At 35.9% G+C, this 144,179-nt stretch overlaps 1 protein-coding gene across 3 annotated transcripts; it reads right to left on the bottom strand.

The window, feature by feature from the left end:
* Window positions 1-42,291: 42,291 nt before the first annotated feature.
* GLRA3 (glycine receptor alpha 3) lies at window positions 42,292-123,634 on the bottom strand. 3 transcript variants are annotated; one of them, XM_066185947.1, is made up of 10 exons: window positions 123,516-123,634; window positions 102,077-102,204; window positions 96,820-96,887; window positions 78,117-78,340; window positions 75,190-75,272; window positions 64,908-65,045; window positions 52,632-52,846; window positions 50,918-51,064; window positions 46,929-47,048; window positions 42,292-43,182 (listed from the first exon to the last, which is right to left on the bottom strand). In XM_066185947.1, exons 1-10 carry the CDS (start codon window positions 123,632-123,634, stop codon window positions 42,913-42,915), a joined length of 1,512 nt encoding a protein of 503 aa, XP_066042044.1. In that variant the 3' UTR covers window positions 42,292-42,912. The 3 variants fall into 3 exon arrangements, with proteins under 3 accessions (XP_066042044.1, XP_066042045.1, XP_066042046.1); XM_066185948.1 differs by lacking the exon at window positions 46,929-47,048; XM_066185949.1 differs by lacking the exons at window positions 46,929-47,048; window positions 123,516-123,634 and having other exon boundaries at window positions 42,292-43,189; window positions 50,919-51,064; window positions 102,077-102,155.
* Between the last annotated feature and the right edge of the window lie 20,545 nt (window positions 123,635-144,179).

The following is a 144,179-nucleotide window of genomic DNA, read 5'->3' as shown; positions in this document are numbered from 1 at the left end:
TGTGGTAACTACAACTTAGTATACCATAAATATGAAATACAGACGTAGTATTCTGTGATAGGGAAGTTGCAACTAAACATCTGTTTCTTCCAAATTTCCAAAGAAAAATAGATTCACAAATTATGTCCAAATGTTTAAGAAACTAAACTATACAAACGCATCAGAAACTGTCAAATTCATATTCAAATTTTAGCAACTTAGTTTTTGTGTTTATAGACTGTCTTTAGTATAGTCACTGCCAAATAAATAATAGTCAATAAAAATGCAGATATACACCACACTATCCCTTAGATCTCTCCCAAGAGAAAGTACTTCATAGACTGGGTGTTCTTAAAAAGAAAGCAAATATTCCGAATTTTGAGCAGTGGCCATAATGGCCATCTGCTGTTCCCTAAGAATTATTCACAGAAAGCCGCATAATAATTTTGGCTCAAAGCTAAAGTATTGAACTATATCTTTGAGGTGCACTGTTTTCTGCAAGACGTCTTTTACCTTAGTTTAGTGACAATAGTGGGAAGGATTCTCTGGCTTAAACATTGGCATCCACATAACTTTAAATGCATTAAGGAGTAGCAGATACCCACTGGTAGATTTGACATAGAGTATTCAAGAAACCCAGATTTTCTGGAGCAACAGGGAAAAGGTAACCATGTACATAACCATGAAACCCAAGTCTGCCCTATGAAACAAGTGGAGATTTCCTATAAGCAAGTTAGTTTTCTCTGAGACGTAAAAACTGTCCTATCCACTTGATAGTTTTTACAATCCTGAGATCCATGAATTATGCTGAGGTGACAGAGCATAAAGGTGCTTGTGTATGTGTGTCATACATGTACATAGGTGGAGACAATGAGTTAATGAGTTCACGGTAGCATAAAATGTTTGAGATCACATAAATGATTAGTTCTTAATCCATTTTGAAATAATTTTAAATTAAGCCTGGTGCTCTCTCACCTCAGAGCAACTCACTCTAAAGACATCCTTGCCATGGAACAACAAAAGGTAATAAATAAAAAAGAATTTAAATATTTTTGTGTCATACCAGGATGTTTACAGCCAACGAGTATGAAATGAGTTATTACAGGATGACTCCAGGAAGATGGTATAATTGTATTTGGAAGATGGAAGATTTAAAAACAGTGTTGCCTCTGGCGCATGAAAGTCTGTTTTTCATTTTGGTTCACTTAATGAATTTATTACTGGTGTTTAATTTAGCTGTAGTGACTATTTGCTAATAGCTGCTATATAGATTCTTTGCAGCACAAATACATTCATGTGACTATTGACTTATGTGTCTTTAGCAGGATTTTAGCTCCTAAGTTTGTTCCTAAATATTAACACCTTTGTATTACCACTGAATAAATAATAGATTTTTTTATTCAGTGACAGAATACTTTGAAGATCAGATCTCTGAGGTTTTATGAATCCATTCTGCACTTTGCAAGTAGTTTTCAGGAAAGTTGGTCCAAATTTTTCATGAATAGCATCTTTTCCACAGAAAATACTGGTAAACCAAAGCCAAATAATTTGCATTGGCTTTGGAAAAATTTCTAGTAGCATGCTCAAGCTAATTGAAAAATATGTTGCCTATTTGGTATCATTGTGGTTTTTTGTTTCTTTCTGATTTGACTTTGGGAAGTTTTACTTCTCTTGCATGTTATTGCATGTGTCTGTTGACCTTGTGAGTGCATACTGATGATAGACCTGGTTCAGCCTGGTGAGGAGGAGACTGAGAGGGGATCTTATCAGTGTATATAAGTGTCTGAATGGAGGGTGTCAAGAACGAGTCCCTTCACAGTAGTTCTAGGCAATAGGACAAGAGGCCACAGCATAAACTGGAACACAGCTTTTCACATGAACATGAGGAAGAACTTCTTTGCTCTTTGGGTTAATCAGCACTGCAATAAATTGCCTGGTGAGGTTGTGGAATCTCCCTGGAGATATTCAAAAGCTGTTTGGACACAATTCTGAGTAACATGCTCTAGAGAATCCTGCTTGAGCAGAGAGGCTCCTGGAGGACCTCCAGTGGTCCCTTACCCATTCTGTAATTTTGTGAAACTGCAGTAACACTTGAAGTCTGCCCCTTGTCGTAGTTGTAAGATTTTCCAATTGAAATTGTGTCTGTTTACAGTGATGAAGGGAAGGGACTACCCAGAGGAGCAGAAGGAGCAGTCTGTAAATGATTCTCTAGAAAAACAGATTGATTGCATACGTAAGTATACTTTTTGAATAATGAAAAGGAGGATGGAGACTTACTAATTTTCCCTAGTCTCAAGACAGAAAGGGAACTACCTCTGATAATGCAATATTTCTGCTTGATCCGGCAACTTCCCAATTCCCAAAGCCACGAACTGTGTTTATGGTTCTAGGAACTGCAGTACAGGCTGTTCCCAGCATTCCTCTGAGCTTTACTTCAGAAGGAGAAACAGAAAGAAGTCCTCTACTTCTGGAACATTGCTAAGTGGAACAGTTAATCTGGAAGTTTTGCAATGTGAATCCCAAGAATCAGTGATTGTGAATTACCTAAGCCAAACTCTGACGCAGAGGTACAGCCCTTCACTTTGAGAATGTTAATGATGTGGAAGAAGACCATATGTAATCAGCCTAGGGTCACCTGAGAAAACTTCTTCAGAGTCTCAAAAGTTGCCAGCCTTTTCCCAGAGGTTGTAAATTAAATCTGTAATTGTGATTGACTTTCAGTTATGAAAAGAATATTGCATTTTTTCACAGCACCAGGCTAGAATGCACTCCCTATTAGCAAAATAAGTGACATGCTTCTTGATATAGATCATCTCCACTTGTAACTTTTTTAACACAAAACTTTTGAGTGGCCTTTTAATGGCCATGGAGATGTTTTCACTGTGATCTGAAAAGTCTGGGGTTATTAGGTATGACAAAACAAATTAAAACCAATCACATAAAAAAGTATTCCCTGGAAGGTTACTTCAGGTGAAAAGGAGTCAAACACTGTGTCTGCTGGCAATTTCAATATAACTTTGAACTGCTGCTTCTCACGATTTCATCAGTTCATTCCAGCAGCATGGCTCAACACACTTTAGCAAGTCTTTTCAGAGGTAGCAAAAATATCATTGCAAACACCCTGGAGTCATGAACTTCACCAGGTAATGTGTGAGGATGCTGACCACAGTTATGCTTTCCACTAGGGAGTAGCAGAGACATTATATGCTTTGTTGCTGCTCCTGTCTTCACTGACAAGTTCCCTGTGGTCTTATAAAGGGCATTTTCCAGGCTCTGTAATGCCATGAGAAGAGCACTTCTGTACAGAGGTCATGTTGGCAGAGTACAACTCATCATCTATCTTGTCCACAAGTTTCTGCAGGATGACCCTGCCTCATGTATCAAACAAATAAAAACACATGGTAAGGAAGACATGTCCAAAAAAGAGTAGGTTATCAGGTGGTGCATTGTCCAACAGGTGAAAGAATGAAATGCTCCCAATAGTGTCTATGGAAAAGCACAGTATCATGAATGAGTGATTCTAGAAGATTCTGCTGAGTTTATGGAGCATGACAATAAAACTTCACAGGCAAAAAAATGATAACTTTTAACATGAAAATTAGAAGTTCTTAAAATGCATGGAGACTTATTTTCCAGGTGGATGGTGTTGTTTTAAACCCCAAAATATTGTTTGCTATTCCAGCAAACTGGTATTTCTGGGCATTCAGGAACCAGAACACCGATACATCAATTGTAACTTCCTTTCTTTCATCAGGAAGCAACCATGCAAGGGAAAAAGAAGTCCAGAAAAACCTGAAAGATGTAACTGAAATCTATCTGTGTTCAAGACTGTGTTCTCATCAGACTGAATCAGCCTTTAAATTTGTCCTCAAAACCCTTACTGAACTTTTTGGTTGTATCTTGAGTAACATGTCCCTCTTCTTAATCCTGTGGATGGCACCATTGAAATGGCCTAAACTGATGTGTTCCTCTAAATCTTTTAACCTAATAGCTCTTTTTCTGAATTTGATAAAATCACATACACTACTGTAGGCACTGCATCATATAATTGTGTGCTGTCAAGTCAAAGTAAATTCATGCACAACCCTGTAACTATGAAAAAGAAAATAACAGCCACAATTATAAAAAATGTTTCAGTGAACTAAAAAAGTCAAATTATCGTTGAAAAATAACCACAAATTCACTTCTGAATGTTGTAATTAGAAGCAATTCTTCATGCTTACACTATCCTTATACAAGTCACATGAATGATATGGTCTCAGAAGATTAATCTTGTGAAACATTCTTTATAGAATTTAGACTTTCTTTTAATGCAAATTTAGTCACTACTTTGACAGGATAGAATTAATCTGTTGAGGATTCAGAACTAATGTGCAATGTATTTGAATTAAAAAAAAAGTGTAAGTACACAATATTCTTAAAACAGGCTGAACTGACTTCAGTTTTAGATCTCTAGCTTAATCTACTTACCAAAGCATATTCTTTCAGCTAGAACAAAGAACAGATAACCTTTAAGACCCTGCAGAACTTTATAGAAAATAACAGGAACTAAACTGTCTAAAACTGAAAACAAAGATCTTGCTTCTTGAGTAAAAGTTCATAAAGAACATTTCAAAACAGAAAGTAATGACCTTCTTTGAAGAAGTTAAGAGTGTGTTTCTATGGGGAATGTCTGGTGCCAGAAGATAGTCTTTTGGATTGAAGGCATCCCAGAACACAAGCAAATGGACTGAAAGGTTGTATTTTAAAGAAGGCAGATGCGTTGATGTGACAGTTCTGAACAAAATGGCTGTTTTGCACAAAAATTCATACTGAATACAGAAGGTGTGGTATTGTAAATGCAGATTGTTTCTTCAGTGATGTGAGGAAAATGAAGAAACGATCTAGGATTTGATCTGTGATACTAAAGTGTAAACTTCAACTATAAACTGTCAAATGTACTCATCCTTATGTGGTATATATTTTGCCCTTAAATTTGCATGAATGCACAAGCAAACACAGTCTTGTTTTGAAATCGGTGTTGCGCAAATTCTAGCTGATTGTTGGCAGTTTTAGAAAGAGCTGAAGTCAGTGCCTGAGGCACAGCTCCATAATAAGTAATAGCGTAATAACAAAATTCCACAAAGAATCAGATCAAATGGCCAATATTCCCCAGTGGTAGCAATGAGAGGTAAGAAACAAGGCAGAGCAGAATGGTTCATTCCCTTTTATACACGTAATGATCTAAAAAGTAAGGGAAATCTTAGTTCAATTCCCCTTTAAAAAGCATTATATGTTCCCATGCCTCTGACAGTGTTTCCAAATAAGAGAGTCATTCCTCGGCCATTGGACAGATCTGGAAGCATCTGTCAAAGTGTCAAAACATGCAGCTGCAGGACGTTGCAATGACTAAGATATGGAAAAGGGAGCAAAAAATAAGTTCTCTGTTTTGGCTGCCTAACCAGATAATTAAAAGGAAAACATATTTTCTATTAAATGGATATGTTTTGTTGTTTGTTGCGCTGAAATAAGCTTGATCCTCACTTTCATTCCCCGCTTCTTAGCAAAACCCTTTGTTCAAAGGAAATGCTTTCCAGGTTTTGTCAGAAAAGCAAAAAGAGGGAGTGTATTCACAAATCCAGTGAGACATCATCTTTTCTTTTGCCAGGAGGTTGGGATAATCAGATATAGAATATAGAGTCTGGCATTTTATATGAGAAATTTTTGAGATATGAAATCATGTCCTTTATGTCCCAAAAGAGCATCCTAACTTCCTGTGTGTGGAATGGCACTCAACTATTCCTGTTACAGACCATCTTATGGAAACTGCAGAAAGAAAAGAGTGAGACACTAAAAACTGGAAGGAGAAGGGTGACTGGTCATTGGGACTTTCACTATAGAAATAGGCACCTAGAATCCCATTTCACTGAAATACTATTGCATACAGGGGTAGGTAGAGAAAACCTTCTGCTACTAAAGAAAGTTCATTTAAGAGGCAGGAGATGCAAATAGTCAGCCAGTTGTGAAATTATTTTTTACAACTTTAATCTCAAACAGATTTTTCTTCACAAGCAAATTTTCGGAAGTAAAAACTGTGCTCCTTTTTGCTCTTTTTTTATTTCTGAGATATGAAAGCATGCAGAATTTTTAGTAGGTTCATTGTATTCAGTACTTTGTTGTTTAATAAAAACCTTACCAAACTTAAAAAAAAAAAATTACCAGAAAAAAGAATCTAACCACTGTGTATTGATCTACAATATTTGTTTGTATTTTTCTGTACTTGGACGCTGCCAAGTTTGACTTTTCTCTCCCTCTAAATGCTTATTATTATATGAGGAAGCATTAAGCTTAATCCTACTGTGGTTATAAAAGAAGGTTTAGCAATTTCATTCCATGCCTTCAACTGTTCTTAGCCATGCGTGCATGTCTCTGGCTACTGTTTGATCTGCTCAGAACAGATTCGGTTCAGAACGTCATAGGGAGATTCAGCATAGTTATGAACACATGATTTGGGGGCTGATAACAAAAATATTTGCTGTAAGATTGCATCTTCTTTGCTGTAAGATTGCATCATTTTAAGTAGTTAAGGAAGAGAGTAATCAAGCATTTGTGATGGTTTTCATGGGTGTAAATTGCTCAAGGGATGGAGTAATGAAAAAAGGCAAATGAGACTGAAATATTCCCCACCAGGAGAATTCCAGGGAAGCCAGTGAGCAGGACGATGGTGCTGCAGTCATCTGGAATAGTTAAAACTCCAGTACAGATATACAAAAAATTAAAATGAAGCTAGTTCATTTGCAGAGAAAACTACAAGGGTGACAAGAGGAAAGGAGAATCTAAGTAACGAAGATAGTGGAAGGGTGTGATTTATTTAGCTTTGAAAAAGGAAGGCTGAGAGGAGCTAAGATTGCTCTCCTCAAAGATAATGATCTGTTTAAATTAAAGAACAATGCTGGCACAAGAACAAATACATATAGACTGACCCTGAAAAAAATCTTGGATTGGATATTAGAAGAATATCACTAACTATTATTAAAGTGCTCTTCAGGCAGTCACAGCCATCCTGCAGGATGACCAGTGTACACCTGGTGGTGAAGCTAAGAGATTTACATCTCTGAGTGAGAATTCATAGTCCAGAGGCTGAAACCATAGCTCTGTAGTTTTTTTTCTCTAGAAGCACCAGTGTTTCTCTTTAAATTTGGTTTGCCAAATGAGTCTGAAGTTGTTATTACCAGGCAGCCAGGTGTAAAGGCTCTCTTCCAAGCTCTTTTTCCACCATGTAATCCCAGCTCATGCTCCCATTAATTTCTTAAAATTTAGCTGATAGAAGTTCGATTCTTCTGTACTGTGATATAATTCAATTCAAGAGCAAGTTACTGACTTAATGCAGCATTAACTTGCTGGTCTGCTCTGCTGTGTGTATCTGATCATAACGAATGATCATAATAGTATCCTCTAGGCTTAAAGACCATTAATCTGTGGGTGACCTGACCATGGGTTCACTAGAAACCAGGGTTTCATTGGTTTTTATAGATAAAAAGCACATTTTTTTTTAAACAGCAAAGTATTTTTGCCAACAGGGATTTTGAGGTGTCAGCTATAAAAGCTGCCATAAGATTTGTTATGACATTGCAAAGAGAAAGTAAAGGGGCTTTGAAAATTACATCATTGACAATAAATAGATTATTTACTTTTGGCTGTCAGTAATGAAAGTTTTAAAGTGTAGCCAAAGTTTTGTTGCAGAACCACATTAGGGGTTATGAACTTAAAGGCACCTGCTTTTTTATGTGTCGGAGTAATATGACATTTGTTGCCATATACTGTAATATTTTCCTTGCAGGCAAAGCCTCTGTTCCATTATCAGCATTTTACTGAGGAAAAATAAATCCAGCTATTGAAGACTTTATCTGAAATATTTTAACTGTCATAGGGAAGATATAGGAGCAAACACCTGGCATAAAAAAAAAACATTAAGATAAGGTCTGTTGAGAAGAGTTTAGTTAGATAAAAGAAAATAAATAATTTCCCAGAAGAAAAGATCGGTCTTTTAGTTACGAGCTCTTTAAAATTAACATATCACTGAGGTCTTAGTAATTTTATTTTAACTTTGTAGCAGACAGTTGAGTAGCACTTTAATGATGAAATGAGAACTGTGCTCCTAAAATGGGACAAGAAAGGATATTTGGGTTTGGAAGGAAATCCAATGGAACTTGAGGTAAACACAGTCTTAAGAAGAGGGATCAACTTGTCCAGACTAATGCCTCTTCCATTCATTGGACAGTAGGTGAAATAGCTAGTGCATATAATGACACTTGCTATCTTTTATTCCTTTATGTGCCATTGAAGTAGTGTGTGAACTGGGTTCCTGGAAATCAGTTTTTGGTCTCCAGAAGAAGATTTTCAGTGTATGCAAGTTGACTCATAGACAATATTTTGTCTTTCTTTTGTCTGTCTGTGTGTGTCCATCCTTAAAAAGACTTAGCAGTAATAAGAAAGAATAAGAATAGTATCGAATGCTTGCAGTTCTGTTGCAATGTGTGGCCAGGCCTTAGGGAAGAACTCTGAGGGATTTCACGTCACCTGGCAGCACTTTTTTGGATAAAAGAGCTTAAAGAAAATAAGAGAGATTTGAAGTCATATTAGCCTGAGTTTCCCTTAAATGTGCCATTGCACTTCCTCACATGGAAGTGAGAATCTTCACAAGAGAACTAAATGATAGAATTTCAGCTGAAAAGCATCAGGAATGAATTCTGGCATGCAGATGTTTCTCTGAGACATGTTCATTACAGGTTGAAAATTATCTTTAGTATCTCAATAAAAAGTAGGCTTCCACTTTAAAGTCCATCCCAAGTATCCTGATTCATAAGATAATTTATTGCTAGAGGTTATGCTGAAAGGTGTTTACTGACAGAGGTGAATGCAAAGCAAATATAGAACAAGTGGGCTAATAAAGGAAATGTTAGATAGACAAACTTTTAAGAGCTTCCTGTTCTCCCCTGTGATCTGGAAGAACAAGCTGTACCTCCAGCACCTGCCCTATCCTCTGTGTATCTTCTTGGCAAACATGCCATCTACTAAGTCGTGACACAGAGAAAAAGCCTTCTTCAGGCCTACAACAACATTTAAAGGGCTGCATAGTAGTTCCCTGTTTCAAGCAGATATTGAAAAGCAGATCGATGCAGAATGTACTGTTCAGATTAGTGCACAAGATATATCAAACACTTTTTGGTTTCTCAGTAATCTTAGTAATTTTTCAGTTTAGAGTAGGTTAGACAGATCAGTGGTGATATTTAGACAAAAAAACCCCAGAAGCCTAGGAGGTCACCATCAGGTGGACTACTTGCTGTTAAGTCTTCTTTGAGAATATGTAAAATGCCTCCCACATCACCAGCCCAAGCACCGGATGTTGTGAGAATGTGAGAAGAACAAGGAATAGAACTAACACTAACAACAACAACAACAAGAAAAAGATAATCATATTCAAGGTAGGAGAAACTTTTTGTAACTTTCTTGTTGTTTTTGGAGAGTGTTCATCCCTGTCTGATGCTGCTTTCCTGTTGAGGGCTGTGTTTGTATATTATCTGGCCAGGGGCCTTCACCCCTTCTCAGCCCCTCTGACACTGCGGCTAGATATGAAGGTGGTTCTTCAGCTTCCCCTCTTTGGGAGTGTCTTGTCCCTGGCTGTGTCCAGAATGTTTCAATGTCTGTGGATCCCACTGCACACAGCCCTGTCCCACCAGGTGATGTGGGGAAAAGTGGTTCCACGTGGCCCATGTCAGGGCCTCAGGAGCCACTTTGGGCCCGTATGTGTCACAGGCCCAGCCTGAGTGACAGCCACAGCCACTGTGAACATCTATGGGTCATCTGTGGGATCTGGGCTGCCTCCCTGCCACCAGGCACTTCCCAGTGCCCAGCTGACAGTCCCAGCTCTGATGGATGCTGGGGAAGGTCCTGGGGCTCTCACCTGACACACAGAAATCGAGTCTGAAGAAGGGAAGGATATCTGATCTTCATGTACAAACACACAGTGTTACTTTCCTGAGTGAATATTTGCATTTAATAATCCATGCCTTTTTAAAGTTCAGAAGTTACAAAAGAAGTGCTCATAACCCACACATTTGGGTACCTTCTGCAAGGTGAAAGGAGGGGGTAGGTACTGACAGCAGTGAGTCTGTGGCCACAGGCAGCACGAGCTGTGGAAGTCGGGAGGGAGGGAGGTTTAAGTGGAAGGGGAAGACTGGATGAAAACAAGGGCCAGTGGATTCCAGGAAGGAAAAGCGGCAGGCTGTTGTAGACCAGAGGCAACAGGAAAAATGCTGTGCTCTAACATTTTACATATGATATTGAGACTTGTTTAATCCACAGAGCTGCTGAACTGCACTGGATTTTAGTGGGTAATTTAAGTGGAAGTTATAGATGGACAAATATGGTAACAGTGTGTGATCTACCTGTCCTTGCACCCTGCACAGGCAGCCCGGAAAAACTTTGTTGTTGTGAAAACTGTATCCCTCCCTCAGATGCTTTAGGCATTTTCAAACTTAGTGTAAGGGTTTTCCTGCAACTTCAAGATTCCCTGTGATTCCTTATTAGACTATTTGTTGTCTTTGCTACTATGTTCTGGTACCAAAAGTTTGTAGAGAACCCTATTCAGCTGGCATACCCAGATAATTTACTGGGAACACTCCCATTCACTGATAAAATCTCCTATATTTGCACCATCCTCACCTCCCCCCAGAAAACAAATATTGTCAAGGTAAGGAATATTTCTTTCTTTTGTAGCCACACCCAGCATACTGTAACCATGACTCAGTCTTGTGTTCATCCTATGTGGCAAAACCATCAGCCTCATTTAGCAAGGGTTGGAATAAAGAACCATATTTTTCCAGATGAAAGCATAACAACTATAAATATTTCCTTCCAGAGGAAAACTATATAAGAATAATTTGCCAAATAACCTACTCTTAAAAATTTCTGATTGTAAGTAAAATGTGAAGCCAAACTCTGCTCTTACTTGCAGCCCTCTAAATCTGGAACACATCCATTGACTTCAATAAAGAGATTCCAGATTTATTTTTCTTTAGGCAGAACTTGGCTTGAGTCCTTCTGGATGAAAGTTTTTTGCAGGATTACAACTTTTAAAATTCATGTGATACCATAAATCCTGAAGCAAAACTTTTTCTTTTATGTTAAACTCTTCTAAAACACTCATTACATATGCCAAAGGTACTATGAGAATATCAGGGGGATACAGGGCTTCATTGCTTCTTTTATCTCCAAATATCAAATAACTTTGAAATAGTTCTCATTTATATACTAGAAAGCTAGACAGGTCATGGCTATTTTTGCTTCAGGGACAAAACCAAGGGATCTTCTTAATATACAGTTAGTATACAATTACCTATTCTAAAGAAATCTTCTAAAGATGAGATCTTGAAAATATTTAGACATGTGCTTACGCTTAAGTAGGTAAGCAGCTTCAGTTCAATGGACCCCACTCATATAATGTTTACTTGTAGATTGAAGTACTTTGAGAGTATATATATATATATACATAAAAATATATATAAAGCCACTATTTGCATTCATTTTATCTGAACACCCTTGTCATAAGAATATGCTGATCTGTAGCTAATTTAGCCTTATGCATAATAATGGTGATAATGAAGAAAATACAGGAGCATGATCTAAACATCTACAGAATACACAATGAGGCATAAACTAGTATGAAGTTAAAACATGGAGATGAACTTGCAGGGAAATGTTTTGATATATGATATGAGAACAGAAAAGATGTGAAAAAGAGATTAAAAAGATATGAATGATAATAAATTTACCTAGTTTAATTGATATAAGTAATTTTTTGGAATTTGCAGTTATTCATTGTTAGCTAAGATTGAATTTCCTGTACTCTTGATACTTCAGAAGTAATTTACTAGATGATGGAATGGTCATGATCCTCACAAGAAAGGTGACACAAGCACCGTTGAAGTAGAGATCTGTTAATCCCTGTTTATAATTTGTTGTTAATACAGGTTATAGAATTGGTGGCAACTAAATACAAACCAAATCAACACACTTCACTACTTTTCCTGAATATATTTTTAAAACCTCAGTAAAGCCAATGTGCTATTTGGCAGTTTTACTTCAAAGTATATAGCTTCAGTTCACTTCAGTGGTTAAAAATATTTTTAATGTTGACTCGTGCTATGATTTATTAAATTTCACCAAAGGAGAAATTTAGATGTACAAATAGTATGCCCTTATTCCTTATGAGTATTGCATGGAAATGGAAAGGAAATAAAACAATATGTAAGACAATGAAATAATGGGGACACTTATTATTTTAAATAGTTAACTTCAGATATGTTTATGTTTAAATAAATATATAGCCAAACTATTCTTCTAACTTGTTTTTTATTTAGATAATGTGTATATTTGTCTTTCAGTATGTTTATTTAATATGTGTATCTCTCATTAGTGTCTTAAAAGCAAATATTCTTGAAGCTCTGTTAATTGTTTAAAGTAACTGTACATCCAGTTGCTTTAAAATAGACCTGTTTTGTTTAGTCTAAGACAGCTGTGGCAGCATGAAAAAATGAAAACACAGCATAAATATTAGCATTCCACTTTGTCTCTTAGCTTACTGACAGAAAATCATATGAATTTTTTTTGTTAGAAAGACTATCACATTTCATTTAAGATCCATGTTATTTCTGTATAGAATATATTTTAATGAAAATTCCAGCTAATGTTGTAATTTTCTCTGAGATGGAAAAATTAAACTTCTTGCAGATGGGTGAACTCAGGTAAAATATACTACCGCATTAGGCATGCAAATCACAACTATTCGTTCAATGTTAGATAAAAAGGTGTTCTCTTGACATGAAAAATTTCCAGATCTTAAAAAGACCAAGGAAGCAGCTTGTTTCCTTAGATGTGAAACAGTGTTTATACCTCTTCTCTTCTTCCCTTTCCTTAAAAAAAACTTGAAAGGAATAAAGTTCAACTATCTTCTTTCTCCCTATTATGAGATCAGCTACAAAGCAGCTATGTCAAATTTTGTTTCCACAAAATAAACCCCAAATCATTGTAAACTAGAATACACAGCAAAGAGATCATAAAGGGCCATTATGGTTATCTTATTTACACCACTGTTCTTTCCCTGTGAGAAGTATTTGTGAAGGGAGGGCACAACAAATTTGTCACTTTCCTGATCCTAAGTGGCAGTCATGCACAGCTCTTCATTGTAATGTCACTTTACATATTAGCCTTGGATGAGTATTGCTGTGGATTGCTTTTGATTTACACCTCCTACCATTTCAGCTGTCATGACTTGGTCCTTAGTCTGTCCTCTGGATTTTGTAACTAAACTTCATGGGATTCATCATCACGTTAGAATGTGATCCCTTGGTTTCTACATTTTTTTATTTCTCTTCCTAATTGTTGCACCACCAGACATCCAGTGAGACCAAGAGCATAGCATTTCAGACAGAACTTTGTGAGTTAATGAGATTTTGGTAGACAATGGCTTATGTTGATATGCCAGATTCTAAGCCTCACATAAGAGACCTCTTACTAATGGAAGTATTCTGATGATTATTTGTGACTAATTTGAAAAGATAGTATCACAATACACTCCCTCTGCCATTTCCCATTAAAAAGACCTCAGACATATAATGTCCTCATCATTAGGCCTGAGGCATACTTATGATAATCTGCTGATAATACCAGTGTAGGTTAGAGATTGCTAACACTTAACTCATCTGAGCTCAGTCTTTATCTGATATCACCAGCTCAGTCTGGTTGTGAATACCTGCCCAAGACCTTGTATTGTGAGGTCTAAACCATTTGACTGCTTCTTTTGGCATAGTAACCTCTTTGTACCTTTGAATTTTCTACTGCAAATTTACTGAGACCTTCCCAATCACAGCAGTGTATGTTACATAGAAAAAGTCATTCTTCATGTTGTACTTGTGATCAGATTTTCAGAAAACAATAAATACTTGCCAGTTAGGCAATCCTCTCCAAAAACCTCTGTATTGTGTGTCCATCTCAAGAAGCATTGGCTTTTCTTATTTGACTAGTTTTTGTGGAATTATTATTATGATTCTAACATCCTGTACAGTACTCCATTAGATGTGACTCATGGTAATGTAACAACAAAACACCTTGCTGTCTCATCTGCTCCATTTTCTGCTGTTGAAACTCTGTGTGCCATAGTTCCTGCTGGCAAATATGGCAGGCAGATCTCCCTTCTCAATTTCTATAAAATTTCATTCTGCTTCAGCCAGAGTTTACTTTATTTGTACTGTAGAAATTTCCAGGCTATCTTTGCATGGCGAAATGATGTTTGGGCTGGAGAGGTTAGTCTAGAAAAGTGTAGAGTGCCTGAAAAGCAATGTAATGTTTGGAAAGTCAGACAATAGGAGCATTTAAGCTATGAATTTATGTCCAATTTTTGGACAGCAAGGACTCACATAATAGAACACTGTATCTAGTTGCTGTACAGCTCCATCACGTTTCTCTGGCCACTGCCACATTATCCTGTTGTCTCAGTAAAGCCGTCTTCCCTTGGGTACCCTCTATGGTTACTCTAATTATCTGCAGAATCTTTTATTACAGCTTCCTGTACTATAAAATTTTCATTTTTGCCTCTGCTGAACTCTTCATCTTTGCTGTCATCTGTCTAAATTCCTTTTGTATTTACCATCTTTTAGTCTTCACTTGAATTAATATTTTCTACTTGGATCTTTGCCTTCCCTTTCATCTTTTTCTGATCATGTTCTACCTTGATTGACATTGTAATTATCATGTCCCAGTTATTACGTGGATGTCTGTAATAACTCCATATGTTTCACTGTTGCTTTGTTGAAACAATTTCCTCATTGCCTTTGTTCCAAAAGCTAGATGTTATCTATCTTGTAGCTGCCTCGGGAGTTCCACAGTCTAGAGGATGCCTTGTTTAAACAGACTTGCCAATATTGGTCCTTTTTGTGTGTCCAGTAGAGTAAATATGTTTTCATCAAGTAGTCTATGCTGAACATCTGTTCATGAACAAATGGAATAATGCTTAGCAAAGACCTGTTAAAATGTCTAGAATTAAGACAAATTATGACATTTTAGCCATGACAAAACTATAAATCTTTTTTATTATGTTCATTTCAGCCTTGACTGTGGTTTATGAGATACTCGGGTACAATTTTGAATCTGTCTCACGCAAAGAGGCATGATTATAGTGACTGACTGATATATGTAGTCTGCTGGCATATTTGCACACCTGCATGGCCTTGAAAAGTACAATGTGTGTGTATGTATGGGTGCTGGATGCCTTAAAATTAAACACTTGTATTAAGATAATATGGTTTCTTAGTCTGTCATGAAGACAAAGAGCTGAAGACTTGACCTTAAATGATGCTCAAGTGACTCAGTTTGGAACTTCTGTGTCTTACAGGTGTAACACCAAAGCAGGTGGTATTTATTACCACCTGTCATCTAACTCAAAAATTGAACTGAGGAAAACTTAACTTCAGGCCAAGTATCATTCTTGATTATCAAAATGTGGAAAACACATCTGCTGCACATAGTCAACTACTTTTCCTGCTCAGCATTTATCTGTTTTGGGTCTAAGCAGAGTAAATTCTATGCATACACTTTAAGTATTACCTTAAGCTAAACTTAATTCCAGTCTGCACACGGAATCATAACAATACAGTTTTATAAATTTTATAAGTTTTGCAATATGTTACTCTGAAAGCTGAGAAAAACAGTACTTGGGTGCTATAGCACACATGCACTGTTCCAGTGCATGAGCCATTGATGTCCCTTTAATCTGGCTATATCTGCCTTAGCTGCTAGCAAGTTGTTGAGGACATCCATGCAACACATTTGCAGTGGGAGAGATTACTTCAGATAAGCTCTTGGCTTGTATGAAGTGAATGTCTGTTATCAGCTGAAGAGTTTTTGTGTGGAAGTGAAGTCCTGCACTGTAAATCAGTCTCACCCAGAAGTGCATCACTTCATGCACTCTGAGACTGCCCTGCAATGGAAACCAGCATCTGATAATTGGAAGCAACTGAGGGACTTCCTTCATGAGGCTGCTTTTGGTCTGAAATAAAAAGCTACTTAAGAGGTAACCACTGACTCTAAAATGTTGTGAAATTCTCTAGGATCCTTTGAAATGACAGAATTGTACAGATGGGACAAGATTTCTATTTCTGTGCTTGTGTCTTGGAAGATACTGTCTTTTCTACCGTCTTCTATTCCTTTATCCTGCTCCACCCTGACTACATCTTTTGGTATTTCCAAAGACATAATTTCTCGCCTCTCACCTCAGCTATATTACAAAATTCTTAGTTCTTTTTTTCATATGTGTAAAAATTGATAGTCTACAACTACTCTGAAGACTTTATCAGAATCAAAGCATATTCATACCATTACACACAATGAAAAGCTATTATGAGCTTTGAGAATCCTTGCTTCTGTAAATATTAAAGCAAAGATTTTAAATCACTTAGTACTAGATTGTTTCCTGGAGCCTTGAGCTGTATGACGAATGATCCAAATATCTCTACTTTGAAAAATTGCCAAGAAGAAATTAGACTGGGAATCACTGACAGTTGATTAGTGTGTTTTATTAATATTGCTTTTAAGTTTGTTCAATGTTTGTTTTGTCTTTTTTCTTTAATTTTATTTTCTTATCTATCTGGTTTAAGATAGAATAACCTATTCTTGCTTTAACCCAAATGGTGTCACTTCTAATACAAGGTTTCCTAGCTGTTGGCTACTCAGAAATTTGGAAAGATCCCGAAGGATGATGAAAAATTCTCTCACCAAACACCATACTGTATTTCTCCAGACTAAGTATCTGTTTGTATGAGAGCTGCTTCCAACTTCTAACAGAAGCTTAGCTATTAGAAATGAGTCATTGTAATGCATCACCATTATAGTATAACATTTTGTGATAGTTTAGGAGTTTGGGGGTGCACTAATATCTTTATATTTTGTGTATAGCTGTAAAAGAATCAGATTGGCTGTTCAAACTAGAGCACAGGACATTCCTGAAAACTATGTAGCACTTCATCCATTTAGATAGCTTCATGCTGTTTAAAAGGTGATTCAAGTAAGCAAAATACTTAAACATTTCATTATCTAAGGGATCAAAATCTTAATGTAGATTTAATTAATTGAGGGTAGAAACATGGGTAACTGCAGTCCTTTGGGAAGATTCAGTATAGCTTTACTAAAGGGAAGTCCAGCATTGGAAATGCCTTAAAGAATTTTCAAAGGGCTCAACAGACATGTAGCGAAAGGTAATCTGACTGCTAGTTTACCTCTCCAAAGACTTGTTGGGTACTTGTCCTAAGACTTTTAAGGGGAATAAGTTATCATGGAGTTAGAGAGAAGGTCCCATTGATAAAATACTGGTTAAAAGATAACAAAAATAGAATTTATATGTTTTGATTACAAGAGACAGAGAGGTTACCACTGTAGTTCCACTGCATTACACAGCATCTTGGACAAGCGCCTTGGCTTATCAACATATTTCTAAATGATTTAGAAAATTAAATTCGCAGTGGGTGAAACAGTTTTCAGATGATATTATTTATTAGACCATTTAAAGACAGCTAATGGACCTTAGAAATCTAAGAAAACTAAGAAATCTAAGAAAATCATAGATCATTATGTAATGAAGAGGCAGCTTACATTCATTTTAGATATACACAACAAGATGCGCATGAGGAAAGAAAATCTTGGCTTTACATGAGACCTGGCAATCTGTAACTTTGTTTCTCATAAGTGAACCGGTGCTATGATAAATAGCTGCGTCAAAACACTGACTTAACATTCAGCAGTGGACAAAAAGGAATGTTAAGAATTATTACAAAAGGAAACAAGAGCAAATGCCAAGTAAATGTTTATGCCGCTTTGTAAATATATGCTTCATCTTTGCCTAGAATTCTGTGATTTTTTCCTTATCTCACTTCAGCAGAATATAGGCCTACAGCAGAAATCAAAAAAGTTCAAGGAACAACAGGGATGATCAAAGATATAAACCAGCTTCAGAATGTATAATGATTAAACTGAATGGTGTTCAACTGAGAGATGACTAACTAGATAGGCATATGTTAAAGCTCTTAAGAATCATAACTATCTGGAGATAGTTAATGTAGAAGCTAGAGAGACCTCTTCATTGTCTTTTACAGGACAGGAATGGGGGGCTAATGAATAAAGCTGTAGTTTAAAACAGAAAGAGGTGGTTGATCATGCAGTGGTGTTGTATATATTTTGAACTTTTTTCTAAATGGTATTTTATATTAAAAAGTTAACGTGCTCAAGCAAACAACTGGAAAGACACTTAGAAATGTGATGCAAGTACTTGGGAGGGGTTATTAAATAAACCACATGAGGCTCAAGAAATTTGATAAACTGAAAATGACTGAGGCCAGGAAAGTGTTAGAGAAAATATAATCTGTGCTTGCTCTGCACTATCTTTTTCCTAGTTACTTCCTTTGTTTTTTTAGAATCAGGATATCAGGATACTAATTTTACTCATAGCCCATGGTCTCATATTTTTCTGTACTTCAGTTCTGTTTCATTATTTATTTACATTTTCTATTTATTACTTATTTATATTTATTTTTGTAAATTAAATCAGTCTCTGCATTAGTGAATTTCAGTAATTACTTTATCGAAAATTCATTTATAGTGGTATTAGCAAATTTGTCCAAATTCGGTTCTCTGTTACATACAAGCTGACTTTCAGCCTCTCCAACAAACACATTCAAAGAATAAAACTGTCAAAGCAAGATATTCATGTGATTAATGAAGAGTATGAATAAAAACATGTATGTATTTACTGGAAATTACTCATGAGCTTTGCCATTTAACTAAGTTAAATTTATATTATCTCAATTTAATGATTATTGTATATGATGTTTTATGTGTAGTTTTTTTCTTCTAGGTTTATACTGACTTTCCTTGCTCTGTTCAGGAGCCATGATAACGGCATGGTACTACAGGATGAAGTGCAGAGCTGCTTTAAACTTTTAATCAGAATGCCCCTAGAGAAACTATTTCAGAAAAAAAATTATCTGAAAGCGAGACAGGAATAAGCTTGGTTCCATGTAGACTCTCTTGGAAGGGAAATGTGAATTTCTTAATATTTAATAAACAGTAATAATTTCACAGTACTACCAAGCAGGCATCAGGCTTCACATTCTTACCGACTGCATGCAACCACCACTCCAAACCCCATAATTATAGAAACCTCACTCTGTCTTTGATTATTAAGTAAGCTTTTACCTCAGGATAATTACTACAAGCAAAATGCATGCAGTGACGAGGAACCTCAGTTTTTCTACCAGGAAAATAAACACAAAACAAAAATAGACACCCGAAGGCATACTGCTAACCTAATCTATTTTACCTAAAAGCAAAACTGAAGAATCTTGCCTCTACTAAGCTTTTAATTCAGCATAGGTCTGCAACTGGATGTAAAAATGAAGCAAAGCAAAACAACAACAACAAAAAAATTCCTCTTGAATAACCATTTTCTAAAGCAATAAAGCAGTAATTATCTCCACTAAAAAACCCCAAAGCATAACAAACAGAATTCTAGGAACATTATATGTGTATGTTTCATTTGGAAAATCAGGCAAATCACCAGAACCCTGGCTTGGATTTTTAAAAGAATGTTAACCTTATGATTGCTTGCCAAGAAAAAAATTATTTTGTTTAAAACCTACTACATGATTCAGTCTAATTAGCAAATTTTGCCAAGAAGGCCCTTAACAAGGGACCAATATCTGTCCCAACACTTAGTCAATTCCCCTCCTCCCTGTGGTCCTTATGAGTTATTTGCATCCTAACTGTTCAAGAAGCTTCCTTCTTTTGTAACAGTAAGATGATAAAGATCACCAGACTATTCTCATTGTAATCTTAGACTTTGTTTTCAGATGAGTCGTAATTTAGATCTCAAGTAAACAGATTAATTCTCACACATTTTGTTTTCTCAAAAAAAATCGTTACTCAGTTTAGCCAGCACATGATAAGTAAGATTAAGGTAAAGGCCTTATGAAGATAAATCTGCTCAGAATTTAGAGATCAAGCCAGACCTTTGCTGCAGCACAATCTGCTGTGGTGAATTGCTAATGTATGAAAGCTGAAATTGCCTGTCTTCATTAGGAATTTATTAGGCATTCGTTACCTTAGGTGACAACACCTAGTTTCCTACTGAAGACACATCTCCATGAGAATGGTTTCCATGCTTGGAAAAGATTTTGCTAGCTGCAGGCAGGTAAGTAAATAAACAGGCAGACACAGGCACACAGAGCTTACAGTCATTTGGACTACTTGTCTGCTTCAAATTAAGAGGCAGTAAAATGTTTTGTGGCTCATAGCCTAAATTTTGGAATTTGAGGCCCTTCCCATTCCCGGACTGGTTTTAGAGAGCCTTGCTATCAAGACCTTTGAAGACAGTCTTATGCAGACCTTTAAAGTTCTTTTTAGAGAACTCTATGGAATAGGTTTTTGTTAAATGTTTTTCTTTTCAGCAAGAAGTTCTTCTTTTTGCTTGTTTCAGTGTTTTCTTCCTTTTTTTGTATGTGTGTTTGTTTACTTGAGAATACATTCACGTTGTGGTAGAAAGTTTGTGGATCCCAAAGAAAAAATACTGATGATGCTATATGGATAAATAACAGCTAAGATTGATAAGAAAACTGATAGTAACAAGTATCTAAACAAAACTATAGTGGACATTTACTTGTTTTCAAGAAAGTTAACGGAAAAGAAATTTGGCAAATGGCAAGATTCCAAATGCTGTAGCTAGAACATGCCATAATTAATTTCATATTTTTTTTCTGATGCATGTCAGATAATGATTCATTTTGCAATAGCTGTTTAATACAATGCATGACTTCTCTCTCTTTGTTTTTGTTCTGAAAGACTGAAAACAAAACAACATAGGAAAACGTTGTCTCTCTATGTCAGCTATGGCTACGAGAAGGCAGGGGATACAGGAATGGACTGATGATGTAGAAAGGTTCTTTTGCAGTTAGGGCAGAGAGTCTTACAGAAATTCTTCTTTCAAGTGAACCTTTTGTATGTCAGTCATGTAGTGGTAATTTGCCCATAGCATTACATATGTTTCCAGTCTCCTAATAATACAGAGTAAAATTCTTTACTTGCTAAACAATTGCTGTCTTCTGCAGGCTTACAGGAATAACAAATATTTCAAATAGCTAATATACAAGGTACTGTTTGCATACATTTTATAAGCACACAAATATAAACATACATGCACACAGGTGTATGTAAACAATATAATGCAAAATAATCAGGTGATATTCAGCCATAACACGTGCTCTTACCTATTTTCACCTAGGTGATCTATCTACTGGGCCTAGTGGAAAACAAATGACACTCTTGTGAATTAAAGCTCCAACAGTAATTGTCAGAGACAGGTTTTTGCTGTGATAACTGTGCACCTGATGACACTGGACCTTTGCAGGAAAGTGATGAGTACATTCAAGATCAGAGTTCTGTAAATTGATCTGATACTGTATTTTGCTCAAAGACATACCTTTCTTTAAGCAAGACACAGTTAGTTATGCCTATCAGTAATTCATCAACTTCATGTATGTTTTAACTAGAACAAACTGTGAATTGAAACACATGGTCAGCATCATTATGTGACTGTTCAGGGAAGACTTCTCTCCTCAATGTTTTTTCCAGGGGAAACAAAATTATCAACAAGCATTTTAATATCCTCTTTTCCAAGGCAATAGTTTGACATTTTTCTAAGTCTACTGGAAACACTCTTGGCAGGTTTACTGAGTATAAGTTTAACATGTAACAGTGAACTTCTTGTTTTCATAGTGTCCACAAGAATATTTACACAACTGAGAGTTCTAAATTTAGGAATCTAAATCCCATTAGGCTTAAAAGAGCTTTATTTTAACTGAGCAGAAGACCACAAGAAAAAAGTCTATTTTGTAGAAAAGATTGTACAAACTTTTCCTCCATCACCTCATCAGGTGAATTTTCATGGTGAAAGAATTCTCCATCCTCTTTTTCCTAGACTGTGTGAAATGAGCTATTCATGACAAGTACGAAGACTCCTCAGGGGCACTAAAACCTGCTTTTTGTATTTTTGAGTTAACAGGATCAAGTGAGAGGCAGTAGTACATCAACATTCTCCTAACAAGCTGACATTCAAATGAGTGGATGAAACCAGTGAGATAATGATAAAACAGAAGGAAACCATGCAGGATAACTGATCTCACTCTGATTTGTATTTTATTATTCTTAAACACACAATAACCATCCCCCACCCTCCTCTGAAGACATGAAGTCAAATTCTTTTACACTAACTTCCTGGGCTATGTATTATCTTAAAAAATGCTCTTCAAGGCAACTCATTCAGACTTTTTCAGGGAAAAAATGAGAAGTAAACAAAACAAAAAAGGGAAATAACAATTAAATGAAATCTTTCTCCATTTTTAAGGAAAAGTTCTGAATTATGCAACAAGAATAACTTATTTCAGGCTTCAAAAACCTCCATATTCAGAGGGCATTTAGCCATAAGTTTGGCGTCCACTTTTCTCACCTTTCACAGCAATCCCTTTTTCAATACTAATTTTTCTGAAGAGCAATTGCCCTGATTGTGCAAAAGCAAAGTTTAAAGTTCTGTGCCATACAAAAATATGGCTTTCTAAAACTATGCACGTACTTTCATTCAGCCCTTTTGTCTAAAGTGAATTTCATCCTTCTCTTTTTGTCATAAAACCCTCCAAAACCTCTCCTATCATGCAGCTATGCAAAGAGATGGTATTCATGGGTAAAATTCACACTTGAGTGCTGCAGTTTGAGGAAACTGCATCAAGTGAAAGGTATAACTAAAGATACCAGAAGAGAAAGAAGAGCATGTATCAGTGGCTTTAATTGCAGTGACAGAGAAGCTCGTGTCTATAACTTGATTTCTGGACTCTGCGTAGTGTGAGATAAAGTTTCCAGAAGTTGCATGAAGACATGAAACTTAGCACTGACATTGTGGGAAAGAGGAACCAAAAGAAGGTATTCTGACTAAGCATCATAATTTTTACACAGAAATTTGTTTCCAGATTTTTCTATAAAATTTCTAAGAGTTAAAGTCATATATTTGTAGTTTAGAGTAGATCCAATGAAGAAAAGAAAAGAGAGTATTTATCACTTTCTATTGGATGATGGAAGAATTTAAGTCCAGATGTCATATACTCTAAAAAGCAGATGTATATCTGTGATTTTGATTGTTTTTCAGCCAGAGTTTCTTAAGACCAAGTCATATGTTTTGACTCCATCCAGTCTGACTCATAACAAAGCACAAAAATATTTCCTCAGTACGACTGCAACACTTGTGCTTTTCATGCAATTCCCTTCACAATGGGGAACCTTTCAACAAAAATAACTAAAGAATTGAAAGAGAGTTTAAGGGAAATGGAAAGGTATGATACTCATAAAAATTTGATTGCAATCTGTTTTCTGCTGAGGCACAAACCCATAGCTTAATCTGTAATCCGTGGGTTTTATGATAACCAATTATTTTAGCATTTCAGAAAAAGAAAGCATTTCTTTCTTTGACATAGAACTCTTACAAATGCAAGAAATACAAAGCTACTATAAAGGAAAACAAAATAAAGAAACCACTGGAATTGCTTTTGTATAAAGTCATGTAGAGCTATATATGCATAGTGTGTCATAGGATTTGTTCTATCAGTTAGATAGAAAAAGAAAATGCAAATAAATCAGCACAAACGTAATAAGTTTTATTGAAAAACGTTATTCAAATGCATGGTACGTGGATGCTGATTCTTTAGGAAGAGTAGAGAAGTTGTCCCAACTGCCTGGGTTGTTCCTGGGTTTTTCTGTTGGGAGTGGCTGAGACAATGTTGAATTGCTTTCACTAATACCACTGAGCATAAAGAAGATGGATGAAGGCTGTAAAATAAAACATTTAATGTATTCCATGTTTCTTCCGTTAACTTTGCATCACTAAAGAACTTAAGGAAGGGATATGATGCTGCTGTTGGCTTAGTATTAAGTAATTTGTTGAATGAAAATCCATGAAATGAAATTTTTGAATGAAAATTTAAAAATGGAAATTTAATTTTAAATGAAATTTTAATTTTTTTTTCATTTTAAATTTTTGAAGTAATTTCTCATGGTACATATTCATAATTTCTGTATTCATATATAGAAAAAAATCCTTTTTTTTCCACCCAAATAGGTAGTGTAAAAATACAAATGGAGCTGTTAGATAATGTGATCAGTATTGTAGAAAAGACACCATATCTGTAAAAGAATTAGATAGAGTTAAAAATTGTGGAATTCAGTGTAGAAAAACTTCAGCTTTTTTAGTGATGATTTCCAGATTCTGCCTTGCAACAGTAGTGGCTGAGCAGCTCAGGTTGAACTAGCTGGATGTCCTGCAGATAGCAGGCCATGGGTCCATGGGTCTTATCCCTGTATCTCTGGAGGGACTTCAGGCAGAGCTCCACATAACAAAAGAAGTAAGCTGGCTGGAATTGTTCAAACCTGGAAGTGTATTACGAAATTTTGCCAGAGACCACAGTTCCATCAGCTCTGTTAGCTGAACTATTCATGTATTTGGTCCTGGGATCATCTCAGTCAAAATGGACCAGTAAAAGTACAGTTGTTCAAACTAATCCAGCTCAATTTGAGGATGGCTTGGGACTGAGCCTAACAGATTGCTAGCCTGAGAAGGGCCTTGGGTAGGGCCTTTGCCAGCTGATTCAAGAAATACTAGAATTTCTTTTGCTTCTTTAGAAGTATCCAAGAAATCCTTCAGTACTATGGAGCAAATAATGTCACTTCTTTAGATAGTTAGTTTGGATCGCTATTCTGGTTAATCGGATCACCAATGCCACAGGTATTTTTGGCTATAAATGTTAATAATTAATTTTGAAACATGAAATGTGTAACTGGGTTATTCTTTATTTATATACATAAAATACACTCACAAATACATCCAAAATTTTAATCATCCAGAAGTAAATTAGAGCTAAAGGTTAATACTAAATGTAAATGAGTGTATTTTTGATATAGTCCTTGAAAAATTGTCTCCTTCCTGTTCCTCAATGTTTTGGTAGAATGGTTGCCTAAAAGACATTTGTAGAAATGGTGTTATTGCTCTCGAGAAACAGGTGGTTTTTTTCATCTCTTTTGAAGACCGTAAATGTAGTTTCACATGACTCAATCAATTGAAGAATATTTTATACTAAAAAGCACAGCCTTGTATCCCATGGTCCTGATTTTGAGCACCAGAATTGACTCTTCCTTCCCTGTTTCTATTGATAAAACAGAAATAGCAAGCTTAGTGAGCTGAATTAGATTTCTGAAGGGCAGCCTCCCTGGTATGAGGGAGAGGGCAGGGCTGTGTATCTGAGTATCAGGGAGGAGTCTGGAAGGATGACATCTCCTCTTTCACTGTCAGTGGGTTGCTGGACTGCCTTAATTTTTATCACACTTTCTTGAAGACTGTGCTGCACTCAATACAGTGAATGAGTTAGTACCAATTTCAGTAATTCCATCAACACTGTTGTTGAACTAACAATAATAAAAATAGGCCCCACTTGGCTTTCTTCTGACTAATTGTAAGTCCATGATAGAGCAGGAATTAAACAATCCTACAAAGCTGGTGCCCAAATGAGTCACTCTTAAATTATACACTGTTTTTCAGGGTATACTAAGGTACACTCGATCCTAACTAGTTCCTGGAAAAATATATTTGTTCTTGCTTTGTCGTTGTGTTTATCTAAAATAAAAATATTGTATAACAATTTAATGTCAATAAAAACACTGACTCAGGGCTATACACCCAAAGTACATATTTTGCTTTGCAGTGGCAAAAGGTTATGACATTTAATTCCTAGCCAACCTTTCACATATCTCTATTTACTCTTCACATGCATACAGTCATATCAAATACTGCCATGGGTAAAAACACTGCCATAGGTAAAATGCACTATACAATAACATGCAGCTTCTACGCACTGCAAATTTTATCTGCTTGCACATATATGTGTATGTATGTGCACAAGAACACATTCACACAGTAATCGAAACAATGAACTAGAAGGAAATAAATCACTGAGAGAAATTGCATTCTGTTGTAAGAAAGCACATTAAGTTCTTTCAGAATTCTCTAGTTCCTTCAAAGTTCTCTGTTTGAAGGCTTTTGCTTCTACTGATTTCACTAGAAGTCTATCCCAAATACTGAAGGCTCCACAGGTTAGGTCTCTTTCATCTAGAAGAAAATCTAAAATACAAATGGCCACTTTTTTACCCCTGACACTCTTTCATAGCTTAGAAGGGTTCTTGTTTTTTGTTCTTGGTGTTTATCTCTCCTCAGGATTACAAGTATATGTTCACTTTCTGAAAATCAGTCATATATGCTTGTTGCTTCTATTAGAAGATTAAAAAAAAATTAAGCTCTTCAACCTATCATATGTGAAAGAAAAATTTCATATTCTTTTTGTCATCTAAGTAGTCCTCCTCTGGATCCACATTAAGTGTTTGAGCACATTCATTCAGAACAGTTCCAGGATGGTTGAAAGGGATATTTTCCTAATAAAAGTGTATCTGATTATGCTTCTTATGATTCTTTTTTGCCTTTTTCTCTCCTACAATGCATGATAGTTTAGTGTTATTCTGTACTTATCTATAAATCCTTTTTTCTGGGCATTTCAAGCAGACCAGATTCTAGTTTACCGAATAATTTGAAGACTTTCTGTTTTATACTGTTGAATGAAAGATGTCTCCTCCTTTCTTCTCTTCTCTTTCTTCTTCAGGTCACTGAGAAGTTTATGGAAACTGTTTTACACATTTCCAAACAGCTGTGTTTGCAAGTTGTGAAACCGAATTTTAAGTCACACGCTCTTGGAGAATTACAGAACTTGTTGTGATGATCACGTGCACTGCTAACGTTGATCTGGCATTGTACCATGTGCTTCTAAACAGTCAAAGGATTGACCAAGCAGCAGCTATTAAATGTAACTTAATCAAATGCATCTACCTCTTGGAAGGAGTTTTTGTGACCAGGAATATATTTGCCTATGATTTCATAATGGCCCTGGTGTGACAGGAGTCCAGAATCACCCAGGGAATTCCCATGTTCAGTGCAATGTGTTTTCTTGAAGCTTCATACTTATGTGGAAATTTTATCCAGTTATCCCTTTTTCTCTTTTCATAATCTCATTTTATTTATGGCTAAAAAAAAAAAAAAAAAAAAAAAAAAAAAAAAAAAAAGGAAAAGAGCCAAGTAAATCACTGTAAAGCTACAATTAGTTTTCAGATAGTTATTTTGTTTCCTTAACTGTGGTCACAACCAGCCCTTCTCTGTAACTTTTTATTTTTTCAGTAATTTACCCCATTGCAAGCATGGAAAAGAGCAAAATCAAAATTATAGAACCTCTTGGATGATTTATAAGTAAAAACAACAATGCCAGGATCCTAGGGAAAACAAATAAACAAGCCAAGCAGAAAAAAGGGATGGGAATTCTTCCTGCCATGCTACGTAATGAATTCTGACTTCATTCCTGTTTCAACAGAACCCATTTTTCTGCATCAGATATAGCACCATTGAAATAGTATTGTCACTCATTTTAATATATTTAGTAAACCATGACAGTCATTAAGTATGAACCACAAGACAAGAACTTTATTAGAAAAATAAATTAAGGTGAAGAAAAAAAAAAAGACCCTTCTTGAAATACTGAAATTCTTAGTGTCTTATTACTACTTGCTACTTACTCTGCTTCCCAGGGGGCACATAACCTCATGTTCCTTTTCTCACGTAGAAATCAGAGATGCAACTGATATGGAAGAGGGAAGCAAAAGGACAGTTCACCATCATCAATTAATGGTTAATGTATTTTCTTTAGAAGGTGCTTAAGAGGACAAATATTCCACAGTGGATCAGAGACACCTGATATAAAATCAGCCACCAATTTACATCTAAGAGATTACTTTTGATAGAGGACTGACCTCACTGCCTTCCCTCTCAATTTTAAAATTACTGTCTTCTTCTATACATGTTTTGCAGAGATAACAACTATATGAGACCAAGAATCATTTTTTTCTTGTTTCTTTAATGATTTAAGAAAAATCCTTAGCATTGGCTTACTAATGTTTTTTCAGATGTTTGAAATTACATCAAGGGAAGCTTTTGGATTCACTGACATTTCTGGATGTTGGAAGGGGTCTTTTTTACCCTTGTGCTCTCTGAAATAGCTGGCAGTCCCATTTAATTATTCTTGACATGCAGAACAATTTGGCAGGTTCAGAGAAAAATAAAAAAAAATATTGATTCTGAACATATTGTCCTTAGCAATGGGAAGGAGGGAACAGAGGTGTGGGTGTATTCTTGGAAATACTGGAAACCCAAATGTAAGAATATTAAATTGTTTTGCTGTATTTTATTGCAATTTAGATCATTGCAATTATATAAAAACTCAAAAATTAAATAATCTCTAGGAGTGAAAGACAACTTTTAAAACAGTTTTCCATAGAGGTAATGTAGATTTCTGAATTCACCTTCTTCAAAGGCTTTTCTTCTCTCTAGATCCAGACGCCTTTCTGTAAACGACACTACTATGACCTAAATGTGTCAGTGTTTAATCAGCAATTTCAGATTTTTCTTTTCTCTCTCTAAAAAAAGAATTATCATGCAACCAAAACACTTTGAGGAACTACACCTAAGATGTTCTTCTAACGTTTATCACAAAACTTATTCATTCAGTAACAGAAACTCCTCCTCTTTAGGTGCCAGCTGTATGCTGGAAACATTCTAATAGCTCTCTAACACTGACAGAGAAAGTGCTTCTCACCCTCCATAAGAAATTAGTTTGTGCCTGTGAGCATATATGTATGAAAAGGGAATAATGGAAAATCTGGTTTTTATTTTCTGAAAGCAAGAAATGGCATGAGATGAATATTTACTCAAAATTTCATGCTTTCTTCCTTAAAAGCTCTCTTATTACAGCATGTGAATAATATGTATCTTGGCTATGACAGGGAAACTTAGTTATTATTGAAGGATGGGGACAGCTCTACAGACACAGCCTTAAAACCTTTGAAGACTTTTGAAGGAAGGAATTTTAAAAGGAAGGTTCACAAGAAGTGAGTAAATATTTTGCTCAAATACGTAAAGTAGGAGGCTTACTAGTATTTGTGCACAAAAGAAAATCTATGGATTAGTATGGCTGAGCATGAATCAGCAGAGGCGTGCAGCTGTGTAAAAGAAAATGTATAAACAGAACTCTATAACCAAAACACGTGAAGTAATCTCTCTCCTCTGCTCCTCACTAGCGAGGCTTTCAATAGAAATCTTTGTACAGTTCTGTTTTTTCCTCTCCAAAACAGGCAGAGGATTGGCTGAAATGCACGAAGAGGAGAGAAGTAACAGTGATTTCAACTCTGAAACAATGATCCATGAGGAAAGAATAAGTGATTTAGATTTTTTTTCCCTTAAAAAAAAAAAAGAGAAAAATAAAGGACTATGATGTGGAAAAGGAATGTAATAAGTAAGCCATTAGCAAAGAGGAAGGGAGTTATGCTTTCCTTGTTTGTTGTAGATAAAATGAGAAATAATATCCTAAATTGCTAAAAGAAGGAGTTATATAAGATATTTAGTAAAAAACTTCCAAGAGTAAGAATAATGAGCAGCTGAGAAGCTGTGAAGTTCTTTTAAAACTGGTTTAACAAGTGTCTGTCCACACATATGTATCTGATTCTATGTTGACTCAAAAATCTCTTTTACTTCTATGATTTTGTGTTCACTTACAAAGCCCATTTTAGGTCCACACAGTTTATTTCTTCAAGTTAACTCTGAGATTTGCCTGTCACGGTAAATTTGACTGCTCTCTCTCTGTCCTTATACTGAACCATGAACCTTTCCTAGTATTTTCTCTCCCCAGTCCAGCTGAGGAGAAGAGTGCCAGAGCAGCATTGGTGGGCATCTGACATCCAGACTCGGTCAGCCCACTACAAAATATCTGAAAATAATAATGTTATAATTTTGAATTCTACTTAAAGTATTTTATTTATCACCTATTTATGTTTCCAATAAAATTGTTGATTTCACATAAAGATGAATTTTACTTTGATTAAAAATAAACAAACATTGGGCTGATTTTTTTTTCAAATTTTTATTTGCATAGTTATAGGAAAACCAATTGTAAGTAATTTTTATGCTCTACAATATCCAAGGATGATTCCTCTGCAGGTAAAATATGGGTAAAGTCTGTTTCACCACCTGTGTAAATTTCTCCCCTGTTTCTGAAGACCAGAGGGAAGTTCTTATCAGCACAGCAACTCCAATGAGGCAGTTTATATGTTTGGACTTGGAGCAGTTTCAAAAATATCTCCGTTTAATGGTATATCTGTTTGGAGGGTACGTGCAGATTCTGAAGTCCACTTCATTCCACAAAGGACTTGCTTTGTTTTAATAAGATTACTGTCTGGGGAAAGACAAGAGTTGTTACTGTTTAATGGATTTAAAATGTTGATATAGAAAGTTTCAATTTTGGTTTTTAAGAGGGAAAGGAAAAAAACCATGACCCATTTAGGATAGTTATGAATATTCTCTTAAACTGTAAATAAAAAGAATAAAGCAACCTTTTTCTAAACCTCAACTCAAATATATTGTCTAGCGATAGGCGATTTAAGTGTTTCTTTCCTTGTTCTGACCTCTGCTGGCTATTTACTGTCTAGATATAAAAGGCACAAACAATAATACTTCGTTTATTTCCACAGGTTTTTATTCCTAGAATTAAAAATAAACAACTAAAAAAATAAACAACAACAACAAAACAAACAACAAAAAATAGATTGGAGGATAAAAGAAGTGTCAAAAAGTTGTATGATGGAAAGAAATTTTTTTGGCTTTTTCTGGATGTAGCATGCTTACTATGTTACCATCTCTGACAATATTTTCCATGTTTATTTTACTATTTAAAATATTATAGTATAATTGAAACCAGCCAGTCTTGAGGTCTGTGGAAATATTTTTGCTTGAGGCAGAGCTAGATTTGATGGCAGTAGAATTAAGAGAGGCAAGATGACAAGCATATTTTACAGATGTTCAAGTTTGGTTCAGATGTTCGAGTTCAATTTAGATTCTGCTGCACTTTATTTTTATGAAGAGAATAAATAGCTAATTAGCTTGCAGGCACACAACAATTAAACAGTGGAAAGGACTCACAGTTTGCCTAACTCCCTGAGTTCAGAACATCTGTTTAAGATCTGAATTCAGAAAGATTGTGTCAAAGATGATGATTTAATTGCCTTTGAAAGAGCAATCATTAAGACTCCAGCTATGATGAGATATATAACGACTGCCTTTTGTAAGCAGGTAGACCACCCTGATCCAATTTGTCAGACATTTTTCCATTGACTTCAGACCCGTAAAGCAGAGCTATTGGTAGCTACCCAAACAGGCTTGACAGCAAACTCTGGTTTGAAATACATTCACTGAAACTCCAGCAACTAAAATTCTGTCAAGGATATTAAGCTAAGAAAATTGCAACCACAGAATGAACTCAGTCAGTCACTGATTTAAACTATTGACTATGCAATTTGAACTACCTTTTCCAATGGAGATTACATCAGGCAAGGTGGATGGGCACACATAATTTGTAACATTCCCACAGAGGTGATATTACAAGGTTTTTTTCCCAGGTAGACAGCTCAGAGTGGTCTGGTAGCCTGGTTAGGAACTGTGAAAAAAAAAAATTGTTTTGGATGATTTTGCATATGCTCCAAGAGGCATGCAGATTATGTTGCTCTGGTGGTTACAAGTAAAATATTCTACTTTAATTTAAAAAAGTTTAAGTAACCTTATAAAATTCACAGATGAGCTAATGATGGCTGTATCCTGAAACTACCCTGTACAAAACTCATTAGTATTAGAGAGTGGGATATGGTTGGATGAGAGCTAGTACAGGCTCAGGAGAGATTATAAGGGCAGACCAGAAAGTAGAGTGTATGGGATTTTCTGTGTGTTTACATTAATTGTCCTGAGGTCCCTTTGGACATCCCAAAAGAACTGTCCCACAGGTGAAAACAAGGAAGGAATAGAAAAAAATATAAATTGTGATATGATTTAGACATAGGTTTGATACTTTGAAAAGGTGTAGTGGAAAAGATACTTATAGAAGACTTAAGACAACTTGGACTTGCTAATACTGAAAAACTTTTTCCAGGATAAGGTAGCAAATGAAGAAAAGCGGTGAGGAAGGGATATAAGTACCTAAATTTTCTAGTAACTCTTATGCCAAGGCAATACTTGGGGTGTTCATGTAAATCTGAGTCCATACTTTCCCTTGCAGGAGGTGTCAGAGTAGGAACACAAGCACGAGTACTGTAAGTAAAAATATAGTATTAGTGGTTTAATGATCTGAAAGACAATGTAACTTTTCTACAAGTGAGGCAACTGTGTGAAATGTTGATTCCAGTCACAGGGGAGAAATAATTAGGTGAGCAGGGATAACAAACCAGCTTAATACATTTTCCCTGTGTCATAGGGTGTTGTTGGAATGTACTGCCTTTCAAATGAAAGTAGCATTCTGGAGGTGCCATTAATAACTAAAGGAATTAGCTCAGGAGTAAAATCAGTATTTAAGGAGCTCTTAGAAAGAGACTTTCTTATATCAAGACTTTGCCTGAACACAGAACTGCTGGCACAAGAGGAAGAACCTTCTCCATGTTCCCTCATCTAGAAGCTGCATTGATACTGCCTCAGAACTCTTCAGAAATTTACTTGGTCTCATATATTTGTAATAACAAAATTCAAGTTTGTTTTGTTTTGTCTTGTTTTTGTACTTATCAACCTTAATTAAATCTGAGGCTACTGGAGAGGGGACAGATAATTTTTGAAAGTACTTTTAAATTTATTTTCTCAAGACTGTGTGTAGTATAAAATTGTTTCTGTATTATGTCTGACCACAGTTGTATACAATTTAAAAGTTTCCTATTGAAGTGAGATATGCCCTTCTTGGCTTATTTTTACTGACCTTCTTTTATTGTCAATGCAGTTAAATACCAAATGTAAAGTAATTCAGTTGAAATATCATTGAGAACCTGCAAAGTCTATGGCAAGAAAGGTTTTACAACCACAGTACTCATTGATTTTTAAGTTTTAAATACTTTTGTGAACCTTAAACACACAATTCTTTAACTTTGGAGAATTTTTTTATTAACTAGTACTAAATTCAAAATTAATAGTATTCATTGTGGTCCTATTTAATTAGCATCTAAACCATGAAAGAAACTGTAAGTTGTACCCTCTTGAGAAATAAAGGAAAACCAATAAATAGATGTTAGTGGTAAGATGTAGTACCTATTCTAGTCTGCAACTATTCTGTAGTATCTATCTATAATAATATTCTCAGTATCATTTCAGATCAAAGTTCAGGGTGTTCTTACTGCTCTTTCCGTATTTGTTCAGTGACTGTGTAAAGGGGTGAAGTCTGCTAGGAAAGCAAGAGGGTGGTGATAAAACAAGTTATCATAAGGCAAACTGAGTTACAGATTTACATTGTTAATATTGCTGAAGTTTATGGACTCACCTCAACTTAGATATGAGATAATACGAAGTTATCTATTCCACAGTGAAACGTATGTATCATAAAAGCATAGAATGATTTAGGTTGGAAGGGACTTTAAAGATCATCTTGTTCCAGCCCCTCTGCCATGGGCAGGGACAATTTCCACTACACTAGATTGTCCAGAGCTCCATCCAACCTGCTCTTGAACACTTCCATGGGTGGGCCATCCACAGCTTCTTTGGGAAACCTGTTCCAGTGCTGCACCACTCTCACAGGGAAGGATTTCTTTCTGATATCTGATCTAGACCTACGTCTTTCTGTTTCTATCCACTCTCCCTCAACCTATCTAAAAAATTTTCATGCCCTTGTTAAAAGTCTCTATCTTCCTTGAAGGTTCCTTACAGCTACTGGTAAGCCGCAGTTAAGTCACCCTGAAACTTTCTTGTACTTCCTTCTTTGTGTTTATGGCAGCATGACAATACACAAGGTGTTAATAAGTGGAATGGCTGTTGTGCATATCTAATAAGTTGTGCATTTCTACCTGTAGCTGTATCTGTACTCTGAAGGCATCCTTACCCTGAGGAATCTGCTCCAAAGACCTTCAATGTTTAATTGGGTTTCTAAGACAGCATCACCTCAAAATGTTTCCATTACTTTCAAAATGAATTCTGATCTTTAGCACGAATAGTAATTATATCTTATAAATTTCCTTCTAAATAATGACTGTCGGTGGGTGGAATGTCTTCAGGAAGAATGCATTCCGCTAAGATTCTTGTCCTTGAACAAAATGCGTGTTCCCGAAACGCGCCCAAATCCGTGGGAGGGGGCGCCATCTTGTGGTGTAATTTATACTGTCCCGAGAAACGACGGTGATTTTGCTACAATGAAACAAGGAATGGGTGGGGAGGGACACCTGCTTCGTGTATAACGTAATGAGGTGTAATTGAGGTTTGTAAAAATGTCCAATAACCTCCTAATCTAAATATGTTAATCCTAATTCGAGTAACTTTTGGATTTACTCTGATCTCGACATGAAGTTTACTCTTATTTCATTCAGAAGTACAGAATGGGTCAGGTTGGAAGGGACTACATTGGCTCATCTGGTCTAATCTCTCCGCTCAAACAGGGTCATCCTAGACCACGTAGTACAGGATTGTGTCCAGACAGTTCTTGAATATCTCCGTAAGGGAGACTCCAGAACCTCTCTGGAAAACCTGTTACAGTGTACATTCACACACACAGTAAAGTTCCTCCTTATATTCAGGTGGAAAAGCAGCTGTACCAGGTGCTTTTAAAAACAATTGTTTAATCCTTTCTGTACCTACTGAACATGCCTAGTGAGAATAACTAAACACATCAAAGTTTTTGACTTTTGACAAACACTGAAAAGTTTTCAAGGCAGGTCGATGTGTTACTTGGCTTGTTTAGAGAAGAAATAAAACGTAATTGGGTTTGAGGCTGAACTCAATACCTCAGTAGGAGTTTTAAATGCAGATTACTTAAATGGGGACTAATATTACAAGAAAAGTATTTTCAGCCTTGTGAGGGAAAGTGCAAAGCCCTGCACCCAGGGAGTGACAAGCCCCACACACCAGTGCCAGCTGGGGATGAGCAGCTGGACAGGGGGTGTTCAGAACAGGACCTCAGGCTGAACACGAGCCAGAAACGTGCCCTTGTGACAAGGACCACTAATGCTAGGCTTGGCTGCCTTAACAGTGTTGCCAGCAGGTTGAGGGAGGTGATTGCTCCTTTCTGTTCAGCACTGGTAGAGACACACCTGGACTACAGTGTCCGGTTTTGGGGGATTACGTCAACGCGTGTAAAAACCTGTGCGAAGTATGTAAAGATGATGGAGTCAGGCTCTTTTAAACAGTGCTTGGTGGCAAGATTGAAGGCAATGGGCACAACCCAAAACACAGGATATTCCCTTTGAATAGGAAATACTTTCTGCTCTGTGGGGTTCTGAGCACTGGTACGGGTTGCCTGCAGAGGCTGTGGAGTCATCACTCTTGGAGATATTCAAAAGCTGAACACCGCCCTGGGCAACTGGGTGTAAGCGGCCCTTCCTGAGCAGGGGGTTTGCAGAAGAGAACTCCCAGAGGCCCCTTACAACCTCAGCCAATCTGTGACTTTGTAACTGTGAAATAAATGTTTAAATATTAATTATAAAATTTAATATAAAATTTAAATAGTTCACTTTTTTAATGAAAAAACTTTATATATAAAATATATAGTTGCTTATTAAATTTTTGGAAGTATTAATAAATTTTTGAGAAAATATGATTAATTTCCAAAAGGAAAACTGCTCTGTAATTCTAGGCCTGTGACTTCTGAGGATTGTTGTCCTGGGTTTTAAATTCACAGGCTTGTGTCTTATTCAGAGAAAAAAAAAAAAAAAAAAAAAAAAAGTATTTTCTCAGGTCCTGATAGTGTATAGATAATACAAAATAAATTCCACTGTAAGGATTATGTGAAATTAAATATTTTAAAATATTTTAAAGTAGCTAGGTATTTTTAAAGTTGATAGGTTGCCACGTATGCAATCATGAAAAGAGGATATTTGATATCTGTTTTTCCAGAACATTGTGTTGAAAGGGCCACGTAGTTTATGCCATAAATCACATATTGATCTCTTTAAGATCTGTTACTTCTTTTTCCTATGATTCTCATGTCACATTACCCGGCTGTCACTTTCTTTTCTAATTGCTTGTTGCCCACCTGGTACAGTGCATTTGCATTTTCATGCTCTAGGAACTGCATATCTCATCATGAAAACATTTGCTACTGCATTGGTTTCATGACATTGTTGCTTGTGACTATATCTGAACAAGGGCAGAGGTACCAGCTGTGCTCTGCTTTAGGGAAGACAAGATGGTATAGATCTGTTGGAGCAAAAGCTGTCACAAACAGCAAAAATCTGAGAGCTCTGCAGGCTCTGTGAAGGCTCACTCAAGATTTCTCTAAGGCTTCTCTGGCGTTCTTGTTTCATTTGACTGTTCCTTTGAGAAATTTCCATTTTATAGAGCTCCAAGTGGATTACTGAACTGAATTACTTGCAACTGTTAATGGAAACCCTTTATTTGTGAGTATGTCCAAGTTACCATTTTGTGTCCCATCGACATGATAAGGAAACTGACAGGCATGAACTGATGTTGCCTTTTGTCACGTGGACTGTGACAAACATCTGCGTTGTCTCCTGAAGACGTGGCTGTTACTGACTATGCTCTTTATAAGAGCTTTAACACTGCTGTAATCAGATTAGAAGAACTCACACTCTTCTCAAATGACTTCTTATCTGCTAACTGCAAGTTTTCTATCAAGGAGTCCATAGTAGCGGCTCAGGGATCTATAAAATTTTCATAGGGCTATGTGGCGGTGCAAAGTTAATGTTAAGTTCAGTGTATAACAGTTGCTTTATGTACTTTGGTTTCATGTATTTCAGTTCACTGTTCACTGTACCCCAGTTCTATTTTTCGTCTCCCTCATGTCACAACCTCCCCTCCTCTACCTCTCCTGGTTTTCCCCAGTTGCAGCACCCGACTGGCTGCCCTTTCCCGCCTTGTGTAACTGTCTGGCATCCCTCAGGGAGATTCCCCCTCCCTGCCAGTCACCCGGGGCCTGTCCCCCAGGTCTGGAAGCTTCGATAGGAGCTTCCAGGGGGCTGGCTGGCTGGAGGGCTCTCCTCTCCCTCTCTTTGGTGATAAGTCTATGTTGTTGTCAGTTATGTTAATAGCTGGATCCCCTCCTCTCTCTCCCCATTGGTTATGTATGTACCCAACCCAAGAGTTCACCCCTTGGTTAAAACCCCCTGTCGCCGGAGGCTCAGCATCTCTCCCAGGCTCTGGACTAAAGGCGAGGATCCTCCTCTATAAAGCCTGACCCCCAGTCAAACCTCTGAGAGTCCCGTCTCTCATTCCCTCCACCGTAGCTAAGCGGCAGGACGAGGCTGGCCAAAAAGATCCCACCAAGATCCGGGCGTGTCAGGGGCTAGCCTGGCATGAAGCTCACTCACCGCTGCAAGGCTATTTTGTTGCAAGTGAAACTCTTGGTCTTTTTGATAATAAATTCAGCAGGACTAATTTGGAGTGGCTGTACTTATTTCAATAGGCATTTATCGAGATAACTTTTCCTGAATTTTCAGAATAAGAGTTTTTTGATAGCTAGAGCTCATATAACAATCAAAGACACCCCAGTCCTTCTCTTGCTTTTACTCCTGACATATTTAATGGTAGTGCATTGTAACTACTGCTGAGGGTTTAATGCTTTTTTCCAATGGTGTTGTCTGTCCCTCTTTTGACTTTAAATTCATTAGGAAAAGGTATCATAAAAATTATTTCACTGTTTCTGAAAAAAGATAAGTTTATTTTTTCTGAACAAAATATCTACAATGACATGGGTGACACCATAAATTTCACATTTTTAACACTTCTGATTGCAGAGAATGTCAGTTTCAGTGCAATATGATACTGTAATACAATAAAAAGGAATATAATCAAATCCATGCACAACACATTTATAGATTTTTACCAAAAAAAGGAAGTACTTTGAGATTAAATTGTTGTCAGAGAGAATTCACAGGAGAATATTTTGAAAACTCACAGGCAAGTTATTAATACACTATCATATCAATTTTTATTTTTTTCTCACTGTAGCCTTTTGAAAGCCAGGATCACTAACACACAAAATACCATATATTGTTAAACCTTTATGTCAAAAGCTTATGGAACAATTTCTTTTTATACAGCTCACAATTCCATATTCATGGAACATCAGTAGTACTTTAGTCCATTTCATCGTTAATATCACTCTGACGTACATTAAAATACAAATGTAAGAAATGGTTCTTGCATATTTCACAAAGATGAAAGTGAAGAAGTGCAGTAATATTCGAGAATGTCAAGAAGACAAGATGAGCCAACACTTTTTCTGGCATTAATCCACTGCTTCCAGCAATCTAACCTGCTTCCACAAGCCTTCCAAACTGATAGTACTTCAGTAATTACTGTAGGTTATTGTTGCCTGGACAACTTTTCTGTAACTGCTCCAAAACAGAACACCGATTTGATTACTAACAAGTACTCTGGCTTGAGATTTATATTTTTCTTCTTAGTTGTCTCAAAAAGGAAAAAAGCTGTGAAATCTGATATTGTACTCATCTAAATATTGTACTCATCAGATTGTGCAGTAAGATGTGGATAAAGTTATTTTACTACCTCACAGGGGTACTGTATGTATTACCAGCTCACTCAGCAGTTTCACATTTTAAGGCCAAATTCTATTCTGTTGAAATAGATTATTTTCTATGATAGCTCAAATGAGACCAGAAGTTGCACAAAAAAATGTGTCTTTTGCAACCAATCATGTCAGCTTGGGCTGGGAATGGTATAAATAAATTAATTTCCTTCTACTATAAAATTATTGCTGAAAATAATACTTTTTCTTTTTCTAAGGTTAAGGAAGACTTTTTATCTTTCCCTACTGTTAAAAAATGTAAGATTTTGTACAGTTCATTATATTCTATCTTTATCTACATTATCAGTCTATAGTTCTCTAAGGGATTATACACAAAGTGGAAGCAATACCTCACTCCTTAAATGTAAAGTGCACATTTAATCACCTAAGTATTTCTGTCTAGTGAGTAAACAGAATCATCTCTCACACATCACAAATGATTCTTTATAAAGCCGATTTTGGAACGAACCATAAGAAAAGGTATCCAAAGAAAACTAATGTATGACTGAGCTGAAAAAATAATTAAATCTTAAGTAAATGCTCTGTTCTTCCTGAATTACACTAACCTGTTTAAATAATACTACTTGCTGTAAAAAGTCCTTGAAATTAAAATATATTGGTGTTATTTATTTTGGTGTTACTATAGCCGAATTCTAAGTAAAATACTAGTATTCCATATTCCCTTTCATCTTCACATAGTTTATCAACATTATAGAGAAAAAAGCCATCCCTCTAACCATGCAAGCCAATTGTGTTAATATTTGAATCTGGTTTTAAAAATAAAATGCATTTTGCTGTGTGGAATTTAGAGTTTGGTGCAGGGCTAGTTGAGTATTTCTACTGCACCTCTAAGGGGCTTTTCCTCTCCTCTCTCAAGGTACTGAAGTTTTTTGCTTTATGAGGGGTGACACAGATTCGGCCACACCTCTCTTTAGTGCAGAACAAAAAGACAGTCATGTAAGAGGTCCAAGCTCTGCTTTGGGCTTTCTCTCTCCCTGTGGCTCCTGTTCCGCTGTGCACAGCCCAGACTTTTCATCCTGAACCTTCATGTCCCGCTTCTCTTTCCATCAAGAAAGAGGATGGTGTGTGGAAGTCAGCCTGCACAGGTGGGAACTACTGTCACAAACTTTGCAGCAGATGATACAAATTGTTTCCCCCTGTAGTTAGTTACTGCTTTCACCTGAGCAAGTGCACCTACCAAGACACGGCAGGATTGGGAAAAATAATAAAGGTGCCTAATGTTTATGGTGGCTGTGTCAGCTCTTCAGTAGCTGTTACTGGGGTATTCCTCCAGATCCTACAGTATCTCCTTCTATTCTTATTGTGTTACAATGTCCTTCTAGTGCCAGTGTTTAATTTTTCAAGTATAGGGCTGGTCCACAGAAATCAGAAAAACATGACCTGAGAATTACAGGGTCTGTACCTAGGTTTATTGATGACCTGGGACAAAGCTGCATTATCCTGTCACACAGGGGTTGTGCTTTTGAGAAGCCTTCTTTGCAAAAGACTTGTCCTCTGAAGAGTGCAGCTCCAGTGATAGTGAGGTAGCTATTACTTCTGCCTAATGAATAGGGTCTTTTTTGTATATAGGAGGAACACTGCTAGATACCATTTGCCTCAAATATTATCTCCTTGATGATTATTTTTTTGCATTTCCACTGCCTCTTTGATGGGACTGCAACATAAATACTGCAGTCTGGTAAGTACTGCAGAGTACCTTTCAATTTTTGCATCTTAACATCATTTCCTGCTGCTTCATTATACAGTTGCAAAAAAAAAAAAAATCATCTCTTACAGCAGAGGATGTCAGCAGCTGTTGATTCCAACTTTACACAGAGGGCTGGCATACCTGCTGGCAGTTTTGGACTATTCCCACTGTCAGTGGTGAATAGCAGGCATTTGTGCCTTGAAATTTATCATCTTAAATGACATTTCTCTCTTTCTCTACCATGTGACTTTATACTGAGTAATTTAGGAGTAATCTAAATGAAACTTACATATAAAGTTATTATTTCCTTTGAAAAACACATTATTAGTGGACTACAGAGGCTTCTGTTACCTTGGTAAATGTTATGGTTCCATTAGAAAGGTCCACTAAACCATCAGCTCCAGATAGAACTTGGTTCCATTGTATCAAAATAGATCACATGCCAAATGTTATATGCATTTGAAAACAGCTCTTAAACAAAACATGGTTGATTTTGCTGATAACAGAAACATGTTAATATCCCTTTCCATACAATATAACTAATTGTAACTTTGAGAGAGGTGAATATCAGCCATAAATTTGTGATACCCCCCTCACACCTTCAGAAGTGAATGAGATTTTTTGGAACATGCACATAAAGAAATCAATTAAAAAGCAGACACAATATCAGGGGAAAAAAAGAGAAAAAAGGCGAGTTGAATTAATTTTAGATTATAAATGAAGCAAAACTATAAAAGAATAATAGTTTTAAAATAAAGGCGGATTATACATGTTCTCTCTGATAGAGTTCAACAAAATGTGAGAGTTACTGTTAAAGAATCTCTCGAACTAATCCTGGGAGGAAAACAATAACAAACCAAACCCGAGATTGCTATGTTAAAATCCTCAGCGCAGAGTTACATTGCTTCTGTTACTTCATACCCACCATGCCTTTGGCAGTGCACCAGATGTTTGCCTCCAGCCGATTCTGCTTTTGTATACAGATTCTGGTCAACAAAGCACAAATTTTGAACGTGTTCAAATTAAAAATATTTTGCAATGAGAATCAACCTCACCTACTGGATTTAGAGTATCTAATAATGCTAAATGCTATATTTCCACATCATAGCATGATTTCGTTTTGCCAATAGATTGAAAAAAGTAGATACTCTTGCCTAGACACTGTGCCATAAATGTGATCTATGGTGTTACAATTCAAAAAAGCATCAAATATGGCTTATTTAAACCTAAGCAGGGAAGATATTTCTAGGAGTTTTGATAGTTGTTCTCCTACATATTAATGTGAAATCCAGTAAATGTAAAAGACCATCCAGGTCTTCTTTTATGTTTTAGAAGAGCTACATGTTTTTACAAACTTGTGAAGTCCTTCTTAACCAGTATCTAAGTCACATTAACAAACTCCAAAAATGAGTCAGAAAATGTGACACATTCATAAATTAAACTTCCTGTAATTATGTAATTTATAGGAGATGAATGTGCATAAACATAACTGTATTCATCCTCCAAATGCTTCAGTGAAACAGTTGACTCTCTGCTTTCAGTTTTGGTCTGAGATCTCTTTGCATTGAAGCAAAATGAAGCGTTGCAAAATTTTGATGTAATTTATCTATTTCACAAGCTGTATGAGTTTTATGAATTGAGAAAAAAAACCCCCTAAAATATAAAAAAAGATTAAAGAATATGCTTCAATTATCAAAGTATAGGTAATTAAAAGAAAAAAAATCCTTTTCAGGAATCAATACCTTATAAGTTTTAGTATATTTCTCATATGAAATGTAGACTGTTAGACTGTATACCTTGTACTGTCTGAGATTATTTCAACATACACCTTCCAGGGGAACAGTAATATGAAATACACTGAATAAATTATATGACTTAAATATATTAAATATGCTCATTGTAAAATCACCAGTACTGCCCTTAAGACTAGATCAAGTCCTTTAAACTGTTTTCTTCTCAATAATTTGCCATTGTATTGTAAAATTAAAATAAAACTTACAAACACTAATTTATTCTGTAATACTGTGGGATTCACCTAGGGTATTCTGGAAATATTTTTAAAATTAAAAATACACCAGAATTAAAAAAAAAAAATTAAGGACCATCAAAGAGTACTGTACAATTATACCACTATGTAACAGTATGTATAAATACTTGGCAGAAAAGCTTCAGTAGAGAGTGATTTTCAATGCAAAAGTTGCTAATATTTAGTTTGACAAGGAAAGTTTTCAATAGCAGATGTATCTTCTCTTGGTGTCACTCTTCCATCCCACTGTAGCAGGACATGCAGGATCTTTTTTCTCTCCCTCATTGCTTTTAACTCTTCCACAATCCTCTGATGTGCACTTCTAACAAAAAGCCTCCTATTGAGTGTGACAGCCAGATCTTCATGTACTGCAAGCCTGAATCTTGTTATTGGTGAATGTCCTCATGCCTGATGATTTTGTAGATTACCCAATAAAAAATGTTGAAAATCAGAAAGGCTAATGGGAAACAAGCTCTGGATATTGTGTCTATCTTCTTGGCCCGGTCAATGAATACCTTTCTCATCTCGTCAGGGCTTTTTGGTACAGCTTGAACAGGATTGTTTGGCCCCTTTTGTGCCATTCCGTCTTTTGCTTGCACACATGGGCCCACTCCATATGCTGTAATGCTAAACTGACTATCACGGGTATCATCATCCTGTTGGAAAAAAAAAATAGAAATAAAGCAAGAAGGGGTTTTTTTTTTAAAAATATTGTTTACAGAAATCTTACCTACTGCTAGATAGCAGTTTCATCACTACCTCATTGACTTCTTGAAGCCACACCTTATCTTTTCTTGTTGAAATTTCATCCTTATCAGAGTCTGCCAAAAATCTTTCTGGATTGTTAACAAACACAGAATTTTTCTGTTTGTTTATAGATTTTGTAATCTATTTAGACAAATGAGAACGCCTACTAAACTAGTGGTAATTGGGCACACAACTTCTGATTTGGTTTAAGTTTCCCCATTTACAGTACATTTGTGCAGTCTTCAAATGGACAAATTTCACACTGGTCTTTTAGAAAACAGCTATTAAGTCTGTACATTGCCTTACAACCCAGGATCCTGGCCTCCAGAGGTACTCATCTTTAATCACTAATGATATGCACATTTATTATATTAGTGAGCATTCTGCCTGTTTGGCCACTGTATATTTAAGTAATATCTGTAGGCCTATTTTCTGCTGTTCCTTATGAATGCATCAGATAAAGAGAATAGTACACAAGGTGTCTTAGTTTAAAAATTAAGGAAATGGAAGCTAAAGGCCAGATTTTTTTCTGACTCACTCTTCTGTTAATTCAGGGGAAAACTGGCAAAGACATTCAGGATTACGGAACTAGAAAATAATGTGATTCTTAATCACATGGCACAGAAACAGTAGGTGTTCTGAAGATACACATATTTTCTGAAGATACACGTATTTTCATAGCATGCAATTTAAAAATGTAGCTTGTGTCTGGAGACATCTTTTTTACTTCTCTTTACCTAGGTATCCTCAAGTAATAAAAAAGACACATATGCAGAAAAATAAAGGATACATAATCTGTGAAGTCAGGGCTAAATTTGATTCTGAAATATATTTCAGTGTACTCCTTTACCTAGACTACTCAAGAACAATTATGTGTTTTTGCATTTTTTCAATAGTAATTTTAAATTCAGGAATGTCAATTTTTCATGTGTAATTTAGCCTAGCTGCTTATGGATTTTGCACTTTTATGAAATATGGAAATTATTACATTAATTCTTAAATAAGTATTTTAAAATGATTTTCATAATTATTTTAAAAAGAGTTGAGCAGCTGTCAATTTTTTCCTTTGTAGGAGAATTTTTCATATTTTAAAGCTCTTCAAGCTTAAATTAAAATAAACGTCTAAAAATATCTATTTGCCTAAGCAAGTCAAATAATTAGTTTCAATTCAATAGTTAGAAGAATTTTTTGTTTTATTTTATCCACTTACTTTATACAAATGCAGTTTCTCAATGAGCACAACTTAAATCCAAAGTTCCAAATTTTTCATTTTGAAAATGTCTGTGACATTTTGAAAATCTGAAAACACTTTTCCATGAAGAATTAATTTTAATCACATTTAAAGCTTCCATGAAATAATTGCTAATTACTTTGTTTTTTAAAAAAAATCTGAGTTTTATTGTCAATATAAGTTGAATATGTTAGTTACAAAAGAATGCAGAGCAATTACTAAGTTTGAAGTGAACTATTTGGGCCATCAGCATGACCATCCAGCAGAGCTGTAGATATCACCCAACTGAAATTCTTCTTTATGTATGTAAATTGAGTAAATATAGAGACTGATAAAGTTCACTGAAACTAATACATCTAAAATCTGTATTAGAATTTGCCTTTAAAAAAGAAAAATAAAGAAAAATTAACATGAAAGAAAAGGAGGAGGAAAAATCACTGACTGACTTTACTATGGAAATGAAAAACGGAAATACAAAATGGTAGGATCATTATTTGATGACGTGATAAAACAGAGATTTAATTACTGCAATAGTGTTCCTCTCCGGTCAGATAGGAATGGGAAATAACATCTTTAATGTAGTTGTGTTATAGAATAGTTGTAGTCTTGCATTCCAGTTAAGAGAAATATTAAGTTAGAAATGAACATACTCTGAGAATGTACTATAAACTTGCCATCTAAACACCTTCATATATATATTTCAGAATTTTTGTCTTTTTATGCTTTTCCAGAAAATAATGCATATGACTGCGCAGGCTGAGATGGAAAATAAAATTATTCCTTTGAGTAGCAGATTTCAGCTCTGTATCTTTTCAGGATCAGGCACTATATACTAAGACTTTACTGTCTCTGTTTGAGGTTTGCCTGAATGGAATGATCCCCTAGAATATTTTAAAGGCCAGGTCTCTCCTTATTTTTGTGCTTGCAGACCCCCTGCATTTCATCTGCAAGCAGACTGCTTGGAAATACTCTCTCTTGTTGAACTGATGAGAACCTCCTTGCAGGAGTCCAGCATTTCTGCCTGTGTCTGTTGGATGGTGTCTGCACGAGGGCAGGCAGGATGGTTGGAGCCAGCTAGGTCACACCCTAGTTCCAGGGCTGGTGGATATGCAGGAAAGGACACCTTCTGGAGCATACCAAGAGCTGCCAGAATTCTTTTCAGGGGCAGTATCTTGAATATTGAAAATGTGTCTCTGCCATTTTTCCAGTAGATTCATAATGTGGAAAAATCACTAGGTTGGCCTCACATTCATATCTGAGGGTGCTTGTGCACAGCAGGATATATGTAGTTGCTCTTATTATCAGTACTAGCTTTGAGTGCTTTCTTGAAGGCATTTATGTCAGTGGCAATCCTTCTCTTTCTTTCTATTGATTGTCGTGGATAAAGTCCCTCTTTTTGACTAGAAATATTTCTCAGAATGCATGTGTCTCAGTCTACAGATGTAGAAGTCATCTGAAGGACAATACCCTGTATGACCCAGCTGAGAGCCTTTACAACAAATCTTCCTGAAAGAGTCCTGCATATTGGCTGAATTAACAGAATTATGTTTTTAAGTGTTAAGGAAGCTTTCATTTCTTTTGTGTCCTTTTTTAGTGTATCATCACTAAGGAAGAGAAAACTATTATAGATTTTTGGTAAAACTTTAAAAATCTTATGAATGAACTTTAGTAAGAGTTTGATTTGAATGCATTTTTCACCCATTCAGCTTTAGAATTAACAATTGTAGAAAGTTGTTCTGCATGCAGCTACGTTTAAATTTTTTATCATTTCTATTCAAATTACTGTAGTTAAGGAATGGAAAAAATTTAGATAAGAAGTTTTTTTTGGAAAGTCAGAATTCTTTAGTGGTCTGAAGGAAATAATTTCAATTTCTTTACTTCTGTATCAGTATAGTGTAGTTCTATAAAGTACTTAGTCCTTACTTACAACAAAGTACTTACAATCATCTATAAATGAATAGAAAACTGAGTTTTGTGGTCTTGTGACTATGCTGTTTTCTGTCTGTGTGCTTAATAATAAATTTATCTTGAGAAATGTATGTAAGGGCTGAAAATAACTCCATAGCCATTTGATTCCAAGGTATCTTAACAACTTGAAAACTTATTTGAAGCCTTGACTTTGGTAATTTGAACACTAACATTTTATTGCTCAGTTTTGAAAAGGGAAGTGGCATAGAGTTGTTTTGCACTACAAACAGGGCAAAATTTTATTCTTATGTTTTAATCCATATTTAAACAGATCAAAATGAATTATGAAATTAACAGGATGGCACCTTTACTAATATTTCACGTCATCACATACAGGTAGCAATGAAGGTTTATGAAGTTCACATGGGAAGATGTTATTGTAGACAAAAGGACAGGGCCTCTGTTAATGGTTGGTTATCACATTATGACAAATGGGACATCTTCTTCATAGTTTACCCTTAAATTTGTACTGTAGATTTGAGGCAAAGTCCCGTCTATACGTCCTGCACATCTCAAGCCATTGCTATGCTGTAATGATTCACTGATTTCATTTCCATCAAGAACTCCCTCAAAATACTTTCATCAAAACGGATGGTTGACCAAAAAGAAAACAAAAGAAAAAAGGCGTGATTACCATTAAAGACAATCTAATTTGCATGTCTATTTTCCTTTCTAAAGATATGGTGATCTTTAGATTTTGAAAATAGAACCAATAGACTGAATATTCCAGAAACCTAAATATATTAACAGCTAACCTAAAATCAAATTGTTATTGTTCAGTATATGTACAGAATTAATATTTTTCCCACAGAATGCAACTAAGAAAAAAAACAATGATCATAGGTGTGTTTCAGTATCTCTGTATGACTTCTAATTATGCCATTCTTTTTCCTTTTGTGTTTTAGGAAGGAAATGAATAATTAACATTCATTCTGAAGGAATGGTAACATACTAATATTTCTGAATAATTCTTTTCACTGGCCAGGTTTCTTTTTTTGTCAAAAAGCTGTGGCTCATGTACTAAGTATCAAAAATGAAGTCTCAAACTGGGAAGCAAAATTCCCCTGTTCTCAGGATTCATTATGCCATTTGTGTAATCATAAAGACATTAGACCCTTTTAAAAAATTTCCTATACCTACTGTGATGCTTATTGGAAAACAGCACTGAGTAGGTTGCACGTTATGTTGCAACAACAGCCTATCATTTATAAGTGAATTTATAACATGATCTCAGACACTTCAAAATTTTTGCTAGTTCTGTACAAACTGGATTTGGCCTCTGAAAAGAATGTTGCCTTTAAGAAATTTGGAATCACTTAGTGAACTCCATACTTACAATCATAAAAATGGTGGTCAGAGGATGCAGTTGTACCTAAGAATTGCCTCGATGCTGCTATTATTGTTGTCAGGGAAGGGAGGCCATATATGAACCAGATGGTGTGAAAAAAAGGCAGTGACTATAAGTGGAAAAAGCATGAGGAAAATGGCAAGGATAGATGAACTCTGGATGCCAAAATGTCTTGTTGCAGTTCTGTACATAACTGTAATTTGTATAACAAACACTGCAGGGGTCTTATCCAAGTTCAAACATACACTTCTTAAGAGGGAGATTCCAGTTTCTCTGTGTTTTCAAAAGGATATACCCATAGTTTTAATTAATTTTAAAAATATTCCAAACTATGAAAACCTGAAAATTTGTTTGAGGATATGTTTAGAAATAAAATTGAATTCAATGATTCGAACAAAGCATCTGAAAAACACAGGAGAATCAGTAAGCATGATGTTTAGCCAGAAATAATCAGCTTTGCATTAGATGGAAAGCATTGTCTCTGCAGGATGTTTCTCTGGAATAAGACCCAGAAGATATGGAAGATCACAATTCTGATATGGGTCAATAACATGCTGTTGTTTAAAAGGCAAATGGTAAGCCAGTTTGGATAAACAACTGTATTACTTGCATCACTTGATCCTTTGGCTGCTTTCAATTGTTCCTGTATAGGTTTCATGTTGTTCATGTTGCAAATGTAGTTTTGAGAAATTGTGTGGGCTTATTAGGAGACTTTCCAAGGAAGGTGAGTGAATGAGAAGAAAACAAAACAAAACTGCCAAAACCCAAAGCAAACCAAAACCTGCATCCACTGGGAATATTTATAGAAAAGACTGAATGGAAATGTGCAAATGGTGGCATGAAGGAATGAAGAAGTCTGGTTTCTGTGTCCTTTCTCTCCTTTGCCATGAGAGGCCAAAAAACACATTACTAAAATAAACTTTTTAAACAATTGGAATAGATTTCAGGGGAGCTCGTGGAATTTTTTTGGCTGGGATGAATTAAGTATGAATGATCTTTACTTAAGTCAGGAAAATTGATCCACTTACCTCTCAAAGGCACTGAAATTCAATCACAGGACTATTGCTTTGGTTACTTGGTAAAAGTAAATCTTTCTTGCAACAAGCATATCTTTCTAATTACAAAGGAAATAGACTGGAAATTCTTCAGCTGCCCTACACATATCTGAAATGAAACATTTCCACACTGATCTATTTTTGCTTTTTTGCAACACATCAAATCACTAAACCTTTTGCTGTACCCTTGTAGATAAAATACCAGTGGCAAAAAAAATTCTGTATTCAACAATTAGAATTCACCTGGTAGAAAAACCTGATCTTAGTAAAATGTTCCAAGATGGAAAGCATACAGAATGAAAAAGTCTAATAAGTTACCCTATCTTCTTTATTTCTCTAATAGTTTTGGATGTAAATACTGAATAGAATATTGTTTTTTGTCTTTGCCAAGGAAGAAGGTTCAGTGTTCAAGGAAGCTACTAAAGTTTACTTTAAATGCAGCCTTTTTACATAACTTCTTTTCACCTCTTGAATTTATGGTTAAATAAACACGGTAGTTTTCAAAGTAAATACAATCTAATCCCTGAGAGCTAGTGGCTGTTTGACCTAGTTCAAAAGAAAAACAAACATACAAAAGTTTATAATCATGAGCTATAGTAACTGACGTTAAAGAAAACAAAAGAAAAAGGAAGACTATATTACTTTAAATTATGATCCTAGGGCCTGCATTTCATATTATAAATTGTGGTGAATAAATAATAACATTTGTGGTAAGGAAGGCAAGTTATTAACTGAAGTTTTTAATCTGTAAGACATCATTTAATATTTTTGTACCAGAGTGTTTAAGATGTGATCCAAATTTCTTTTTGAGAGATAAAATCTCCATGCTGCAATGTTTTGAGCAGGAAGAAAGAAGCAATTTTTCACAAGTCAAAGGCCGAACGCAGGTATTTGCAGTCTGAGTCATCCTCTAGTCTACAGTACACGAGTTTCGGTGAGCAGCTGAAGAAGTCTGAGACTCAACACACAGGGACAGACAAACATATGAAAATGTCATTTTCACCTGACTGTCTGGCCTGCCTTTTAACACGGAGACTTACTCACAGAGGCTGCTTAGGTAGGCTTTACAGCAGCGCAGATTTTTAGTATCTTCTAAGAGGGACACTTGTAAAATATCTTCTCCTGGTGATGTAAGCAGTAGACTAAGTGTTCAAGAATGAAAGATGGTTGAACTGAATCACGTTGCTATGGTAAGATTTTCATCCACTAGTAATATTCTAGATAGTGATAGACTCTGCATGACATGGGAGTGGGGTGAGGGTTACTCATTTAAAAAGTAGGCTGGAGAACTATTTACACTTTGTAAAATCTGAAGTAGGAGTTACACGTTGTAAGAAATTTTCCTTAGTGCTTGATTTAACTACAGATTTCAGAATTCAAATTTGTAACCTTAGCTGTTTGGCTTTGCACACTGGTAGTGAGCTATTTTACTGGTAGTCTGTATAGCTCCGGCTCTAATATAAATACGAATAACCACTACTATAATTAAGTTTCTCACTAATAATATGAACAACTAAAACAAAATTACTGGACAGAAGAAAAAAAACCCCTAAACTTACCAGCCTTTTAAAGTAAAATGTTTGTTCTTCAAACAATGATGTTATTTGAATAATCACTTTTTGTGTTAAAAAATATTTGCATGAAACACAGCTGTTAGGGCTTTGAATTGAGTATTAGAATGAAATTAGGAAACAATATTTGTTGAACCTCAATGCAGTAAAAAGTGCTGCAAATACCAGTAACATTCATTCACTGAAGTATAATCTAACTCTTCTAACAGAGTGAAATTCATGCTGGTGCAGATGGCTCCCACATGGCCCATGCCTCATTTAAATCCCTCTTAATCCCTCTTTCGAGAATTCAAGTTGGATTTATGCAATTCATAGTCCTTCTAGTGACCCTCTGCCTATAGTGAATTTTTTGCTGTGTTACCATTTTATTTCTATTGCCACTTCAAGTTGCAGTGTGTTTACCAAATTAACCCTGCATCCCGGAATAATTCAGTCAGATCCTTTAAAAGCTGTGAACACCGTTAATTTTACCTTGCTCTTCTTCCTCTTGCGTCGGAACCGCAGAAGCTCTTTATGCTGCCTGGACACAAAGTTTACAGCTGCATACTCCAGGAGTGCAGAAAACACAAAGAGCAGACACACTGCCATCCAGATGTCAATCGCTTTGACGTATGACACCTGTGAGAGGAGGCAGGAGAAGCCTGAGTGTGTTCAAACCACAGATGTGAAGAGTAGTATTTCCTGGCAGGAGGAAGTGCATTAATATCTCCACATCCCAACAATACTTTTATTGAACAAGACTTTCCATGGAAAGTTAGACGATAATAAGAAAAGCAATTAAATCTATACATGTTAAATTTTTGTTTAAAAATGTATTCTTTTACAAAATGTGTTTAAATCATTAACAGTTTCCTCTAGCATACTGTGTATTACATCACAACCCAAATAATCCTAAAAAAACACATGCTCTTTCTTCATTTGTCCTGCTGAGATCTTTGAATGACACTAAGGGAGCAAAAAATAGCTTGTAGTGGCACCAGTGGGAATTCCTGTACTAAAATGGATATGGTTGAAAGTCTCTGGAATAAAAATTAGGTAGAAGAAAGGAGATAGGTGGAGAGGTCTGATGTGTTAATTTTCAGCTAATATAGGCACAGTAAATCATATATTTAATTTCAGATTAGTCCTGTAGTTTTGACACAGTGAAAGTATTAAAAATCAGATACAGTTTAGGGCTCATTGCAATCCTGTATTGACATGATCAGATGCAGGACATGATCTGAACCAAGAAAGTAGGGCCTGCTTCTTAGCAGAGTTACAAGAGCTTTTTTATATAAGCAAACATGGCTAACTTCAGGCCTCAGAATGTTACAAAAATAATCTGCAGCTCTCTGTTAGCCTCTTACATTGTGGTTTTTTTTTTGAGTTTTTAAGGCATTCCATTTTATCTGTTGATCCCAACCAGATGCATTCAGTTCCATATATTTGGGACAAAAAGCATGCTCAAATCTGTTAGGGCTATCTGTTATACTTTTAAAAAAAGTTAATTAGACAGCCTAAAAATATAATGTTAAAACTAATACAGAATTGAACTTTGTGTATTTTTGTTGTATATATTTTATTTCTTTTAGCTGCAATGGCACATGAAGATGGTCAAGGAATAAGCCTTAAAATGTAACAGAAAATATTTAAAACAATTACAACTCAAAATGGAAATAGTTAATCATAGAAATTAACTTTAAGTGATTTTCATTGTGTTGAGAATTATTTTTATGCAATTGTTTGGAGCTGTTAAGGTTTACATTTTCCTACATTTTAATGTAAATGTGTTTGTAACTAGTGAGCTAATTCATAATTTAGGTAGTTTTGAGAAAAGACTATAATTGAGAATCTATGGCATTTAGAATTTCAGTCGTATCTTCTAGCATGCCATCAGATACTGGGATGTGAAAAAGGATGAGCCAGTCAGCTATTAAGTAGAGTTTATGTAATACTGAGTAACATTGTTTTCACTGCTTGTTAAGGTTTATGGAATTAACTAGATATGGCTGGCTATATAGTTGAGACAGGGGAGAAATAGAATGTATTTGACTGGAGAATCAAAAAACCCCTAAATATTTCAAAACTATTTATCTGGTTTAAAAAATGATTGGATGCTAATAATTAAAACACATAAGGTTGACTGAAAGTGTTTGACACATAACATTATGATTTATATAGTACAAACAAAGGAAATTTAGCCTACCTTTGGAAGAGATGCTCGTGAACCTGAGCTTTGTGTTGTCATGGTCAGTACAGTTGTTATGCCCAAAGCCACTCTGGCTGGAGCTGCATCCATATTGATCCAGAATGACACCCAGGACAGAATGACGATCAGGAGGCTTGGGATGTACATCTGGATGAGATAGTAACCCATCTGCCTCTCAAGGTGAAAGCGGACTTCAATACACGTGAATTTCCCTTTTTACAGCGAAGGAGAAATATTCAAGAGAAATAGAATGTTTTTACTGTCGACATCTAGTGCACACTCCTAAAGAGTATATGCCATGTCAAATATATTTGTTCACTAGAAAAATATTTGTGTTTTGAATTCTCTGCAGTGACTTGTAATAAAGACTGTCCCCATTATAACAGAAGTATCTACTGGAAAGAAAAGGGGCAGAATATCTAAAAAAATTAAGAATTTGAAAAGGTCTGAAATTCTTATTTTCTTATAAAAACCCCCCACAATTCATTATACCAATAGGAAATTTCCTCTGTGAGAACACGGTTTTGCAACTTATGATTTGGAAATACGTCTGTGTACAAGAAGAATGCTTGCTTCCCCATTGTATAATATTTCTTTTATTTTTGGTTCAATTTTAAGCTTTATTTTATTTTTAAACTAAAAATTGGGGAAAACACAGTGATATCAGTATGGGCATTAGGTTATCACTAGCAGAATCTGCTAAATCTCTCCATGTGTACCCATTCAAACTGTTCCAGCTTGTAAGAGAAATGATCAAGTTTCAAGCACTGATTGAAAGAACAGAGTTTAGGAAACTTCAGGAAGGTAATTAAATGACCTAGTTTTATCCAGGTACTGAATATAAAGCAACTTCTACTAACTTATTCAAATCAGAACAACAGCAACAACAAATCTATTGGGAGCTCATAAAATTTCATAAATCCATCTTTTTATATTAGCCAGGTTGTTGTGGGGTTGGGGGTTTTTTCCCACCCCGCAAGCTGTAGATTATTTCACCGATCTTGACCCAGCCTCATTAGACTTTCTAGTTCTGCCCAATGGCCATATCAGTCACATAAGAATGGTGCTGAAGGCAATGCTGTAACTCTAAGTGGTGTATGCATAAAACAGTTTCTCACAGCAACAGATACACATAACTCAGTTTTCTTCCTTCTTTTGAGTGAAAACATTTCCTAATTCTAAATTTAACAAGGAAGGCTATATTGTTATTTGTTTCTTAGGTGGTAAAGCTCTTTGGTTATGCTTTCCCCTCGTCTTTGACAGATATCTTTCTAATCAATTTCTATTTGCCAAAATGCTATTTTATACAAAAATTTTCCACATTATAAAGATTTGATACTTATCAGATTAAAAATTATGTAATGGATTTATAAGTTTATCTTATACTAATGTGTTGTGTTTTATGCTGTGACAGTGGTGTTAGGCATACAGAAATGAACTTCAGATAAAGTCAAACAAATATTTTTATTCTAGGGATATTAAGTATCTGAACTTCATTATTTTCATAACAGTTCTTTTAATAGGCCATTTTTCTATGATGCCATAATGAATGTAATTTTATCACAATTTTGTTCTGCTGAGGCTCTAAAAAAAATTTAGAAAGACATTTTGTTATGATGTTTGAATTTAAGGTTACATTCTGTATCTCAGGAGGTTTGTATCTGCAAGCTCAATTATTAGTTCCATTCCTAATTGCCAGCATTTTCTGAATCCTATCTATACTCTCCAAATCTGTGTCCCAGATCCTGGCTTAACCATCTGCTACCCCAGATTCAAGACTAATTTCTGCCTCATTCATGGGATGAAATCCTGGTTTTAAAAAGTGAATGGGAATTTTGGTGTTTACTTCAGGAAAGGCCAGGATTTTTCCCTATGTTTCTCTTCCATGGTTTTCAAAAGTATAGCTATGCAATTTAGTCTTTCACTTAGCAGTTCTGTACACCCCACATAACCAGAAGTTCTGCACTGACTGGCCTTTGTTGGAATCATGTTCTTACTTCAAACTGGTTCTTACCCTGAAGATTTCTCTTTTTTGTGACATTCATTCTGTTAATTCAGCAGCCTTGGACAGCAGCAGTCTCTGTCTCATACATCACAGTAAATCGTGGTGGTAAGGAGTGACAGAAATGCATCAGCCCAATCTAGGTCTAAGCAAAGCCATTTTATTTGGCATTGTATCAGTAAGAATTGTTCAGCATTTTCTTCTTATAGGGTCCCATATTCTCCTTTCAAAACAAATTAGGAAGGAAAACTCAGGAGCATCAGACTTCATAATATATGCATATATGAAGTGTCAATAAACATCAGCTATTGTTTGTATATTTTTTTTTTCCATCCAGAGAAATGTGGGATAAGAGATCTAAGTTTTTTTTTCCTGAGGACTCCAGTGGACTTGAACGATTACAGAGCACTCAGCACAAAAATTCTGTGGTCCTAAACAGTGAACAGTAAATAATATAGTAGCTCTGATCTGGATTATTTATGTGTTTGAAAATTTGACAGATCTAATTGAACTAAGGAGGAAGAGAAGAATACTTGTAAGCAACAGAATCCTAAAAATTTAAAGAGATTCTTAATAAAAGAAGTGCAAACAGAATATATTGTAACCACAGGGAAGGAGAGAAAAAAGCAGGGATAATGAAGATGCCAGAATTAGGACTGAATGATGTGTCAGAGGAATTATACAAAAGCATTTTTTGATTGGTTTAGTATTTTTGTAAATATCATTGGCAAGGAAAATACTCCTCAAAACCCATAACACCAAGACCAAACAATAAACTAAAAAAAAAAAAAAAAAAAAAAGGTATATGGAATGTGTCTCAAAGTAGAGAAACACCTTTGCATAGCTCTACATGTGTGACTTAAGAGTCCTGTCTTTTTCTTAGACCCAGAGAGTTTATGGACTTGCCAGGCATACTGCCAGGGCTTCCTAGTCAAGACTACTATGTTCCTCTCTTCCAGTACAGCTCTCAAAAATTAATATATAGCAGCTCCTCAGGAAGACTGGTGGCTACCCAGCTAGACACCCTTCTCTGTTGCTCCACTACTGAGTATTGGAGAAAGGCTGCAGATGGAAGTCAATCTCAGCACTGCAGATGCAGAAGTTGCTGGTCTAAGTGTGAAAGAGTTGATGTTAGCTTTTGCCCTTCCTGTCTGAAATAAGAACCACCTGCATAAACTTGGCTCATGCAGTTGAGTGGAAAAAGAAGCACTTGCACCAGCAGATGTGAGCTCTAGCCAGCAGAGGCTGTGGTGTTTTTTCCCACCTGAAGCAGCATCCAACTTTGGGCTTCCTTTCTCTTCCTGTATTCCATTTCAAATTCAAAGCCAGGTTAGCTGTGGTTTAATCTATTTGACTGGATGCTTGAATGGATCAGAAGAGACATCCCCATAAAGTCATTTCAGCTGGGGAATGAGATAGACAAGCAACTAAGAGCATTGCTCTAAAAATGCGTTTGCAGTACATGAAAGGTAAGATCTAGTTCATTTTGATATGCACTGTGAATGTCAGAGAGTGCCTAGCAGGAGGATAGGAATCCCTTGTGGTATTGTGGCTTTGCTGGGGCTGTGCAACAAATTAAGACCTGATGGTAGTTTCAGACTAAAGTTAAGTGTAAGTATGCACACAATCCATTTTTGTAAAGCAAAAGAAAGAAAAACTATGCAGGGTTTCCCAAAAGAAATATTTTTTCCTGAATTGAGGTTACGTATTTTGTGTTTGTAAGTTGAGTCTCACCAGGGATTTAAGTGCATGAAAGGCCCCAAAAGTGCTGACTTGATGAGTGTTTTACCTATGTGTGTGAATTGAATGTACCAGTGTATATGCATGTGATGGTGCATTTTAAACTCTTGCAAATTTTGTCTCTTGGTAACAATGTTAGAGCTGCTGGACTGGCAAGATTTCCATGCACTGTCCATGCTGAAGCCATTAGTGTAGTGAAAAAATAAAATTGTAGTCAGTCAATATGATTTTTCTTTCTGCTAGAAAGCACAAATTGCTTTTCTTTGGAGTCAGTATCTAAATCACATACAGTTTTTGTTGTTTCTTCCATGGCCAACTGTGAAGAGCATTTTTCTACTTCAGGTCATCTTCACACTACACAGACTCATGACTGTGGCATGTGCTGTTTAAAAAATCGGCTATGAAGGCAGAAGTATGCTTGTGTCATTAAAAAATACTGTCAGCAGTATGGGATGTGCAAGAGAAATCAAGCATAAGTTGTAAATTCAGGCCATAAAGAATCCTCTTTTATAGTTTCATCTGTCTCAAACTGTCCCAGAGGTAAGAGTTGGTAGGACTTAAAAGTGTTTGTCTCCTTTTAGCAGCCCTTAGGATCTCTTTTGGGGAAAGCATTTCTTACTGTACCCCTACAATGTCATAAATATGTTACAATACCCAGGAAGGCTGAGTAGCTGGTTCTGAGGCTATGCAGAAAGTTTTAATAAGGGAAAATTACTTCAGGATTCTGAATCAAGGAAATTGTGTGCCTGAGAAATAACTAAGAAAGGAGTAACAATTACTAAACTACTATGAAATTAAAAATTAATACCATAATAAAATATAAAATGAATAAGCATAAACAAAAGAGAAAAGAAGCGTGCAGAGTTCAACTGTTAATCCCTGCAGAATGGAGAGTTATCTGCTGAAGGTTCTTGATACCACTTTAGATAATAGTAATTGGTAGTCTGACCTTGTAACTCATTGATAACACTAATAAATGATTTACTGTGAAATATCTTATGGATATAGAGAAGACTGTGGCTAAAAGTCTATACAGCTAATGAAATTACATGAATCTATTTACTTAAAATAAGAATCATGCTTGCTGAATAGAGATGATTTAAAGCTTAGCACAATTGAACTGAGTTAAGCAAATCTGAATAAATTTATGGTGCTCTGCAGAATATGTGTCTTGGATCTGGGAAGCAAATATTTCATATTCTGATTCCAACACATCTGTCAGCATGGATGTAGACCACACAATTCTGATTTTACCAGTGACTGATAGCCAACAAGCAGCCAGTCTAGCAATCAAAATATTGCTAGCTATGGAGATTTTCTAACAGAATCCTGGGTCAATTGGACTGTAATGATGTTCCTCTGCAACAACACTTCCTTTTTCCTCTTGAAAAACAGCTAGAGACAAAGGTTTAGCATGAAATTAGAGAAACTGAGAAACAGCAGCAAAGGAGAACGGGAGAGTAAGACTGCTTCAGTGGCTAGGATATGCTCAACCTAAATGGCTGACTGAGAGTTAGATCTCTTAATACTATAGAGAGCTTCTCCCACTTGTCTGTCTTCTAGAAAGCCATTTCTTAAGCACCTCAATTCCTCTACTCCCCATATCCTGACAGATCTCCTAAGTTCAAAATGAGCTTGAAAATTGCATTAGAGTATTTGCCTCTCGGTGTTATTCTAAACCTCTGCTGTGTTTAACATTTTTAGATATGTAAAAATCAGACTTTGTCCTCTTATGTGGAAAAGATAACATATTGCAAAAGCCAGCTGACACTCTCTTCCTTATAGAGATAAAAGTAATGGTAGTTCTTTCTTCTCAAGACAAAAGTTAAAGACCCTTCTTCCAAAATGAAACAATAGGTGGACTCAAGAGACAGAATTTGTATTGATTGATGTAATATGGATACTCATGCCTTTGACTGCCTTCTAAAGTTTAATACCTTTGATTCACAGGCTCTTACTAAATGGTTGTCACTGCAATGCTCTGAGTATTCCTGTCTACCCTCTCTACAAGGACAAATATTTACTCAAACAAGTATCTGTTGCAGGACAACCCACACTGAGGATAGTTTAAGACATATAATATATATTACAGATATGATCTTATTGCAGGCCATCATAGACCTTCCCTTTCCTGCATTTCTCCAGCCCTTCCTTAATGTTGGTTCTGGCACTTGTCACCTCCTGCGTTGGGGAACTTCAGTGTGCCAGGTAGTAGAAAGCTAGTCTTTAAATACATAAATAACGTTAAAACCCCATACAGATTAAGTTTGATCAGTATTGTCCTGAGACAAAAAAGTTTATCATGTAATTAATTAACACTTTTATTAAAGGCCTGCAGATATATAAGCCCTAATATTTTAACTAGTACACAGGATGGAATTACCCTGGCAAAGGTCCTTGCCTTTAGTTAGAGTGTAGCTATCGGCTCCAACAGTCTTCAGAAAAAAAGAATTGATGAAAAAAAAGTCCCCCAAAACAAAACAAAAACAAAAAACCAAACCAACCAACCAAAAAACTAACAACAAAACACCAAACAACCCAACCCAAAACAAACAAAAAACAAAACTAACAAACAAAAAGACAAACAAAAAAACCATGACAAAACCCCCAACTTTTTGTGTTTGAACTTATTGTAAATTTGAATGTTGAAAGGAAATTTTCTGAGGTCACTTTTACCTTCTAACTGAAAAAAGGTCTTAGATGAAAGTAGACAGGAGGAAAAAAAACTGTATTGCCATAAGAGGGATCACACAGACCACCAGCCCTTTGCTTTTGCATTTTGCTGTGTGCTTTCTTTTTTCTCTGCATCTGCTAAAATAAGATTGCAATTAACATCTCTTAGTAACAGCATGTTATGTATAACACTGCAGTCTGAATAGCAGATGATTTTCATAGAGAGGATGCAAGAGAATGAAATATATAATCTGACTTTTCCATGAAGCAATACTGTCCCCTTTACTTTCTCTTCTGTTTGAGTTATTATCAGAATGACCACAAGAAAAGCAGTCTACTTGATTTTACCTTGTTGGGTAAAGATATTTCCTAAAGATATAAGTAAATTTAGCTAAACTTATTTTCATGCTTTTTTAAGAAGTCAGGATAATTAAAAAGCATTTGGTAAGTGCAGTCTCTAGAAACTATCCAATTTGCACTTTAATATAAATTACAATTTGAGTGTATTTTGCTTATAAAAGTACTAGTTTTTTCTTCATCATAAGATAGATAAAACACCATATCTATCTTCATACAGCCTGAATAGAAATAATGATTTTCCAGTGTGTAACTTATAGAACTAGACAAATTTTCATGGCACTCGTCTATGTATCTAAAACCAAGATTCACAAAATTACTCTAGGAATGTAGTAACATTCAGTTTTTCTTTCAAGTCATGGTCTGTGGATATCAGAAGTATATTGGGGAAAATCAGTGCTGAAGCTGACACCTCTCTTTGACTACATAGATTCTTGGACAGGACGAAAGTGTGTTTACATAGCTTTTTTTGGAAAAAAGTATTCAGGCAGGTGGTAAACTTGACATTGGTGTAACATTGATAATGACTGCAGTAAAAGACAGTTGAAAATAAATATTGGAAAAGAGAAACTATTTATTTTTCAGCTTGATAAATTTGCATTTGCAGTTCTCATGTCTCTCAGAATGGAGAACTGAGCTGCATGGAGAAGGACCTTGGTAAGCTGGAGAACCCAGTATAACATCATGACAAAGACAAATGCACAGATCTCTGATGAGGATGGAGTAGCTCCCTGCCCTGATACAGGCTGGGTGTGGACTGGGTAGGCAGCAGGTCTCCCAGGCTTGGGAGCCTGAGAGATATCAAGTTGAACAGAAGTCTTGTGATGTGAAAGACTTGTCATGTGCTGCACTGTGTTAGCAGGGGCAGAGAGGGAAGAAGTATAAGCTGAAGAGACATATTTAGATGTAATGTTTCCACTTCCAGGACGGATGATGAATTTCTATTCAATGAATCTTTAAAGTAGAATGCTCAAATTTTGATCAGTGCAGAGTTGACAATTGTGGCCTCTTTGCCCTTGAGAAAAAAAGCCTTGTTGAAATCAGACAGTGCCATTTTGTGCATCTAGGGATGGTCACATCTTCAGCCTGCCATAGACTCTGTTTTCCAAAGCATTTATAATTTCTGTTTTTTCAGCAAAGAAATGAGCAGCTTCAGAGATTTCACACCCATAGACTATCTCCTAGGTAAAAAGTACAAACCTCCTTTTTGGAGAAATGATCTATGAAAAAAAAGCCTGAGGGAATTGAAAAGACATGTTTTAAAAATTACTCCTATAGTCTCAAAAAGAGTGGTTTGGGTGTTTGCTAACACAAGTAAGGGTTTGAACTGTTGTCAGAGTAAGACATCGAAGTTATGTCTCCTTTAATCACTGTCATCAAGCTGGCAGCAAAACGGCTGAATATAAGGCACTAGGTTGGTTGTAGGTGAGACTTAGAAAGGTCACAATCTCTTAAAGGTTGTTAAGCAACCTTTTTGACTATGGGGGAACAGATGAGATAGTGAGAAAAAATTGTGTTTGGGATGTGCATATTAGGAAGCCAGAGGGGGAGTGTGGAGCGCTAAGGAAACTTGCTGTTCATCAAGATCGCAATTATCAGAAATGATCACATACAGAATCTATCGGCTCTGGTGGTGAGTGTAGCAGTCATAGCTCTGCTATTTCCAGGACCACTACATCTAATTCTCTGACCCAAAATGCATTATTAGACCTAAGACAATCCTGAGCAGCATCACTCCAGTGCAGGTGTAAAGCATTAACCATGATGCAGGGGTAAAACCAAGACTCATTTATGCCTGTTAGCCAATGCGATTATGTATGAATTCATGCAACTGTATATTGGGCTTTTTGCAGTGGTGATTGAAATTATCTGTGATTGAAATAAAATTTAGGAATTGCCCAAGGAAGAAATTAATGTAACACAGGAATTCCAGCAAAGCAAGACCATCCTTGTAATGTCTATGGTTCATGTGTGATTTTTATGGCTGTTATGATTCTACTTCACTTTCCAAATAGGTCACTGCAGATATGCCTGTGGATGCAAAACATGAAAATTGTCAGAAATGCTGTTGTGTCACTTTATAACATAAGAGCTGATGAGCCATTTTGCTGTACTGTTGCTGAAACTGTTATATCTCCATATTTAGATGTTTTATTTTTTTGAGCTCTGGTTACAGTGAACCATTTTCTATTGGGCACGAAACACTGATGAGACAGGCACTGATGAGTTTCCATGTACTTTCCTGAAGCTTCATCTAATTTGCTTCACAGGGAGAATTTTGGGATTTTTTTTTTTCTGTTTTGCAGGATGTCTCAGAAGAGCTTTCCATCCTGCGTTGTAACTGAATTTAATTTGAAAACCCTTCTTTGGTCACTTACTGCATACCAGCTGCAGTTGCTTAGCATTATTTTAAGAATTCATTTTATCCAGTCTGTCACAGACCAGAGAAATAGACTTCACATCATGTTTTAAAAACTGTTTTTTGTAAATTTTGGTTCTTGTGGAGTATCCTAAATGCATATCCGCCTGCAATATCTCATTGCAGAAGCCTTAAGAAAGCACATTAGTGATCGTGTATCCAAGTGACATAGTGAAAATAGTTGTTGTTGTCTTTTAATATAATGTTCATGGGTACTTGTATTTTAAATTACAAATGGTACTTATTAATACTGATTCTAACAAAGAAATAAAAGGAATTCTTGCTCTCCTAGAAACTAAACCCCTCTAATCTGACTAAATTTGCTTCATATGGAAGATTTGAATTTAAAAAACCCAACAACTTTAGACAAAATACTGTTATCTCGAAGAGGAGACTATCACAATAAATGTAGTCCTTCATGGGTAATTCTCCTTTTCTTTCTGATTTGCCCTGACAAAGTTCTGTACCTGTAATTTTGGTGCTGTAACTCAGAGCAGGCCACTCTGCTGCTTCCTCTGGTGAGGACATACCCTTCCATCTGCTGCTCAGCATCAGAATCATATTTTTACCCCCTGCCCATCATAGGCAGGTCCCATAGCTGTGCAGTTAATCTATTTTTTGATGACATCTTTTAACATTCCTATCCTCTAACTGCATCCAGGCTTCCAAGTCTTCTGTGTTATCAAATGCCTTGATTTTTTTTTTTTTTTTTGTGAACAAGTTAAACGGTGCAATTACTTTTTCAGTACAGGCACGAGCTTTATCTTTCCAGGGTTGTGGGTTGCACTCACATCTTAGAGCATGTTTGATCACAGAAATGCCATTTGGTCAAAGCAATACAGAATACAACAGGCTGCTGATTGGCCACTGACTTACTGCAGTAAACACTTTCTCTCACCCAAATGTGACAGAATTACTTGGAGAAAAGCACACTTGTAGCCACATCTTGAGAACCATGAGGCCTCACATGCAGTTAGTAACATCTCTTGCTCCTGCTTCTCCATTCAGGTTAGGGCCACAATGAAAACTAATATAAATATGTTGACCCCATGTAACCTAGTGTAGTGTGCCTAGGCGTAGCATATTTTCCTGTTTTTCCTTAGATAAAAATTAATGCCAAGTTAAATAGGCTTGAAACATAGGTTGTGAAGAAAAATGCTATCCCTTCAAAATACTGAAAAAATTAAGTTCTAGTCAAAATCACGAGGCTTAAACTCTGACAATTATAATGTAAGTTCTCAAAACAAGCGAGTAAAAGTACAACAAATTAGCTTCGGATGGAGTGTTTGAAGATCACTGGAAATTCTGAAATTTTAAACCAGGTTTCCATTCAGTATCAGGTTAAGCATCACCGTAATGTCTGAATTTCTCAGAGGTTTTTGATGCACCATGTTATGCAAATGAACTTCAGAAAAAAGAGCAGAAAACTCTATACCATGATTTCTCATTAGTTAATGTCATATGCAGGTTATAGAATACAACTACAGACACTCATTAACATGGCACAAAAGCAGGAGAATCATAAAAAGAAAGGGTAAGTTACATGTATATCTCAAAGGAGACAGTGGAAAAGAATGAAAATAAAATTTTCATATTTTTCATAAGGATTGTGGTAGAAAGGGAAAAAGGAACAATAAGAACTTCTATCTTATCATTAACAAAGAAATATCAGAGTGAAAAAATTCCTCTGCTAGAGGATATGTATCTCAAATATTAGAAGGTTTTTAAGGATTATTCAGATATTAGTATTTGTACAATAAAAGTGCATGTGAAGTATTTCAAATTTATTTTAGAAAGACTTCAAAATATCTCTATCAGTATCTTCCTACTCTAAATGGAAATTATGAGAGAACCTTTCTTTCTCCTAGGGCACCACTGCAGCTGTGATAAAACTCAGTGTTGGAAAGCATGCCTCCTTAATTTTGATTGTAGCAGGACATTCCTTATGAACACCACCTATTTAATTTTCTCTCCCTGACATTTCAGCAGAATCCAAATGAATCATTCTAATATTAAATGTTAAGACATGTTTAATCATACTAGAGAGCAAAAATGAAAAAATATATGGATTAGAATGGAAGAGTTTAGCTTTTTTTTTGCTGAAGAGAATATATAAACTGTGCATTCTTAGGCTTTGCTTTTTAGGATTATTGTGCTTGTGATTGTTAAGTTATTCATACAGTTTTTCACAATTTAAAATAAAAGTATAATAACTATATTATTAATGTTAATCCCATCCTTTTTCAAATAATCCCAGAGATGAGCTAAATATCTCAGTTCAACAAAGGCTTCAATTCAGTATCATAGAATCAGTATCACAGAATTAGAGAATTATAGAATGACTTGGGTTAAGAGGCCCTAAAGATCACCTGGTTCCAACACCCCTGCCATGGGCAGGGACACCTTTCATTAGACCAGATTGCTCAGACCCTCATCCAGCCTGGCTTTGAACACTTTCAGGGATGGGGCAGCCACAGCTTCTCTGGACATCCTGTTCCAGTGCCCCACCACCCACACAGTAAAGAATTTCTTCCTGATATCTACACCTACTCTCTTTCAGTTTGAATCCATTCATCCTTCTCCTATCACTGTACGCTCATGTCTAGTTTGTACACTTGGCCATTGCGCACTAAGAATCCTTTCAGCTCACTCACCATGCCCCCTTGCTGTATGAACTAAGGCAGGAATAACTCGGCTTGGCAACCCAATGTCCCTTTTTCCTGACTGAGCCAGGCTGTGATTAGTGCACAGCACACAGACCTTTGGATTTCAGTAATGCTTCAGATCCCACATTGTGAATGTGGTCACGGCATCTACCGAATAAATAAAACCACTGACTGAACAGTTTCAACTCTGTATTTTTCCTAAGGTACCTAAAATTGAAGTTTTTTTCAGTCTTAAGGTAGTTTTGGTTTGTTTTCCAGTTATTTAAGACTTTATTAGCTTGCACAATGCACCTGTATGTTTTAACCCTCTTCTGAATTCAGTGAGAACATTTAAAATATATAAAATATACCCCAAATGTGACATTTATGATAACAGTAAATGTTAAATGTCTTTTCAGTTGTAATCACTTTCCTACCTGTATTATAATGCTTGGTGCAGTAACATAAATCCTTTTCTTCTTTCAACAGAAACTGTGGCAGAGTGAGACCTTCTGCTACTTGAACTGCTCCCTTTTCTTGCCACTCAAAAATGAGATCATTCATTGTGTATCCAACTGAAACAAAGAAAAAACCCAAATAAACTCTAAGTCAGCTGCAAACTTTGAAAAGCAGTAACATATCAAATTACAATATTTTAAGTAAATGTTATAAAAAGGAGGTAATAGAGGGTCTGCTTGTACCTGTTAATCACAAAATTTTATCTGCCATTCTATATCATACTGATTTGGAAGAGACAAAACAACTATTTTATGAAACTCTTATAAATTTTAATGATTAGATGGTCTATTTTTGGTTTCAACAAAAGCATTTAAATTAGCTAAACATCCAAATCTCTTGGGTGCTTGGGAACTTTCTCTCCCCAGCCCATGAAGGATAAAATAGGCCCTTCACACTAAGATCTCTTCCTACTTTTACTTGAGGTGAAATGTGGACTATCAAAGTTATGTATATGGATTTATGTCAATTTGAATGGTTAAGTGCAAATTGTTCAAAGACAGCAATGAATTAAAAATTCTGCAGTAGTATTGAATTGAAAAACTGCTTTTCTCTGAAACTGGAACAACACATGGGAAAGCAATTGATTATAATCTTCTCATATTAACTGACTGCAACATAAAATGATATTAAGAAGCACTCAACTTTGATATTCAGTCTTCAGCACTTATCCATACCTCATGCATGTGTATAAGATTAGATATAATGGCAAAAGACATACTAATCAAGGCCCAGACTTTGCAAAAGGCAAATACTTTTTCCTTCTATTTCCCTGTCTCAGATAAATATTTGCATGGCATATCATTGAGGAAAATATCCTTACTTCTTCTGGATTTGTGATCTGTTAACTTTTCCAGGCATTTCATTCTAATTATCTTTCTAAATAAATTTTATTTGGTTTTTACAACTGGAAATAAAAAGGCTTCATATTCTGATTCAACTTTGAGCCACACATACTAGAAGGAACCAGAAGGTAAAAGGAGATTTTTTTCATCTAATTTAATAGCTTTCAGCTTTTTTGCAATATTTCCTTTCTGCTTTTGTCCAATGCTAATAAACTGTTGAAAATAACCTGTTGAGAACCAGAAATTCTTTTAATCTTTAAGTAACAAATTACTGTTTAAAGTGCATTGTTCAGAACCTTCTAAAAGTAAATCTTTGCCCCAAATTATTGACATTTTGAATTTCAGGAAAAAAAGTAACTTCTTTGCTTTGTGAGCATAAATATCACCCCATTATATTCAGTGACTTCATTACTCTTTTAATACACCTATAAATGGCACTCAGTGACCTGATCTGCTGACCTGAAAACTGAGATACACTTCTTCTTTTCTGATCTATGTTGAATGAACTGAGCAGTTAAGAATTAGTGTTTATAAATGTAAAAATGTTTTCAACATTTCTTTTTAAATTCTTAATGTTTCCTTTGGGAGAACCTTTATACAGGGTATTCACAGGATCCCAGGCTGACTTGATTTACTTAGCACTTGTTTTTGAGGCTGGATAAATATGACAAAAACGAGACCACCATATCCTTTTAAATAAGTAATCAAGATAAGACATTGCTCAAGCCACTACAAGCTTATATCAAATGAGCAAGAAAGCACTTTCTTTTCTTATTGATTGCATGATATTCCATAAACACAGTTAAAATTCACTATTAAATGCCATAAACTGTGAAAAATCAGAAGTATATATCTTATCAAACTTTGCATGAATTCAGACAAAAAGCAGTTGTGTGTAAAGCAGATTACCACTTGAAGCATGTAGACTATGGCCAGAAGTGGTATTCCCTGAGTAAAACTCATTGAACTGGCAAGAAACAACTGCTGCGTCAAAATGTATTTCACTTAATCAGGTTCATTCATCTCTAATGCACGCTTTTAATTTTGATTTTCTACTCTGCCCACTAATTCTTCTATAACGCAATACAGTAAAAATAATAGCAGCATATTCAAAATGCTGCTGTAGTAATTAATTTTTGTCATGTTTACATTTTAAATGCCCAAATATAACATTCACATTCAAAACTGTAACTTCAGTTTTGTAAGTCAAGGTCATAGTCACAAATTAAAAGTGTCTTAAAATGTAGAGAACTTAATGGAGACATGAGTTTGTGTTATACCAAAAAATTTAAAATAGTATAATGTTTCCACTAGTATGTTAATTTAAATCAGCTTGAATGAAATCAAAAGAAAATATCTTTTTTCAATTAATTTTATGAAGAGGACCTGCTGAATGCTGAAGCATTCTGAGTGCTTAACACTCAGAATGTTCATGACACTGAGTGCACTGTGCATAAGGGGAAAAAGACATTTCTATAGAAATCACTCTTTTAAACAAGGAGTGGTTACCATACTGTAGTATTTATACTATTACAGTTTAGATATGTTGTGTTATATATGCAATGAGCCTAAAATACAGTCCCCTGACACACTAATTTTGGGATCTCTGCTGATCAATTGTAATAACTGTCCCTGTCCTGTTCTAGAAATTCTAAACCTGAAGTCCACCTGAGCTTTTTGTTTCTTGGCTACTTGCCACCTGATTAACAAATGTGCACTATCTTTAAAAGAATTAAAAAAAAGAAAAAATCATTCGGTAACAAAAATTTAACTAAAAGCCTAAATGCCTGTTGCTGATACTGGTCTGCTTTTGAGGATTAGAAATACACTGTGTGTATTTTCCAAATGGTGTATGAGATAAAAAATCTGAGAAGTTGTGTTCCATTACATGGTTATCACTGTGCAAATGGAGAAGTGAAGTGTGGTCCTTAGATGTGAAGCTTTTATTCTGAACAGATGTGTGGTTACCCGCACAAACTTGTGCTAGATGTCTTTGTTGTATTGTTAGACATATTATGCAACTTGTAAGGACTGCACTGAAATATGTAGCATTTATAAAGAACAAGACATTTCCCTTTAGGACCTATAAGGGATTAACTGTCACCCAACATGATATTTAGCCGCTTGTTAAACCAGAAGTTTTTCTTTTTTGACTATGAGGTGGTTCTGGTGACTATTATAAATTGCTATCAGATATTTTTATTACCAGTGACTGGGAAGTACAAGGTTATGTAGGGAATTCCTAGTGGATAAATTTTATTGTTGAAAAAGGACAGTCAGTCACTAACCTAGGTAGTTTATGAGGGTGCAGCTCACTGGTGCAAAAAGTGAATCTTTTATTCTACATGAATAGCTGAAAGCAATGGAGGCTATAATCTAGCATGGTCTTCAGGACCAGGTCAACCTAAACTAAATCAAGCGGTTTAGTAAGGACTTCTGTCACTGAAATGCAGTGTGCTAGGGTTTGGGTTTGCAGGGCATGAATGAATGAAGGTTGGGAAAGGAAGTAGAGGTGTTAAATTGTGTTTTATGGGACAAACACCAGCTTCTGTGGCTGAAGAAGACAGCAGTTAGCAATGTATTTCTTTTTGTCTGGCTACTGTGCAGTACTTGCTCTTACTTAATTCTATAAATATAACACTAATTATACAAAATCTAAGTGGTATCATCAAAGAACTACAAAGGATAGAAAAAACAACCTGGTTATGTTTGGACAGTGGTGCTCAGGAGTTACAGGGTTGGTTAGGTTACACTAGTACTCTCTCTCTATTAACCCAAAGTCTGAAGTCTTGCACATCTAAAATGTAAAAACAGGTGGTAAATTGTTGGTAATTATATGGCAAAGACATCATCCCAGGAGGAGAATGTTTCCATGGGGACTATTTCTCAGGAAAACTCAAGAACTGTGTGAATGCATGGCACTGTAACCACTGTGCAAACAGTTCTCTTAAAGAGACAAGTAATTTTCAGGAGCCTGAAGTCACTCCAGGTAATTAGCTAATGAAGCATACACTGGCAGACTGAGAGCTCTGCCTGAGATGAATATGATGAACTAGAGAAAGAAGAATTTAGAATTTAATAGAAGGGGAGAGGGCCTCAAACAATCGAGAAACTTGGATTTGGTTTGCAGGAATATTATTTTAGAAAACAATGTGCAAAAGAGTTGATGATAAGTGTGACAAAATGAAAGTAAAAGTCTATCACATTAACAGAGGGAGAAGGTGGAAGAGATAAGGCTTTGATGAAAAGTAGTTCCCAGGACCTGTGCTTGGAATAGTTGATGGAGGGTTTTGAATAACCGGACACCAAATAAAATGAAATTGTAGTGGTATTTTATTTAGTTGATTTAATCTATACAAAACTCCGACAGATGGTGGAAAAGACAGACAGTAACTTTAGCCTTTAGACACCAGTGAAAATTGTTTAGCTAGAGTGAAAATTTTCAGCATTTTTCAATTACAGGTTTCAGGAAAAAAATTCAGGAAAAAAGAATGTGATCCTGCTAAAATATTTCTGAGTAAAAAGGGTATCTACAATGTCTTGAAAGAAAAACGAAACTTTTCCCTTGGTCTGACTCATCTTTCCCAGAAAAAATTATCGTTTCAAAAATGGTGTTGTGAAGTTGTTATCAACACTCATGAAGTTCCTGAAAGAGAGAATTAGACTGTATCTTCATCTTTTTTTAATATTTACACTACCATTAATAATAAATACCAACTTTTCATTCATCCAATTTTGAAAGTATAGGACTAAAGCCTGCTTTAAATAAATAGAGTCCCATTCAATCCACATCAGACCACATTACTCTATAGAACTTCTTGGAACCAAGGTACTTATATCAGTTGCATACTAAGAGTAGGAGGGTTTTATTACAGCTAATTCAGTGTATCAATGGTAGGCCATTATCTCATAAACAAGACAGTGAACATCCAACAAGTTTGTCTTGAAGAATTGTTGAAGTGTCTAACATCTCTTCTCCTGCCTCTCCAAGGACTACACCGTTACAAAAACACGTGTTATTCAAGGCAAGCAACTCCCCTGTTCCTTTAGAGACTCTACACCTTTGAACCATCATTGTCTTGGCAATTCCAACATAATTCCTTCATCTCATCTGCTGACACTGTTTTATTTGCTTTGTCCATCCACCTTTAGCAGCACATATACCTTTCCAAGCCATAAGCAAACTTGTGATCCAGCTGAATATCAATATATCCTGTAAATGTTCTGCTCATTCTGTTTTATTACAGGAAGGCTGTGCTTCCCTTGTGTCATTTAAAAATACCTACAGGTATATTAAAACCCAGCTTTTTTCCTCATGTTCAATAAACAGACACATGTACAGCATGAAACAACTGAGCAGAGTATCTGGCTTTTTTTGTAAAAGAGTTTAGTTCAACTGCAGAATTTATTTTTTTATTTTTTAATCCCAGTGATTTATCTAAATTCCATTCTCATTTCTTTAATTTTTAGTAAGTTACAGGTCCAAAAGTAACATTGGATTTGGTCAGCAAACCCATCAGTTCTTTAGGTCTTCAGCTGAAGCAAGAACTACAGTCATGTTGAGTAGGGTTATTCCACTACTCTTCTGTGAGGCATCCCATCAGTTTGCCCCCAGGACAGGCTGCCTGCACATTACTGCTCCTAAGAGCATGACAGACATTTGAATTTTGCCCTATATTCCCAGCAACATACCAGGGGGAAGATATGACAGATCTAAAAAATATGGTTTTGGCTTGAGGTTAGAACAAATTCTTCTACATTATGCACTAAATATATTAGCTTCAGAAATGAGCTGTGATTTATTTCAAGGCTAAATTTGAGCTGGAGCTCCAAGAAAGCAGGATTTTATTCAATGTACTTCTGAGCTGCTTTGCGAAGTGTCTGCCCCTTGCACTGTCCTCTCTGTCATTCAGAAGGAATCTCTCCCTGGAGAGTTATAGGTTTATTCTTCTTAGCCTGGATTTTGGAAAAGAATAACATTTCAGCTCAGCACTCCAACACATCTCTCAAACCTACTATTCCTGGCTGAAGGTGTTCAGCTATCACTTTCATTTTAGTTTCTGTATGTCAGCAGCAGCTGTACAGTTACGGTTGCCCTTTCACCCTGCATGGGTCAGGAGCTGATGACTACAGGTATCCTGATCTTTGTAGCTGTGTGTCATGTCTCGCTTCCGATAGACACAATAGCTTGAGTCACCCATCTGCAGAATAAAAACCACAGCCTGAGCAGTTGACAATTTTTGTGCTGCTGAAATGCAAAGGAGAGAAGCAGTATTGTTTCTACACCTTCTGCCACAGACAGGCATTGACTTAATATGTCCACAATTTCTGTCATTCAGGTAGAAACCTGAGGATTACCTGGCAGATGAGAAAACACTCAAGTTATTTTATCTTTCTAGTGTTTTCTTTGTCCTGTTGTGGGAAAGGAAAAATGTACACATACTTTTCTGTAACGCAATAGCTTGTACTGCTGCAGCCTGCCTACCCATCTTTCCACTTGTACAATTTTCAAATTAGAGAGTGAGGCAATGAAATTGTGCAAATAATAATGATGTAGCACAGAGGGAATTTTCTTTAACAATCCAGAAGACAAGAACATGATTTTTCAGAAAGACTAAAAAGCCACTGTAAATCAAAAGGGGAAAAAAGGGCCACTGTATAATTTAAAAATAAACATCAAATTAAAATGATGAGGTAAGAAAGTGTTTTATGCCTTACCTATGCTGCTTTTATAGTATATTGTTTTCTTTTTTAGCTTAGTCTTTTCAATATTCTTTGAAAATTCAGGAAAATTAAATGTCACATAAAGTTATAATTGTAATTTATGAATAAAGGAATGCTGTGAGGTAAAAGTGATGCTTAAAAAAGAAAAACAAGCTTTAGCATATGAAAGAAAAACATTTCTTTCCTGGGAGACAGGCCACAGAAATAAATATGTATCTAGTTGACATTTCTTTGTATCTTATTCAAGCAGAATAAAACTAAAATTATCCCACATGCCTATAGGCTGCCCTGGTGTAAGGCATAGAACTGTAGAATGGATTATTTCATATGTGCATTTTCATTTGTTCCCTTTCTAAGATAAAAAAGCAGCTCATTCTAGCTGCTGAGAAATCATTTGGTAAAATAAATCCTTTAAAATAGAAGACATTTCCACTTAAATATTTTTCAGACACTTCATGATTTAATGAAGTACTTTTACCAGGGGCAAATCCAGCTGCTCAGACTGACCTTGGAGAAAACATTACATGAGCCAGCTAAAAATACAGATATCATTTGGGAAAAAAAGCTATACATTTTTTCTCTTAGATTTTTTCTCTTAGACTTTTCTATGATGGAGCAACCGTATCAATACTGAAGGAAAGTATCTAGTACCAAAAGAAATTACTACTTAAAGGAGAGACAAAACACATGATCTGTCTCTTATAACTGTCAGTCTTTGCAACCCAGTGATAAGACGAGTGAAAAAAAGATGAGTGATTTATTCTAATTTGCTTCAGTGACACATGCAGGAACAAGGCTTGCAAGATCAGACACAGTTTACAGAAACGGTGATACAAATGGGCCTTGTAAATTCACAATGTACATTGTCTTGCACAACTTGGCACTGATCGCCACTTCAAAAAGAAACATCTGGAAGCATGGCTACTGCTGTTTTGCTCCTGCAAACACTTTGGTTTTTATAACATAGCCTGGTGGTCAGATCATTCACTCAGGACATGAGAGGACTATGTTTTCTGTTTTGAACCCAAATGTCTTCCACTTCCCCAGACAAGGCATTAACCACTAGGGTTAGTGCTTTGATCCCTCTGTTTACATTGTCTCACTGTGCACCAAAAAATGTAAGGCAGACATCCAGAGCAGAGTATGACATTGTGGCCTAGAAATTAGAGATGCTTGGATGGATTCAGGCTCTCAGGGTTATGTCAGTTCTTACCTCGGGAGATTTGATGTGAAGCCTGGGAAAATGCCAAATGCACCCATCCTCCTTTGTTCTTCTCTAATTTTAAATAGAACTGGATGCCTTTTCTTAGCCAGAGAGTCTGGAATTTGAATGTTTCTGCTCATCCTTTCCTAAGTTTTGGAAATTGGTCAGAGTTCACTCTCATACTCTCATATAAACTAGCGCCTTTTTTTTTTTTTTTTTTTTTTTTTTTTTTTTTTTTTTTAACCTGGTTATTCTTCTTCCTGGCATGTAGATATTTTTTGCAACACTTCCAAATTTTCTATTTCCTTTCCTGTACAGAGAAACTGTCTATGGACAGGTGAATTCCTACTCTCAAAGGTCTAGGATCTCAGAACGTAGGTTGCTGTACATATCTGCTTTGGATCTGTCCCAAAATAATTTCTGGGAACCGCTGCCTTGTTCTTGCAAACCTAAATGATTATTCTGCTATCAGACACGTAAGCATATCCAGAGCTCCCACATGCTGTAACACTTTCTGCCTCAGGCCATCATCTTTTCCCACAGTCTGTTTTTTGATGTCTGAAGTTACAGGTAAAATAGAATTAGACAAGGCAATATGGGAAAAGCTTTCTTACTTGTAACTTCCTTATGAAATCAAATTTGATCTCTGTGAATAAAGAATTTAAAGCAGTCATCTGTATTTTCTTCAGCTTTTCTTTCGTGAGAACTGCCTCTCTTTACCATGTGAATGTGCAGCTGGGAATTTACTCCCACTGAACTCAATAATTAAAAACAAGACTTCAGTGAAAAATATTCTGCTGGAAAATACAGTAGAACATCTACACTGCTATTCAACTAATAAATGTTGGTTCCCTGTGGTGTAGTTTGTGGGTATTGTGTGCTCCTGCAAGATTTTGCTAAAGCAAACCAGATGCTTGTTTCTTCAAGAACGCTCAGTTGTTGTCTGACCTGTCCTCACAACAGTTATAGAGAGGAAAAATGCAGCTGAGTTTTATGAAGCTGTTAAAGCAAAAATTTCACAACTTTTAAAAACATTTTAATGACCCATTTTGCTTGTTCAGTCAAACACTATGACTCTTTGAAGCATAATTGTATTTAGTGATTATACCTGCCATCTGCCTGTACTATGATGCAACTGCTTCCTTTTAACCTTTTGTTTAGTCACATAAATTATACAGATGACATAGGTTATCAGTAGGATGGTCTGCTAAGACTGACTGTGGAGTTTCACTCACATCCTGGATATATAATATTGTCCCAAATTCCTTGACATTTGCAGCAAATAAAAATCTCTCCATTTTAGTCAAGAAAATTTCTGCTGTCAGATCCAGCAGTTGTCCTTATATTGAAAGGTTGCTTCATAATGTTACCATCTGTCCATTGTAATAAAAGATGGATCTGGCTTTTATACTCACCCTGCAATATTCTATAAAAACATACCATACAACCAACAGTTCTGACATACTGACAGATAATTATCTCCCCTTCCCTTAGGTGCAGCTTTGTTCCAGTAAAAGAAGAAAAAACTTCCAAAAACACATTAATATATTATGTGTGTTGTGTTTCTGATCTATGATATATTTCAAATAATAGAGTATATTCATTCTATATTCAGCATTCTTTTATTTTTGAAATATTTTACTAATTGGCTCTAAAACTGTAAATCTAGATCTTTTAGATGAATACTTCTTAATATGTCTTGTCCCTGTCATTTATTTTCACAAACTTTGGATTGCTGGAAGCTTTCAAAGAATGCTTTATTTTATTTTTGTTCTTTGCATCATTAGGAGGATTTTTCTGCTACAGCTCTCTTTCAAAGTCCTCTCATTTTAAAGGAAACGGCAATTCCCAAATACTTCATATCACAAGGAAAATGAGAATATAATGCATCAGACAGAATAGTTGATTTCTCCTTCTGTGAGTGTGTTTGCGCCTTGAAATAACATAGGTGCTTTACACTTTCCATCCTCTTTTAAGTACCAAGATATCAAGGTAGATGTTAAGTAAAATATATCATATGTTAGAATATAACAATTTTATTTCACATAAAATCCCATAAATCACTTCTTTAAGTTATTCTTATGTTTCCTTATGCTCTCCCATATTATTCACCTGCTCTCTGTGTGAACACAGAAAGACTTATGGTGAAACCCTACATGCAGAAATTTTGTATAAAGATGAACTGACACTGGGTACTTAAGTTTAATGGTAATTTCAAATTTACACAAAACTCTTGATTTTCAGTTCAAATAGGTATGAAAGAACCTCTTCCTCTTGAAATCATGTATATTTCACAGATTCTATTGATCAAATGGAAGATTAATTTTGAAAACTTGTTCTGGTACCACTACAAGGGGTTTTCCTACCTCCTGTACAGCTGTTGCAACCCCTGCAAAAGTATGTATAGGATAATACATTACGCAAACTTACAGCTTTCCAGCTGCATTATACATGTTTGCACATCCATTGGAAAATTTTTGAGATCCATCGGACAGGAAAGTATTAAAGTCAATCTGAAAGAACACAAAAAACCCATTAAAAATATACCCCCCCCAAAAGACACAGAACTGTGCAGGAAGAATGCATGATACAATGGAAGCAATTTGAAATAGAATACATGTTTCAATAGGAAGCTCTCAAAAAATATCTCTATTAGCTGAACCCATTTAACTCAGCCTAGTATGACAACATGGAAAAAATTTTACAGGCTTTCAGAAAAATAATTTTTTTTCATAGGGTAGCCAAACTTAATGAGAAGTCTAAAGGAATGCAGCAACTGTGTGCCTTTTTGTGCTACAGCGGAATTCATGGACTCTCCAGTATTTCAAATCCTTGGCATAAAACTTACCCAAATTTGCAAGAATTTCATAACATATGTCAGCTGCAAATCATGGTGGAAAAGTAGTCCTATGTGCTACTGTCCTAAAATGAGATGCTTAAAATGTCAACACAAAGGTTTAAAGAAACATTTCATTATATTGATGGTAGAATGAAATATGCCCATAATTTTGAACTGTAGATGTGCATCAGTGTTAGTCATAATACTTACCGTGAAATTCCTTGCAAATTATAGGCAAAGGAGGTATTTTTAAATTTTAAATAAATGCAATAATTTATCTTTCGAGTAGAACTTCTCCAAGAAATGAGAAGGAAGAATTTATAAGAGATAAAGGCACATATTTTCCCTCCCTGGCCATGCTTAGGTATCCATTCATCATTCAGGGCCACGACTCTACCTTCATTAACCAGTTCAGTTGATAGAATGTCCTAAAAAAACCTGAGGAGCTTCAGTTCAATTGCTTACACATAAGGCTCTTCTAGCAAGGCTGTGCACTAATCCCCCTCTCTTGAACCCTTTCTTCTGTTTTTGGCACTGGGGCTAAAGGGAAGTGTGCAGTAGCTGGCAAGTATGGCTGTATATTTCTTTTTTTTTTTTTTTTTTTTTTTTTTTTTTTTTTTTTTTTTTTTTTTTATTTTTTCTGACCAAACTTCCAGAGCTGCATAGGCAGAGTTTGAGGAGGGAAGTCAGACCCATCCCTTATTCCAATGTTGTTAAAAATAGTTCCAAAGGCAAATTCTGGCAGAAGGCTGGTAACACAGCAAGTCATTTCAGAGGCACCTGGACTTTACTTTGTGCTTCAGTAAATATTTTAGTATCTTATATTAAGTATTCATTGAGTTGGGGACTGTTGCCTTTCATTATTTTCTTGTCTGAATTGTTCCAATGTGATTAGGGATGAGGAGAAATTAGTGAATGAAAGAAAGAAGAAAATTTAGAAACTACTTTTTTTTTTTTCCTTTTAATATCAGCACACTAGCAGTTAGCATATCTTATCAGAAGGTTAACTCACTCAAATGCACATAGCTAAACTAGAGGCCAGTGATATGATTTTAAATCTTTTAAAACTAATAGTTCTTAATTAAATCAAGGCAACATAAACTTTCTGGCTTCATAAGAAACAGAGGAGCTGTCTGGTATCTGCATTCAGCACAGTTGATATTTGCCTTTAGAAATTAATATGATAATATTTCTCACATTTCGGATTTTTCACCCTATTTCATGCAGCCATGAATTTGGTCTGAATTGTACTGAAGTTGAAATCCAAACTTGTTTCAACGGAGTGGTGGGTACAGCACACAGTGCTGTATGTATTTGGAAAGAATAAGGCAAGGCAGGGAGTTATTTGATTAGAGTGGAACAACAGTCAGTGCCTCTTGGGGTGACTCAGACAATCTGCAGATAATTGATTTAGATCCATTTTCTACTTGAATCCTTTTAACCTACTTTGAATCTCTTTCTAGTGACAAAATACACATTGTGACACTGAAGATTGATTTTGTTCCCAGATGGGCAGAGTAACCTCCTTTTGGATATGAAATCCTCATAAGAATTTTAACCCAACCCTTTCTCCTTGCAAGCATGAAAAAGTGCTGCCTAATCACACTGGAAGGAGGGAAGGAGGAAGGAGACTCTCTTGCCACTGACACATCCATGCAAGTCATAAAGATTTTTTTTCTCCAGTATACAAATTGTTTACAGATTCCTGATGTCTCTTCAAAGAGTCTAATTACACTTTAATTCAGTGTCATAGAAGCATGCAAAGCAAAACACTGAGTGGACAATAGTATATTTGTTTTGGAAAGAGTAACATTTTGCCCAAGTGAGTCACTGCTTCAATACCAAATCTATACCGTGTCTAGTGGGGCATTAGCATATTTATATGCAATGTGTTTCTCATTAGATCAGGTTTGTCAATACAGTGGTAAAATGCCTACTGATGTCTGCATTAAAAGGAAAGTGGTGGGAAGAGAAGTGGGATAATTAGATTTTGTCAATACTTATGATTGCTGCTTTCAGCTTCTTAAAACCTTTTCAAAAATTTACTTTCCAGTTTTCTCTCCATTTCCAGCAGTAAATGACTAATCTTTAAATGTCATACTTCCTCAAACAGGACATGATTTCAAGCTGAAGTGCAACTGCAATATCCAGAAAGGGGGAAGAGAAGTAACATTGGATTGTCCTGACATTGGAGGCTACAGACTGTGGAACTCATACGTAGGCCAACTCAGATTATAGTACTACACAATTGTTTTTTCTGTGCAGTGTCCTAGTTCCTCTAGGCTCAGTACCTGTACTTTAAAACGGGAAAGATACTTTTCTTAGTACTTTTACTATGTGCATGCCTAACGAGAGATCGTTTTCAATTTTAATATTAACAAGGAATGTTGAGAAAATTTTGTATTCAAAACTCACACATAATAGTTTTGCATGTCTAGAAACTGAATATATGTTTTAGGAATTCCTAATTATACTTTTGAGCTTCTATCTGAAAAAAATCACTAGATTAGAGACTCACCTGATGGAATAAAGTACATTTCCATTTTTGAAAATCCGCAACAGCTTATTATCTGTTGTAACTTCATGAAAGTTGGCACCTTTTTCATTAGCAAAGAACAAGTCAGGTTTCCAAATTGAATCCAGCATGGATGGATCTAAATCTAAAGAGTCATCTGGATATTCACTGTACGCAAGGCGTGGATCATTCCAATTCTGACGGAGAAAGATGTTCACTCGGTAATCCTGAATATAAGAGAAAACAAGCACAGCTTTTTCAAGCATAGGGATTTAGCTTTTATTTCATTTCTTAGCCATGTAATCCCCTGTCCATCTGTGGATGACAAAAGAATTACTTAGCTGAATGCCAGAATGATACCTATTTATATTAGTGGGGACACAATTGATAAGAATAAAGATGCATTTCACGGCAATCGAAAAAAATCCTCAGATAAGGAAATCCAACCTCCATGGTTCATATAATTCCATATAACTCTACCCCTATCACAAATTTGTCTTGAGTTTGAAATGAGAAGCATAAAAAGGGTTTTATGGTGTTCATATTTTAAATTATACAACTTGAGATATGTCTATTTACTTTACTTTTTTCAGCAGAATATGAAGAGTTTATGGACAGGATTAGTTGCAGATCAAAGGTCTTATCACATATGTGAGACAGAACAGGTGAAAAATGTATAGCAGGAAGGTCAAATGAAAAAGGAAAATGGAGAATGACAAATGATGGAATCCTTTCAAGATTATGTTAAGTTATTCTGTATGTCAGTATGAGTAAAGTTTATTGGTTTAAGTTGTTTCCAGCTTTTAAGATGAAAAAAAGTCCTGGTTAAACTTCTCACTGAAGCAACTGGAGCTATTTTTCATTGTTCTCTCCCTTGAAAACTCTGACTTAAATTGGCACTCATTCACTAAAAAAAAAAAAAAAAAAAATCTTAATCCATCTAAAGGAAAGAGATATATTTGACTGCTATTTTATGAAGGACAAGTATTCATCATCTCAATTTATAATTACAGGTTATGAACACAAGGCCTAACTGCTTTAAACAAGTAGGGTTGTTCAATGCAAACACAGACACAAGAATCAAACTGCCTGAATTGATTTGTTATCCTACAAGAGACTCTGTATTCTCATGTGCTATTTGCCTGAAAGGATGATTCTTAATTCAAATAACTGTGACAGAAAGGTTCCTTGAGGGGAGGGAGAAATCATCATTTCAGTTGTGGTGACTCCCACAGCCTCATCTGTAGCCTCAAGGCTGCCATTTTCTGAACAGCTGCTGTACCCTGGCTCTACAGAATGAGAGTGGGACACGGGTCCGCACTTGCTTCACCATACTTCAAAACCTTAGCCACAAGGTGAGCTTTCCTAGAGGGTCAGGATACTGTTCATGTGCTTCATAAGGCTCAATAAAATAAAAATTGGAGATCAGATAATTGCTCTTTGCTGTCCATGCCAAGGCTCAGGCCGCTATGGACCTCAGTATTTACGTTTTGATTAGTAATTTCCAGCACATGGTAAAATCTGAAACACTTACGGAATATTTTGATTTCTACTTCATTATACTTGTACAGAAAGAGCTATATTACCATAACATACAGAATGTAGCTTCATGGAGATTTGTGAACAAATCCTCAAGATACTAATTTCCTAACTCTTGCTATTTCTTTAATGCATTTTTCATATGCACTGTATATGGAATCCTTCTAGATCTGAGAGATTCCAAAATATGCCTCTCATTTGAACAATGAATATCACCTGCTCTCACAATTTTTGTATGCTGTTATTTGAACCAAGTCTTCAAAATTTCGTGCATAAATTACAGAACTCTCACTGTTGCCATTCTAAATACTATTATAAGTTTGCCTAACACATACTTCTAAGTGAAATAAAGACTTGTCTTTTGTATAATGTAGTCAAATGATTCTTCATTCACTTGTTTAAACTATAAAAAATATTGATCTTGTGGAAAAATTTTTCTTTGTGTGTTAACTATGATACTTGTAATGAAATCTCATTTTCACTGCTGTACAAGAAAAGCTGATATGTTGCAGAACACATTGATAGTTTTAATTTTTACTGCTGAGATTTTCCAAAGTTACTGTCTTGGTGTCTGAAATGCATGCAACTTGACATGCTTTTATTGCTGCCTTGACTGGTATAATTAGACAGGATGACCTGTGACATAATAGTACTTTGTAGTAATAACAGCTTTCCATTTTAAATTTATTCACTGTTCTTAAGCACTATGGCTGCATTTTAAGTAATCAATTACTTTGTCCAAATTGATGGAATTTTCTAGTTTTCCTTTACACAGCTGAAAATTTCAGACTGGACCAAAAGTTTTTCAGCTAACAATTTCAGTATGCCTTTGATGAAACTTTTCAGGTACAGAAACTCAAATATTTAAATTTAAGTAAGCCACTCAAATTGTCAAGTCATTTTCCATGCAGGTTACCAATGCCATTGCAAAGTCAAAGTAGGAGAAGAACCTTGAGATTCACACTCACATTTGAGAAATGCAAATATAGTTTTTGTATTCCAAAGGATTGCCTTTTATTTCCGCATGCTTAATAGTCAGAATTCCACCTTTACTGAGATTACTCATGGTGCAGCCTTATCTGTTCAAAAGAATATGTAAAAGAAAGTGTAGGGAAGAATGATACAGGACTGGACATGGTAGTCAGTTTTGTGAGAGTAGACATGAAAAGTTGTTAAAACTGATATCATAAAGGACTTGGTGTTATGAATTTATTACTTGATTGCTTGGTGTTATGAATTTATTACTTGATTGCTTTCTGTAAGTATATCAAATGGGAGAGAGAAAACACTTTAAATCTAAAGACAAGAATATCCCTCCTTTACTTTCAATAAATTTAGATGGAACTGAAATGGTTCATCTATTTTCTAATGCTAACAAACACTGGTGATATTTTCATTGGTCTTATTTATAATAGCCAATAGGAGGGTTATTTTTTTTTTAATTACATCTTAGCACTATTACTGGAGTACTGTTTAAAGCTCCTGTGATCCCAGTACAAGAAGGGAGCTGTTCAATCAAGTCCAGAGGAGAACCACAAAGTTGATAAGAGGACAGGAAAACCCCTGCAATAAAGACAGAATGAGAATGATGGGGCTGTTCAGCCTGGAGAAGAGAAGGTTGAGTGGAGAAATTTTTTACTGTGAGAGTGATGAGGCAGTGGAACAGGCAGGTTCTGGACACTGCAACCCTGGCAGCACTCAAAGGCAGGTTAGATAAGGCCTTGAGCAGCCTAGTCTAGTGGGAGGTGTCCCTGCCCATGGCATGGGGTTGGGACTACATGATCTTTAAGGTCCATTCCAAGCCCTTAATATTCTATGAATCTATGATTACAGGGCTGAACTGCAGCAAGGATAGTGCATATATCTGTGCTGTTTGGCATTTCAATTAATGAATGAAAACCAATTGCAACAAGCTCCATGCTCCACCATTAACTGTAACTCATTAATCTGTCAAAGATTTACCATAGCAGTGAAAGACAAATTAACTGTGATTTAAATCAATTGCTTAGTGCTTAGCTTTAATTGACACATTAAATCTGTGTCAGAGTACCAATATTTGACTAATGCCATACATCCCTGAGAACATGTTTTTCTGCACTGAAGAGCTGTAGGGCACTCATTACAAGAAGCAATGGAGATATACTGTTAATTATGATAAGGAGCTTGTGTATGGCACAGAGAATCCTTCTTGGCACTCTGTTGCTGGATATTTCCATAGGTGGAATCTCTCTTCCCAGAACTGATTTTGGCAGTGGTTAAAACTAAGGATGTCTTTATTGTTCTGACTCTGGAATTACAGAACCCACAGAGAGACTGAGAGCAACTACAGTACTGTACCACTACCTTAGTATAAAGCAACTTTATTAATTTTCCAGAACCACATGATCCCTCCCTCAGACAGCAATGTCTTCATGGATGTGCCTTAGGAAAATTACTTCTTGCAATTTTTGTTTCTAATCCTCCCACTCCTGCCATTCTACTGTCTAAGGAAAATAATTCAGTTCCACATGTAAACACATAGAAAGCTTTTCCGTCTGGTCCAGCCTGAAGTTAATTGGCTAAACCCTTTGTGGGTGATTAGGATGGCTAGATTTCAGCCCTTGAAGGTTAAGGATGAGCAGTAAGGCCTGTTCAGTTCCTGGATAAAAGCTTGAATCCTAGTCGAGGTTGAAAATTGTGGGTGCTCCTTCTCCTTCCATTAAATAGGACAGCCCAGTTAGATGGGAGGTTTGGGTGAGGACTAACTTGCCTCCGATCTCAGGAAGATTTAAAAATTATTTGAGCTATTCAGAAAAGACTGTTGATGGATTTAGATGAACATCTCATCTGAGCAGTAGATTTTAAGGTTTAATGTTTTTATATTTCTAGGATTTGGTGGGGGGTTTTTGTTGTTTTTTGTTGTTTTTTTGTCCTTTTTTGTTTGGTTGTTTTTTTTTTTTTTTTTTTTTTTTTTGGGGGAGGTTGGTAAATCCATTTTTTGGGGGTTTAGTTTGTTTTTGTTTGTTTCTTACATATTTCAGAACTAGTAGATATCCTGATGGGTGTCCTGTGAATGGTTTGGTTAAAACTTTATTTCAATTTTGCCTAATTCCTTTCAGAGTTTGACTCTAATAACTATCCATCAATATTTACATTGAAGTCAGTAGAACTAGACCTCATTTGGCAAAGAGCTGGCTAAAACTAGTACTTCAACATTGCTACCTGTAATGTCAGACCTCTCAGACTTCCTTACAAAATTAAAATTCAGAGTTCAGCAAATAAATTTACACACTACTTCTGCACCTAGTGCTCTCCCTAGGTAAGCCACATGCTTTCATACCCTTGGATTCTGAAGTGGTATGGCTTCTGTTAGCATTCTAACTGGCACAGATGAATGCTTCTTGCCTTATTTTCTTCTGGGATAAGTACTATTATTACTCAGGAATAAAAAGAGGATGTATCATTTTTGGAAGGAGGGTCAGGTCCCTCAGGAAGTATTTAAGGGGGCTGCTAGAGAATGTAGGGAAAAAATTAGGGAGGCCAAAGCCCAGTTTGAAATCAAAATGGCGACTTCTGTAAAGGACAATAAAAAATGTTTCTACAAATACATTAATGGTAAAAGGAAAGGTAAGGTAAGGCCAACCTTTGCTCTCTATTGGATAACGGAGGGAAGTTAGTAACTGCTGATGAGGAGAAGGCAGAAGTGTTAATGCCTTCTTTGTCTCAGTTTTCAGTGGGAAGACAGCTTGCCTTCAGGACAACTGTCCTCCTGGGTTCGTTGATGGTGTCAGGGAACAGAATGGTCCCCCCATTATCCAAGAGGAGGCAGTCAGAGAACTACTGAGATGCTTGGACACTCATAAATCTATGGGCCCAGATGGGATCCATCCCAAGGTGATGAGAAAGCTGGCAGATGAGCTTGCAAAGCCACTGTCCATCATTTACAATCAGTCCTGGCTCACTGGTGAGAGTCCGGAAGATTGGAAACTGGCCAATGTGACTCCCATTCACAAAAAGGGTGGGAAGGAGGATCCCAGTAATTATAGACCAGTCAGTCTGACCTCAGTACCTGGCAAGATAATGGAACAGTTTATACTGAGTGCCATCACACAGCACCTACAGGATGGCCAGGGTCTCAGGCCCAGCCAGCACGGATTTAGGAGAGATAGGTCATGTTTGACTAACCTGATCTCCTTTTATGACCAAGTGACCCGCCTGGTGGGTGCAGGAAGGGCTGTGGATGTTGTCCATTTGGACTTCAGCAAGGCTTTTGACACTGTCTCCCACAGCATACTCCTGGATAAGCTGGCAGCCTGGGGCTTGGACACGAGCACTCTTTGCTGAGTTAGGAGCTGACTGAATGGCTGGGCCCAGAGAGTGGTGGTGAATGGTGCTGTATCCAGCTGGCGGCCAGTCACCAATGGTGTTCCTCAGGGGTCTGTTCTGGGGCAAGCTCTGTTCAATATTTTCATTGATGACATGGATGAAGCTATTGAATCTTATGTTAGTAAATTTGCGGACGACACTAAGCCGGGAGCGTGCGTCAACCGCTTGGAAGATAGGATGGCTCTGCAATGGTTGGATCGATCGGCAGAGTCTAATAAAACGAAGTCCAAGTGTCGAGTCCTGTACTTTGGCCACAATAACCCCCTGCAGAGTTATAGGCTGGGGACAGTGTGGCTGGACAGTGCCCAGGAGGAAAGGGACCTGGGGGTTCTGGTCAGCAGCTGAACATGAGCCAGCAGTGTGCCCAGGTGGCCAAGAGGGCCAATGGCACCTGGCCTGTATCAGGAATGGTGTAGCCAGCAGGAGCAGGGAGATCATTCTTCCCCTGTACTGGGCACTGGTCAGGCCACACCTCGAGTGCTGTGTCCAGTTCTGGCCCCTCAGTTTAGGAAGGGCCTTGAGACGCTTGAGCATGTCCAGAGGAGGGCAACAAAGCCGGTGAAGGGTTTGGAAAACAAGCCATATGAAGAACGTCTGAGGGAGCTGAGGTTGTTTAGCCTGGAGAAAAGGAGACTCAGAGGTGATCTTATCACTCTCTATAACTTTCATGAAGGGTGGTTGTAGACAGCTAAGGGCTGGTCTCTTTCTCCAGGCAGCAACTGACAGAATAAGAGGACACAGACTTAAGCTGCGTCAAGGGAAATATAGGCTGGATATTAGGAAGAAGTTTTTCACTGAAAGAGTGATTAAATACTGGAATAGTCTGCCTGGGGAGGTGGTGGAGTCACCATCCCTGGCTGTGTTTAAAAAGAGACTGGATGTGGCACTTGATACCATGATCTAGTTGAGGTGTTAGGGCTGGGTTGGACTGAATGATCTTGAAGGTCTCTTCCAATTTACACATTCTGTGATTCTGTGATACTACCTCATTTGCCACCACTACGAATGATGGAGGATTAGAACTGCAACTACTATAGTTCTGTCTTTGCCTTAGAGAAAGTATTGGGTCATTTAGAGGATGCTCATTAGCACAGAGCTATCAGATTCTGTCATTCAAGCCATAGTTAAAAAAAGAATATAGTCAGTAGTTTCTGAGAGACCTCCTTGATTTTTGCCTTACATACTCCCTTGTCTCTTTGAATTCAACAATGTGCTACAATATCTACTTACTTTCCATACCTTTTAGGGCTAAAACCCTAAAATTGCACATTGCACATGGATGGGTTTAATTTATTTCAGCATCAAGTTAATTTTTTGAGTTTATTATCCATAGCAATACTGGATTTTAGTTTCTGTGCTCACATATAATCATCAGAAGTCAAAGGTAGTTAATATCTAGGATGCTTATTCTTAAAAAGATTAATTATAGTACTGACATACTGTATATAATGTTTGTTGTAGCTCCTACTGCATGTACTAGAAGATTTATTAATTAAATATTGGATATACTACTCCCGTATTTAATGGAAGCTGTGTGTTCTTAAGTCCTAATGCGTGACACTAAAATCACATTTTGAAACTTGTTCAGTGTAATTACTTTTTTAGGCTTTAGCTCAGGTGCTTTTAAAATGTTTGCATTTCAAGCAGTAGTAGAAGGGATTAGATGAAAAAGGACATGACAATTACATGAACAAACAACATACCCTAAGCCTCTGTCTTCATTTGGTCCTTGCCACATTCTCAGTTGACAGAAGATCCTATTTTATTTTCTGCAAGCAAATCCCTGAAGAAATTTTTGCTTTAACAGCAGAAGGTATTTCTTGCTAAGTGAAAAGTTAAGTTTTTCAGAGATTATTCATCTGTTTACATGAATTTTTGGTGCTATATATCCCATTTTGTTATTAATGAATTTCATGCTAGCCCTTTGAATATGACTGGTTTTAATGATAGACTGAACGGGCTAATTTTATAAATCTTTACTGGAAACATGTATTTGAAATTATCCTCTGTTTCATCTCCTCAGAGAAATGTAACCAAATTAGATCAAATACAATTTTGGGTATTCCATACTAAATTTTCTTGATGTCTTCCTTGTGTTGGTAGACAAATACAACATTGTTTAGAATAGGGTAAACAAGGTAAAATAAAAGGTAAAGCTAAACTAGGGCAAGGCCAGAAGCAGGGCCTGCTAACTCCTATAGTCTAAACACCGGCTAAAGTGGGCTATGAGAAGGTATATATTTCTAACTTTAAACAAACTTGATCAGATATGAGTTGACCTTAAATTTACTGATATGCATGAAATGCAGCAAGAGGTCTATTAGAAAAATCATGTTGTTTTAGCAGTTTTACAATAGCAAGGCAACACATAACATTTTGTGCATTTGAACTGTACCAGTACTGAGGAAGAAGGGAACAATTTGTTTGTCTAGCCAAAGACATCACCTAGTGGCATTTGAAAATCCCTAGGGTACTTTGCCTTTTGGATGCTGGTTCATGTCACCTGCAATCCTGCGATATGTTTATCCTCCCTGATAACTCAGGGAGTCTTAGGGATTTTTTAAGCCACACTAAATGCTCTTGGGCAGCTAAATAAAATTTTAACAGACACAATTTTAACAGATACTCCAGTCAGTATCAATTTGCTGACCTGTTCCTTTCATGAAGAAGTTAACTTTGTGAACAAGTACATGTGGGCCTAGATGGGAAGGTGAAGAAGAAGAAGTGTCAATTTTATGGGCTTCCATGAGGTCCATGATGAAAAGGGTAGAAGTAAAGGTTACTGACTGAAAAGTGAATCCTTATTTTAAAATATCTCAAATACTGTAATTTGTAACACTAAGGTAGTACCAGAACACAAGTCACAGGCACAAATCTGAAACATTTTCTCTACATTTTGCTAAGCTGGGAAATAGTCTTGTATCCTTGTAAGGTTTAGTATAAATATTTAAAAATTGAAGCAAAACTATCCAAAATTAATGAAATAATTAACTAGTATAATATATAAATATATACATTGAAAACTGTTCTTATATTCGTGTGTAGTATATCTTTTATATATTTTTATATGATATACATTAACAAGACATGCGAACTATGTTTTTAATATAATCAATTTTCTGAAACTGTAGAGCAGCCACATTCACAAAAATTAGGAAAAATATATTGCAAACAAGGGACCTAATTATGGCTTCCTAGGAACATCAAATTTTCAGTATTCTATCCCTTCAATCCTACCAGGAGTTAAGTAGCTAAACCCTCATTCAGTTTAAATCTTTTAAAAGAAGATAGAGGAACTAAAAAGAAGATTGCGAGAGATCCCACATACTGTAACTTACAATGTTTGTAGATGGAAAGCAGACTAGAAATCTTCTTTAACTAATCCTGCTATGCCAATAAATTAGCCTGCATATGCTCCTATACATCTACATTTTGAAAATCCATTAACTGAAAAAGAAACCTGGTGGCTGAAAAATCAGGCAATGTAAAGACTGCTTATTTTTTAAAACAAGGAAATAAATTCAGATTCTCCAGGACTGTTTTTGAAGATTATTGTTTTATCATCAAAAACAGGTAAACAAGAAATAATGAATACCTACTTTTTTTCAATTATGTGTGTTCAATAGATTTGTCTTTAATTCACCTTCAATATCGTCATGGTTGTAATAAAGTTTTAGGTCAGTATCTATTCACACTGCCTCTGTTTCCACTACCTTGAAGAGGTGGATGCCTGTTTCTTTTTTTTTTTTTTTTTTTTTTTTTTTGAAAGAAATATCTGGTATTAAATTTGCTCCTGGGCAAAACTAAATTTTAAGCCTAGAGGCTTGCAAATTGGGATCTTTCCGAACTCTGGAAAAGGCTGCAGCTTGTTTGAGCTGAGGTAAAGTTAATTTACTCCAGAATGGCTGGTGCAGGGCTATATTTTGATTTGTGCTGAACATAAGGGTGATAATATAGAGGTGTTCTTCTGTTACTGCTGAGCAATGCTTTAACAGAGTCAAAGCAATTTTTGCTTTTCCAGCTGCCGTGCTGGTGAAGAGGCTGGGGGTGCATGGGAAACTGGGAAGAGACAGAGCTGGCACGGCTAACAGCCACTGACCAAGGTGATATACCATACCATATGGCATCATGCTCAGTATATATCGGGGGGAGAAACAGGTAGGGGGACAAGAAGAAGGAGAGGCATATTTGGAGTGATATTGTTTGTCTTCCCAAGTACTGTTATGTTTGATGGAGCCCTGCTTCCCTGGGAATGGCTGAACACCTGCCTGCCCATGGGAAGCAGTGAATTAATTCCTTGTTTAGCTTTGCTTGTGTGCACAGCTTTTCACTTGTCCTATTAAACTGCCTTTATCCCAGCCCACGAGTTCTCTGACTTTTACCCTTCCAATCAATTCTCTCCCTGATCCCACTGGTGGAGGAGTGAGCGAGCGGCTGTGCAGTACCAGTTTGCTGGCCGGGGTTAAATCATGACAAGAGGGATTTTGTTGGCTTTGCAGTGCTTTTCAGCCCTGGCTGGAATTGTTGAGAAATTCAAAGCCTCTGCTAGCTGGAGTGCTATAGGCAGAGGAGCAGAGAAGCCTGTGACTTGGGATTACCTGCAGTTTGGAGAAAGGGAGGAAGGTGTCAATCTATAGATCTCTGTCCAGAGACACCTCTTTGATGAATCTAAACAGCAAAGCAGCACTTCCTGGCTAAAATGGCTTATTAGATAAAGGGTCAAATGGAAGTGCTTTGGAGTGAGAGAAGAAAGAATGCAATTTCTGTCCTAAAGGAGATGGCGGCTGCTGAGGTCCGCATAATATGTCTGTGATTCTGAACTCATAAGCGTTATTTTGTGCAAAAAGAAATCAAACTATCAGAGAGATGCTGAGTATTTTTAATTTGTAAATTGGTATTAGGATCTAAAAGGATTTGGGGGCAGGGGGAAGAGGTCTAACACTTGATATAATGGTAGTAATGACGTAGGGAGTGACTTGTCAGAAAAAATGCATATCAGACCACACCTTGCTGTGATCATGTTGACTTTTAAAGAAAATGAAAGCCTGAATCACAGACTCATAATACTTCTTGTTCTTCTAGTTTTTAATGGCCATAATTGATAGCATGTTGTGTGTTGTTTATGGAAAAAGAAAAATACTATGGAAAAAACAGATTCTTACAAACACTTTTGGAAAATTGTATAATTTTACTATTTAATTTTAAAGTATTATAAAATGGTTTCAACTTTTTAAATGTATGATTTACAATGTATCTTTGCACTATGGGTATGATGTATAAAAGTCTGAGCATACAGATCTTTCATGTTGAGTGATTACTTTGGCTACTGTAATTAAAAATTCACACCCAGTGTATGCACACCCAGAGAGCAGGAAGTACCAAGTATTCAGAATAGAATGAAGACATGATGGGAGAATGGAGTTTTAAAATGATGCTTTGAAACTTACTCAAATCAATAATTTCAAGGTCATGTAGAATATTTTTACTGGGAACTTTCCAGGGCATATTTACTAGACTTAAGAACAGAAATAAGGAACAACGATGACAATCCAAAAATCCTTTATTTTCTTAATTCAGGTTCATTTAACAACTATTCTAAAGTCCACTGTAGCTTTTGTCACTGTAAAAAGACTTAACAAATGGCAGGTTCATGTAAAACTGAGGGAGACAGGCTGTAGTCTAACAGTGATAGATGGGGATTTATGGACTTATCTCCTATTAGCGTTAATGGGAGTTAAGGAAAAAAATCCACATATATCATGATGAGATTAATTTCCATTGCTTAAATACATATCGTGAAGCAACTACACTAAAATATTTTTAAACTATTACTTTTGACCTAGTCCTTTGATATAACTATTTTTTTATAATGTTTTTACACTGGTATCTATGTTACAATTTTAGGAAACATCACGAGTGTTACATAATCATAACCCCAAGGGAGTTCATCTTTCATGATTGCAACAAAATAAGAAACTTCATAAAAAGCATACCTCATATGATGTGAACAGAGCTATGTAGTGATGCTACAATCTTATTTTCACAGATACTATGATTTCCTACCATAGTGACTGAGTAGAACTCAGTTTGCAAATTAGACATTTTCACAGCTTTTTCTGGATAATGCTGCAATTGTTATACCAGGATGTAGATTTTTAGGAACAGCCTAACCTGATAACAGCCTTCAAACAGATTGAAAAGACTAATATAATAATGTGGGAGTAAGTAAGAAGATACTGGAAGGGATGGGAGTAATGCCATGACTCCATAGTGCAGTGCTGTACAAGTAATGGCTTTCCCTTTAACTGAAAAAGAGCAATCAGAGGAAAAGAACCAATATAAACAAACATAGATAAGGGGAAATAAGAGGTGTAAACTGTTCCCCAGCTTTGCTAGAAGATTAGATGACTTTAGGTAAACAAAGGATATAAAAACTTAACTAAAGGCTAAGTCTCCCTTGAAATGAGAAGATAAAGATTCTGGACCAACCTTTGATAAGTTTGTAAAGAAACCATTTGGGTTTTAGGAAGCATTAGAACAGGTGATGAGTAGTATTTAAAGCAGCACTGTATGCAGCAGCAAGGACTTGAGCTGATGATGTCGAAGGTCACTTCAGGTCTTCTGTAGCTAATAATTGCAGTAAGTGCTATAGGGAAGTAGAAAGCTTTGTGTCTATAAACTAAGCTGTTCAGCTTTCTGTATAATAAAGTGTTTTGCAAATTTTTTAAGAATGCTTGTTAAAATGGACCATTTGTATGTCTGGATGAGCTGATTATAACACCTGTCCTGGTAAACATTTATATATTTTAGATAAACCAGAACAATTATTTCTAGCTTAGACTAGTAAGGCAACTGTAGCTCTGGATTCAGCATTTTCTTCAAGTGAGGTAAAAAATATTTCAAGTTAGGTTTCCATTAATGTAAACAAGAATTTAAAGAAATATCACCCAGAACATATGCAGCAAGGCTACTACTGCTACCATTTCCCTGGATCTAAGAAACAGTCTCTGACTAATGGGTTATAAAATGTTTTCAGAACTTGTTTATACCTGAAGTTGGTATAGATAGTTGTATACCTGATTTGACATTTCTTCCAGGACCAGGAAGTCAAAGCAGAAGGTATCATTTGCATTTGGTAGTACTATAGAGATCTTTTTTTTAATATATCAGCAAATCAGATACTTGACCCTCATGTTTCTATGCACAGCTTCAAATTGAACTAATTCTTCACCAGCACCTCTGAAAACATGTCCTCAACACCCATTATGTGTTGTACTGCACCCATGTGCAATACAAAACATCACCCTTGGTCTGCTGTTGCAAGCAGTTGGTGCCACATCACACCTTGCAACTTGATGAGACATCGGCTGGGCTACATTTGCCTTGTATTTTCTTGTCCCTCTCCACTTCATTACGCTGTTGTAAAGCCAGCCAGTGTTTTACCTGATATCTTCCACCACAATTTCCAGGGAATTCCAAGATTCCCTTCTAAAAAGTTATGCGAGACTAAAAGTTCCAGAGCAGAAGTGTACAAAAAAATGCTTTTCGTTTCTGCTTGGAAAACCAACAGGCATTGGAATTCCATTTAAAATTTGGAAAAAAAGAAAAAAAAAAAAGATACTATTTGTTTGCTAATTCATATCTTGTATATGCAGTTATATGTTTTTCCAAGCATACTTTGGCTGCATCCCATAGAATTTCCTTATAATATGGAATAGATCTTGTATATTGGGAAGGTGATACAATCTCTCTGCTTAGAATGTAGGTTCAGCAACAGGATTTGCTGGATTTGTCCAGACATGTAGCAATTTGTAAAACCTCTGTCTACTCCTGACTCTGTGACCCAGGATCAGGGTGGCAGAGGCCAGTGTATGAAAAATAAAGAATGTTATAGAATCTGACGTCCAAACTTGCACAAGAACAATCAATTTTTCTTTGTTTTAATAGGATGGAGTTGATTGTCAAACAGGGAAACATTTTTATTATTTTCTTTTTTTTTTTAAATTCTGAAACTGTAAATTGGCCATTATAGTGTGGCCTCGCTTTCACTCATCTGAGATAAAAAGCATAGATGTTTCTTCCTTACACTTCAATATTAACACTTTGATATGTATACTGGACAGATTCTTCAGTGTATTTTCAGTAAAGAAAGGCATCTATTTCCTTGTATTTAAGACAATAACCTAAATTATTAACTTGAGAAAAAATAACGCTTGGTGAAACTCTTCATTGAGGTTTGTAATGTGTACAAGGGAACACTTCTTCCAAGCAATCTATTGAAAGACAAGCTAGAATAAGTACAATAGAACAAAATCAGAAAAGCTTATTGAAGAAAGATGCAGCTAAAGAAATTAAAAGGCTGTGGCTCATGAAAGGATAGTAATTATGGTGCCTTAAAAATGGGTTGGTGTGGTTTAAAAGAACATGTTATTTTTAAAGCAAGATAATCTCGTTAGTGGGGGGAGTACAGCAAGATCTATAACATGCTTCCTATCAACATTCGATTCTTTTCAGACTGAATCAAGAAATACCCCTGAGCAAAAACATGGTAACGCCAAATCAGAGACACGATTTTCAATTGTTAATTGAGATTAATTAAGAATGTTAAATTAAAATTAATTAATTCAGTGTTAATTGTCTGCACTGTTATTTGCTATCGCATCTCACTGTGACCATCCCCTTGAATTAACTTTGAGCATATGCATTATGCTAAGCATATTAACACATACTGAGTAAAAATTGCTGTAAATCTGCATTAAGGTCAGTGTTGTACCTGACCTTTAAAACTCAGAAAACCTTGAGCAAGTTTATTAGTCACATTTCCTAGAATAAAACCAGGAATTTTGGTATGACCTACTACGTACCCAATAGAGTAATTGTTTTGTGTATTCAGTATTCTGACTCTGAACATTTGCAGCTGAAAGTGTTGGCACTGATATTATTCTGACCCTGTATGACTGAATAATCTGGGATTTTTTTTTTGGTTTTTGTTTGTTTGTTTGTTTGTAATTGCCAACAATATATATGGCACTGCTCTTAATGACCACAAAATCTTTTAGCCTTAGGAGATAAAGTGTGAATACAAGCTGAACACAGCCTGAGCTACAAAACTCTCTGAGGAATCTATCTTTTAGGGTATTGTGATAAAAGCTGAAATTTAAGTTCCACTGCACCAGTAAGAAAAGTATTTGCATTCCTGTAGGATATGGTTCCCATATTGCCAACATAGATTTAATTTACTTGACCAAGCAATCCAGATGATCCAGCAGATTTTTAAGGTTATGTGTGCTTAGGTATGTTACTGTTTATCTCAAATGAAAAACTTCATGTGTTAATTTGTGTTAAATATGTTATGTTAATTTCATTATAATGAAACAGTAATTTTATTGTGGGCTTTCACATTTTTTTAATCTTTTATTCTTCCAGATTTCCAAATTCTTATGTGTAAAAGCCCAGAATAACAGCAACATGTAAAATATGAAACACTGGCCCTAGATTTTCCTTAATACGTGTGAAACAATAGGAGTTTTATTTTTCTAGAGGATGAGTGTGAAATTCTTACTCTGTTAATATCATTGAGATATCCACCGATCTAATGCTCCCATTCAGCATGATAACACAGAAAAATTGGTGAGGCTGGATCCTAAGTGGTGCAATGATAAAAAGTTTGTTTAAGGGAGCTTTCAATTATGTAGTCTACTTTTTCGCGTGGCTCCTCAGAGCATACATGGCATACATGAAGGTGCTCATATGATCGCTTAAAATCACCTCAGTTCAACTAGAATCACAGCTTCTAGCAAGAGGTGGCATTCTTTTCCCTGCTGTGAACCATCTGATTTGTACTTTGAGAAAGAGGATATGAAATAACTGGAACCCATAGAAGGAAGGAAAGGAAGGAAGGAAAGGAAGGAAAGGAAGGAAAGGAAGGAAAGGAAGGAAAGGAAGGAAAGGAAGGAAAGGAAGGAAGGAAGGAAGGAAGGAAGGAAGGAAGGAAGGAAGGAAGGAAGGAAGGAAGGAAGGAAGGAAGGAAGGAAGGAAGGAAGGAAGGAAGGAAGGAAGGAAGGAAGGAAGGAAGGAAGGAAAGCAGTTTACAGAACTGACAAGCTGTAAACCCATTCATGCTAGTTTTTTGGTTTGTCTGCCTCTCCCGAGCTGTTAGAGCAGGTGTAGATGAGTTAAAGTGAAAGTGCTTTACCTCTTAAACCCAAGAGTCACACAATGCCCTTCCCATTGCTCACTGCCACACTCCTCGTCCTTACTGAGGGCTATTCAGCCCAGCAATGTGAAATTTGCATCGGGCTACTTTGTACGGGCCGCGGGTTTTTTAACCCCTTGTTTTCTTGCCTGTTTACTCTGTTGTGCACAGCCGAGGCAGCAGAGGGAGCTCAAAGATTTTGGTCATCAGCAAGAGACCCCGGGAGACCCGGACAGAGACGGACTCTGCCAGGGACAGGGCTCGATGTATTTGGATACCTTTAAAGCTGGTAGAATATATGCATATTCCATTATCAGCTGGTAGCTTTAAATACCAGCTGATAAAGGTATCAGTGGCCAGGTTTTATTTTGCACTAGTTGCTTAGTTGTTGCTCTGTTTACAGTTTGGAAAAAGAGGTATTTATCAAGAATTTAAAAGTCCTTTTTGAGTCTAAAAATTTGTTCTAATGAGTTAAGACATAGGTGCCTGAATTTTAAGAAGTACAGTAAATTCAGTTGATAAAATAGTGAAAATTGAAGACATGCTGAACTGCAATGAGTTGACTTTTGTTAAATCAAGCAGAAATTCAGTTTGTGAAATAATGCAAGATTGTTTTCAGTGTCACTTAAAGGTAGAAAGATTTTCATATTTTCATACCGTCAGTGTTAGAGAGAAGAAAAGCTAATAAAACACAAAATTGAAAGTTCTGTCTAGAGAAAAACATTTGTTCTTCTGCAAAGAAAGATTTGAGTCTTTGAGAGGTCATCAGCAGCTGACAATAAGTAGAAGGCTGTTTTGAGCTGTATCAGTGAATACATTATTAACACAACATGAGCATCATGAAAGTCAAGGATGTGCTTAAATGTCCAGTTTTTTGAATGCATAAAAATAAGAGAATGAAAAACCTTGTGGTTCTGACCAGGTTTGGTATTTTCTATAATATATTACATTACCTGGAACTATTTGTTACAGACCAGGTCATTGTCTATCTTGACTGTTTCAATTTGGTTTTGAGGTAACACAAAGCAAAATGTAGTTTCATTGTAAAATAGAAATATTGTACTAACTTAACTAAGTTGCACTGAAAGGAAATGTTTATAATTCTCTGGTTTTAGAGGGAAAATGCGCTTGGGATGTAAACTTGGTCATCCTCTTCCCGAACTCAGCACAATTTTTTGTGTTAACAACTCCAGTTTTGTACATATCCTGTATATGGCAATCGAGTGCCTATGTCCTTGCACTTTGCTGACCTTGTGGTCTGTCTCCTCTTTTGGAGCAGATTCATTCATCCAGACATTAGGAAGTAGCTGTGGAACACTATTCTAATCATTTGGGTATTGCTTAATCCTCTGATTGAACCTGAATAAATCTCTCTGGATGCCCTGTCAATCTGTTTGGGATTTGCAATCTGGAAAGGCCCCCAAATACAAATTAAAGTAATTTTCTATCTGAAAAAAACAAAAACAAAAATAAAAACAAAAACAACAAAAAAAAAATCTACCTCTCTCAGTAGCATCTACTACTATGTTGCAAGATAGGTAAAGAGCAGGCAATTGTTTATACCACTTGGAGATAGGGGACAGAAATATTTGACTATATGAATTTTTCTTATTGTTTTTCTAACTACAGGTCCTTGGTTATGTTAAGGTTTTTTAGTAGGATTTTGATTGTTTGGGTTGGGTTTTTTTTTTACTATATCAGTCCAGTTCTGTCATTCCAAGTAAGGAATGTAAGGATATGTCTTTACCCCTGAAATTGTTGGGATTTCAGAGTATTTTCTATGTTTGGATCTTACAAACTCCCATAATTGTTTTGTTATCTCTTTGTATTTTAACCCTCTCTGCCCCAAAATTATTATGTAACTGTTTTCAAAGAGGTATTTTTAACTTTCTTCTGAAAAATGTGAAACACTTGTAGAGAGAAGGAATGCCAATATCCCCCTCTTTAAATTTTAGTGATTATATCTGTACTCCAAGTCTCACCTTTTAATGAGGTTATCCTGGGGGTTTTACACTCTGACCTCTTCTCCTTATTTTGTTAAAATCTCATCTTTTTGTACTGTATCATCTGTCTTTCTTTAGTAGACAAATTTTAAGCGCATGTACAAAAGCATGAAATCCACTCCTTTTTATTCCAGATCTTATATACCAGTTCATAGTTTTAGTCATTCTATTATTTCAGTGCAGTAACTCTATGGAAGAAGGACTTTTAAAATAAAGTATACATCTCTATATGATGAAATTAAAAAATATTATTAACAAAATGGCTTAATAAATTAGCACTTTGGAGGTTAGAAAGGTGGAACATTATAGAAACTAATATCTATCTAATATTTATGTCATTGCAACTGTCAAATAAAACTTAGGGAGAAATGATTAAAAAACCCGTTCTACCCTTGGCTTTACTTTTAATTGTGTGTGATAGTATAATCATTAAATTTTTGTTAAAAAAAGTCAATTTCCAAATTAGGAATTCTCACTTTCCTTTCTCAGAGGTGGATTTCCTTCTTTGCTTAGTTGCAGGTGAAGAGAAGCCCTAGCTAGCTTTAGAGCTCATGGAACATATTTAACATAAACTTTGAACATTGACTGAGTTAAAATATCTTACCATGGTTGTCTCTGCAATGGACCCAAAGCTGTTTATAAATATGTTGCATGTGACATTAACTGGAGGACCTGCAAAACAGAAAAAAAACCCCACCAGTCCCTGTTCCAGAATTATTGCTTATTGATTGATTATTCAATATAAACCATTCAGGAGCAATAGTTACTGGATTTGGAAGAAATAATGCTACATTCACGACTAATTAAATGCACAATTAAATTGAATGGTTTCTAATAATTTTCCTTTGGATTTTTCTCAAAGGTACACTACGTATCTGGCCAGCTTTAGCAATTAAAAAAAACCCACAGCAACGAAGTTCAGTACAAACCTGCAGACATGCTTCTAAACAAAAAAGAAAAAAACCCAACATCCCATTTGCAATATACAGTAAAAATATTTTCTATGTATTTCAGTGAGAAGGCATGTCACTTCTCACAACAATTAGGGGAAAAAATTACTTTCTACACTCAAGGCAGCTTCTACCTTCAATTTTATCTGTCGTTGCTGGCAAAAGAAATGCATTATTGCTGCTCTTATCTCTACCGCTTACAAGAAAGTAATTTAGATTCTATTCCCATTTCTCCTAAATTCACAAAATGTTTAAGAGTCCATTTATAACTGAATTCTTTGTTACCACGGGTCCTCAGTCAACTGTTGTTTTGTCTTATCTTGCATTTTGAAGTATCAGTAGTGGCAGAACAGTCATTATGATAACTGAACAAAGAATTGCCTCTTCATGGAAAAGGGTTTAAATTATTTTCTTGTAGTCTCTTTAAAAATGTCATTGTGGAAAGGCATGCTAATTTTTCCATTATTCCTTATCAGTTTCAGTCCTTGTCTAACAGAAACAAGGTTTTTCCACCTCAAGTTTTTTTTGTTACCTTCCTACAACTCAATATTCTTGTATCAATAAACTAGTTCATCACTGGAGAACCTGGATTCTTTCTGTAGTTTTAAGCCTAATGGTGAGAGATCTGTATCTGGAATATGAAGACTGGTCTTATAATCCTTTATGTCATCTCTTTTTTAGTATCACTGAAGAAAGAAACTGCTCTGCCACTACTGGTGGTTTGCAACTAGCAACATCTAACATGACCAATAAATTTCACATTAAATAGTTGAAGAATTAGAATGCGCATTAAAACTTCTGCCAATATGACAGAACTTGGAACATCCAGCTTTCTTTCCTGACAGCAAAAATTGTTTTTTACAGCAATTCTAACAAAACACTTCCACACATACTTCAGTCTTTTCAATACACAAGACTACACCTACGGAGCACAATTCTCAGGTAAGGAGGTAGCACTTGCAGTCACTTTGGTACGCAGTTAATGTTTTAGAGTTATTGAGTATGTCCAGTACTTCTGAGAATTCAGTAAAAGCTTTACATTAAAAGCTCAACTCCTGAAAAGGATCAAGGGAAAAATGAAAAGCAGGGACAATGAATGATGGCAGAGTCACTAAAAACTGTCAGGGAGAAAATTGTACATCTTGCTCATGTTAGTAATTTGTTTGCAAGGCAGCTTTTCTTTCAAACACTTCCATGTTGTGGTACCCGCCATCCTTTCAAATTTGATGTGATGCTATTTTGCTTAAAATAGGACTGTACTTTAAAATATGAGTTTGCTTTATAAACATAGTTGCATTTGTTAAGAAAAAGCTCTAAATCACTACGGTGCTGATGCCTAATTTCAAATGATAATAAAATAGTTGATAGCTAGTTAAAAGAAACACAAAAGTAGAAGCTAAAAGTAGCCTACAAATGTTTTAGAGTTAACTCAAAGACAGTGTGCTGAGAGTAAAAATGAACTTCCCAAAACATAGTCAAAAAGAATCATGACTGAGAAGCTGTAAAAGCTGGAAGTCATATTCGAACACAGGAATTCAGGCAAGTTGAACATAGATTAAAGAGAGGCAGAAAAGAAATAGAGCTAAAACTCACTAGAGACAGAAAAGCTAACAATGATCACTATCTACAAGGCATTAAAAATAGAATCCTGCCAAGATCTGAAAGCTGAAAGAAGATGATTAAGGTATAAAAGTATCCATGGAAGTGAAGAAGGTCAGAGCAGAAATACCAAATGAAGTCTTTGTAGCAGCATTTGTCTCCAATTGCTGGCTGTGTCAAACACTAGAGCCATTCTGCTGGAATTTTATATGAGGACTGTAGAAGACATTTCAGACCAAGTGAACAGGAACAAACTGACCAGCTGAGGTCAATAAATCCAGACATAAAAATATGTGCAGAATTGTGGAAATACAATTCCTTGGGAATCAGCTATGACTTGCGTCAATTTTGTAAGCAGTGGAAATACACGCCATGTCCAGCAAGTATAATTTGAATAAAAAAAAATGCCCAGGTTTCCGGTATAATGGTGGGGGACATGAACGTGAACTTCATCTCTGCAAACCTTACCTCTGTACCAGCCAAACTGGTAGAAATAATAATAACTTTTAGAATTAGGAGATACAGATTGACATTGTATATAAATACATTACATAGATTAATATATTTATATATTGGGGAGAAGGTGTCAAAAAGTTAGAGGATCAAAAATTCTGTGAAAAGCTGCCACACAAAACCAACTTTAGTAGAAGAGGACCCTTCATACTGGGAAAGGTATACAATAGGCAGTAATCTGCAAATATACAAATTTGTAAAGATCAAAAGGAAGTGATACATCTTTGTGTCTTAGTATGTCACATGGCAGTAAAACAATCAAGAAATTTAAAGCAAACAAAATAATTATGCTTTTTATTATTCCAAACCACAAAGATTTTATTGCCAGAAAATAATGTAAAGACCAAAAATATAAAGAGCCTCCAGAAGGGATCAGGAGAACATATGTAACTGAATTTTTTTTTCAATTAATTCCTGGCTTTCAAAGCTTCTAAACTAATGATTCCTGAATTTTTTTTGCCAATAGCTGGGCAAATAACACTTTGCATCTTCCTATGTAAATGACCAGTTTTTTACTTTGATATTTAAATACTTTACACCTAGTTTACATAATTGTGTTCAAATTTGAAAGACAATGAAGTATTTTCCATATTTGCAGGAATGGATATCATCTGCAATGTGGACACTGAGTAAGAGAAGCACCTTGCTATAGGTTTGATGTGACATATTAAAAAAAAAAAAGCAACTGGAACAAAGCTTTTACAAAGATTCTCAATTTCCTGTTGTATTCCATAGCTGAATAAATACCATGTCTTCTCTATTATATTTTTTGAACAAGAACTTATACGCAGTATTATGCATCCAAAAGCAGAGCACATAGACAAAATATATAACTTTGTCTTCTTGACCAAAATTAATTATGAATAAAATTGGCCATTAAAAATCTTGTCTGCATAGGAATTTTACTGGAACAAGAAATGATTTATAATTAATGTCTGAGTTATCTTACTAATACTTCCTCTTTCTTTAAAACTACCAGTTTAAAACCTCAAAAAGGCATTAAGCCCCAGCATTGTAGAAGCAATAAGACTAACCAAAAAGTGGCAAAATCACTTAAGGAGATACTTATTCTTTTTGGTAGGTCTGAATCATTCTGGGCAGATCTGCTCAAACTGCACAGCTGTCCAGAAAATTTAGAATGTGCACTTTTTGAAAAGGAACAACGTCAAATTAGGTTTTGTCTCTTTAAGTTTCAATAGTTACAAAACAAAGCTCTAAATCCTCTGAATTATACTTTCAAGAAGTACTGCATTTAATTTTGTAATCTCTAAACCATCTGCCTATTCTTCATTGTTGCCTCATCAGAAGATTGTGATTGGATGCTGTCCATGACAAACTATAAAATCCAATCCCCAAATCATACAGAGATGTGTTTGAAATTCCAGTGCACGTTTATAATTTCCCGAGAAATATCAGCATCACTAACTTAAAAAGAGCAAAGCATTTCCAGCTGTAGTAAATCCTGGGTAATAAGTTTATATATACACAACCAACTGTTTATGGCTTGCTGATGAGGAAGTAATCTGACAAATCTCTTACATGGTCCTTATGAATCAGACTGGGCAAATTCTGGTAAAACCAGCACATAGCAGTGGCTTTAGAGTCAAAACCACTTAAGTTTCTGTAACTCAGAAGTGTCAAAAAATTATAACATTTCTTGCTGAATAAGAATTAAGATGGAAAGGCAGTGACAGATGACTTGGAGGAGAAAGCACTGCCAGCTGGAAGGAAAATTTTTGTAGTAAACATGGAGTAAAGCCTTATAGTGAAATGTTAGAGACAAGAGAATATCTTGGACTCAAGAAGACAGGCATAGGAGAAAGCAACTAAGGCAAAGTGAAAATAATGTAATTTTTAATCACAATAGGTTTATTCTTTCAAAACATTTTTTATATTCTGGCCAATTTAAAGACTGATACCTTATTTAAAGGTTCCTTGTTTTCAAAAAAAAGAATAGTCAAATTTACCTAAACTTCCTAGACCATGAAAGTTAGAATGGATGGCGTTTTTCTGTACGGTATTTTGCATATTCATATGAAAATATGGGTTTTGTAATCCTTCATTAAATACTCTAACGTGCCTGAGTCTGGATAATATGCTAAGACCCTCAGGAGACATAGTCATTCTGTTTGCAAACTCTGCTGTTTCAGTCTTTGAATCTGCTTTGTTTTAATTGAATCTCTTTTGTGGTAAGTGTGTAATAGGCACATGCCAAGACAAAATTCCATGTATTGAGAACTTGTAATTTCAGTGGAGAACTGGGAACAGGGAAAAGAACAAGATGAAAGATGGTCCTTTTGGCATTTCAAGGCACAAATGAGACCCAGGAGTGAGGAATATAATTTGGTGGTGGAATTGGTAACTAAGAAAAGCTGTCTTGAGTTTGATGGTCAATGTCATTTACAGACTCTTTGGAACCAGACAGATATGAAGGTTTGGCCAATCTTTCACAAAACTTGCTTTCCATAGTGTTTCATGCTATGGCAATACAAGGTAGGAATCTGAATCCATCAGTAAACATTTCAGGAAAGGAAGGGAACTAACAAACCATGTTAGACAACACAAATCTAAGGATAAGGTATATTTACGAAAAGCCTGCAATTGGGCAGCTGTGAAAGTGGCAGGTGTAGTGTGTATGGCCATTGAAATGAGCTGCCATACACACAAAAGAAAAGCAAAAGAAGGCACTTTTTTTTTTTCAGTGAATGTCCTTAGTTTTCATTTTTGTTTCAGAAATTGCAGTTTTGTGAGCAGTAATACTGACATGCTGAAAACCTTAAAGTTTAGTTTTGAAATTACCTTTGAAATTTGGTCTGATCCTCGCATCATAGCCTGACATCCTACCCATTAGCTTATCCAGGAAATCGGATGGCGACATTGGCATGCTACGAGATCTTGCACTGTCTGTTTCCTTTGTGGCTACCAAGCTAACAGCAAGGAAAAACAAACAAACAAACAAATAATTGTTAGAAGTTTTGTTAGCAAAACATTGATTTTATTTACTCAATCATAGTTCATTTTTCTAGGAACAGGAAAACGGGAAAACTAAGACAGTCTTTCAAGCTAGTTAATGCTTCAAAAATAGTAGCAGAGAAATTGAAACACTAAGTTCTTTCTATATCTGTCATTTAATATATAAATTATATTCTGTTATGCTGCACAGTTATAAGTTACTTCTTCCTCAGATCTTCTGAAGATTAATAACACTTTCAGTCAGCAGTAATCAATATAATTATCACAGAGTTAAATAATATCATCCACAGGAGTAGCTGTGTATGTAGAATGTCATATTTTGGAGTCTGTTCTGAGATTGATCTATTTTAGGTGGGTGTGCTGTGATAGAAGCCTGGATCAGAAAAAAAGAGAAAAAAAAAGTACTAAGGATTTTGATTAGAATAGTACTTCTATCATCAATTTTTGTTTTATGTTGATATGTAACCATAATAAAACAGATCAGTCTCTTGGCAGGTGATATTCTTTACTGTTGTCTTAGTTTCATTTTCTGTTAAAACAAAAGTGACTGCTACACTGGGTTAAAAAAACCAAAATCCTAACAACTTACTGAAGAAATTATTTTAGGATAAACTTTTCTTCTCAGGGCTACATGACAAATGCCATCTCCTATAGCTTCCTCTTCATATGCACGCAGAACTCCCACTGACATTCTTAAGTGTGTTCTGCACATGCTTAGAGAGGAGAGTAGTGGCACTGTGATCAGCCATGGGACCCAAAGGAAGAGTCTTTGTCTTGTGGAACAACTCTTACTTGAGTGCTGTCTAACACACTGGAAAAATAATCAGAAAATACATAAATTTTGAGTAATATTGTGAGACATGGTGCAATTGAACCCAATTGTGGCTTTTGGAGTCTCAAAAAAGATAAAGAACTTTGCATATTTGTGCTGAATTAAAGTCAAAAATCTGTTACAGAAGGACTTAAATCTCTTTTACTTACCCAATTCTTTGTCTCCATATCAATTCACTCTTTTAGAACTACTTAAATATGCTTTTGTTTAGATGTAAACACAAGGAATGATGTATACACTTTAGGAATTTTACTGACTTATAAAAATGTTTAAACTTTGCTTCTTAGCACTTCTTAGCAATGGAGGGAATATCAAAATGGAAAAATTCCATATAGGTATGTATGTATGTAGAGGCCATGTGAAGCACAGACTGAGAGTATAATTTCTTTCTTTTCAAGACTCTTTTACACAGGATGTTAAAAGTAACAGTTTTATAGAAACTTCCATTTAGAAAGTCTGCTAAAATTTTTGTCTTCAAGTTTGAAATTTGGATTTATTATCTTAAATAAAAACAGATTTCATATTTGTCCTTGAGAGTTATAAATTTGGGCACACATAGAATATGAACATAGAAGCCTCTAGAATGCTATGGATTGCTCATATTTCAATTAAAAATGGAAATTAAGCTTAATGGAATAATGGAATAATGGAATTAGTGGTAATGTTAAGTCAGAAAGTTAAACTTTATCCTTGCGTTTATTTGCTTAGCTAGTGTTCATTCTATTCTATGTGTAAGTTGATTTATATATTCTTAAATTGTTCATGAATTGATAAGTTGTTGGGTATTTCTAAATTGTTTTGAATATTTTGGTATCTCTTTCACTAAAAAATGTTTATTTACTCTCCTTCAGTAGTTAACATAGTTCTTTATTTCTTTCCATAGCTGCAAAATGTATTTCCGTTTTTGAGAAAGTAAGTATTCAACATATTCTTTTTATAGTTCAGTTTGAAATTATCCTATTGCCATAATATTCATTATCAATCATTCTGAATGGATCTGGTTCATCACATTATTACAACTTGTAGTGATTAATGTTTCTGTAAAACATCACTTATGTCTATAGAGCAAATAAAATACAAGGGTCAGATTACCCTTTGTTGGGTATTATCCACTTTGAAGGCGAATTGAATTACTGTGTGTATACACTTAGTATATACACTTAAACACTTAGATTTCTTTCTAGTAGTCTTCTATAAAGAATTTACATTTCTATTTTGTAAGTATATAAAATTTCTACACTACAGGATATACAATGCTATATTTTTATTCTTAGTATGCATAAATTATCCAGAACACAAATATAGAAAGGCCCATTGTTAGCTTGAATATCATTTTCTGGAAGGGAAAAATTTGTTTCTTTCCTTTTTTACTTCACTGAGCTTTTTGTACATCTTTTCTTGTTGTACTCGTAGTACTTGCTTTGCCACGGAATAAAGCACTTTGAAATTAAGGTAACTATTTCTGACTAGGAAAAATAGTAATTGCTGTGACTGTGGATTTTCTCAGTGACATTTAGCATTTCAAATTTATTCACATTTTCATATGATGGCATCATTAATATTTGCTTTCATTAATCAATTTTAAGTCTCAGAATATCTTGAATAATTTAGTGCCTGCTTATGAAAAGAATACATTCAGCATAATTAATACCTTTTGTATAAAGAAAAGTCAGCTGTAATTTGTACCTAAATATTTTTTCAAGGAATGCTTTCCCTTTTACTGAACTTGGGGTGTAATGAGTAAAGGCTGGTTGAGTTCTGCAGAATTCTGCCATTTTGATTTAAATTTTATTGAAAATATGTCTTTCAAGAATACTGTTGGAAAAATAAAAATTTCATCAATCAAAACTGACATGTGGAATACTTGTCTAGTTAAAAAGGAGCTAGACTTGATAATGTAGTAAAACCCAAGTAAAGCAGTGGATTTTAGGAAGGGATTTTTCGTTTCCAGATTAATTAAAAAAATTACTCTGCATGGTAAGGGCTCTTCAGTTTTATTGCATGCTGTCTCTGAAAGCTAGGCCTCTGGCTAAGGGGTAAGAGGAGGCATACTCCTTTCATGAACTAAGAATTGAGTTTCTTTTAGTGTTAATAATGCACGTAGATTTGTCCTTGATACACAACTATTGCATAAGTCCAGGAATGGCTTTGCGTGCCTCCAGAGGGAATTCAGTCTGACCTGTCACAGTTCTTTAAAGAGTTTGTACATGGTTTTTCTACAAGGCGGGATTATAAGAATTTAATATCAGCAAGGATTTTAGTATCAGCAAGGTACAACGTGTGTACCAAGGACTTGTGTTTAGCATGAAGTCATTATGTGACTTTAAATTACTGAGAAAGAAAGCTGTACACTTTTTTCAGAGGTAAAAACTTCCCATTTCTGAATTCTTTTCCTGGAGAGAGATTATAACCTCATAGTTTTCTGGTCTGTTCATATTTTGTAGAGAAAAGTTACCAACAAGAATGCTCTCCCTGGCAGTGATTTTGAGTTGTCATGTGAGCTATTGGCAAATATTACTAACAGTTATAAGGATTTATACCATTTTCCAATTTCAGACTTAGAACAGTACTTGACTTCAATTTCCTGGATGTATCGTGAACATTTTATAATGTAAATTAAGCCTTCAGAAGCAATTGAAAAGAAATTTGATAACTGAACTTGTGGACAAGAATGAAGAAAAAAATAATAATATTAAAAGATGCATTCAAAAATGATTTCTGACCAGAAAAATTTACATCATCAAAACTTAGGGTAAGAATTTTTGTTTCAAATAAGTTGTCACACGAAACCAGATGATCAGAAAATTAGAATCACAAGGACTATAATTACTCCTGTCTCTGGTCTATTATGTCCATTAACTTATTTTTTCACCTAAAATCTGAGGACAAATGAACTTTGCATAAATGCCTTGGAGCCTTCAAGTTGCAATTTCAATCACTGAGATAGGAAATTATCCTAAATCACAAGTGCTTACCTACAAAAAGTCATATTTGGATCAGAAACTGTTGGGTCAAGCTGAAGATATTCAAGTGGGATATAAATGTTAAGAGAATAAGAAGCAGCCTGACACAGACAAGATGCAGCTTCTCTAGATCAGCTACCACATCCTAGATTTCAGAAAAAAACCTACTTGTAAGAATGGTGTTCAGCAATGTCATCTATTATCTGGAAAGAAAATTGAAAACAATTGGTGGTTTAAAACTAAGAAATGCAAAAAGAATTGACAGAGACATAAATTCTGATGATGTGAGGAAAACAATCTTTTTTGTAAAGTCAGCCTATTGAAGGAGAAGTGTTTAAAACAATTAGAGGAAGTATATTAAGAGATGTATGAACTGGGAACATGGGCAGCGTTGGAGATGGCGATGAAGAAGGACTCAGAATTCCTCAAACAACTCAGCAGTGTTGTGGTAAAGTTCTCACTGCACTACTGTGTTATCCAGTGGTGCGGAAAGATTGAAAGAGTGAGCAGAAGCATGAAGGTCACTTATTATTTTATACGATATTAATGAGACCAGTTCTGGGATGTTGCATCAAATTCCATGTCCGAGTTTTAAAAGGACATTAAAGCATTTGGAAAGGTGCTGAACAAAGCCACTAAACCATGACCTGAGAGTTAGGGAAATTTGCTGCAAGCAAGACTGTAAGAACTTAATCTGATAGTTTATTGAAAAAGAGGAGTGAAAAAAAAAAGCTTGATTGAAGTGTATAAATATCTCAAGGCAGCAGAAAATGGTGGACATTTATCTGATGTCCATATCTAAGAAAGGCAGAAGAAAGAAAAATGAGAGCTAGACAAATTCAAATGGGAATTTGGACACACAATTTAATAATATCTTTAGAGAAGATCAAACTGTACCAACCACGACAATACAGCTTTCTGGAAGAAACAATTTAACAAAATATAAGTTATTGTTCTTCATATACGGCTATCTTGGTGAAAAGGAGTGAGTTTGGATATACATTAAAGCTGGCTAAATTCAGATTAAACATTACAAATCTCATGCAGAAAACTTCAGACTGTTAAAAGGCACTTGACTGATTTGAGGAGCTTAAGGAAGGGAAGCAATGGGCATAGCTCCAAGTGTGAAATGATCTCTTCTCAGGGTCCTTCTACACAGAGGTTGGGTTGCAGGCTTGCAGTTGCTGTAATGAGGTTTGCAAGTTACAGCTGTAATTATGGCTCATCTTGCTCAATTCCCCTCACAGCTGGGTATTTGATTTACTAGGCAGTTGTATGAGCATCAACTCCTTGCACAGTAGGGACTTAAGCTCCAGAACGGAAAGTGCACTTGAGCTGTCCATAAACTAGAAGCAGCTTAAAAAATCAGAGGTTGACGACAACTAGGAAAAAGAGAGGTAAATTCTCTGTCTATGATGCACACCCGCAAAGAATAAAGAATTGTAAGCTAAACTATAATGCTGTCATGAAAGCAAATAGATGTGAAATAGCCAGGTGAAACATTAATTTTTAAGAATTAAAGAGTTTAGTTAAACTAGATATTGCTGAAGTAAGACAGATAGACTTCCCTTTTGATAAGCAGAAGCCGGATTTAAGGAACTGATAAATCATGAGGCCTGTCAACTTATGTTTGTGTATTCTGACTAATCAATAGGCTTTGAGAATTACAATGAAATCATAAATCAAATACTCCTGGAAAAACAGGATTCAGTTGTCACACAACACTAAAAGGTAAAAAAGTCAAAGCGAAGAAGATTCACTTACTTCATCATTTTGAGACCCTGCCCCATAAAAAAGACCACCGACCCATTTCAAAGAAGAAAACACACATGCTTAATAGCTTTTGGCTAATTATCATACGAAGCAGGAAATGGGATGTACTAGAGTCATGAATATACATTTGTGGTTTGGGTATTCAATACTTCTGTACACAAAAAGACCCTGTGATCTTCTCTGGGTGCGCATGTGTGTTTGGGAGCTATCCCGCATGCTGCCTGGCGTTGTAATTAAACATACACTTTCTAACTCTAAACTGTTGGAGAGTCTTTGCCCATCATAGATGGATATCGGCATTAGGTCGATACTAATATTTTTTTTAATAATTCACAGGAATAAATTTAGATCAAAATTAAAAGATTTTCTACTTCAGGAAGATGTTTAACACTTTGAGCTGAGATAGATAGCCCTGTGTGTTTCAAGATGGAACTAGGCCTCAGGATGCTGTTACATGTATGACTGTAATTGCAGGTTCTTTTTTAATCCTCTGCTGAGAATATGTTAACATTATTATTGAATCTTTTTTTTTTTAAATAATTGATGCTGCTACAGAAGTCTGAAAAAAAGTACAGTTAACACAGCTCTACAGCCAGAGCATCAAAATCTACACAATTTAAATGGGCTATCTCATCTGTCAGCTGGCAAATTAGTTACCAAGATAAAGCATGGGTCATGAATCTGTGTTCTTCAGAAATGTCTGCTTAAAGTGGGTATGTCTGTGAGAGAAAATCTTTCTCTTCCCTTCCTCCAAAAGAAAATTATTGGGAAAACCTCTTCAAAGGGAATTTACAATCTTCACAAATGTTTCCTTCTCTAAAACATTTAAGGCTGCAAAAATCAGATTGCTTTCTCATGTCATTTTTTTTTCCTGAAGAACTACTGCTTTCTACCTGTAAGTTGTCTCTATCTATCCCAACCTCCTGCACAACTTTACCAAAGCACAAACAGAGGAAAGAAACTTTATACATGAAAGTGCTTTATATAAGCTTCATTTCAAAAGGTGTATTTTCAAAGGTAATTTCAGGCCCACTACCTTTGAGATTTATGTTTGTACTGCAGAAAGTGCTGTTTTTTACTAATTTCCCTCATTTAAACATTCATCTTCAAGGTGTGCTATTAAAAATTTCTTTCAGTGTGTGGTTTCAGCCTTAAAAAATATACATTTTTTTGAAAATATTGAGGAAAAAAAGCAATGGACTACCATTAGCATTTCTATAAAAAAGATTGTATAAGAAGGGCTTAATTAGAACAGTATAGACAAAAGGGAAGGAAGAAATTATATCTTACACCATTTTCTGAGTCTTCTGGTGTTGTTGCTGCTACAGGGAGGTGACAGAGATAAAGGATATGGTGGCTGTAATTAAACCTTCCACTGGAAAATTCCTAGAGAGATGTTTCCAAGTCAAATTTAGGACAACCCTCTCATTTATCCAAATAAGCCTGAGAGAAGTCTCCAGAGTCTCAGACTTACTTTTGAACATAACTGATACAAATTATCTTTGAATTATATGGTAAGTTCATTTTCTCCATTCCATAGGTAAACCACTCATGCATTTATCTTGAAAATCTTACATTAACATCAAGGTACTGACACATTTGTCACGGGGATTCTTTCATCTGATCATAAATTACTAATTTTGTCTCAAACACAACCCATTTAAGTCATTCAGGGAGGTAGAAGGTTTGCATTTCATCTTACAATGCATCCTACAGTGCTGCTACACACACTGTGATGGTCCAGTAGGTCTTTCATTTCATTGTTTAACTTATTCTCTCAGACAGCAAGTGTGGCCAAATCCCTGGAGCAATTGGATGTTGTGTTTGTGGTCCATTCTCTCCAGCTGATGTTTGAATGTTTTTAATGAACTTCATATTAAAATACTTCCCAAAAAAGCTCAAAGGAATTAACTGTACCCTTAGAAAGGAAGGCAAAAACTACAGCCAATATGGATTTAATTCCATCTCCCATACATTACTACACAAAAGCATTTCAGTAAATTAGTTTAGTGGTACTTATTCACTGGTTCACCAGCAATGGTTAGGTGAATTAATCTCATGACTAGTCTCCCTGATTCCATAGCTGTAAGCAATGATGATAGAATTTGTCAGCTTCTAAAACAAAAAAGATTCAGTGTAACCATGTAATTAAAGAGGTCTGCCAGGAAGGAAATGATTCCCTCATTTGTGGTGTTGGATCATCTGATGGTGTCTTGCATTTTGAAAATTTTAGCTGTAAGATCTTGTGATATAAAGAAAGCATTCAAAGGCTCTTCTGAGCTATGTAGACCTTCATTTGGTAGAATTAATGGGGAAAGCAAGCTTTTAATTTTATGAGGTCAGAAGCATAGAATGGCTTTTTTTGTAATGGTAATGTCTCTAACTATCCGATCAACTAATTAAGTAGGTAAAGGACTAACAAGATCAGAGTTTATGGTAAGCAGAATATGCACGCATTAGTTAAGACGTACATAAACCTGACAAAAACACCTTTTTGAGAGTAGAATGTTCCAGCATGTGACAGCTTAAAATAAAAAACAAGAAATATAACAAGAATTATTACTGAAGGCCTCAAGACCATCCAAACTAAAGTTTTTTCTTGTTTTTACAAAAATAAATCCTGCTCTTTTTAGAAAGACAAAAACCGCCTCCAATTTTACACCAAAAAATATAATACATTAATGTGAAGCATAAACAATACTAATTTGTTTTATTTTTGGGGATAAGGCTAAGGTCTTTCCAAATTTTTGCATAGTTTATTACTGAAATGCATTTGTTCAGTTAAGTGGCATGACACAGATATTCTTTTGAAGTCTGATATGTTTAAATTGGCTAACTGAGGTAGCTGTGTCAGAAGAGAAATACAAGTCTCTGTGTTTTACTGCAATAAAGAATTTTAAATTTGGTAACCTTGATGTTTACTCATAAAAAATATAAGACAAACAGACTTTTCTGATTGGAGGCCATTAATCGGCAATATTTATTTATGAAAATCCATGGCCATTCTGGAAACCCAGGAGCTACATCAGGGGGTCACAGCTGCATGGATCCAGTACTGAAAGTGACATATAAAATCATCTGTCACTTCTCTACCCCTCTAGCTCACACGGAGATACTTTCTTCTGAAAACAAATAAAACACAAAATTCATCTCCTTCTCTGAATTATCCTTGAAAGACAAGCTCTTTACATTATCTGTATTGTGAACTCAGGGTAACTGAACTGCTATTTTAGATGCCTGAATTAGACAACATTACCTTCTACTGTTCAAGGTTAATACAAGGAGATAATTTCCTTCTGACTCCTTTGTATTCCCTTATAAAAATAACTCAATTTGAATAATGATTTATTGGTGAATAAATTAATTTCATTCTGAGGGACAAAAAAATAAGTTTCCAGTGGTGAAAGAATAGAGGAAGAGGGTGGCATGTAATAAAGCCAAAGGTAGTAAATGACGGAGAAAGAATTAAGTTTGCAATGTGTTAACAAAGACTGAGATTTCAAGTGCTTTTTATTTTATTTCTCCTAAAACTGACAATATTGTGTTTCTTGCTAATTAAAGATGTGATCTCTTCCTTGTTATAGGTCATAAAATTGACAGTTCTTAGTGCAAAGAAAATGCAGATTTTCCTATCCTGCAATGTTTTAGATAATAATAATTTTGTCAGAACACAGAATTCTTAACTCATGTTTGCCAGAGTGTCATATCAATTAGAGGAACAGAAGCATTTTATCACCAAGATTTTAAAAAGGTATTTTCTAATAAAAGCCCTCAAGAAAATTTTAAATATTTTGGGTAAAATTAGATTTCCACTGATTTTTCACAGTCTAGATTTTTTCTAGTTGCCCTTGTTTTGACTAAGTGCAAATGGTCAGAATAATTTTTCAATAAGATGCTGCAGAGATAAGTAGAGCTGCATCAGAACACATTTTCAGCCAAAGTAACAATACTTAGGTGCAACAATAAAAACCCCTTTCCATTTTAAGTTCACTATCTATTCTTTATTATTTTAGTGGTTATAAATAATAGCTACATTAAATATATAGGGGATTGCATTTCAATGTAACTATTAGAAAAATATTTCCTTTCAGATTTGAATAATTTTTCTGTTTCAGCTACAGAATTGACATTAAATTTTAGTGCTCCTGTAGCTTAGGCAATGGCTACAAGCATTTTTTAACGTTCCTAATACTTTTATGGTGTAATTTTTTTAATTTGCATATATTAATACAGTTGAGAATTCCTCCAGCTCTACAGTCTTCCTCTAGTCATGTTTGTTATGGAAGTAAAATAGCTCGTTAAAGTAAACACATGTTTAACACATGTTAACATAAAGTACATAAATTATGAACTATAGTTTCGAAAAACTTTGGATTGCTGTGGAATATTCCAGCTCTTCTTAACAGAGAAAAAAATAGGGAATAATGAGATTTGGAGTCTTCTGATTAAGTCACTTTGTCATGATCACCATTCTAGTATATTATAGCCTAGATAAGGCTAAATTTATATATATATATATTTGTTTGTGACTTGGTACATATATATATATATAAACACAATGCTTCACACCTTCCTTAGGAAAAAAAATCTCTTAAGGTAAAAGAAGAAAACTAATTTGTCAGCATTTTTCATAATCCTATGGGCAAGGCTTTCTCTCTTCATTAAGATATGGATTAAACGAACTACAGGTTGTGCCTGTAATTTTGCTTTGTTCTGTAAGACAAGTTTATTGTTGCCAGTTTCAGCCATGCAACATGTGAATTAATATATTTTATAAATTAGAACTCTGTTCTGAATATTTTTCATTTTTTTTCCAGAAGCACCTTCTTAATTGTCTTTTAACCTGTTGTGTAGGCTATTTTTATAAATTATCTAAGATCAGATCTTAGTTTCTTGCCTTTTTAAAATTTATTTAGCCTACTTTTGGGGAAGGAAAATCTAACTCAAAGAGGAGTAGAGAATATTTCAAATATTCAAATTTTGACAAACCTCTCACTCTTTCAAGGACCTAATGAATGGGTTTAGGCTTTGACCACTTTAATTTTTAATTAAAAATAGTTAGATCTTCTTCAAATTCAATTAACTTTGTTTTGGTTTGGGTTTTTTGATAGATTGTTCTTGACTAAATAGAAAGGAATATGTTTAAAAACATTACAGAGACTGTAAACCACTTATTTATGGCAGTCTGAACTTGCATTATTCTTTCACTATAAAGAATATTCTGTGTGTTCACTAAATAATGCAGAAAAGTTATTGACATAATGGACAGATTGCAAAATGGCCAAGTAAAATAACTTCTTGAATACTCTATGTTTTTGCACTAGATGTTCTTCCATAAAAGCTGTGAGTGTTGAATAATTACATTTATTGTCATAGTTAATAGATGACTCCCCTAACCAACTTGAACTTGCACAGGAGCTGACTGGTGTCTTTCACCACCATAATGAATGGTAATGCAGCTGATGACAGCGAGGCAACACAAGACTGAAAGGCAAATTAATGCTAATGAGACTGTGAACTGTTGTTTCTCAAGGCAATTCTTCCTAGATCTAGGAAGAACCTGTGAATTCTGCAAACAAAATTTTACAGATTATAGCTGCTTTGTTGATTCTGTATTCAGAATATATCTCAAAATATCCTTCAAATTGTAGATGCATATCACTGAGTTTCTTAGTTCTAATGGATTTTTACCATTATGGGAGTGCCCCCACAGCTTTGCATATATTAGGTTGCTGTACTCTCAACAGTATAAACAGAAACAATGTCCACTGAAATGTACATCTATTGAAGAAATATCTTTCTTGTAATCATAATTAATGGCCAATTAGAATGTCATATGTATTCTGTTCCTTCTTTCTTGTTTTGTTTTAAAAATCTACTTTTATGAGTTGCAAACCCTAATCAAAACTGAAAATGGGTTCTTTGATGTGTTTCTTCTTAATTTTTACTATGCATAAAAATCTTCTCAGAAAATCTTGCAATAGAATAAAATGATTGAGGTTTATCAAAACTAGGTAAAAAAATTGATTTTGAATTAAAACTCCCTATTTGTGAAGACTGAACCACAATTCAATGAAACACTATTCTGTTTGCCTCAGGGAATCTCTGTATCAGTCCTGTATCTTGAGTTGAGCATGTGAGATGGCTGTTCAGAAGATTTGATGTTTTCTCTAGAATAAGTTTGATAAAAGTTCAGTTAAAGAAAAGCTGAATATAGCCTGAAAAGTCTCTACATAAAGTATTTTTTCCCAACATGCTTCCCATGAAATTGTTTATTTTGATTAGCCAGCTAATTATAGTTTTATTACTAGTAAGTCAGAGTTTTCCAATAAGACAAAATATTTCTAGTTGAAAAAATACTGTTTTCATGAAATGGAGTTTTAAGGAAACATTTATTTTTCAATGTAGTTTTATGAAATGCTGGCAGGCTTTGGTGGAATATTGTTCAGTGTCGTTTTTACTTCGCCAGTAATGATCAGTTTTCCAATGTCAATGGAAACTGAAGCTGGAGTCTCAGGTTCTAATTTTCAAAGACTGAACATCTTCCCCAAAGAATTAGCAGAGATTTTTTTTCCTGCTTTCTGCAACTTAAACTTCTTTTTATGCATTGAAAAGTGAGAAAATATTTTCAGAGCTTTGGAATTTGTGAGTCAGGAATGGTGATGTTCAACCAGCCATGTTAATTTACCTGAGATAAGTGGTTTAAGTAACTTTTTCCTTTTTATTAATTCTATCCAGAGTCAACACTGTAATAAATCAGTATAAGACTTTCTTTAACAGGAACAGAGTTGAGCTTCAGGGTGATGATAAGAGTGACAGAATTCATACCACATAATGACAGAACCCAGTATTCCTAATGCATGCACTGAAGCATATTCCTTACGGAATAAGTCAGAGAAAATAATGTGAAGGTTAAAAAACCAGTGCTGCTAGCCTTTCATGCTTCCTCCAAAATTTTCCTGATCCACTACACACATCCTCTTTCACACAGAGAAAGTGGTGTTTAAACTTCCCCTCAGATACATATTCAATCTTTTCTTTTCTAGTCTTCTTTTTGGCAGCATCTCCTGAAATTATCATCCCAGTATTATGAACTTTGTGTGAAGAACTCCAAATAAGCTGAGGGAAGGAAGGGTCATGACCTGAGCTGATCCCCCACTGCCCTCACAAATCCTCCACCAGATGAGTGAGGGGTCCAAGTGGAGCACCCTCTCCCTTTCCAGGGATCACCATGAAAACACTGAGGACACTGCCTGTTTCCCAAACAGTGTTAAAAGTTTTATTATGTGCAAGACCCATTTTCTCCTGAAGGAGTTATCCCTGTTGAAAAGGAACAAGAAGAGCATTCTGTTAACTGTTATTTAGGGAATCTGAACAAGTGCCTTTGTGCTCACATTTTAATTACAGATGAAAATTTGAGCACTCTGGATCCAAAGATACGTATAGAGAAACAACAGAAATAGGTAAAGAGATAAAGAGATATTCTGAGAGTTCATTTGCAGAGTGTTAGAATTTGGGATAAGTTTTAAAGATAAAAGGTAAAATTTTAGCATATATATGGAGAAACTTCCAAATAGTATTTTTAATTCCAGCTTCTCGCTGTATTGTACTTTTTGTAATCATAGATTACTGTCTGAAGTGAGAACATTTAATATTCATTTTTTGTGGTAAAAACTTGAAATACTATGTTCAAAACAATTGACTATCAATTTTCCATGTACGAAAACTGAGGGAAGCTACAAGATACTTTATTCTACTTTAACTCTTGCAAATTAGGAGTTTAAGCAAACTGATAAATCTGCTTCTAAAAAAAAAAAAAAAAAAAGAAAGAAAAGAAAATTCTATCCAGAAATAATTCTTTCTAGCAGAATGAAGCAATGAAAAAACCCACTATGGATTTTTAAAAAATGTCTTTTAGGGAATGGATTCCAGATATGATTCTGAAATCTGCCGACTTTTAAGATAGTTCTGATACTGCTGAGTCACGAGTAATGGATCTGACCCAATAGCTTCAGGGAAAAGTCCCACAGATACACACCCCTTCAGAGAAGTTCTCTATATGTGCTTAGGCAGAGAACTGACATTTACCCTAGAACACAAGTTAGGCACAACTTCGCTGTGCGAAGTCAGTGCTTTAGTCATTATTGATATCAAAGTGTTTGGTTTTGCCAGCAATTTACCACTTTGTGACATTTATTTTGTGTAGTAGGGCCCTCTTAGCCAGCACATATACTGTTCACAAACCTGGAAGTTTAGTTGGTCCCTGAAGATGGAGATGTCTTAGCCTACATAGCCCAGAGAATGGACTCTCCTGTGGGTTACTGAATCTAATAAAGGACAGTGCAGTTTTGAACCCTTTATGAAATGATAAGACTTAGCAGGACAGAAACTGAGGATCTTTTTAGAATTTGAGTCCCACTGTATGCCAGAACATTATAAACCAACTTTTCACAAAACAGTCCCTAAGCTCGGCAGTCCTCCACTAAGATGTAAAGTCATAATAGCTTTAAAAAGAAAAGAAAATAAATGTTTGAGAAACATGTTGGTATAACTGTATAAGGTAGGTATACCTATACCTGAGTGTATGAGTGGTTACTTGTGAAATTAAAATTAATTAAAGTGTTGGTAAAAATCATACAAAATTGTAAACAGCCAATTTTGTAGAAAGTCATCTGTGAAATTGCATATTCTGGTACTTGTGGATCCTCAGAGATGCTAGGATTATGTTAGGTTCATATTTTACCTTTCAAAATTCAGAAAGGGTGAATGTATTCAGAATGTATTTTATAAGGAACTGGAGATAAACTCTAGACATAGTGGAGTCTTAACGTAAAGTTTACATAGTATATGAAGCCTTGAGCAATGGTGTGAAGGGTAGCATAAGCCAATACTTTTTTAGATTAAATGTGTTTCTATATCTATGCACCTTATATCAAAGAGGGAAAGCAAGAAAGAGCAAAATATTAAGAGAGTAGGTGATATAGTTATTACTACAACTTGAATTTTAATAGAGGAAAAAAATACAAAGGAAAAATTAGAGTTTGCTTTTTTTAAATTTCATGCCTGTTTTGATTTTGCTTATGATACTTTTCCTAAATTAGTTTTAACTATAATAATCTCATGCAGGTTAATAGCAATTAACTCAACCTAAGTAAAGGTTTGAGAAAATTTAGTACTCCTGTGTTCTACTCTATTGTTTCAGTAAAAGAGCCTCGGGATAATCTGCTGCCTTGCTTTTTCCTCTAACCGGTTATTTGTATTAGTCAGTAGCCCCACTACTTAAGCAGCTCCACTATTTCAACAGCCCCATCAATGACCATTATCATTTCAGACCAGAGTGTTCTTGAAATTTTCTTCCTTTTCTGTGGTCTCAAACTGTTTTCCTTGGAAACTGCATTTTGCTAATGTTTCATGTCACCAGGAAGAGACTTCAGTAATAACAATATCAAAGAGGAGTGATCTTCCTTAGGGAAGTTCCTACCTAGAAATAGCCCTGACCCTTCCTGCTGTCCCCACTCATTTTGTACATCAGTGGTAAGCCCAGAGAAGTAACAGGGTGGTATGTGGTATAAAATATATAAAAAACGTTGGGGTGTGGAGTCACTCTCCCTGCAGATGGTTAATGAAAGATTGGGCATGGAACTTATTTCCATGGTCTAGTTGACATGGGGGTTTTCATTCATAGATTAGATTTGATTATCTTAGAGTTCTTTTCCAACCTGATTGATTATGTGATTCTGTTCATAAAGTTAAGTGTGGATCAGGTTTATTACCCTGTTTGCTATTGTATTCAATAATGTGTATTGGAGCAATTCATTAGACATCTGACTGGAAATGTAATTATGAAATGCATTCTTTTTCTTCTGTTTCGGACCTGCATTCTTGTTAAACATAGTTTTTTACTGTGTATTTTTCTGCTCTCTGAGATGTTCCTTTTTTGCTGGTAGTTATCCTCAAAAAGGTGCCTTTTATTTGACCTATTCATGATGACTATATATCAGTGAAAGTGATCTCTTCTGTTTCCTATGTCCCTTCATTATTCTTTCACTAAATATCATGAAGTTTAGTAGGAAAAGCAGCAAAGAGGACAAGAAGCAACACCACACTAAAGGGCTCTTCATCATTCATTACTTGAGAAAAGCTGATTTGCAGGAATAATTCCCTATAGGTATTATTACATAATACTTAGGTCATTTGAAGCCTGTATTATGAGTCAGTTTAAACAAGAAGCTCTAATCTTGTAAAATTTTTCATTTTTTCTGATTGTCATTATTCCTAAGATGCCGGGACAAAATTAATCTGATGGAGGAGCTATTACATTTATCACCATACTGAAGCACAGCACTTATCTCACAATATTACTTGCTTTCAGTTGTTATCATCAATTGGCCAGGAATGAATTAAGAGAAGTAAGAAAATGTCACTAGCACTGTAAGAATTGACAGATTCGTGGTTTTAATTGAAATTCCTGTGTTATTTAATTTTCTTAAAGGGTATAAATACTATAAACACAAAAATATATACATAATATATAAATATATAATCCTTTCCTGAAATTATAAAGATGGTAATAACTTAGAAAAATAACCAGGTTCTTATAGAAATAAAGGATGGATAGCTAAAGCCCTAATCAAATTTGTACTCTTGAAGAAACTCCTCTTTGGCACAAAGGGATTTCAGTGTTTTCAGTGGTATAGCTGAAATACAAGAGAAATTCAAATTGGTAGAGCTGAAATACAAGAGAATTTGAATTATATATTCTTGGTCACAAAACCCCCTTTTGTGAGTTTTGGAAAGTACAGTGCTTCCCTAAAGGTACTTGCTCTAAAGGATGCTTTCCTCCTCGACTTTTAGAAGGACCCTTACCACAGGAGTGTGACTGGCTGGGCTCAGTGTGGGCTCGAGTAACTCAGCTTCAAAACAGAACTGTTTGTATTTGTTTTGTAGAACCCTCAGCAGGGGTTCACCTCTCTTCCCTGAGGACTTCTTTCTGTTTCTTTTAACTGTGTTTTTCCTTTTTTTTTTTTTTTTTTTTTTTTTTTTCACGCTCAGAAGTGCTGGGCAGATCCTCGTGGTCTCTGCAAGAGCTAGAGTGCAAGCATACTTTAACTGGGTTTTGCACCTTCATAACTTTGATTGTGAGCCTGACCTGCTGACCTGACCCTTTGGCTTTGACCTTGGACATACCTCTTCATGACCACCTTTGCCCATCCCATCAATTTGAACTTTTGAACTGTTCTTCTCCCGCACGAGTGCTGTGGGACTGCAAACTTTTATGGCAGAATCCTCTTCCTTCCTGTGTTGCTGTGAGTCTGAATTTCCAGTTCGCCTACCCACCTACCCTTCCTTTGCTACTCCCTGAGTTGTGCTAAGTGCTTTTCATTGGACCTGGAGTCTGTCAACTGATTTATTCCACAGAAACTATCTTTCAGTTTAAGTCTGGGCTTCTGAGGAAAGGTGGTGTGCCTCAGTGCTGTCATCTTGCATTAGTAGATTTTCTTTTACGCACTTTTTTTTTCACATCTTGATTTGAACAGACACTTTTATTTCTTGAGTAGCGTTGTAGGTCTAATTATTAGCATATTAATAAGCTACTGAAGCTTCATAAGAACACCTGAAAATTTTTATTTTCAAAGATGTTTGTGATGCTATGTCAGATTTAATAGTTTTTAGCTGTTGTATTTTTTCTCTTTCACTATTTGAAGGAACTAATCCTGGCTTAAAGGAGAATGACTTCTACTTCTTATAGCTATTCACCTGAAATCAGTTTGCAATGAAATGCAGGAACAATTTCAAAATCAGTTAACCATAAACTCAGATATGCCCCAAAGTTAGGTTATATGGAGGTTTTTCCCAAAAAAAATCTAGTATTTAAGAGCAATTATCTGTGTCTGTGATACTGTTTCCTTCAATGTAAGTCCATTGGAGAAGTGAAAACAACAAGGAAAGAGGCAATAATCGTAGCATGATTCTTGGTCTATGCTAATATGGATAAATAAAGAAATACACATAGGGAGAATCTATTTTACACTTCCCCAGTGCAACCTACCTTTTGATCCTGTTCTTTCCCCATACAGAGGTCTGCATATAAAATATATACATTTCACCCATTAAGGAAAAAGCAAATCCCTGTCAAGTCCCTGGCAGCAGTGTTCTAATAGATGAGTGCTGGCCTCCATGAAAGTTCCTTAGCTGTTATGAAACTGGTTTTGACTCCCAAATCTGATCTTCATACTTACTTTACAAATATGATCTTGCTTTCATCATGACCTCTTGGAATTCAGGCAAAGCCAGAGGATTTTTTGTTAACACCGTTATTTTATTGAAAACTCGAAAGAATTCTCAGCCTCAGATATTATAACTTCAAACTATATCTCAAACTATATTCTTTCTTTAGTAGAAAATTACAGTTATTTTAAGGCTACATTACATTATTTTCCCTAGATTTTACCTCTTTTTTGCACCTAGACCCTCTTGGTATCACACTCAGGCTCGAACTGGCAATAATATTAATAAGTAATTTTTTTCTTTTTATTTTGGGTCTAATAATTGATTTTCTCTCTATCCTCAAATATATTGAATAAACCAGAGTGTTAGGTGTTTTAGCCATTGTTTTTCATGTTTAAAATCTATTAGTACTTTTTCAATATGTGTGTTAATCTATGACATAACAATACAAACATGTACAATATTATGAAAGACTATGGATAATCACAGAATCATTAAAGTTGGAAAAGACCTCAAGATCATGAAGTACAACCTTTGACTGAACACCACCTTCTCAACTTGACCACAGCCCTAGGTGCCATGTCCAGTCATTTCTTGAACACCTCCAGGGATGGTGACTCCACCACCCCCCTGGGCAGCCCGTTCCAATGCTTGACTACCCTTTCCATGAAGAAATTCTTCCCGATATCCAATGTGAATCTTCCCTAGCACAGCTTGAGGCCATTTCCCCTTGTCCTGTCACTTGTTGCCTGGGGGAAAAGGCTGATTCCCACCTGGCTACAGCCTCCTTTCAGGGAGTTATGGTGGAAAGCAGTAAGGTCACCCCTGAGCCTCCTTTTCTCCAGATTAAACAACCTCAGCTCCCTCAGCTGCTCCTCACAAGACTTGCTCTCTAGACCCTTTCCCAGCTTCATTGCTCATTGCTCTTTTTTTTTTTTTGTACATCTTTCAGAGATCAAATTAATAACTAGATCCTACAATGACCAATACACATCTAGTTTCAGTCATAAAAATTTGAAGGATCTTTTGATGTGGAATGAAACATGAATTATTAAGAAAAAAATCAGGTGAAGATTCTTCTTGTGAAGGATGCATCCTGAGACTTTGCTCATTAAAATTGCAAGTCTAAATATACACTGAGAAACATCCTTTTTTCTATCTTCACAGGCAGATAATTTAAATATTAATTTTAAATAGCCTTAGGGCTGTTGGACAAGTAATGAAGGCTTTTCTTGTTAGTTTCATTCAGTTTTCTCATACAGCCTTCAGTTTCTTAATGAAGAGTGAAAAACTTTCAAAGTTGCATGATGTAAGAGAAGATAACATCATTTCTTCCAAAATGTGTGAGCAAGTATACCAGTTAAGGTTAGACTATTCCTAGAAATTCATAGCATATCTATCTTCTCATCAAGTGTTATATAGGTGCTAAGGCTGGAGTCTATGTCTAACAGAGACTGGAAGGAGCATTCTACTGTTCCCTGTTCCCTTTGCTCCAATGGAAATCATTTCATAAGACTTAAGTTGGAAAATAAATAGAAGTAATAGCTGCAGGAGAGTTGAGAATTTTACAGGTTTAAATATATATTTATTTATATTTTTATTTTTATTTTTTTTTTTTACTTTTTCCGCCCCAATTTTAAAGCATGGAGAAGATTCCTAGGTGTTTTGAACAGACTCAGGTTTCTCATGTATTATTTCTAGACCTAAAGTCATCAGCAGTCTCTGTCTTGAGATTGATATGGAAGATAAACATGGATCCTGAGCAGCTTTCTGAACTCTTTCTCAAACCATATAGTCCTTGTGCACAGTAACCATGTTCATTATCATAAAGTGACTATGAGCAAAACACTATTACAATACCACAGTTATCTGGACGTTGAAGAGAATAGTTTGAATTTATGCTAAATAGGATATCTGTATACATTTGGAAACAATTCAGTATTAGTCCAGATATATGTGATGCAAAATACCTGTATGCTTTTGATAACTAACTTTACAGCTTTTTTTCCCCTTGGAATAAATGCTTTTTTCTTGTTAAAATACAGGATGAACAATTCAACAGTAGGATAGCATTTGCATGTAATATTATGCAGAGGAAAAATAGGTTCCGTAAGTACATTGAAATAGAATAATAATACCATAGTGCTACTTGTATTGCCTACACTACATAAGTGTTTGGTCACCTACACAAAATTTAAAGTGCAATATGCATGCATTGACTCTTTTCTTGCAGTGTCAATCTCATACCATGTGACCAAGTTTCTTAAAATCTCTTTCTTTTGGCACAATTACAATAAAATCACATTATAAACTATTTATGTTACATACGTTGATACAAAGGATGTTATTAAACTAACTTCAAAAAGGAAATATTTGCCATAAACCTGTGAGCCCCTGTGAAGTGTGCCATCATTGTGGGGCACTACATGCTGTTGACTTAACATCATGGTTATAAATCCCTTACATGTATAATCCCCAAACTCTCTTCTCAAATTTAAGTTTCCTTTTTTTTGCCTTTGTTAAATAACAGTGTGATTCTTTAAAAAGTCTGGCACTGTCATGTTTATTATATGCCATAGTTTGTTTATTGTGAAATAGAGCTAGAATGTTGATAACAAGCATGGCTATCTACATTAGCAGTGAATATATGATGACACTGAAGTCTCTTTCTTTACATGTGTGATTTTTCTTTTAAAGTTTTCCCTCGTGGAGGACTCAAGTTCATTTTAGCCTGGTATCACCACACTTCCAGAGCTATGTGTTAAAAGAATGCTTACATTGATATAATAACATCACTTTACCCAGAAAGAGTGTGCTGGGCAGAGAAAGCCGTATGAACCTCAGTCTTCTACTCAGGTCATAATTTATGGATATGTTGTCATCTTTCATAATACAAATCCTAGACCGTTGGTAGTATAGCAAATGCTCTCCCTCTTAAAGGAACTTCTGTAGACCATATCCTCTCTTCACTCAGCTAGTGCTTTTCTCTTCCTGCACAAGACTTCTGACCTAACGCAATCTGTGATTTTCTTTTTGCTGAAAAGAACTGACAGTAATAAAGTCTATATATTCCCAATTCAGATCATCTTCTGTAACTTTTACATATAGACACTTTGCACCTTAAAGATTTTCAATATCATTGATGTTACAATTCCTGCTAAAAACAGTGATAAAATTCACAGATCTTATAGGGAAACTCTATCTGCCAGCAAGTGAAGGAAGTACACAACCTCCTGCTTGTAAAATGGAAAATGAGATTCGGGACAGCTCAGTGTTATGAAGCCGTTCAGGAAGCGTGGAGATCACGCATTTACTTTCAGTGCCCACAGCCTGGCTGCCGGAGGTAGCCGGGCGTTCGTGGTGAGGAAAGGCGGTGACCGCGGCGGCTGTCCGCACCCGTCCCGGGCATTTCAGCTGCCCGAAACCCGGGAAGCGGGACACCTCTAGTTCTCCTAAGAAAGCAACTCACCTGAGCAGTACCGCAGCTTCCCACAGATAAAAGCCCGAGACAGCCGCGCGGAGGTACCCAATCCGGGCCATGCTGCTGGGAGACGCGGCGGAGCCCGGGAGCGGCGGTGTCGGAGGCATCGGAGGGGCTCGGCGGCGCGGCTCGGCGGGCTCGGGCGGCGCGGCTCCCGCGGGAGGGCGGGCAGCGCCCCAGCACCCTGGAGAGCTCCAGCGGCTCCTCGCCCGCCGCCCGCCTCAGCGCCCGGCGGCCCCCCGCGCCCTCCCGCTGGGCCCCGCCGCGCCCGCCCCGCCGCTCGGCATCGCAGCCCAGTGCGAGCCTAATCCCAGCCGCGGCGGCGGCGCGGAGCCGCGGCGGCGGCGGGTGCCCCCCTGCCCGCTCGCCTGCCCCCGGCTCCTGGCGGCAGCCGATACTCCTCCGCCGGACGCATCCCGGGCACGGGGCGCGGCGCGGCCGGCGGCGGGGCGGGAGGGACGCGGGGCGGGGGCCCGGTACGGCCGCCCCCCGGAGAGCGCGGCCGGCGCGGAGGGCGCGGGGCGGGACCGGGCGCGGCGGCGGCGGCGGCGAGGGGGCGCCCTGGAGGGGCTGCCCCGGGAGCGGGGGATGCTCCGCCGGGGCCGCGGGTGAAGTCTGCGCTCAGAACGGCCCTGCCCGAGCGCCTTCGCTCCCGCGGGCAGAGGGGCGGCGGAGACGATGCCTGCACGGGGTAGCCACCGTCAGAGAGGTCGGGTGGACTCACTGAACCTCGGGTCTCGGGAAAGATTGGGAGCTTCTGCTTTGCCTGTAGGTCTGGTGGTAGGCTTTTTCTTAGGAAATGGGTGAAGAGGGGTGAGATCCATCTCTGTATTTCAGTCTCTTCTTTGAAAGTACGGTGCTGATTGACACAGAAGAAGTATATCCTGTTCTATTTGACTTTTTCAGACAAGAAAGATGATCTAGAGCCATAGGGTGGACTAATAGGGAAACCCACTGAGTCTGAAAGTTTGACTGGGAAGGAGAGTGGAAGGGATTATGAGAAGGAGCAAGGGAAAGAACGTCTTTAGAGGGAAACTGAAAAGTTATTCTTGAGAACAGGGAGGGGACAGAGAATAAGGTTACAAGTACAGGTGGCAGTAGAAAAGTGACATGATTATATTTATTGTCAGAAAAACCAAACATTTCAGGCAAACCAGGGGCTGCTTTCCTTAGCAAGGGTAAGGCTTTATGAGTTGATATTGAGAAATATTTTTTGAGAAAATATTGTGGGAATCTGCGTGGTTTGTGAACAAAATAAAATGAAGGATTTGTCAGGAAAGGCTATATCTGGAGAAGGGCAGAAGGGGGAAATATGTATGAGATTGTAAAGTAGGGCTGCTCTGTGAACCTAAAAGGCCTTTGAATACCCAAATCATGTCTGGGAGAGAGCCAGTGGAAAGAGAAATCTGGGAGGACCAGTTCAGGACAGAGTTCTGCATTTGTGAATAGCATTTGACTGGGCCTATCTCCCTCTCCTTGACTCAGCATGATCCTCAGTATGCCTCAGTATGATCTGTCTGCTTTTTTTTTTTCCTGTAGCCACTAACTTGTGTTAGCTGGAAGCCCCAATACTTGTGCAGCCCCAATAGTTGCACAGCCCACACGATTATCTCTTATTAAAGCTATTAAAAAGCTATAGAAAACTTAAGTGCTGAAGATGGAAGCAGATGTGGAAAAAGGCAAAGGTTCAGCAAGGTAAGGCACATGAAGCAAGGAAAAGGAAACTGAAATTTGAGGGAAGTATAATAAACTCATTACAGAAAAAGGAAGATGGAAAGAGAGAGAGTGAAATATGGAACAACTTTTAACACAGAATAGAGAAAACACTGGTTAAAAGGTGATGACCTTTTAGTAGAGGAGATGCAAGAAAGAGATAAGAGACAGGGATTTTATGCATTCCTTATGTCCAAAGATAAGTTATGAGTTAGAAATAGGGTATTTCATTAGAAACCTTGAAAGTAATCTCATGTTCCACCTGCAGGTATACTGTCTTTTCTTTTTAATTTCAAAAAACATCCCACATGTGGCTTTCACCACAGTTCTTAATTTACATTGTCCATTTTTAAAATATCGTTTGGTTTTTTTTTTAGCTCTTCTTCAAGGTTGTTCTCAGCAGGTATTGCTAAATATTAATGCCTACCACACATTTTAGAGCCAGTTGGGATTTCCTTGTTGATACCTATCAAGTGTATGGCAAAGAATACACTACAACGTCACTAACAAATTTTCCTCCATTCCCTTGAACTTTATAAATTAGTAGTGCTTACATAAAGAAAGAGATGCTCTAAGTTTCTAGGTCCACTTTGGGAACAGTTGATCCTTTTGTTTTAGTTCTCTCTGTAGCCCTGAATGTCAACAATGATCATGAAACAAACTTTTTAAAACCCTCAAGTGAAAACACAATAACAAACAAACTAATGAATCCCTCTATTTGCTCAGGGACAGTCTGTCAATGCAGGTGCTCCACAGAATCAGTGGAGTACTTTCTTTTTATATTTAGGAGAGTTGATTCCTATATTTCCCCTTAAAATGAGTATCCAGTGTGGCTGCTTCTCCAGGGGCTGTTTATCTCTGTGCATTATGTACTTCAACAGTGAATTGGTCAAATTTAATTTATTTGCACTGAGTCAAATGCATTTTTCTTATGGCGCTGTTAGTTGAAACTACCATCACGAACTCTCCATGTCTCCAATAGGAACAGTTCTATTAATTATAAATGCAGGCTATACTTTAGATATGCAGAGTTCAAGCTTCTCAAAATCCTTGTGGGAAAAATATATGCTTGCTTGTGCTTTAGGTAGCCAGTTTACTGTTGCATTATTTTATTCTGCTAAATGAGACTCTTTTCTAAGTTTGGAAAACTTTCTGCTGGTAGTGTTGAATATTAAAATATTTTCTTCTGAATTCAAACAACTGACCTTGATTTATAAAAGTTTCCACTTCAACAAAACACTCAAGCACATACTGTTGACTTCAAACTTTGATGAAATATTTCCTAATTGTTACAAATGTTTTAATTGACTATTGTTTAATTGCCATCTTTTTAGCCTTTCCATATCCTTACTGGTAGACTTACCTGTTTATTATATGAAGCTAAACCAATGGTTATGCCCCATCTTTAGAAGAATTCTATGGTATCTTTTGATACTTCTGGCCGTTACAGTAGATTGAAAAGTCAGACTTGTTTGAACATCTATTTTAAAACCAGAATCCACAGAGCTTCTGTCTCAAATATTAATGTTGTTTATTTATATACGCCTCACATACCTGGATAAAAAAATCAAACAATATTGCTCATAATTAAAAACATGATAGCTGGTGTGTGCCATATGCATACAAAACTGAGCTGCATCATTTATTTCAGTAGTACTGGAGATTAATTGAAGTACATTTTTTACAAATGGAAAACATCAGTGTGTTGAAAAAAAGTTTTCACCAAAATATTCTAATGTCAATCTCTAACTCTAATTTTAACCACCCTGCTGGATAGCTACTATATCACTGGTTTAACCACGATTTAGGTACATATGAAAGTAAATCACTTGTATTTATGAGATTGAGAAATGGTCCAGGAGTAGCTTGTGCGGCAAAAATGCTTTAAGATTACTGGAAGAAGATGCTCCTAATGTGAATCATAACAGTATGTTATATTTATTTTTGTTCCAAAAAAATGGGAATACTTGAAAAACTTTTTATAACAGGACAGCAAGAGATAAGATAGGTCAATATTATAGACTACCTCAGTTTTACACACAATTTATACAATTGAATGCAAGATAATGTAGCTACTTCAAACTATTCACACAGAGGAACCAAAGTACATATATGGGTGGAAGAATAAATAATGTGCTTTTTAATGTGATAGTACTATTCTTGAATATTAAGACAAGCTAATCATAGTTGTAGTCATTAGTATAATTTTGGTATGCCCAATCATAAACACATTATGGTTCAGTATGTTTAATCATTCTGTAAAAAGGCAGCTGACAAATTTGAAAGGCTTCTGAAAGAGCTACAAGGATGTTACAGCTTGGAATACTTTTTTAATATAAGACTAAACTTCATCTTGTAAAAAACCGAAAGGCCTTTAGACACCTGCATGAGGTAAAAGCAATTGTGAAGTAAAGGTTAAAAGTTTTAAAGTTTAAAATAGTTGGAGGTAGTAAACTGGCAAGACTAGAACCTGATAAAAGATGAATTCAGAATAGAAGAAGAATAATCTTACTTTGAAGTAATTAAATGATTAAAATATCTAAAGAGGGAACAAAACTGATATCCTTTAAAGTCTTTAGATTTTGGTCAGTTGTATGTCCTAGGTTTGGTCCAGAAGTCACTGGGTAAAATCTGATTGTCCTTGAGATTCAGTGCAAGTCAGCCATGGTTCCAGTGTTAAAACGTGAATCTGTACACCCCAAATGTTTTATAATTATATATTCAACTGCAGAGTTATTTACTTTCTTATAAGTTTGGCTTCCAAACTGACAGTTGAAAACCACATATATCATAATTTTAAGGGAAGGAAGACCTCATGTATGCAGTCTTTACCACACTTGTATGGCCAGTTTGTACATTCTAGCATTTAAAGAGGGTGTTGTGATGGGATATGACATCACTGTAGTTTTAGATACTGGTTTTAGTGAGACATGTTTGATTATGTTAATTAGTCTGGCTTTCTCAGTACTCAGGATTCCCCAGGATGTAATTCATTCAAGTGTGAAACCCCAGAGGCTTTGACCTATTACTAAACACAAAACTACAAATAGAATAAATGTTTTTCGATAAACACAGTCCTAAAATAGAAATGCCATTTTTAAAACATGAGAATAACTTCACCAAAAAAAAAAAAAAAAGAAAAATGTAGTTGTTCAATATACCTCAACAAGCAAATAAAGGCTTAGAAATGTATTTCAGCGTCTATAAACAAAGTGGAGTCTGTATGAAATAATTTGCCAGACAGTTTTCTCTAAAAAATATAGGTGTTCATCACAAGGCTGAAACATAACATTTTGAAAATTTATTACCTCAAAAGCAAGACGTGGGATAACCAAAATAAATAAACTTTTTAGTTAGGTTTGATGAACTGTTGGTCAGTGCATTTAAATTTGGGGTGCAAACAAAGAAATTGTTTCTAATTCACAGTTAATCAAACTTTCAGTCTTTTAACAAACTGTGAAACACCAGATTGCATGTGTTTTTCTGCAGATATTTTTTCTTCTCAAACACATTTTACCTTAAGCCTTAATTCTCATAAGTCAGATGGAGTTCCAATGGCAGCAGTTTTATCCATCATGATCTTTAGATCTGTGCTACTCTGTATGAGACACCAATATTTGGAGAGGTGGGCTATGGTAGTAACTGAAATAAATATGCAGATAAATGTCTATATTTTACTCTTAGTGTAAGATCTAAGTCAATGTTGAGCATTATTTCAGTGTAATATCTAAATTTTATTTCAGAGTAATAATATATCACATGAAAACCCTCACCATCTTGTAAATGACAGGTGTATACATAAAAACACCACCAAGTTGTCTGATACTGAAATATAAAATTATTTTTAAATCTTATTCATTATGGTTACCAAAAGTGTCTGTATGTATTCAGTTTATAGGAAGACAACTAAGCAAGGATCTAAATACTGTATAAGTTTGTACTCCAAAAGTGGTCATCACTGAAAAGAAGTTCTGAGGTATATCTGATGTGTTCTCTGTGGTGTCTTAACTGCCTTGGAGCAAGATCGGATCTCTTTATGTACCTATAATTTCTGTTAGAAAAGAAGAATCAATGGAAACTTAGTATTTTCTCTCTGTTTTACAAAAAAAAAAAATCAGAACAGTCTATAAAGAGGGTAGAAATGCCTATGAATCATTGTGTACACAATTCAGTCAAAAGCAGAATGATTTGCAGTTAATTTCAGACTTTATTATTAGCTCCATTTATTAATTAAGGGTTCAATCCATTTAACTCTGCTTAGCTCAAAGCAAGTGAGCTGTTCTGCTGGAGTCAGCGGCCCTGTGAGTGTTTCGCTAGCTCAAGCCTCAAGGGAGACCATTCCTGCTAGTTAGTGAGTGCTCCTTTTTAAAAAAATTAATTATTCCATGTAATCATATCAGAACAATTCTTAAATATCCAGAGCAGCCTGCAATTTTCCCAGTGTGAAATTTTCAGTTTCTTCTGTTTGCTTGAGTGGTTTTATTTTATTTCACCCATGGGATAATTTTGTGTGCAAAAATAAATAACAGAGAAGCATATTGTACCTGTGAAAATTAACTGCTATGGATTTTGATGCTAGAAATATAATTGCTTGCATGTGTAAAACATAGTATAGGTTGAGACCACTTTTTAATATAGTTGAAAATCTCTGGGTCTTGTGGTGAGCAGATTTATTATGAGGACATCTCAATGCTTTATATTTTAGTCTGTGTTGTTTTTCGTGCTTAAAGGAAGAGTTTATATAGATAGATATTTTTGAAATCTGTTGGGGCTGGACTACCTTTGTTTCTACTGGAACTTGTTTGATACATTAAAATGTAAAAAAATACACCCCACCAAAACCCCAAACCAAACTACTTTCTAAAAGCATTTCTCAGTGGCCATGAATGGATGCAGCAAAGTAATAGTGACAGCAGGTGTATGTAAAAAAAGAGGGGAATTAAAGCTGGACATCCAGATTTTCTTATCCTGCCATACTTTACACCTTTTTTCTTGTTCATCTTGAGAGTACACAGATTTTGCAGTATGTCCTGGGAACTAAAACACACAAGTATAAATTTAGGAAGAGAGTAAATACTAAAGACATAGAATAGTGGAAAATCTCCCACTGATCTCTCTCTTGCTGTGGTTTGTGTTCAACTCCACTTCTACTGACTGGACACAATACATGTATCTTAAGTATAAAGAAAGGACATAAATAAGGACAAATAAGGATATTATGGGCTGTAGAAACGTCCAATAACTCTTTGAATTCCTGTAGGACTTAAATGGTTTGCAGGGGATCCTTTATAATGATCTGGAAAGTGATTCCAAAATGTAAGATCTGGGCGAGCTTAGTTTGGTAGCTGGTTGTTTCTTTACAAACATTGTTACTCAAAAGTGATTCTCTGAGCTGTGAGTCAAACTATTTTTGCCCACTTTTTTGTCAGTAGCTTTTCTTAAACATATTTTTGCATCTATTAACCTATTTCAGCTAATTAATTTAATTAATAAATATGTATTATTTTTGTGATAATCAATTACATTAAATTTGTTTTACATTCATTACTTTTTATATGGAATGAGTGCTTGATAACATATTTTGACTTGTTTATAAGGGCTTGGATGACTGGATCATTTGTACTGAGGTGCAATAATGACTACTATTAGGAAGAAGGCAGAGATGTTTATTGGACTTCCCATGTTGCTATTATTCTGCTGTTTGTATCATTGCATTCTATTAATTCTCAAATTAATCTGCCTCCTAAGGCAGAAACTAAATAAGTAAAATAAGATTTTACTGTCTTGTTCCTTATTTCATGTTTGCAGAACCTGTCACACCTTTGAAAAGGATCATGTTTAATTATTTCATTCTTTTTCCCCTGAAACAAACTGACACTCTTTAGTTTTGCTCTTATCTAATAATTCCTACTTTTGCATCTCTAGCTAGTGCTGTTTATCACTGTAACACAGATGTGAGAGGAAGTACAAATGAGATGGGCTTGTAATGTGACAATTACTTGGTGGTAGCACAGCATTTCCTAGGTCAGTATTGCGTTTGTGCCTATATTTCAGAATTATTTCCAAGAGCTGTTTGGTGTTGTCTTTCTTTCTGATTTTATTCAAAATGAAATCTATTTAGATAGCTCTAGTTCTAAGCCAAGTGCAAAAGCTTTTCTGTGAGCACTCATAATGTCCTCTGAACTTCAACTGTACAACTAAAGCTGTGTGTAGATGTACTGTAATTTTTTGCCTGACAGTATCTTGGCAGTGAGAGAAGATGGTTTCAATAACTGATCACTGGGGGTTTTTTGGAAGGTGTTTTTCTCTCGACTCACTGTCCATTTGTATGTGACAAAGTGTTTTATATGGGGAGGGGGTCTAGGAAAGCTTTGAGAGACATAATTCTAAACAGTTACACCTGTTTTGTTGATTCACTTAATGCAACTATTTGGCCATCCTTTTAATGAGTTTTATTAGCCTCATTCTTCTAGAAAGGAGGAAGGGGTGTGTCAATCATATATTCATAACTTAAAGGGATATAGTTTGAAACTATCATGTAAGTCTTGAAAGCAACAACTTTCAGTAATGATAAGCTGTGCCAGTCACTTTGTATCCTAAGAGTTCTTCAGTATTAGAAAATGGGAACAAATGAAATTCATTGACTTTTCAATGTGCCCTGTTTAACTTATGTTTCAGGGCAAGTTTGTCTGCCTTTTGAGGCTCACTTCTCTAGGAATGGCATGTGCAGCCTGCAGGGCTTTTCTTCAGCATGTGTGCTTTAAAGAGAAATGCATTTAGGATATAATTTTGAGAATACTGTACACTAGATTGCACTAGATATTGTGGCCAGCAGGACCAGGGCAGTGACTATCCCCCTGCACATGGGTGAGGTGAGCTGTGGTGAGGCCACAGCTCAAATCCTGTGTTCAGTTCTGGGCCCCTCACTACTAGAAAGACACAGAGGTGCTGTCCACAAAGGGGCAACAAAGCTGGTGAAGGTTGAGAGCACAGGTCTTGTAACGAGTAGTTGAAATAGATGGGGGTGTTTAGTCTGCGGAAAAGGAGATTCAGGGGGACCTTCTCTCTCTCTTTAACTGTGTCACCAGTGGCAAGGTGGAGGTCAGTCTCTTCACCAAAGTAACAAGTGATAGGACAAGAGGAAATGGCTTCAAATTGTGTTAGGGGAGTTTTAGTTTGGATATTGGGAAAAATTTCATCTCTGAAAGGGTTGTCAAGCATTGAAACAGGATGCTTAGGGAAGTGGTGGAGACACCATCCCTGGAGGTATCTATAAGTTGTGTATATGTGAAGTTGTGTACTTGGGAATGTGGTTCACTGGTGGTGAGTACTGACTTATGGTCAGATTCTTAAGGCTGATGATGTTACTCTAAATGATGCTATTAAATACCTAGAGTTTCAACTTGGTTGAACATGTATTTTATAATAACTTATACAAAATATGGGACTTAAATTTGGTGTCTAAGTGATCATTTGCACATGCTTATTGAATTCAAAATCCTCTTATCTACTGACAAGAACTATATAGCTGGATATGATTCAAATTCAACAGCTGTCTTGGTAGAGCTGTGAAGATTATTGTCCTGACCTGATCTGTGAATCTGATATCTGTGCAATGCTGCCTTCAAGAATCCATTTCCAGTAACTCATCTTTGGTTTTGTCAGATATACATTTCATTGTAATATCGTCTAAGAGTAAGGGCAGAGGAAAGCCATAGTACTAGTGCATTTAGCACATTACTGTTGAGTCTTGCAGAGAACAGCTGGCATGTTTCTGAAGGTGGATTTTTTTTAAGACAAAATATGTTAGTGTCACAGTGAAGAAGTTATTTCAGTAATAGCTCTCTATCAGACATTGACTGCAAAGTAGCACTTATTAAATATATGTTGTTTCATCCCTTAAGATGTGACTTCATAAATATTTTTTCTGGTAGGAGTTTTAGCTGTTATAGGTTAGGCTGTTAACAAACAACACTATAAAGATAATTTTTTGCTTTTGTCTCAAAATATCTCAGTGTTAATGGCTGTTCTGTAACTTGTATGTGCTGGAATATGTTAGAGAAACTCCTTTTCCACCACTTCAAATGTGCTGTAATCAAAGGGTTTTTCCTCAAAGCCACTCACCGAGTTTCCAGTGTATTCTTCATTTTTATGAAATAAATGTTATTCTATATCTAGTACCTTTTGTTTTAAAATCTCTGTTCAATGCTCAGTATTTCCTACATGTATGTGCTCATCATTCACATGTTGCATCTCGCCTTTAAAGAATCTATAACAAACTGAATCTCATTAAACTGGCTTGTAGCATTATTTAAGTTAATAATAAAAGTCCCAAACAGCAAGCTTGTTTTTATTTCAGCTGAATTTTGCCATATTTCTGGTCCAGCATGGCAATTATTTTGTTTCTGGGTGATGCAATTACAGAAATTCTGAACTCTGCGCTCCTAGATGCTTCAACAGTGGGAGGCTAGAGTGATGGTCGGACACTTAAAGGAGGCTGGAGTACTATCCCGCTCTGGTTATCGTCAAGTTGTAGGTGGGGGACAGATGTGGCAGACAGCTTGTACCACTAAGCTGTAGATGGTGTTTTGTTTCTTTTCTGTTTTATTAACTATTACATGGCCTGAATCATATGTGTGTTTGTGACTTGTGTGCACATGCATAAATACACTACTGCATATGCTTAAATATGACACATGTTTTGTCTTAAATATGGTTCAAAATAAATATTGATGCCTCATCTTGAACTAATGATTAACAACGTTATTACCTTAATTAAAAATATTTATTTTTTATTATCTCTGTTATGTTATCATTGAGTGGAGACAATGTTAAAAATTTTAAGTGCCTTTTTTGACATAACTACAACATAACTACAAACTATAACATAACTACAAACTGAAAGACTCTTCAGAAATATAAAGTGATAATGAATCATAAAAAATTTCTATTTTAGTGACATATATATTTCATATCTTAAATGTAACATCCTTGTCTGCATTTTTAGATCAATATGATACAAATTTTAATTCAGGTGTAGATATAAAGCTGATATAGAACTTGAGGCTTTATTTCATTTATTAATAAAGAAAACATATGAACTAACATAAAGAATTTCAGAATGAGAAGGCACTTCATGCAAAATTTATAGAAGTGCATTTCTTTCTTCACTTGCAGTAAAGTCATTAGACAACATAAAATTGGAGCAGAACTGAGATTTTTATTTTGAGGCTTTACTTAAACAAATGTTTTCCTAAAGTGAAGAAAGACATTGTCCTCATATAGGTTTTGCATTAGTAGGTAAAACTATTTGGAGGACTTAATGTAAGCACCTGAAGAAGATAGCTGCTGGGAAATGCAAGGGGTACTATACTCAGAGACTCCGATTCACTTAAGTCATGCATGTGTGGTGTACTCAGAAAATATCTGCTTTGCCCTTAAGTGAGTGCTTGCAAAGTACAGGCACCTGAAGAACCCTGTGGTCCTGCCCCATGGAGAAGAAAATGTGTCCTGCTATATCGACAGCCAGATATTTCTTCTTCCCACGTTGTATTTTAGAAGATGTTTTTAAATGGCACAGTTATAGCAGTGGGACTCCATAGGCTATATTTTGCTGTAGCCTCAATGATTTAGCAAATGGATTGGAAACTAACAGTTTCCAAAAATTTCTAATTTTTGTAAATTTCTGAATGACAATATCCTTGAGGACGCTTTGAGACATGAAGATAAGGGGATCAAAGGAAGTGGAAATCTGTAACTTTACATGCCTACATTGCAGTACTTGTAATGTGAAAAAGCCTAGTTACTTCAAAGAAAGCACCTTTCTTCATCTACAGAACAGTTCTACAAAACAGTACCAGTGAAGGGAAGGTCTGTGTTTGTTGGCAGGATGGCAAGTTCCCATGCATTTCATAGTTTTGGCCTTATTGAAGACTGGCAATCTTAGAATCGTACAATATTCTGTGTTGGAAGTGACCCACCAGGATCATTGACTCCAACTCCTGACCCTGCACAGGATACCTCAAGGATCACACCCTCCTGGCTGCCAGAGCACTGCTGACTCAGGTTCAACTTTCTGTCAACCAGGACTCCCATGCTCCTTTCCATGACACTGCTTTCCAGCCTCTCAATCTCCTGTTCATGTGTACATCCAGGACTGCCCCATCTCAGGTGCACTTCCCCTTGTTAAACATGATTTGTCATTGTTCAGCCCTCTAATTTGTTGAGGTCCCTCTGCAGGGCCTCTCTCCCTTCAAGGGACTTGACAACTCCTCCCAGTTTAGTATCATCAGCAAGCTTGCTTAGTGCTCCTTTGAGTCATTAAGGAAGAAGGGTTTTTGCTGAATTAAGAAGCTTCTTTTGTTGAAAAATAACTTGGCTCTGCTTAGATGTTTACTTGCAGTCAAACTTGGAGTATCAAGTTTCTTCATTCTGAATTATGTTTCTTGTATATTTTTGCACTTTAGTTTTTTCCTGAGGAGAGGCAGAACTTGAAGTCTATTTCAGTCATAGATGAAAACAAGAAAATTCAGAATCAACTGAAATCATAAAACTGTGGCAAAAACTGGCATGTACTATTAGTATGTATTTAATACTGAAGTTTCAGTTTGAACCCTGCAATAGAGATACCGGAAGAATTAACAAGGTCAATTTATTATCACTCTTTCAATTGTATATAAATGTTATTTTTCACTTTTAATTCTCAGTAAGAGTGCTTCTTGTTGGAATTGTCATCAAACTATGTTTTGGATTTTTTTAAAGAAATGGTCCTGTATGTCAGCTAAGGAGATGAGACACAGATGAAAAACATGTCAGTTGTATTGAGTGTGAGATTTTGGAACAAAATCTAGTGGATCAAATTCATTCCTATTTCCTGATAGGGAGATCTGGTCTATATGCATAAATGATGTTGAAGAGTTATTCATACTTTCAATCTGGAGATATAAACGTGCAAAACTCAAATAATCTCTGTCTGATGAGTAATCCTGTAGTGGATTTTTGCAACCTCTTCCTTGAAGTCAAGGTAGTTGAATGAAGAACTGCAATACAAATGTAAATAGCCTTGCATTACAAATGTAGCGTGTCAGTTCAACAATGAGGATCTCTAACAATATGAGGCCTATTACCAAGGGAGCAGGAATGTGGTAATAGCAAAAAGCAAATTAAGCTGCTGTGTTTTTTCCGGGCCTCAGAAGGGTTAGGATGCATTCTTCAGGAGTACAGAACAAAACTGAAGCTGTCAACAGTTCTTTTCTTGTCTCTGTGGCACTGGTCCCTGCCACTTTTAGGAAAACAACTGTGTTTTTAATTCTCTGACAAAATGAAGAGTCTCCAAATGCTTTGGAAATTTTAATGTTGTCAGACCTTGAGAATGTGTATAGTTATTTTCAAAATCTGTTCTATAATACTGCTGTTTCTTTTTTCTTTCCAAACTCTAAAATGGGAGTAAAAATCCTTTCTTCTCTGCTTTTTGGCATAGCTAAATGTAGCCTCCATCCAGCTTGTTGAGTATCACTGTGATGATGAGGCAAAGAAGAAATCCCACATCTGAGACGTTACAAATATATAGGATTTTCAAACAGACGTGATCCACTGGAAATATTACTAGTTTTTTCATTAATATCAAGATACTTCTGCTAGAGGAAGGTCCAAAATAGTTTTGCTGTATAAAAACCTCTTTACAAAAATATCTCATTCATCAGAAGCCTTTAATACAGGTGGTTGGGTTGAAGCTTCTATGACATCCTTGTCAGCAGATAAGGCACTAAATCAAAACATATTTAGGAAAAAGATGACTGCTACCTCTGCTTAGTTTGAACAGGATTCAGCAGCAATAGTAACAGACAAATTTTGACATAGTTCAGAAGCTCTGTTTGCACTTAAAATACCAAGCTATGTCCTGCATTCATGAAAAAGTGGTGATGCAAAATCTGTAAAAAGCAAATCCAAGCTAATTCATGTTGATTCTTGAAAGCATCTTAATTCTTTACTTCCTTAGGCAATAGTAATTGTTTACTTGTTTCACAATCTGTTTCAGTATCTCACAAAGATTAGCAGCGAATGGAGTGAACTCTGATGTCAGTGAAAAGTAAGATAAAGTATTGTGCTTCAAATATCTGAACAGTCTTTACCAAGAATACAGACTTCAACTATGGTGTTTATTTTTCTTTCAATATTAAAATGAAGCCGACTATTTTTATTTTAATTATATAGTCCATTCAGCATGAGGAGGGAGGGTTTAGAAATGTATTTAGACTTGGCAGTTGTGTTTTACAGTTACATTTCATTTAAATGGTTGTATTTAAAACTGAGATCAAGGAGTATGATTTGAAAAAAACTTCAATTCAATATAACCAGCATGACCCTTCTTTCACAGTGCTCTTTCTTAAAGGTAATATATTATGGACTGTTACTTCAGAAAAATGTTTTTTTCATTATTATGCATTTTATGGATATCTGTGGGAATCACTTTGAATAAGTGAAGGCCATTAGGTGAAGCAAATGTAAAATGTAAAATTGTTGAGTTGCCAGAGTTAATTACAAAGCTACTTCATGCCTATTGGCAGTAGGGAGACATAATATCCTTTATCGTAAGGTTGCACATATAAATAAATTTCTGAAATTAAATACAGTGCAGGCATCTTGCAGAGCCAATGGGCAGAAAACACCTGGGCCATCTGGAAACATTTGGAGCATGACATTACAGTGAACCAGAATTTCTTTCCAGCAACAAGAAAGGCAAAATTCAGATCTTTGAAAAATTTTCTCCAAAAGCAAGATATGTGCAAGGAGCTTATCTCAACAGAAATTAGAATGCAGTAAGGAAGATGCCTTAGTGAACCCCAGTTTTCCTCTTTCAGCATACAGAATTCAGAAAAGTTTTTAAGACACAATTATTTTGTGTGAATGTGTTATAAACTGTGAATTTTTTTTTAATCTATTATTTATTGGATGAAGACAAATGGGAGGAGTTTCAGAATGCTGTAAATATCTCATAAAATGCTGGGATACTGGGGGCAGCCTCCTCAGGGACATGGTCATCATCAGTCCTCATAATTGAAGATTTTCAGGATGTAATTGGACGTTGCTAAATAATCTCATTTAGGCTCCCTTTCCCATGGAAGGCTGGACCAGATGATCTATCAAGGTCCCTTCCAACCTGAGCTGTTCTTATTCCTATGGAATAGATATCTCTTACAAGATTTGTGTTGGGCTGGGTCTCATGCTGACCATTTTCAGGTGTAGACGCTTGTCTGAGACTTCTGAAGGGTTTGTGTTTACTGCTGGGGGGAAGAAACTTCTCTTTGTCTTAATATAACAATTTTAAAATTGAACTTCTTCTTTTTACACTGCCAGATTGTCAAAGTCAACAGTAATTTATGACCAGTAGTGAGTGATAGGTCTTATCTGAGATCACTTGCTTTCCAGATAGTGAAAAAAACAAGCTACCCATTGTGAGTTGGGTCTATTTGTTTATGGAAAAACTTGAACTATTACCCTTAACTGATCAGCTCTAAGACAGAGCCATCCTGCCAAGGTAATGTTGTCTAGACCTTGCCAAGTCATAAAAATATAAAAATTTTCTTGATTTGAAGTGCCTACAGATGAAGCCTGAAAATGGTGTATAAAAACAGCCTGTGAAATTAAGAAAACACTTAAGCATGGACTCAGTTTAGCATTCATTAGCATTCAGTACCAATTTTTTTCCAGATATTTTTCCAGATATCTTTCACCAAATTCTGAAGGACACTAAATAGACAGGTAACAATTGTCACTGCATTTGCCAAGGTGAGCTGGCCGGGAAAATCGTCTTGGTTTTTCTGTAAGATAAAATCTAAGATGATTTTCTCCAGTGGAAACCAGAAGTTGAATATGAAATGACTTCTTTTCAGCTTCCTGTTTTAGGGGGTGGGTGTATATATATATATTTCTGTTAAACATGAATATAGTACCACCTACTCTGCTGAAGAAACATAACTATTTGTATATGATTTTAATTAAATGTTCTGAAAGAAGAGATATGACTGGGCTTTGCATAAATGTAGGCCAGGTTCCTTCTTAGCTCCATCTAGCAACCAGCTAAACAATAGAAAAAAGACTAATGGAAAAGCTAAAGAGCAACTGTAAGCTGCTGAATGTGCTTTATTTATTCTGGGAAAACTGTTCTTTAACAGACCAAGTTATTTTATTTGTTAATATCCTCTCACTACTGAAATTTGTCAAAGTAATAAAAAAATCTACCAGATTCACAAAATAGTTTACCTGAAAAGGAAACAATGCTGCAATTTTTCATGGCATATAAGATCTTATGAAGAGAGTTTTAAGATCTTATAAGATTTTATGAAGACCTTATAAGATCTTATGAAGAGAATTCCCAGTTACGTTGGGTTTTCAGTGGAGGAATTGAGGGATGGAAATGCAAGCAACACTGAATGCCCTCACTTTGTTTTTTTTTCATGGATACTGTAAATGAGTTTTAAGGTATTATTTCACCAAGGCCTTGCAGATTCTTTTTCACAGCCTGTAGAAATTCACGTGTACTGACTCCCTGTGTACTCAGGAGTGTGCATGCTGGAGATTGTGTTTATCTGTTGTTATTGCTAATTCTGACAGATCTGGCATATGGTGTTGCACTTGAGTTTACTGACACTGTGTTGCTTAACTGCCGATTTCCAAGTAGTATGTAACAGGGAAAGCTGTTAATGTGCTATGAATTTGTAAAATCTTTTAAAAAGATAGGGTGTTAAGTGACTTCTCCGATGTGTTTAGCAGGATGCCTGGTCAAGGGTGTTGGCTGAGCAGCATCTTAGCTGTCTGAGTAGAAAGAGAAGCTTTGTAGCACTAACATCTGGATGAAGTCATACCTTATCATGGACAGACAAAGGGTGTCAGAGTTACAAAATCACCAAGAATGGCTGATCTTCACCTGCTGTAGGTGGTACGGTAATTTCCAGTTCTGAGGCTGTAACAGTGACAAAACAAATTCTCATCTGGGTGACTGAAATCTTTGCCTTCCTGCTTCCAGAATAGGAGCACTGCACTGCAGCTTCAGCAAAACACAACTAATTCCCAGGGCTTTGAAGCTTATTGAAAATAAGTTAATGGGATACAGCATAATTGGATTCAATTGTAACAGGAAAATGTACAGTGAAATATTGGGTTGATTTGTAGCCCAATAATTATTGTAGACAATAAGGTCCTTTGATTTCCTATGTTCGTGCTTCCTGTAAGAAGAAATTTCTTTGCGCTTTTTAATATAATACGCAAAGGTAGGTTTTAATTTGGCTCAACAGGCCAAATAGAAACTGGCTGACCACTACATCAAAAATTAATACCATCATGTTGGTCACACAGTTCAGAGAGTCACAGAGGGGTTTGGGTTGTAAAGGACCCTGAAGATCACCTAGGTCCAAGTGACTTGCCCCCAGGCAGGAGCGCTGATACACACGTAGCAAACAAATGCCTTTTGGGTACTCCTTGGGAGAACAGGTGCTTAAAGGCACACAGCTCCACGTAGAGATGACTTCTGCGAGTTGCATGGAAAAACATTTTATTGAAGGTTCTACTTGCCCAGTAACAGCTTTGCTTCAAACTGAGAGAAGTCAGGATTTTTTCTTTCTACAATGCTATTTCCTTAACATGGGTCTGCTTTACAGTGTATTTGAGAAGAATTGCCTTTATAGCATATCTGAGCAATGAAACAAAAAAAGGAAAGCTGTGTCTCCAAAATGTAAAAAAAAAAAAAACAACAAAAAAACCCCAAAACAAACCAAAACAAAAAAACCCACGAAAACAAAACAAAAAAAACAAACCAAACCAAACCAAAACAACAACAAAAAAAGAGTTTGATGTGCAATATATGTTGCTTAAAATTTTTTTAAAAAATCATTATTTGGTGTTTTCACATACTGAATCTAAATGTAATCCCCTTATACATGATGAAATAACTGCTGAAAATATCAGACTGCTCTTAAGCCCTATTTCTGTCCCCTGCTAAAGCAAGTAATAATACATGATGAAAACAGATTTATTAAAAAGTAAAAAAAAATATTAACATCAAACAATACTAAGGACTGAAATATTTACTTAGAAGACTGTCCAAAGAGGAGAACTGTATCCAAGAGATAATTCAAATATATTTTTTTCCTGAAATTACCAAGCGAGTGCTTTCTTTAAATTCATGAAGTTTTCTGTTGTAATCAGAAGATTTCCAAACAGAAATATTCAGCACAAATTTGCTTGCTATCCTTTAAACTCTATTCTATCCCCTCAGACTTTTTTTTTGTTTTAAATTTCTTTTTTCTTTTAAAGAATCCTCCTGGAAAACTGGTTTTGTATATAGAATAACCAAGATACACGTGCAGATATTTTCTTTAGATTTATATTTTTTAATATGCACTGCATATTTTGTTGTACTCATATTTTCAAGTATCTTGCAGTTGCAAGCCACATTCTCTGTCTTCTTAAGTTACCTTGTCTTTCAATAGAGTGAACAATATATGACTTTTCCAGATGTCATTCCAATGCCAATATAGTTTCCTCAATGCTTGACCAGATCTTGCAGATCTAAGCTTAGTAACTTTAACTTTAGAACAAAATTATTGAGTCGATTTGCTATATTATTGCCTAAATATCACCAAATGTCAGGAGGAGGGAGTTGGACTTGATGATGTTTATAGGTGTCTCCCACTTGAGATATTCTATAAATTTATGAATGGAAGATGTAACTGTTCCTGATCAGGCAATAAAAAGTCTCAGATTAGAGGATTTATAATTCTAGTCTTGTATGTGGTCTACTTTTGAACTGTAATATTAAAATTTTCATATTTGTTCTTAACAAGAGAAGTGCTTTGGCAAATTAGAACTGAGAGACAATTCAATAGTTTTAAGACAGAAATTGAAATGTCCAACAGTTTCTTGAAGATAAATGTATTTCAAAAACTTGTACTCCTAGGTTTAAAAATTAAGCTATTGATATTTGTCTTTGATCAGCTATTTTTGCAAAATCTGTTTAACAAAATATTCTTCCAGAGTATCACAGAGTATGCTTTTGCACCTCTGTCTATCATCTATGCTAATTTTACAATAATCAGGTTTAGCTGCTGGTTTGACTTGCATATACAAGACATATGAAAAGCAAGAGAAAAATGAAGGTCTGTATTCCCAAATATAGCAGAGTTCTGAAAGAAAGTCCCACTGATGCAATAGCTGTTTGCTTTGGATTTTTTCTTTTATTTTTAATTTAAGCATAAATGGGACAGCTTCTTTAGTATTTGTAATATCATAAGAAAATATTAAATACTTGAATATTCCTATAATGCTTTGGTTTATGTTTTGTTCTTGCCTCTTTTTCTTTAGTCTCTCTAGTGTGCTGGAATTTTCCCTACAACCTTCTGTCTACCCTACAGCACTTCTAGCAGCAGATCTGTTTTCATAAATCACTTTGAGAGAAGCCAACACTCATAAAGAAAATATATGTTGATTTTTGCACAGTCCTGACATCTAACGGAAAGTCAAAATAAAGGCCACAATAAAATTCCACTGCAATTCATACCATGCTTGGTTTGTGTTCTGTGGATATGCAGTTTTTTCTTTTAGATTAGAATATCATTCTGATTTTAATGGGGTTTTTGTTTGTGAAATAAGATGGTAATGAAATGAAACACAACTAGGTTCCAGTCCTGAAATCCGTTCTTGCTTTTTCATAAAGGCAAAGCTTCACTGATGTCAATGACAGTTTTGCCTGAACCAGAATTGCAGGATTGGGCTGATAGTGTCTGACTTAATGAATTTCAAAGAGGAAATTTCATTTCGTGACCAGACAGATCATTTTGGAGTGTCTTTCACAGCCAGTGAAAATGCATCTTGTGACTATGTTTTTGTTTTCCTTTTGTTTTCATGCTTCTTTAAAGATTTTTTTTTCCCCTGAGAGATGCTAGTCTAAATAAGCAGAGTGTTTTACTTGCAAGGATACTAATGAGATTAATGGAAGAGTGTTTTAGAATCTTACTAAAAGATGCGTGAAAATTTTTTTATTATTTTGTTCTTTTTGGTAGTAGCATTGAAAAAGGTTTTGCTGCGACATTCTTTTCTTTTTCTGTAGAAGTTTGCTTTGCTGCTTGGTAACTTCAAGGCTTATTTAATTAAAAAAGACAAACTCCCACACACATTTGAGTCATCTTAAGATTGTTTTACAATCACAGATGTTTAACAAGGGGAAGGGTCAGGAGAAAGAAGAGGGAGTTTGAGTCCATAGTAAACAAGGGAAGAAGTGTGTATGGAAGAGGGGGTTGATGTTGGTTTTTTTTCTTTCCCATTTGCTTTGAGAACGGACCTTGCTACCTGTTCTGCCTAATACGCACTGCCGTGCAGCTGATGGCATTTTTGAAGTAATAAATGCAGCCAATTCTAACCCAAAAGAAGGTCTGTGGGGGTTGGTAAAGGGAAAGTACTTATTTTTAGTACATCTGCTACATAGAACTCATGATATTATGTATGGTTTAGGGATTTTTTTGTTTGGGGTTTTTAACCACAGACAGTCTTTGTGTTCAAACTTCTCTACCAAGCTTTGCAACTGACCTCAAACTGAGGTTGCCTCTTGCTGAAGTGAGGTAACTCAGCCACAGGCAGTTTCACAGATGATACTGCCTACTAGTATGCGATCTATCCCTGATCTTAGACTTGAACTGCAATGACCAGCACTCCCTCTTGGCCACACACAAAATTATGTGAACAGCACAATGGAAAGCAGATTTTAAGGCTTTATTTGAACAGATGTGAATATTAATTTTTTTCCTCCCCCTCACACACTTGCTTAACATGTGACTATTTTAAATGGTACTGGATCTATATGGTATCTTGCTTGCTGGACCTGGCCTTTGTAAATATTTATGAGAAAACATATATTAACAGTAATTTCTCAGAAGGAAGTTGTGGGGT

Source organism: Chamaea fasciata, unplaced genomic scaffold (assembly GCF_029207755.1).
Source record: "Chamaea fasciata isolate MVZ Bird 193981 ecotype frontalis unplaced genomic scaffold, bChaFas1.0.hap1 SCAF_6, whole genome shotgun sequence".
Classification (NCBI taxonomy): Eukaryota; Metazoa; Chordata; class Aves; order Passeriformes; family Sylviidae; genus Chamaea; species Chamaea fasciata.
This window is presented reverse-complemented; position numbering and strand designations above follow the sequence as displayed.

Bases quoted from the DNA above. Each gene is read 5' to 3' on its own strand.
- GLRA3 (XM_066185947.1), bottom strand. From the start codon at position 123,634: ATGCCTCCGACACCGCCGCTCCCGGGCTCCGCCGCGTCTCCCAGCAGC. The intron at 65,046-75,189 runs GTAAGTTTGCGT...TCTTTGTTTCAG, and splicing joins TATAATGCAGCTGGAAAGCT to TTGGATACACAATGAATGAT. The intron at 51,065-52,631 runs GTAGGCTAAATT...CTCCTCTCACAG, and splicing joins CACGAGCATCTCTTCCAAAG to GTGTCATACGTCAAAGCGAT.